We start from the raw sequence: 122,047 nt of genomic DNA, 5'->3' as shown, positions 1-122,047 counted from the left end.
TCTATTTAGTGGTAAGGTTTCTAGTATTGAATAAATCTATACCAATAAAAGGTTTCTCAGGTCAAGAGCTGCAGTGTGGCAGATCCATGCAATATAAACAGTATAACAATATAAATATATTCAAGCAGGCTGAAATCTGTTTTGCAACAGCCATTCCCCAGTATTGGGTGTAAATACCATTCTACAGGATTAGTATCAGAGCAAAGTTTAAACAATAAATTCATATAATCTCAGGGATGTTATCTTAAAGGTTGTAACAAAACAGGAGGGAATTTGTCCTTTCGATTCTATGATGTCTCCTGTGGAGCAATACTGTTAGCCCCATTTCCTTGCAACTCTCTTTCTCACATGTGCTCATCAACTTTCCTTTGATGTGTACCTATACCAAGAGGTAAATTGCATCCATTAATCAATCAGCATGCCTTTGTGACCCATAAGACCATAGAATATGGGAGCAGAATTAAGCCATCTGACTTGTCATTTTGGCTCTGCCATTTCATCATGGCTGATCCATTTTCCCTCCTAGCCCCATTCTCCTACCTTCTCCCTGTATCTCTTTATACCCTGACTAATCAAGAATCTATCAACCTGGGCCTTAAATATACCCATTGACCTGGCCTCCACAGCCATCTGTGGCAACAAATTCCACAGATTCACCATTCTGCTGAAAGAAATTACTCCTTATTTCTGTTCTAAATGAACACCCCTCTATTCTGAGGCTGCACCCTCTGGTCCTAGAAACACCCACCATAGCTTCACATCCTCTCTACTGAGGCCTTTCAGCATTCAATAGGTTTCAGTAAGATTTCCCTCTTGTTCTGAATTCCAGTGAGTATAGGCCCAGAGCCTTCAAACATTCCTCATATGATAAGCCTTTTGATCCTGGAATCATTTTCGTGAACCTTCTCCAACTTTAATGTGGGAGGAAACTTGTGTTCTCATGGAAAGAACACGGAGACTCCAGAGCCAGTCTGCTGGAGCCACGAAGCAGCAACACAAACTACTGGACAAGCTACAGATGCTGCAGACTGGCTATCAAAGACCAATGAAATGTCCTTGACTTCAAATGCTGACTATTTCTCTCCTCAAGAATGCTGCCTGACCTGCTGAATTCTTCCAGTATTCTGCTTCTGTTAAGAAATATCACATTATAACTGGTAAATACTGTTGAGTTTGTTTTTGCCATGTGCTTCAACAGGTAAAGTGTACAAAATACTAGCTTTGCTGTGGAAAAACAGTGTAAAACAAAATCGAAAGAATCCAGGCATGTTCAGTTCAGCTCAGTGTTCATTGAGGCTGCCCCGATTCAAAATCACCCAAAAAACGGTGAGACCAGAAACAGGTCATAACGTGAACTACAGAGTGCAATCCATAAACCGTGTCGATTAAACCTTGTCTAAGACCCAGAACTCCAACATGATCACTCTCACCATTGTTCCTCCATGTGTTTGTAAAGTAATTCCAGCTGTCTGTATTAACTCGATTTAGTGAACAGATGTGACTATTTTACTGATCAAAGTTCAAAGTAACTTATTATTAAAGTACATATTTGTCACCACATACAACCCTGAGGTTAATTTTCCTGCGGGCATACTCAGCAAATCTATAGAATAGTAACTATAACAGGATCAATGAAAGATCAGCCAGAATGCAGAAGACAAACTGCAAATGTAAATGTAAATAAATAGCGAGAACATGAAATAACAAAATAAAAGAGTCCTTAAAGTGAGATCATCGGTTGTGGGAACACCAGAAACAGAAGGAGTGTAATTCCCTTTTGTTCAAGAGCCTGATGGTTGAGGGGTAGTAACTGTTCTTCAACCTGGTGGTGTGAGTCTTGAGGCTCCTGATGGCAGCAGTGAGGAAAGAGCTTGGCCTGGTGGTGAGGATCTTTGATGGATGCTGCTTTCCTACAACGGCATTTTATTCAACTGTGCTTAGTGGTTGGGAGGGCTTTACCTGTGATGGACTGGCCTTTTGTGCAATTTTCCATTCAAGGGCATTGGTGTTTCCATACCAGGCTGTGATGTCACCAGTCAATACATTCTCCACTAACACATCTATAGAAGTCTGTCAAAGCTTTTGATGTTATGCCAAATCTCCACAGACTCCTAAGGAAGTAGAGGCGCTGTTGTCCTTTCTTTGCCATTACACTTATATGATGGGTCCAGGACAGGCCCTCTGAGATAGTCACAGAGAGGAATTTAAAGTTACTGGCCCTCCAGTGAGGACTGGCTGTTGGTACCGTTTTTGCACTTTCCCCCAAGAGTAAGACTGTATTCATGTCTGGTTGAATGACAATTAAACTTGAATTATTTGGACAAGTGAATCACCAAGTTACACAAATGTAGCTTGATTCTGGTGGGAAACCCCTCTAGTGGAAGACAATTTTATTTAGAGATACGGCATGGTGACGAGCCTTACCAGTCCAACAACCAGCACTGCCCAATGATAACCATGTGAGCACTTAGCTTAAACTCTACTTCTTTGGAATGTGGGAGGAAATGAATGTGGTCATGGGGAAAACGCACTGTCTCCTTACAGGCAGTGGCGGGAATTGAACCTGGGTCACTTGAACGGTAATAGTGTTATGCTAACTGCTACACTGCCATACTGGTTGATTCTGGTGAGAAACCCCTCTAGTGGAAGACCACCACTGTAAATTAGTTTTACACAGAGATTCAGCACAGTAACAAGCTGCAACCTAATGAGCCCGCATCACCAGTTAACTTACCAACCCATATGTCTTTGGAATGTGGGAGGAGACCCACATGCTTACGGTGAGATTGTACAAACGGCTGGGAATTGAACCTGGATCACTGACATTGTAATAGTGTTTGGCTAACCACTACACTACCATTCACCTCTCCCTAAAACGTTAAAGGAATCTCCGCCCCAGGGAGAATCCGAATCAGGTTTAACCTCACTGGCATGTCATGAAATTTGTTAACTTTGTGTCAGCAGTACAATGCAATACATGATAAATATAGGGGAAAAAGAACTAATTATAGGAAGTATATATATGTATATTAAATAGTTAAATTAAGATAAGTAGTGCAAAAACAGAAAAAATGAGGTGGTGTGCACGGGTTCAATGTCCATTCAGAAATCAGATGGCAGAGGGGAAGAAGCTGTTCCTGAATCACTGAGTGTGTGACTTCAGTATTCTGTATGTCTTTCCTGACAGTAACAATGAGAAGCATGTCCTGGGTGTTGGGGGTCTTTGATGATGGAAGCCGCTTTTTTGAGGAACCACTCCTTGAAGATGTCCTAGATACTACAGAGGCTAGTGCCTATGATGGAGCTAACTAGTTTTATAACTTTCTCCAGCTTACTTTGATTCTGCCCTATTAGCAATTAGTCAGCACACCTAGGGTTTCTAGAACCTTCTGCAGTACTCACACCTTCTGCAAAAAATTAGAGGACTATGGGTAATTTCAAAGGTAAGGCCATGTTCGGCACAGCTTTGTGGGCTGAAGGGCCTGTATTGTGCTGTAGGTTTTCTATAATTTTGTCACCAACCAAACGAGAGATGATTGGCTAATTATCCTGCCAACCAAACTTGGTAGTCCTGCTGTGAGTGGTAGACTAAGTATATGTAGGTTAATAGTTAATAATTCCTGTACAAGAGTTGGGCTATCATAATCATACTTTATTGATCCCGAGGAAAATTGGGTTTCGTTACAGTTGCACCAACCAAGAATAGAGTATAAATATAGCAATATAAAACCATAAATAATTAAATAATATAAGTAAATTATGCCAGATGGAAATAAGTCCAGGACCAGCCTATTGGCTCAGGGTGTCTGACCCTCCAAGGGAGGAGTTGTAAAGTTTGATGGCCACAGGCAGCAATGACTTCCTATGACGCTCTGTGCTGCATCTCGGTGGAATGAGTCTCTGGCTGAATGTACTCCTGTGTCCAACCAGTACATTATGTAGTGGATGGGAGACATTGTCCAAGATGGCATGCAACTTGGACAGCATCCTCTTTTCAGACATCACCATCAGAGAGTCCAGTTCCATCCCCACAACATCACTGTCCTTACGAATGAGTTTGTTGATTCTGTTGGTGTCTGCTACCCTCAGCCTGCTGCCCCAGCACACAACAGCAAACATGATAGCACTGGCCACCACAGACACGTAGAACATCCTCAGCATAGTCCGACAGATTTTAAAGGAACTCAGTCTCCTCAGGAAATAGAGATGGCTCTGACCCTTCCTGTACACAGCCTCAGTGTTCTTTGGCCAGTCCAGTTTATTGTCACTTCCTATCCCCAGGTATTTGTAATCCTCCACCATGTCCACACTGACCCCCTGGATGGAAACAGGGGTCACCGGTGCCTTAGCCCTCCTCAGGTCCACCACCAGCTCCTTAGTCTTTTTCACATTAAGCTGCAGATAATTCTGCTCACACCATGTGATGAAGTTTCCAACCGTAGCCCTGTACTCAGCCTCATCTCCCTTGCCGATGCATTCAACTATGGCAGAGTCATCAGAAAACTTCTGAAGATGGCAGGACTCTGTGCAGTAGTTGAAGTCCGAGGTGTAAATGGTGAAGAGGAAGGGAGACAAGACAGTCCCCTGTGGAGCCCCAGTGCTGCTGATCACTCTGTCTAACACACAGTGTTGCAAGCATTAATAAATCCCCAGGGCCAGATGGTCTGCATCCCAGAGTGCTTAAGGAAGTAGCCCAAGAAATAGTGGATGCATTAGTGATAATTTTTCAAAATTCTTTAGCTTCTGGACTAGTTCCTGAGGATTGGAGGGTGGCTAATATAACCCACTTTTTAAAAAAGGAGGGAGAGAGAAACCAGGGAATTATAGACCGGTTAGCATAACATCTGTGGTGGGGAAAATGCTACAGTCAGTTATCAAAGATGTGATAACAGTACATTTGGAAAGCGGTGAAATCATCCGACAAAGTCAGCATGGATTTATGAAAGGAAAATCATGTCCGACGAATCTCATAGAATTTTTTGAGGATGTAACTAGCAGAGTGGATAGGGAAGAACCAGCGGATGTGGTATATTTGGATTTTCAAAAGGCTTTTGACAAGGTCCCACACAGGAGATTAGTGTGCAAACTTAAAGCACACAGTATTGGGGGTAAGGTATTGATGTGGATAGAGAGTTGGCTGGCAGACAGGAAGCAAAGAGTGGGAATAAACGGGACCTTTTCAGAATGGCAGGCAGTGACTAGTGGGGTACCGCAAGGTTCAGTGCTGGGACCCCAGTTGTTTACAATATATATTAATGATGAGAGAATTCAATGCAACATCTCCAAGTTTGCGGATGACACGAAGCTGTGAAGAGGATGCAGGGTGACTTGGATAGGTTAAGTGAGTGGGCAAATTCATGGCAGATGCAATTTAATGTGGATAAATGTGAGGTTATCCACTTTGGTGGCTTAAACAGGAAAACAGATTATTATCTAAATGGTGGCCGATTAAGAAAAGGGGAGGTGCAACGAGACCTGGGTGTCATTATACACCAGTCATTGAAAGTGGGCATGCAGGTACAGCAGGCGGTGACAAAGGCGAATGGTATGCTGGCATTCATAGCAAGAGGATTCGAGTACAGGAGCAGGGAGGTACTATTGCAGTTGTACAAGGCCTTGGTGAGACCACACCTGGAGAATTGTGTGCAGTTTTGGTCCCCTAATCTGAGGAAAGACATCCTTGCCATAGAGGGAGTCCAAAGAAGGTTCACCAGATTGATTCCTGGGATGGCAGGACTTTCATATGATGAAAGACTGGATCGACTAGGGTTATACTCTCTGGAATTTAGAAGATTGAGGGGGGATCTTATTGAAACGTATAAAATCCTAAAGGGATTGGACAGGCTAGATGCAGGAAGATTGTTCCCGATGTTGGGGAAGTCTAGAACGAGGAGTCACAGTTTGAGAATAAAGGGGAAGCCTTTTAGGACCGAGATTAGGAAAAACTTCTTCACACAGAGAGTGGTGAATCTGTGAAATTCTCTGCCACAGGAAACAGTTGAGGCCGGTTCTTTGGCTATATTTAAGAGGGAGTTAGATATGGCCCTTGTGGCTAAAGGGATCAGGGGGTATGGAGGGAAGGCTGGTACAGGGTTCTGAGTTGGATGATCAGCCATGATCATAATAAATGGCGGTGCAGGCTAGGAGGGCCGAATGTCCTACTCCTGCACCTATTTTCCATGTTTTTCTATGTTTCTATGTAAACACACGTACTGTGGTCTGCCAGTCAGGTAATCAATAATTTTATGGTGATTGGAGGAAAGTTTAGGAGGGATGTCAGACCTAAGATTTTTACAGAATGTTAAGTGTGTGGAATGCCCTGCTAGAGGTGGTGGAAATCACAAACAATGACGAATCTGCATATAGAAGAGGTGCTGAAACTGTCCGATTGGTGCAGGAACCACAACCTATAACTCAACATTGTGAAGACAAAAGAAATTATCATTGACTTCAAGAAGGCAAGGGGTCCTGAACAAGCCCCACTATTCAGAAATGATGAGGTAGTGGAAGGGGTCTCCAGTTTCAAGTTTTTGGGGATAAATATCACCAAGGAGCTCTCTTGGTCCATTGACATAATCTTGATAGTAGGGAAGGGACAATAATGACTATACTACCACAGGTGCTTAAGGAGAGCTAATCTGCCCCAGATATTACTTTTATCGATATGTGATAGAGAGCATCCTGACGTAGTGAGTAACGGTGTGGTACTCTAGCTGCAGCAAGACACATCACAAAACACTCCCAACACTCAGCACATCACTGGGACTCAACCACTGGTCCTGGAGACAATCTACAACTCTCGATGTCTACGGCATGATCGCGATATCACTAAAGACCCATTCCATCCCAGATACCGTTTGTTCAATCTCCTGCCATCTGGTAGGAGATACAGAAACATCTTAGCCAAGGCAGACTGAAAAACAGCTTCTCCCTGAGGGCAGAGTGCAGCTGAATAATACTATACTCCAACATTTGGGTGTCATGGACTATTAAAGTCACTTGTTGCATGTAAATATGGGAGTTTAAAAAAATTGATTTCTATCTCTGTCTATATGCTGGTAGAGAGTTTGCTACTGATTTTCAAGTTGGAGAAACTCAAAATAAAACAATGCTTCAGACTATAACATCGAAACAGTGAGGTGTTTGTTGGTCTTCCCCGTTGCTGTGGAAGGGGTGACACTTCCCTCTCCCTTGTTAGAGAGAGAGAGAGAGTCTGTGGCATGTTGAAGAACTGGGTTATGGACTGTAGTTCTTGATGGACCTAGATCATTGTCTCTTTGGGGGGCTTTGCTATTGCTTGCTGGTGGGTGGTGGCCGCTGATGCTTCCTGCTGGAACAAGTGTGGAGAGGGTTGATGCTTTTGCTTCTTGTGTGTGAGAGGGGTGCTTTGGAGTTCTTAAGTTTTGTGTCATTCATTCTCTGGGGTTTTCTTGTTTCGTGGTTGTCTGTGAAGAGTATGAATTTCAGGTTGTATACATTCTGTGATATTAAATGGAAGCATTGATTTATTTCTTTCTAAATTAAGCCGTACAACATATATTGTAAATATCTGTTTTGCATGGACTGCATTGGCACCACAATCTCATTGTCTTGAGCAATGACATTCAAGCTCTTTTCTATTCTAGAGGCAGATACAGTAAGTTCATGGAAGATAGAAAAATAGAGGGCTATTTAGGAGGGAAAGATAATATTGATCTTGGATTAAGGATACAAGGTTGGCACAGCATCATGGGCCAGAGGGCCTGTATTGTGTTGTTATATTCCAGGTTTTAAATGCTGGAAGTCTGAAATAAAACCAGACCTCTTAACACTAAAGGGAGCCAAGAGACTATATTTCAGATATGTATTAATTATTAAATACAAACAAACTTAAATCATTTCCCTGAAGTTTGATAACTGACAGGATTTTGGTTTCCAAGAAATTAATCTGTTCACCACCCCCCACCCACCCACCCACCCACCCACCCACCCACCCAACATATACAAGGACATTGAATTGTTTAATATTGGCACTGAATCTAGCATCCCTCACACGGTAGTGTAGTGGTCAACACAACGTTTTACAGTACCAGTGACCCGGGTTCAATTCCCATCACACGGTAGTGTAGTGGTTAGAACAACGCTTCACAGTACCAGTGACTCGGGTTCAATTCCCATCGCACGGTAGTGTAGTGGTTAGCACAACGTTTTACAGTACCAGTGACCCGGGTTCAATTCCCATCGCACGGTAGTGTAGTGGTTAGCACAACACTTTACAGTACCAGTCACCCAGGTTCAATTCCCATCTCACAGTAGTGTAGTGGTTAGCATAACGCTTTACAGTACAGATGACCCGGGTTCAGTTCCTGCTGCTGTCTGTAAGGAGTTTGTATGTTCTCCCCATGAGTATGTGTGTTTCCTCTGGGTGCTCCAATTTGGACTGGAAGAAGACAGAAGTACTGGTTGGTGGGTTAACTGGTCATTGTAGGGCAATTCCACAATGTACCTCAACAAATAAATCAAATATAATTTGCCACGCAATCTGAGAAATGTTCTCTCTTTTGCAAATTATACTGGGGGAAGTAGCTGCTTCCAATTAAAGAGGAAGTTTCACTGTGTGAGGAAACTATAATTATGACAAGAAGTGCAGTACATATTTTATTGATTTATTCAGATACAGCACATAAAAGGCCCTTCTGGCTCTTCAAGTCATACTGAATCCCGACTTAACCCTAGCCTAATCACGGGACAATTTACAATGCTCAATAAACCTACCAAATGGTACATCTTTGGAGTGTGGGAGGAAACCCATGCAGTACACGGGGAGAACATACAAACTCCTTATGGATATTGGCAGGAATTGAACCTAGGTCGCTGGTACTGTAAAGCGTTGTGCTAACCACTACACTACCGTGTGATGGGAATTGAACCCGGGTCACTGGTACTGTAAAGCGTTGTGCTAATCACTACACTACCGTGCATAGAAACATAGAAAGATAGAAAATAGGTGCAGGAGTAGGACATTCGGCCCTCCTAGCCTGCACCGCCATTCAGTATGATCATGGCTGATCATCCAACTCACAACCCTTTACCAGCCTTCTCTCCATACCCCCTGATCCCTTTAGCCACAAGGGCCATATCTAACTCCCTGTTAAATATAGCCAAAGAACTGGACTCAACTGTTTCCTGTGGCAGAGAATTCCACAGATTCACCACTCTCTGTGTGAAGAAGTTTTTCCTAATCTCGGTCCTAAAAGGCTTTATCCTCAAACTGTGACCCCTCGTTCTAGACTTCCCCAACATTGGGAACAATCTTCCTGCATCTAGCCTGTCCAATCCCTTTAGGATTTTATACGTTTCAATAAGATCCCCCCTCAATCTTCTAAATTCCAGAGAGTATAACCCTAGTCGATCCAGTCTTTCATCATATGAAAGTCCTGCCATCCCAGGAATCAATCTGGTGAACCTTCTTTGGACTCCCTCTATGGTGAGAATGTCTTACCTCAGATTAGGGGACCAAAACTGCACACAATGCTCCAGGTGTGGTCTCACCAAGGCCTTGTACAACTGCAGTAGTACCTCCCTGCTCCTGTACTCGAATCCTCTTGCTATGAATGCCAGCATACCATTCGCCTTTTTCACCGCCTGCTGTACCTGCATGCCCACTTTCAATGACTGGTGTATAATGACACCCAGGTCTCGTTGCACCTCCCCTTTTCCTAATCGGCCACCATTTAGATAATAATCTGTTTTCCTGTTTAAGCCACCAAAGTGGATAACCTCACATTTATCCACATTAAATTGCATCTGCCATGAATTTGCCCACTCACTTAACCTATCCAAGTCACCCTGCATCCTCTTAGCATCCTCCTCACAGCTAACACTGCCGCCCAGCTTCGTGTCATCCGCAAACTTGGAGATGCTGCATTTAGTTCCCTCATCTAAGTCATTAATATATATTGTAAACAACTGGGGTCCCAGCACTGAGCCTTGCGGTACCCCACTAGTCACTGCCTGCCATTCTGAAAAGGTCCCGTTTATTCCCACTCTTTGCTTCCTGTCTGCCAACCAATTCTGTATCCACATCAATACCTTACCCCCAATACCGTGTGCTTTAAGTTTGCACACTAATCTCCTGTGTGGGACCTCGTCAGAAGCCTTTTGAAAATCCAAATATACCATATCCACTGTTTCTCCCCTATCCACTCTACTAGTTACATCCTCAAAAAATTCTATGAGATTCGTCAGACATGATTTTCCTTTCACAAATCCATGCTGACTTTGTCGGATGATTTCTCTGCTTTCCAAATGTGCTGTTATCACATCTTTGATAACTGACTCTAGCATTTTCCCCACCACAGATGTTAGGCTAACCGGTCTATAATTCCCCGGTTTTTTCCTCCCTCCTTTTTTAAAAAGTGGGGTTACATTAGCCACCCTCCAAACCTCAGGAACTAGTCCAGAATCTAACGAGTTTTGAAAAATTATCACTAATGCATCCACTATTTCTTGGGCTACTTCCTTAAGCACTCTGGGATGCAGACCATCTGGCCCTGGGGATTTATCTGCCTTTAAGCCCTTCAATTTACCTAACACCACTTCCCTACTAAAATGTATTTCCCTCAGTTCCTCCATCTCACTAGACCCTCTGTTCCCTACTATTTCTGGAAGATTATTTATGTCCTCCTTAGTGAAGACAGAACCAAAGTAGTTATTCAGTTGGTCAGCCATGTCCTTGTTCCCCATAATCAATTCACCTGTTTCTGTCTGTAAGGGACCTACATTTGTCTTAACCAATCTTTTTCTTTTCACATATCTATAAAAGCTTTTACAGTCAGTTTTTATGTTCCCTGCCAGTTTTCTCTCATAATCTTTTTTCCCTTTCCTAATTAAGCCCTTTGTCCTCCTCTGCTGAACTCTGAATTTCTCCCAGTCCTCAGGTGAGCCGATTTTTCTGGCTAATTTGTATGATTCTTCTTTGGAATTGATACTATCCCTAATTTCCCTTGTCAGCCACGGATGCACAACCTTCCCTGATTTATTCTTTTGCGAAAATGGGATGAACAATTGTTGTAGTTCATCCACGCAATTTTTAAATGCTTGCCAATGCATATCCACTGTCAACCCCTTAAGTATCATTTGCCAGTCTATCTTAGCTAATTCACGTCTCATACCTTCAAAGTTACCCTTCTTTAAGTTCAGAACCTTTGTTTCTGAATTAACTATGTCACTCTCCATCCTAATGAAGAATTCCACATATTATGGTCTGGTCACTCTTACCCAAGGGGCCTCTCACGACAAGATTGCTAATTAACCCTTCCTCATTGCTCAATACCCAGTCTAGAATAGCCTGCTCTCTAGTTGGTTCCTCGATATGTTTGTTTAAAAAACATCCCGCATACATTCCAAGAAATCTTCTTCCTCAGCACCCTTACCAATTTGGTTCACCCAATCTATATGTAGATTGAAGTCACCTATTATAACTGCTGTTCTTTTATTGCACGCATTTCTAATTTCCTGTTTAATGCCATCCCCAACCTCACTACTACTGTTAGGTGGCCTGTACACAACTCCTACCAGCGTTTTCTGCCCCTTAGTGTTATGCAGCTCTACCCATATCGATTCCACATCCTCCCGGCTAATGTCCTTCCTTTCTATTGCGTTAATCTCCTCTCTAACCAGCAATGCTACGCCACCTCCTTTCCTTTCATGTCTATCCCTCCTGGATATTGAATATCCCTGAATGTTGAGTTCCCATCCTTGGTCACCCTGGTCACCATGTCTCTGTGATCCCAACTATATCATATTCATTAATAACAATCTGCACTTTTAATTCATCCACCTTGTTACGAATGCTCCTTGCATTGACACACAAAACCTTCAGACTTGCTTTTACAACACTCTTAGCCCTTATACAATGATGTTGAAAAGTGGCCCTTTTTGATTTTTGTCCTGGATTTGTCGGCCTGCCACTTTTACTTTTCACCTTACTACTTTTTGCTTCTACCCTCACTTTACACCCCTCTGTCTCTCTGCACTTGTTCCCATCCCCCTGTTGTGAACTAACCTCCTCTCTCCTAGTCTCTTTAATTTGATTCCCACCCCACAACCATTCCAGTTTAAAGTCACCTCAGTAGCCCTCGCCACCAGGATATTGGTCCCCCTAGGATTCAAGTGTAACCCGTCCTTTTTGTACAGGTCACGCCTGCGCCAAAAGAGGTCCCAATGATCCAAAAACTTGAATCCCTGCCCCCTGCTCCAATCCCTCAGCCACGCATTTATCCTCCACCTCATCGCATTCCTACTCTCACTGTCGCGTGGCACAGGCAGTAATCCCGAGATTATTATCTTTGTAGTCCTTTTTCTCAACTCCCTTCCTAATGCCCTATATTCTCCTTTCAGGATCTCTTCCCTTTTCCTACCTATGTCATTGGTACCTACATGTACCATGACCTCTGGCTCCTCACCCTCCCACTTCAGGATATCTTGGACGCGATCAGAAATATCCCGGACCCTGGCACCAGGGAGGCAAACTATCATCTGGGTCTCTGGACTGCGTCTACAGAATCGCCTATCTGACCCCCTTACTATCGAGTCCCCTATTACTACTGCCCTCCTCTTCCTTTCCCTACCCTTCTGAGCTACAGGGCCAGACTCTGTGCTGGAGGCACGACCACTGTTCCTTCCCCCAGGTAAGCTGTCCCCCACAACAGTACTCAAACAGGAGTACTTATTGTCAAGGGGCACAGTCACTGGGGTACTCTCTAGTACCTGACCCTTCCCCTTCCCCCTCCTAACCGTGACGCATTTGTCTGCCTCCCGTGGCCCCGGTGTGACCACCTGCCTGTAACTCCTATCAACTCCTCACTCTCCCTGACCAGACGAAGGTCATCGAGCTGCAGCTCCAGTTCCCTAACACGGTCCGTTAGGAGCTGCATCTCGGCGCACCTGGCGCGGATGTGGACGTCCAGGAGGCTTGGAGACTCCAGGACCTCCTATATCCAACACCGACAACAAGCTGCCCTCACACTCATACTGCCCCTCTCCTCAAATAACAAAAAATGAATACCAAACCTTCCTCGCCTTGCCTGTTTCCGCCTAAGCCCATTGAGCCAAAGCCTTCACTCTGCTCCCGCAGCCCACTTCACAGCCCGCAAACTACCCTGCCCGCTGTATAAGGCTCTGTTCCTTTTAAATCTTCCGCGCTTCACTGTCCGACGTCACACGCCTGTGCAGTCCCACCTCTCTGAACACCAATGGAAAAAGCAACCGAAAAATTCAAAAATGGCTTCCTCCATACTCCCGCTCCAATTCTCAGACTTCCTTCTCCGAATGAGTGGGAATTCAACCCAGGTCACTGGTACTGTAAAGCGTTGTGCTAACCACTACACTACCGTGCGATGGGAATTGAACCCAGGTCACTGGTACTGTAAAGCATTATGCTAACCACTACACTACCGTGTGATGGGAATTGAACCTGGGTCACTAGTACAGTAAAGCGTTGTGCTAACCACTACACTACCGTGTGATGGGAATTGAACCCGGGTCACTGGTACCGTAAAGCGTTGTGCTAACCTCTACACTACCGTGCCACCCCATTAGGATACTCCCATTACCACTTGCCCCTCACCAGTATTATCCAGTAACACACCTTAAAGGAATTAGACACAACATTAATAAAATAAAGTAATTGCACTTTATATGTGAATTTTATTAAGACAGTGCATTTTTCCAAACTTTATATGACACATTTAAATCCCCCATTGTTTTATAGCTAAATATTATGTAAATTAATACTTAAATATATTTCTACATTCAACATCAAATTAAAATAGGCAAATCATCAGCCTTGTAGACTCAACAGTATTTCGCAGCTCCCTTTGGTTATGAAATAACCTCATACTCAGCAGAAGTGTTTTGAGAATTTAGGGTGTCAGTTGTAGCTCATTTAGTGCACGCTTGCCGGCGAACAGCTAGTGTGCCGTGACAGTATAGATACTGGAGCGGAGGCTTTGTTCTGCTTCAGCTGAAGTGTACAAGGGAGGAATCCTCACTCTCTTCATAAAACTGACTTTCTTGGCACTCAGCTCACTGAAGTTTGTGCCATTCGCTGTGAGGAACATTTTTGCTTTAGTGTCAACCCTGAATGTACTTCAAAAACTCAGCAGCTGGCAGTAGGATGTTTTGTGATATCTTGTGCTCAATCTGCACATTTAGCACCAGTGATCACGGATGAATTCTTCCTTCCGTGCGTCTTAGATCTTTATATATCTTTTACTTTCTGCGCTCTCTATAGAAATAGATTGTATATGTACAGTATTGTGCAAAAGTCTAAGCCATATACGTACAGCTAGGGAGCCTAGGACTTTTGCACAGTACTGTAGTAATTTTATGTATTGCACTGTGTACTGCTGCCATAAAAGAAATATATACATATGTGAGTCATGATAAACCTGATTCTGATCTGGGTCTGTATTGTGGACTGAAAGTGGGAAGAGGGCAGGGAAAGGGGAATCATGTTTTGGAAGAAGGGAGGGAGCAGGAAGCACCAGAGAGATATTCTGTAATGATCAATAAACCAATTGTTCAGAATCAAATGACCTTGCCTTGTGTCTGCAGGTTGGGTGCGTCTGCATTTGTGCCACTGACTGTTCCACACCCCTCTTGCAGCACTCCACACACACCATTCCCAACACCCTTTGTTCTTGCCAGATTCACAAAGTTGCAGTCCGCTCCATGTTGCCAAATACAGTACAGTGCAAAAATCTGAGGCACCCTAGCTATCTTGTATGTACTTTTGCACAGTACTGTATATATAACTATAACTATATAGAATGTGATTAAATAACATTAACTATATGTAATATATAATTAAATAACATTAATTATATATTACATAATTAATTTTATATATAATATATAAATATACAATATATAATCTACTTTCATAGAGAGTGGAGAAAGTTGAGGGGAAACTTAACGGAGGCACTCTAATTCAATTAAAATGTTTCATGATTAAGAGAAACTTCTATGTGGTCCAACAATGTGTTGGCAGAAACCTCCCAGCAGAGTGTTGTGATCTAGGATTCACATATTTTCCGATAATAGATGCCATATCAATGTTTCTAGTGCCCTGCCTAACATTGATCCAAACATCACCATAAAACAGACCATCTGTTCACTTATCTCAGTAAAATCTTTACCGTGCAAAGGGTGACAAGAGCAGGTTCAACAGTAACTTTCCAAAAGGCATTCCATAAATATATGCAAGGGCTGTGAGAGCAAATGTAATCAAAGAGCTTCCTACCCTAAAAGAGCTGGCACAGGCACTGTGAACACATGGCCACTGCCTGTGCTGTCCAAGTGATTCAAGTCCTTTAAGAATGCTGCTTTGCAATCATTAATCACACTGAGGACTTCAGGACTGGTGCTACAGTGTTTTGCAACAAGAAACCTGAGAGATACTACTTAAGCAAGTGTAAACAGTCATCCGAGTAAAGTGATTCGTGAACCAGATCTTGTGATGACCGAGGGATTTAATAAAATCATTAAATATTTCTCTTTACCCTGAACTTGAACAGTTTATTGCACAATTTAATATCCCCTATATAAGTTATCAATCACGTACAAAATGTTCCTGCGCCTAAGACTTGATTTTCTGACTCTATGGGTGAAAAGCTTGAAGAACACTGCATGGTCGTGTGAATCAAATAGCTCCTTGCTACAGGCAGAAGCCAGAATAAGAAGGTAGGGGGAGGGGAGAAAGAAATACAATGCAACAGGTGATAGATGGAACTGGGAGGGGGAAGGGAGGGAAGTACAGCTCTTTACAATTCCTTTGGTGATTGTTGGGACAAGAATTAAACGTGGGATACTGAAAGTGTAATTAAATTCCCCATAAAATCCTGTATTCTGTTGCCTTTCCCGAGAGACACTGAATCATTTTTGTTTTTCCCTCTGATGACCTACTGCATTACATCGGAATTGATTCTGGTAATTATTGCACCTTCTTGTACCTCTACAATCTCCCTCCATTTGCCTCAGGGAGTCAGGAATCAATACTATTATAAGTCTTTAAAAGCACACAATTGTATATTCCTCTGTTCATAATATTTTAGTAGCTTAGGCGCCTTGAGGACTTCCAGTTCATGAAGCCGATCTGCAGATAGGGAGAACTCGTCTGGTCCTTCACCGCATCCGCCTTCGTTGGGATAGCTGGAATACCCAGGATGAACCATTAACTCCATAGTCAATATGGTATCATCTTGTCTTTGGGCATCCGCAGGAAAATCTTCCAACCACTGGTGATGCTTCACTTTCCTCGTTGCTATGCCGTTTTCTATGGCCGTCTGGAGATTGGACACTGACATATCCTTCCCCATTGTCGTTAGGCCAATGTAGATATCGGGCCACCTGGGGAGAGGGGGTATAAAAATGGTTGTCGTTAGAATAAAATGTAATACAAAGCTCTTAACACGCACAAAGGAGACCATTGACATAGTGTGACAGTCGATTTTCAAATGGGGCAGAACTTGCAGAAATAAGAGCAGTTTACCATCTCCATAGGTCATATCCATCCTACAGACCTAGCATTAGTATTCCAAATCATTTGACTGGTAACATGATTAACTACTGAACTTATTAGTGACAATTTTGTGTTTATGCCCTGTCATTTCTGGACTCTGAAAGAGATGCAGCACAATGAAAGACCCTTCTGCCAAACGAGCCCACCTGCCCAATTACACCCATGGGACCAATTCATCTTTGGAATGTGGGAGGAAACCGGAACACACGTGCTGCCACGGGAGAATGTAGAAACTCCTCACAGAGGCTGGCGGGAAAGGAACCCCGGTTACTGGTGGTGTAAACAGTTATGCTAAATGCCATGCTACTGTGTCACCCCATGTCCTTTAATCATAAGATACAGGAGCAGAATTAGGCCATTTTACCTTTGAGTCTGCTCCGCTATTTCATCACAGCTGATCCATTTTCCCTCTCAGCCGTATTCTCCTGCCTTCTCTCCATATCCCTTCATGCCCTGAACAAACACACCCACATCTATCTGTGGCAATGAATTCCGGATTCACTGCTCTCTGGCTAACGAAATTCCTTATCTCCGTTCTAAAAGGACACCCCTCTATTCTGAGGCTGCCCCTCTGGTCATAAGAAATATCCTCTCCACATCCGCTGTCTCGAAGCCTTTCAACATTCGATAGGTTTCAATGAGGTCACCCCTCATTCTTCTGAATTATAGTGAGTACAGGCCTACAGCCATTAAACACTCCTTACGTGACAAAGCTTTCGATCCTAGAATCATTTGTGTGAACCTTCTTTGACCCCTCTCCAATGTCAGTGCATCCTCTCTTAGATAAGGGCCCAAAACTGCTCTCAATACTCCAAGTGAAGCCTCACCAGGCCTTATAAAGCTTCAACATTACACCCTTGCTTTTATATTCTTGTCCTCCTGAAATGAATGCTAACATTGCATTTGCCTTCCTCACCACTGACTCAGCCTGCAAATTAACCTTTAGAGAATCCTGCACAAGGATTCCCAAGTCCCTTTGCACCCCAGATTTTTTGAATTTTCTCCCAGTTTAGAAAATAGTCCACGTTTTTTTCTTCTCCAGATCAAGTCCTTTAATCATCTCCAGATCTCCTCTCAGTTCACCTCTGGAGAGAAAGAGATCTCAAGATGAGCTTCAGCCAGTCAGGTAGGAGCAATGGAAGGAAAGGAAGGGTCTTGGTCCAAAATGCTGACTGTTCATTTCCTTCCGCAGATGCTGCCTGATTTACTGAGTTCAGTTCCATTCCTCTAGAAAGGACTCCCTGTTCTTGCTTTATTAACACTTGTTGCTGCTTTTTAAATCAGGTTTCTAACTGGGATTTCAGTTCCCCAACTGTGAGTGGAACAGTTATCCACTGTGAATAGGAGCTGTCTGTTTAACAGTAACTCACAGTATGTGTAAGAGATTTAGTGCAGTGATAGGTTTATTTTTGTAGAATACTTGATGTAAACGTAGGATTAAATATTTGTATAGATGTGGTTAACTCAAAGTTCAAAGTATATTTTATTATCAGAGTACACACACGTCACCATGTACAACCCTGAGTTTCATTTGCCTGTGGATGTGCTCAGCAACTCTATAGAATAGTAACTATAACAGGATCAATGAAAGATCAACCAGAGTGCAGAAGATAACAAACTGTGCAAATGCAAATAGAAATAAGTAGCAATAAATACCAAGAACATCCCTTAAAGATCCCTTAAAGTGAGATCATTGGTTGTGAGAACATCTCAGTAGATGAGTGTTGTTGTCTACTTCTATTCAACATCTGAGGGGTAGTAACTGTTCCTGAACCTGGTGTGTGAGTCCTGAGGCTCTTGTACCTTCTACCTGATGGCAGCAGCGAGCAAAGAGCATGGAATGTGTAGTGGAAATCTCTGATGATGGATGCTGCTTTCCTGTGACAGCATTTCATGTGGATGTACTCAATTAAATGAAATTAAATGACTAAATGAAGAGTGACGTGTGTTATATAGAAACTTTAACAGCTACACCCATACTAATGGATGAACAAAGTTCTGTCTGTTTTAAATGGATAATAAACAGCAGAGAATTGGGCATCAGATCCAAACATCGTTGGGCTTGGCCCCTACCCTTGAACTGCTATCTGATCAGCCGTGGAGGATCAGTTTTGCTAGTCTGCTGTGTCCTGGACTCCTTCAATGTGGTCTGCACAGAAAAGGTCCAGATATTAATATTCACATTCACCTCCCTTTCACATTTACCCCTCACATCTTTTTTGCCCCATTGTCTGCAAAACTAGGTAATAAAAAGACCATGTCTGTGTGAAGCGAAATTTTAGAATCAGAATCAGTTTAATATCACCGGCATATGTCATTAAATTTGTTAACTTTGCAGTAGCAGTACAAGGCAATACATAATAGTAGAAAAAAAACAAATTACAGTAAATATACATTAAAGTTCAATTAGTGCAAAAAAAAAAGAAATAAAAAAGCAGTGAGGTAGTGTTTAATGTCCATTCAGCAATCGGATAGCAGAAGGGAGAAGTTGTTCCCGAATCATTTTTAAGGCATTGCTCCTCGATGATGTCCTGGATACTATGGAGGCTAGTTAGTGCCCATGATGGAGCTGACTAAGTTCACAACTCTCTACAGCTTATTTTGATCCTGTGCAGTGGCCCCCCACCATAACAGACAATGATGCAGCCAGTTAGAAAGCTCTCCACAGTACATCTGGTGGGTATCTGCGAATGGTGTTCAACCCAGGCATAGCTGACAGAGAGTTGGGAGTTAAACTTAACCCAGACCATGTAAAGTAGTAAATGTGTATAGAGCTTAGGACACCTCAGCACAGTACAGGCCCTTAACCCTACAATTTTGTGCTGGCCTTTTTACATACGCTTTAGATCAATTTAACAACCCGCCCCCCACCCTCCATAGTTAACCAGTTTTCTTTCATTTCTGTGCCTATCTAAATGTTTCTCAACAGTTCATTCAAGGATTCTCTATCTATACATTCAGTTTCCTTTATTATGTATTACATTGTACTGCTGATACAAAGTTAACAAATTTCACAACATATGCCAATGATATCAAACCTGATTCTGATCATCTTTAATGTCCCTAATGTATCTGCCTCTACCACTTGCAAAAAATCTTGCCTCTGACATCCCCCCATATACTTTCCTCCAGCTACTGTAAAATTATTCCCCTCACTACAAACAATGACCACGTTTACAATGATATTCAAGTTCCACAGTCACTGATTGATTAATACTAGCTTTTCACTCGGGTTTACATTTTAAAAGTTTTGATTTGTTTGTTGCACATACATCAGACACGCTGAAAGGCAGCATTTGTGTCATCCACCAACACAGTCTGGGGATGTGCCAGGGGCAGCTCGCAGACTACAAAAAAAAATGGTCTGATATCCCCTCACCCCTCTTTTTTACTCGTTATATATCTGAAAAAATGTTTTGTATCCTTTTTTATATTATTGGCTAGCTTACCTTCATATTTCATCTTTTCTCTCTTTATGGATTTTTAGTTACCTTCTGTTGGTTTTTAAAAGCTTCCCAATCCTCTATATTTCCACTAATTTTACTTCACTGTAATACCAATTCATCCGAGACATCCGATAGTAGCTTCTCCTCCTCAAACTGCAGGGTGAGTTCAATCATAATATGATCACCGCCTCCAAAGGGTTCCTTCATCTTATGCTCCCAATCAAAACACCCAATCCAGAATTGCCGTTCCCCTAGTGGGCTCAACCAAAAGTTGTTCTACAAAGCCATTTTGTAGGCATTCAACAAATTCCCCCTCTTGGGACCCGATTTCCCCAATCTATCTGCATATTGAAGTCTCCCATGATTATCACAACATTCCCCTTTTGACATCCCTTTTTCTATCGCCTGGCTACTGTTCAGAGGCCTGTACATAACTCCCATCAGGACATTTTTATCCTTGCAGTTTCTTAACTCTACACACAAGGATTCTACCTCTTCCGATCCTCTTTCTAAGGATTTGATTTCACTTTTTAACCAACAAAGCCCCCTCTGCCTACTTGCCTGTCTTTTCAATACAGTGTGTATCCTTGGATGTTAAGCTCTAAATCTCCTCTGTAGCCCCTCTAAAACTTCCACATCCTTCCTATACTGAGGTAATCAGAATTCCTACTGTTCTCTACCCAAAGTTCCAACATTACTCTGTGGCTCTTGAACGAAAACCCCTGATGAATGTAGCCATCAGTGCACCATCTCAACTTGAGCAGTATCTTCGAAGGGATTTATGGACATGAACCCCAAGATCCCTCTGTTCCTCCACACCGCAAGAAACTTGTACTCTGCTTTCAAATTTGTCCTCCCAAGTGAATCATAGAACATAGAAAAGTACAGCACAGTACAGGCCTTTCGGCCCACAATGTTGTGCCGACCCTCAAACCCTGCCTCCCATATAAGCCCCCATCTTAAATTCCTCCATATACCTGTCTAGCAGTCTCTTAAACTTCACTAGTGTATCTGCCTCCACCACTGACTCAGGCAGTGCATTCCATGCACCAACCACTCTCTGAGTAAAAAACCTTCCTCTAATATCCCCCTTGAACTTCCCACCCCTTACCTTAAAGCCATGTCCTCTTGTATTGAGCAGTGGTGCCCTGGGGAAGAGGCACTGGCTATCCACTCTATCTATTCCTCCTATTATCTTGTACACCTCTATCATGTCTCCTCTCAACCTCCTTCTCTCCAAAGAGTAAAGCCCTAGCTCCCTTAATCTCTGATCATAATGCATACTTTCTAAACCAGGCAGCATTCTGGTAAATCTCCTCTGTACCCTTTCCAATGCTTCCAAATCCTTCCTATAGTGAGGCGACTGGAACTGGACACAGTACTCCAAGTGTGGCCTAACCAGAGTTTTATAGAGCTGCATCATTACATCGCGACTCTTAAACTCTATCCCTTGACTTATGAAAGCTAACACCCCATAAGCTTTCTTAACTACCCTATCCACCTGTGAGGCAACTTTCAGGGATCTGTCGACATGTACCCCCAGATCCCTCTGCTCCTCCACACTACCAAGTATCCTGCCATTTACTTTGTACTCTGCCTTGGAGTTTGTCCTTCCAAAGTGTACCACTTCACACTTCTCCGGGTTGAACTCCATCTGCCACTTCTCAGCCCACTTCTGCATCCTATCAATGTCTCTCTGCAATCTTTGACAATCCTCTACACTATCCACAACACCACCAACCTTTGTGTTGTCTGCAAACTTGCCAACCCACACTTTGCCGGGTTGTACTCCATCTGCCACTTCTCAGCCCACCTCCATGTACTATCAATGTCCCAATATAACCTACAACCTTCTGCATTATCCACAACACCACCAACCTTTGTGTTACCTTCAAAATTACTAGCCCTGCCTTCCATTTCCTGATAAGTCTAAACCCAGCTTTGAAGAAGAATACCTGAAAAGAGAATCTCAGTGCTCGCTTGCCAGGAAGTTCTTGCACAGGACCACTCCAGAACCTAAACCATTGCTACCTGGATCAACTGAAATTTCAGACTGACAGTGTGCTAAGTATGGGCACCAAATTCCTTACAGCCAGGGGAGGTAGTGGGAGATAAGCTCCCACTCTCTATTAAATCCTCCAATAGCCTCTGACAACCAAGTCCAGCTCCTGGCCTTCACGTATGACTTAGCTACTAAGCCCAGCAGAACCGTTTCTACTGACAGAAGGGGCAAAGGCAGCTTACTGGTGCCTTAAAAACACTTGGTTCAGGCAGATGGGGGTTATCAGCTGTGATTCACAGCTCATCTAGAAGGAAAACCCTGACCTCATACTTCTAGTGCCTCACAGCCATATCCACTCATGAAGGCAGCTTTGGGAGTAAACCCCTGGGGAACAATCTGAAGCTGGAGTCCCTAAGGTATGAGTTGAACATAAACTGGAAACTCCAGTGACACTTCTGGTGATGAACTGTATTGGTCTCTGCCGTTCATTTTGATTCATCAGCTGCATGGAGAGAGGTAGCCTACTGCATGGGCAACAGCTTGCTCTCCATATCATACTGCCCTGGCACATAGAGACAGCTGGCACACAACATCCACAGTCAACTACAACCAATGGGCACTGAGGTATTGATCAGTTGTGACTTAATGAAAGGCAGATCGAAACAATGAAAACAACATAATTTAGGAAGCAAAATTGCAGAAGATGAAATTAAAAAGCTGAGAAAATTATGGGGATACTCAGCAGGTCAATCAGCATCTGCAGAGAGAGAAACAGTTCATGTTTCAGGTTGATGACTCTGATACCTGCTGAGTATCCCGGCTGTTTTGGGATAAGATGCTATATTTCTTTTTTCCAACTTTGAATCACAATGGGTTTTTGACATTTGGCACAGTAGCATAGTGGCTAATGCAAATCTTTTACAGTGCCAGCAACCCGGGTTCAATTCTGTTGCTGTCTGTAAGGAGCTTGTCTGTTCGGCATAGGTTTCCTCCAGGTTAGTACGTTCTGGATGTGCTATATGGTGGCGCCAGAAGGATGGCGATGCTTGTGGACTACCCCCAGTACATCATCACCCTGTGTTGGTCGTTGATGCAAATGATGCATTTCACTGTATGTTTTAACATATACATGACAAATGAAGCAAATCTTTATCTTTATTTCACAAACATGGGGTTTTCCTAGGTTTCGTGGATGTCTGGAAGAGTAAGAATTTCAGGTTGTATACTGTAAACATTCTCAGATATTAAACAGAACCATTGAACTAATAGGAAAGGAAAGCAGGGATAACTGATAGCAGGGAGGGAGCAGCAGGTGAATGACCACAATCTCTGGCTTGCAAACCTTGATGGGATCTGCTTCTGTTGTGTGGCTGGGTATTCTTAAGAGTGGATTCTATTCACTTACCTAATTCCATGTCGCTGGAAAACTTCCACTGAATTGAATGCATCCTTTTCAACCTGTAGGTAGAAGTCCATGAGATGCTGTGCTATCTGATCACAGCAATGCAGGCCTGGCTCCACAGGAACACGAGTGTAAACGATGCCATAATCTGAAAGCACTTGGGCAAATACATCACGGATACCTGCAGTCCAAGCAGTATAAAGGTGCCTCGTTAACTTGATCCAAAATTTAAGTTTGCTCTATCTCTAGAAACCCCTAACAGTTCAAAGGGTTAGTTTTTTTCTTTCATTATTGCTGATTTGGTCTTGGTTGCACATTATACAGTGCAGGCAGGATAGCAGATACAGCAGTTGAATGCTGCTCCTGTAGGATGTGGGAATTCATGGAACCTGTTGGTCTCCCGATGACTACACTATTCCAGCTCATGAAAAACCACACTGAGGAGCTGGAGCTGAAGTCGGATGAACTCAGGATCGTCCAGGAGGCAGAGGAATTGATAGATACGACTTCTGAGTAGGTGGTCACACCCACAGTGCAGAATTCAGAGAGTAAATGGCTGAACAGTGAGAGAGGTAATGGGAGAAGGAAGTCAGTGCAGTGTCCCCCTGTGGCCATCCCCCTCAGCAACAAGTACACCCCTTTGGATACTGCTGAGGGAAAAGACCTATCTGGGCAAGGCAGCAGCAGCCAGACCAGTAGCACTGTGGTCAGCTCTGAGCCTCAGAAGGGTAGGGTGAAGTCAGGGAGAGCTATAGTTATGAAGAAGAAAAAAGCCCTTAATTCCGAGTGGAGTCATCAGGACGCTGTCATGATGGTGTTTTTTTTTAGCAGGCTTTCTTATTTTTACGAGGCTGAGTTGCTCGCTCGATGCTCAACCCAGCATGAATGGAAAGTGTACAAGGAAGCCGGCTGGATTTGAACTCGGGAAACTTTGCTCTGAAGTCCGGCGCTGATGCCACTATGCCACCAGCCGGCACAGTCATAGAGAACTTGACAGTTAGGGGGACGGATGGGAGATGAGATTCTGTAGCAGCAAAAGAGACACCAGGATAATGTGTTGCCTCCTTGGTGCTAGAGTCCAGGATGTCTCTGAGCGGCTGCAGAGTTGGGATTGTTGGCAATCAGTGGCGAAAGGTGTGCTGCAGGGGTCGGTGCTGGGCCCACAACTGTTCACGATATACATTAACAATCTGGAAGAGGGGACCAAGTGTAGTGTATCTAAGATTGCTGATACTAAATTGAGTGGAAAAGCAACAAGGGGAGGATGAGCAGCCGGAGGTCATGGTACATGTTGGTACCATTGACATTGGCAGGAGAGGGGTAGAGGTCCTGTGCAGTAAGTTTAGGGAGTTGGGAGGGAGGCCAGAAAGCAGGACCTCCCAGGTGCTAATCTCCGGATTACTCCCTCTGCCACGAGCTAGTGAAGTTCAGAACAGGAAGATAGCGCAGATGAATGAGTGGCTGAGGAGATGGTGCAGGGGGGAGAATTTCAAGCTCTTGGATCATTGGAACCTTTTCTGGGGAAGAGGGGACCTGTACAAGTGGGATGAGTTGCACCTGAACTGGAGTGGAACAATTATCCTGGAAGGGAGGTCTGCTAATGTTATTGGGGAGGGTTTAAACTAGATTTGCTGGGGGGTGGAAACTGAAGTAAAGAGGCAGAGAATGGGACATTTGGCTAGTAATTTCAGCTTACAGGGAATTTATGAGGAAAGATAGGCAGATGATAAAGCAAAGAAGCACTCAGCCAGGTGGTTTGAGATTTTAATGTAATGAGTATCATGAGCAAGGTGGATGAACTTAAGCGTGGATCAATACGTGGGACTATGATGTTGTGGCCATTGCACAGACTTAGATGTCTCAGGGGCAGGAACAGCTGGTGAGTGTGCTAGGCTCTAGGAGTTTCAAAAAGGACAAGGAGGGAGGCAAAAGAGGTGGGGGAGTGGCATTGCTAATCAGGGATAGTGTCAGGGCTACAGAAAAGGAGGAAGTCATGGAGGGATTGTCTACTGAGTCATTGTAGGTGGAAGTCAGAAACAGGAAGGGTGCAATAATTCTACTGGGTGTTTTTTTAAAAATATAGACCCCCCCCCCCACAATAGTAACAGAGACATCGAGGAGCAGACAGGGAGGCAGATTCTGGAATGGTGCAATAATAATAGGGTTGTTGTGATGGGTGATTTTAACTTTCCTAATATTGACTGGCATCTCCTTCGAGGAAGGGGTTTAGATGGGGTGGAGTTTGTTAGGTGTGTTCAGGAAGGTTTCCTGACACAATATGTAGATAAGCCACTAGAGGAGAGGCTCTACTTGATTTAGTATTGGGAAATGAACTTGGTCAGGTGTCAGATCTCTTGGAGATAGAAAGCAGGGAGTTGGGACGGTTGGCAATCAGTGGTGAGTGGTGTGGTGCTGGGCCCACAACTGTTCATGATATTCATCAACTATCTGGAAGTGGGGACCGGGTGTAGTGTATCTAAGTTTGCTGATGATACTAAATTAAGTGGAAAAGCAAATTGTGCAGAAGATATGGAGAGACTGCAGAGAGATATAGACAGGGTGGGTGGGCAAGGGTCTGGCAGATGGAGTACAATGTTGGTAAATGTGAGGTCATCCACTTTGGAAAGAGAAAATGAAAGAGCAGATTATTATTTAAATGGTAAAAGATTGCAGCATGCGGCAGTACAGAGGGACTTGGGAGTGCTTGTGCAAGAATCATTAAAAGTCGGTTTACAGGTGCAGCAGGCTATCAAGAAGGAAATGGAATGTAGGCCTTCATTGCCAGAGGGATTGAATTTAAGAGCCGGGGGGTTATGCTGCAACTGTATACGGTACTGGTGAGGCCACACCTGGAGTACTGCGTGCAGTTCTGGTCTCCTTACTTGAGGATGGATATACTGGTTTTGGAGGCAGTGCAGAGGAGATTCACCAGGTTGATTCCAGAGATGAGGGGGTTAGACTATGAGAGATTGAGTCACCTGGGTTTGTACCCGCTGGAATTCAGAAGAATGAGAGGAGATCTTATAGAAGCATATAAAATTTTGAAAGGAATAGATAAGATAGAGGCAGGAAAGTTGTTTCTACTGGTAGGTGAGACTAGAACTAGGGGACAAAGCCTCAAGACTTGGAGGAGTAGATTTAGGATGGAGACGAGGAAGAACTGCTTTTCCCAGAGTGTGGTGAATATGAGGAATTCTCTGCCCAATGAAGCAATGGAGGCTACCTCAGTAAATACACAGAAACATAGAAAACGTACAACACAATACTGCCCCTTTGGCCCACAATGCTGTGCCGAACATGTACTTACTTTAGAAATTACTTGGGGTTGCCCATAGCCCTCTATTTTTCTAAGCTCCATGTACCTATCCAGGAGTCTCTTAAAAGACCCTATCGTTTCCGTCTCCACCACCGTCACCAGCAGCCCATTCCACACACTCACCACTCTCTGCATTAAAAACTTATCCCTGATATCTCCTCTATACCTAATTCCAAACACCTTAAAATTTGTCCCTCTCGTGTTAGCCATTTCAGCCCCGGGAAGAAGTCTCTGACTATCCACACGATCAATGCCTCTCATCATCTTATACACCTCTATCACGTCATCTCTCATCCTCTGCCGCTCCAAGAAGAAAAGGCTGAGTTCACTCAACCTATTCTCATAAGACATGCTCCCCAATCCAGACAACACCCTTGTAACTCTCCTGTACACCATTTCTATAGTTTCCACATCCTTCCTATAGTGAGGTGACTTGAACTGAGCACAGTTCTCCAAGTGGGGTCTGACCAGGGTCCTATATAGCTGTAACATTATCTCTCGGCTCTTAAACTCAGTCCCACGGTTGATGAAGGCCAATGCACTGTATGCCTTCTTAACCACAGAGTCAACCTGCACAGCAGCTTTGAGTGTCCAATGGACTCAGACCCCAAGATCCCTCTGATCCTCCACACTGCCAAGAGCCTTACTACTAATACTATATTCTGCTATAATATTTGATCTACCAAAATGAACCACCTCACACTTATCTGGGTTGAACTCAATCTGCCACTTCTCAGCCCAGTTTTGCGTCCTTTTAATGTCCTGCTGTAACCTCTGACAGCCCTCCACACAATCCACAACACCCTCAACCTTTGTGTCATCAGGAAATTTACTAACCCATCCCTCCACTTCCTCAAGACAAGGTTGGATAGATTTTTGCATAGTAGGGGAATTAAGGGTTACAGGGAAAAGGCAGATAGGTGGAGATGAGTCCATGGCCAGATCAGCCATGATCTTATTGAATGGCGGAGCAGGCTCAATGGACCAGATGGCCAACTCCTGCTGTTTCTCCTACTTCTTATGTTGATATCTGATGATCACAACTCTATCTCCTTTATCATAGCACTGAAAAGGGATAGGAGCAGAAAATTTGGGAAACATTTAATTGGGGTAGGGGAGGAGAAAATATGATGTTAGGCAGGAACTTAAGAACATAAATTGGGAGATGTTCTTAAGGAAATGCACAGCAGAAATGTGGCAAATCTTCAGGGAACATTTGCATGGCCTGCACAGGTATATTCCATTGAGGCAAGAAAAGGATGGTAGAGTAAAAGAACCATGGTGTACAAAGGATGTAGAAAATCTAGTTAAGAAGAAAAGAAAAGCTTATGAAAGGTTCAAGAAACTAAGTACTGTCAGAGCTCTAGAAAAATATGAGGGTACCAGGAAGGAACTCAAGAATGAAATTAGGAGAGCTGGAAGAGGCCATGAAAAGGCCTGGGTGAGCAGGATTAAGGAAAATCCCAAGACATTCTACAAGTATGTGAAGAGTAAGAGGATAAAGACGTGAGAGAATAGGACCAATCAAGTGTGACAGTGGAGAAGTGTGTATGGAGCCGGAGGAGGGAGCAGAGGTACTTAATGAATACTTTGCTTCAGTATTCACCATTGAAAAGGATCTTGCCAATTGTGGGGATAACTTACAGTGGACTGAAACGATTGAGCATATAGATATTAAGAGACAGGATGTGCTGGAGCTTTTGAAAGGTGTTAAGTTAGATAAGTTAGATAAGTACAAGATATACCCCAGGCTGCTGTGGGAAGTGAGGGAGGAGATTGCTGAGCCTCTGATGATAATCTTTGTATCATTAATAGGGATGGGAGAAGTACCAGAAGATAACAAATGTTGTTCCCTTCAAGAAAGGGAGTAGAGATAACCCAGGAAATTATAGACCAGAGAGTCTTACTTCAGTGGTGGGCAAGTTGTTAGAGAAGATCTTGAGAGGCAGGATTTGTGAGCATTTGGAAAAGCATAATCTGATTAGGTATAGTCAGCATGGCTTTGTCAAGGGCAGGTCATGCCTTACGAACCTGTTTGAATTCTTTGAGGATGTAACAAAACATATTGACGAAGGTAGAGCAGTGGACGTAGAGTATATGGATTTCAGTAAAGCATTTGACAAGGTTCCCCAGGCAAGGCTCAATCAGAGAGTAAGGAGGCGTGGGATCTAAGGAAAACCTGCTTTGTGGATCCAGAACTGGATTGCTCACAGAAGGCAAAGGGTGATTGTAGATGGTTCATATTCTGCATGGAGGATGGTGACCAATGGTGTGCCTCAGGGATCTGTTCTGGGACCCCTCCTCTTTGTGATTTTTATAAATGACCTGGATGAGGATGTAGAAGGTTGGTTAGTAAATTTGCTTATGACACAAAAGTTGGGGGTAGTCTGGAGGGTTGCCAAAGGTTACAGCGGGACATTGATAGGATGCAGAACTGGGCTGAGAAGTGGCAGATGGAGTTCAACCTAAATAAATGTGAGGTGGTTCATTTCAGGAGATCAAATTTGAAGACAGAATACAATATTAATGATAAGACTCTTGGCAGTGTAGAGGATCAGTGAGATCTTGGGGTCTATGTCCATAGGATACTCAAAGCTGCTGCGCAACTTGACAGTGTTGTTAAGAAGACACACGGTGTGTTGGCCTTCATCAACCATGGGATTGAGTTCAAGAGCCAAGAGGTAATGTTGCAGCTATACAAGACCTTGGTCAGATCCCACTTGGAGTACTGTGTTCAGTTCTGGTCACCTCACTACAGGAAGGATATGGATACTACAGACAGTGTGCAGAGGAGATTTACAAGGATGTTGCCTGGATTGGAAAGTATGTCTTATGAGAATAGGTTTGTGAGTTTGGTCTTTCCTCCTTGGAGCGACAGAGGACGAGAGGTGACCTGTTAGAGACGTACAAGATAATGAGAGGCATTGATTGTGTGGATAGCCACAGGCTTTTTCTCAGGGCTGAAATGGCTAACTCGAGCAGGCTTTGTTTTAAGGTGCCTGGATGTAGGTACAAGGGGGATGTCACACAGAGAGTGGTTGCTGTGTGGAATGCACTGCCAGCAAAGATGGGAGAGGAGGTCTTTAAAGAGACTCTTAGGATATGGAGAAGTACATGGAGCTTCAAAAAATAGATGGCTATGTGGTAGGGAAATTCTAGGCAGTTTCTGGAGTGGGCTACATGGTCGGTTCAATGTTGTGGGCTGAAAGACCCGTAATGTGCTATAGATGTTCCATGTTTCTAAATGTGAGCCAATAGAATTCAAAGGTCATCTGAAGGGTAGCCAGTCAGCATCAAGGCAATCAAACAGGGGGCTAAATAACCAGAGCACTCTCAGAGAGAAACAGCAACAACTGTGCACTTTGGCTGGTGAGGAAACGTCTGCAATCTAATCGCCAAGCTCGGTGAGCACCACAACATTAAACACCTCAGCCAGAACTACCAATATTCACCAACATTGTATACCAGTTTCTTATCAGGAACATTTTATGGAACTTTCTGGAATGGAGATCTGTCATAGAAACATAGAAAACCTACAGCACAATATAGGCTCTATGGCCCACAAAGTTGTGCCGAACATGTCCCTACCTTAGAAATTACTAGGCTTACCTATAGCCCTCTTATTTTACTAAGCTCCATGTACCTATCTAAATGACTCTTAAAAGACCCTATCGTATCCGCCTCCACCACCGTTGCCAGCAGCCCATTCCACACACTCACCACTCTCTGAGTAAAAAAAACTTACCCCTGACATCTCCTCTGTACATATGCCCCAGCACCTTAAACCTGTGCCCTCTTGTGGCAACCATTTCAGCCCTGGGAAAAAGCCTCTGACTATCCACACGATCAATGCCTCTCATCATCTTATACACCTCTATCAGGTCACCTCTCATCCTCTGTCGCTCCAAGGAGAAAAGGCCAAGTTCACTCAACCTATTTTCATAAGGCATGCTCCCAATTCAGGCAACATCCTTGTAAATCTCCTCTGCACCCTTTCTATAGTTTCCACATCCTTCCTGTAGTGAGGCCACCAGAACTGAGCACAGTACTCCAAGTGGTGTCTGACCAGGGTCCTATATAGCTGCAACATTACCTCTTGGTTCCTAAATTCAATTCCACGACTGATGAAGACCAATACACCGTACGCCTTCTTAACCACAGAGTCAACCTGTGCAGCTCCTTTGAGCGTCGTATGGACTTCGACCCCAAGATCCCTCTGATCCTCCTCACTGCCAAGAGTCTTACCTTTAATACTATATTCTGACATCATATTTGACCTACCAAAATGAACCACTTCACACTTATTTGGGTTGAACTCTATCTGCCACTTCTCAGCCCAGTTTTGCATCCTTATCATTGTCCCGCTGTAACCTCTGACAGCCCTCCACACTATCAACAACACCCTCAACCTTTGTGTCATCAGCAAATTTACTAACCCATCCCTCCACTTCTCCATCCAGGTCATTTATAAAAATCACGAAGAGTAAGGGTCCTAGATCCATAAGGCACACCACTGGTGACCGACCTCCATGCAGAATATGACCCGTCTACAATCACTCTTTAAATGTTTAAAGAATGTCTCTAAATGTTCAAAGAAATTACAGGCAGGAAGTCAAAGCCGGTGGATGTTGTTTATTTGGATTTCCAGAAGGTTAAAGTCAAAGTAGAATATATAATCAATGTATGTATGTGTCACCATATACTACTGATATTCATTTTCTTGCAGGCCTTTGCAGGAACTAAGAAATACTATAGAATTCATGAAAAAAACCCATACAGAAACCAACACTGACAAGTAACGTGCAAAAGGCAACAAATTGTGGAAGTAATTATTAATAAACATTACTGAGAACATGAGTTGTAAAGTGTTGTTGAAAGTGAGTCTGTAGTGTGTGAAACCAGTTCAGAGTTGGTGAGTGAAATTATCCACAGCAGACCAGAAGCATGATGGTGGTGAGCGACCACTCTCCGCTGAACATTGACGACTCCTCCGTAGAGATCGTTAAGAGCACCAAATTTCTTGGTGTTCACCTGGCAGAGAATCTCACCTGGTCCCTCAACACCAGTTCCATAGCAAAGAAAGCCCAGCAGTGTCTAATTTCTGCGAAGGCTTAGAAAAGTCCACCTCCCACCACCCATCCTCACCACATTCTACAGAGGTTGTATTGAGAGCATTCTGAGCAGCTGCATCACTGCCTGGTTCGGAAATTACACCATCTCGGATCGCAAGACCCTGCAGGGGATAGTGAGGTCATCTGAGAAGATCATCGGGGTCTCTCTTCCCGCCATCACAGACATTTACACCACACGCTGCATCCGTAAAGCAAACAGCATTATGAAGGACCCCATGTACCCCTCATACAAACTCTTCTCCCTCCTGCCATCTGGAAAAAGGCACTGAAGCATTTGGGCTCTCACAACCAGACTATGTAACAAGTTCTTCCCACAAGCCATTAGACTCTTCAATACCTACAGCCTGGCTTGACACCAGCCTACTATACCCACTCTGTGACTACTGTCTTGTTTATTATTTATTGTAGTGCCTGCACTGTTTTGTGCACTTTATGCAGTCCTGGATAAGTCTGTAGTCTAGTGAGTTTTTTGTGTATTTTTTTTCTTACATAGTTCAGTGTAGTTTTTGTATTGTTTCATGTAGCACTATGGTCCTGGAAAACATTCTCTCATTTTTACTATGTTCTATACCAGCAGTTATGGTTGAAATGATAATTAAAAAGTGACGACTTGACGACTTGGTAGAGTAGTAACTGTTCCTCAACCTCGTGATGTGGGACCCAAAGCTTCTCTACCTCCTGCATGATGCTAGTAGAGAGAAGAGAGCATGGCCTGGATGGTCATTTTGATATCTTGCACTGTACTGCTGCCGCAAAACAACAAATTTCATGATTCTGCAGGGAGCGCTCATGGAGTGAGGTCGTCTCTCTGGCTTCGCTCCATTCCCGTTATTCTTTTTAACCTATGATCTCCTTGATTTAATCAACTTTAAGTACACCAGAAGTCTTACTTTATCTCTCTGACTTACTGATTAATTGATTTCCTTTTGTCAACTGCATCTTTTGAGCTTAAAGAAATGAGTACGAGATCTAAAACCAAAGATGGGAAAGACGCTGATGGGAACGGAGGAAAGAAGAAAGGTGACTCTAAACAAACGGAATTAACTTACGAAGTTATGATGAAGTGTTTGGAGGAAATGTTTGGGCAGCATCAGATAAAATTATCTGAAAGTTTAACTGCTCAATTTGAACAACATCGTCAAAGCCTCAATGAAGATTTAAAATCAATCACGGATTCTTTGAAATCCCTGAATTCTGATGTTCAAAAACACGATGCAAAAATTTCTGAGCTGGATACTAAATCTCAGAAGACGGATACCAAAGTTGAGATCTTAGAGAAGAATCTAGCTTCGACTACTAAACAGCTCCAACAACTTAAATCCAAAGTTATTGATCTTGAGAATCGATCGAGAAGACAAAATTTACATTTAATTGGCTTACCCGAGGACGTTGAGGTTGGAGATCCTGTAATATTCTTTGCTCAACTTTTAAAGGATTCGTTCGGTTCAGTTTTTCCCAACGATCCTCCATTACTCGACCGCGCCCATCGTATACCGTGGGTAAAGTCGGCAGCGGCTGTTTCCAAACCCAGACCAGTTATTCTTCGTTTCCATTATGTTAATGTTAAAGAACAACTTCTCCAGATCGCTCGTCGACAAGGGATGATCAAGTATCGTCAGCATTCCTTCAGGATAGTTCAAGACTACAGTCCTGAAGTGATGAAGGAACGACTGTCTTTTAAACCTTTAATGTCGAAATGCTATCAAAAAAATCTCAAACCGGCACTACTGGTACCCTGCACGACTCAGAATCTCTCTTCCCGATGGAAATCGTCGTGTCTTCCATTCTACAACTGCCGCTCGAAGCTTTTTGGATGATAACTTCCCATCTGATACAGACACCCTCTCTTAATTTGTTTCTGGTGCTTCCAGCACCAATTTTTTTTCTCTCTGGTGTTTTTCTTCAAAATAAACCTTCTACTACCGTGCGATGAAGGTTTTTTATAAGTCTAAGATTTTTGTTCTTTGTTTATTACTATAGTGATTATTCTATAACTTATATAGAATATTTATCTCCTGTGAATAACATCATTTTCCCTTAGTTAACCTTTTGTTTTAACTTATCCTTTTTCGTTATTACTAATGATCCGATCCGACGGTCATTTGTAGTTATATGTTTCCTATTTTTGATTTTCGCATAATTAAAACGGCGTCTTGTCTTTCTTTTTCTATAATCTCCTTTTTTTTTGGGACGCCATGCTGTTATGCTTCTTCTTCCCATAATCCATTTTTCTTATTTTGGAAGTGATTTTTTATTTACTCGCTTATAATTAACTAATTATATGTACTGATACTGTTTTTTTAATTTCATATATTTTAGTAATTTTTACTATGTAGACTAATTTACAATACTGTTTATTTTTCACATATATTAGTCTTCGGGAGGTCACTTATTTAACATATATTTTTGGAGTTGCCCCCTGCAGAAATGGGGTTAAAGTTAGTATTAGTGCTTTCTTCAGCCTTCTCTGGCTTAGTTCGGGGTTCTACTTGGGGTTGGGGGAGGGGGATGTCTTTTTCTTTTCTAATTTTTTCTATTGGGCTGATTCAGAACTACAAAGATGTCCGCAGTGTCGAGATTTCCGGTTCCTCTCTAATCATGTATTCCTCTTCCGATTTCATGAGCTCACATTATGGTTAACCCCTTACTTACCAAAGGGTTAATTTTTAGTTATGGCTCATACTATTAATTTTGTCTCTTGGAATACAAATGGTTTAAACCATCCAATAAAACGGAAAAAGATTTTCAAAGTGTTCCAAAGACTGAATGCTCATATTATTTTTGCACAAGAGACTCATGTAAGGAAAGAGGACAATCAACGCTTCTTTAAGTTTTGGAAAGAAGAACAATACCATTCAAATGCTCAAGCCAAAATTAAAGGTGTTTCAATTTTTATTGATCCCTCAATTACATTTATTCATCAAGATATTATTTCAGATCCTAATGGCAGATTTCTGTTAATTACTGGGGTACTTTTTAATAAAAAGGTTGCTATGGTTAATGTTTACGCTCCGAATGTGGATTATCCTGAATTCTTTAAACACTTACTCACTTCCTTTCCTAATTTAAACGAGTATATGTTGATAATGGGCGGTGATTTTAATTTATGTTTGAATCCCATGCTGGACAGATCCTTAGGTAGTCCGGCTTTACCGAATAAGTCGACTACTATTATTAACTCTTTTATGTTGGATTCTGGGATTTCAGAAATTTGGAGATTTCTCCTTTTTTTCACATGTACATCGTTCTTTTTCCCGTATTGATTATTTTCTGATTGACTCTCGTTTGATTCCATATGTAGTTGATTGTAATTATGACATTATTGCCATTTCAGATCATGCTCCAATGAAACTTTCCATCAAGCTAATGGATACCTTTTGTACTAGCAGACAATGGCGATTTAACCCTATTTTGCTTCAAGATCAGGACTTTGTCAAATTTGTAAAGGAGCAGATTGATTTCTTCTTTTCAACTAATACTACAGAAGAAGTTTCCAACGGAACTGTTTGGGACGCCTTTAAAGCCAATATCTGTGGTCAAATTATTTCCTATTCGGCTGGTTTGAAAAGACGCATTAACAATGAAATACTTCTGTTGGTTGATAAAATTAAAGAAGTCGATAAAAAATATGCTATTTCTCCCAGTAAGGAGCTGTACAAACACAGAGTTGAACTCCAATTGGAACATAGCTTATTATTAACATCCTCGATCGAAAATCAATTAATGAGAACTAGAAGTGACTTTTATATTCATAGCGATAAATCGGGTAAATTACTGGCTAACCAATTGAAATTTGATTCTGCTAAACGTCAAATTACTAAGATTTGTAAACAGGATGATACTTTCACAGTTGATCATGTTGGGATAAACCAAACCTTTCAAGAATTTTATACCTCTTTATATCACTCTGATTTTCCTCGTGATTCTAATTTCATGCATGATTTTTTAAGTAAATTGAGTTTTCCGAAACTATCACCCGAAGATTGCCTATCATTAGAAACTTCCATTTCAGAGGAAGAAATAATAACTGCAATCTCATCATTGAATTCTGGTAAAGCACCCGGTCCGGATGGGTTTACAGTAGAATTTAAAAATTTTTTTTCCTCCATTCTTTCTTCTAAGTTGTCTAGAATATTCAAGGAAGCAATCAATTTAGGTAAATTACCACAATTTTATGAAGCCTCTATTTCCTTAATTCTTAAAAAGAATAAAGATCTTACTGATTGTGCATCATACAGACCGATATCTCTTCTGAATGTAGACTCTAAAATTTTTTCAAAAATTCTAGCAACTAGACTGGAGAAGGTGTTACCTCAAATTATATCTATGGATCAAACCGGATTTATTAAAAATCGCTATTCATCCTTTAATATTAGGAGGTTAATGAATATTGTTTACACCCCCTCATTTACTACCCCGGAATGTATTATCTCATTAGATGCCGAGAAAGCCTTTGACAGAGTTGAATGGCCTTATTTATTTAATGTTCTTGAGAAATTTAATTTTAATTTGACATTTATATCTTGGATTAAATTGTTATATTACTCCCCGGTAGCCTCGGTTTGTACAAATAATTATAGATCTTTTTTTCCTCTTTTTCGTGGTACTAGGCAAGGTTGCCCTCTTAGTCCTTTACTATTTAATACTGCTCTTGAACCTGTAGCAATTGCTATTCGTGACTCGCCAAATATTGTTGGTATTACCCGTGGAAACGAAATACATAAATTATCATTATATGCAGATGATTTGTTGTTATACATCTCTAACCCAGAGAAGTCAATTCCTGCTATCCTAGATCTGTTAGCTCAATTTAATAACTTCTCTGGTTACAAATTGAATCTTAGTAAGAGTGAATTATTCCCTTTAAATAAGCATGTACCTATTTATGGACGTTTACCATTTAAATTGGTTACTGATTCATTTATATATTTAGGGATAACAATTATGAAAAAGTATAAAGATTTATTTAAAGCTAATTTTTTACCTTTAATTGATCAGATTAAACTTTTATTTACCAAATGGTCTCCAATCTCTTTGCCTTTGATTGGTCAGATTAATGCTATTAAGATGATCATTTTGCCTAAATTTTTGTATATATTCCAATCGGTTCCAATTTTTATCCCAAAATTTTTTTTTGATAACGTAGATTCAAAAATTTCCTCTTATATTTGGCAGAATAAAAATCCTAGGTTAGGTAAAAGGTATCTACAGAAATCTAAAAAGGAGGGGGGGCTCGCCCGCCCGAATTTTAGATTCTATTACTGGGCAATTAATATTCGATATTTAAAATTTTGGTTACAAGATTTGGATGCATCTTTAAACCCTCATTGGGTAAATCTTGAATCTAATTCATTACAAGGGTTCTCTTTGGGTTCGGTTTTAGGAACTTTACTTCCTTTTACTTCTTTTAAATCATATAAACAAATGAACAACCCAATAGTTAAGCATACTTTACGTATATGGTTTCAATTCCGAAGATTTTTTGGGTTTAATCAATTTATTCTAGCAAGTCCTATTATATCAAATTTTCTTTTTCAACCTTCTACGATGGATCAAGCTTACTTTGATTGGAAAACCAAAGGTATAATATCTTTTCGCGATTTATTCTTGGATAACTGTTTTATGTCTTTTGATCAACTCTCTAATAAATATAACTTACCCAGATCTCACTTTTTTAGATATCTACAGATTAGAAACTTTTTAATTACTGTCTCTCCTAATTTTCCACATCCATATCCAATGGACACTTTGGAAAAAATCTTAGATTTAAATCTCTCTCAGAAAAGTGTAGTAGCAATTATATATAATATAATTATGAATCTATGTCCTGATGCTTCTAATAAAATCAAAGCTGACTGGGAAAGAGAACTTGAGATTAATATACCGACTGAAGAATGGGAAAAAATTCTTCAGTTGGTGAATTCATCCTCTGTATGTGCTAAGCACAGGTTGATACAGTTTAAAGTAGTGCACAGGGCTCATATATCCAAAGATAAACTATCTCGTTATTACTCTTATATTAATCCAATATGTGACAGATGTCATTCCGAGATAGCTTCTTTAACCCACATGTTCTGGTCATGTCCCTTGTTGGAGAAATATTGGGAAGATATTTTCGATATTATTTCAACGGTCCTAAATATAGACTTACAATCTCATCCAATTACTGCTATCTTTGGACTACCAACGATAGACTTAAATAATTTAACCTCTTCATCACGAAGGATGATTGCATTTCTTACTTTAATAGCTAGATGGTCCATTTTGTTGAATTGGAAAGAGATCAACCCTCCTACTGTATTTCATTGGTTTTCACAAACTATGGTGTGTTTGAATTTGGAGAAAATTAGGAGTGCAGTTTATGACCCTTCAATTAAGTTTGAAAAAACTTGGAGGCCATTCATTCAGCATTTTCATATGATGTAATTTGATCATTTCCAAACTTGTTTTATCTCCCTGTACTGTTGTTGGAGGGGAATGGAGTCGTCGACACTAAGGTTTTCTTCTTTTCCATTTTTAAGTTGTTAGTTTTGCCCAAGTCTTTTAGTTTAGTTGATCTATTTTGTTTTTCTTTGGGGATGGGCTTTTTTTGTTTTGTTTTTTTTTCTTTTTTTTTCCAGTTTTTTTTTATTTTGTATTATCCGTGGTTAGTTCTACATGTTTGGGAGCTTTGTTAATTTCCACTTCGGTCCATCGTCTGCTCCTGTATTGATTTCATTACTCTTACGGTCAATGGCCCCCCCAAAGGCGGCAACAATGCCACACGTCAAGCTGTGTGGCCACTTTCAGCAAATGTGTAGGATATGGAGCCATTTAACTCTTTACATTGTGGCCCTCTCCTCCTTGCCCCACACTGCATGTGAAGCCAATGTGGAACTTGACGATTCAGGATATTCAAAGTTCAAAGCCCATTTATTATCAAATAATGTATACATTATATAACCTTGTGCTCCTTACAGACAGCCACAAAAACAAAGAGAAGATTCAAGATTCAAGATTCAAAAAACTTTATCATTCTAACCGTACATCAGCTCTGCAGGGCAGAACGAGACAGCATTTCCCAGGAGCAGTGCAATCATAACATAACAAATGCAACACTAAATAATAAACATAACAATAAATAGTAAAACACAACAGCCACATGTCAGTTAAAATCAAGTTGTAAGTGTCCAGTGCAAGTTAAAAGTGTCCAAAGCAGAGTCAGGTAGAGCAGCTATTTAGCAGTCTGACTGCCTGTGGGAGGAAGCTGTTTAGTACCCTTGTGGTTTTAGTTTTGATGCTCTTGTAACATTTGCCTGATGGCAGAAGAACAAACAGTTCATGGAGAGGGTGTGAGGGGTCTTTAATGATGGAGTGTCTTCTGGAGGCATTGACTCTGAAAGAGGTCTTGGACAGAATGTAGGGAGACCCCAATAACCTTCTCTGCTCCCCTAACCACCCTCTGCAAGGCTTTTTTGTCGACAGCACTGCAGCTGGACTACCAGGTTGTGATGCAAAATGTCAGCACACTCTCAACCACGCCTCTGTAGAATGTAGTTAAGATGTTAGTGGGGAGTGATGATTGTTTAAGCTCCCTCAGAAAGTGCAATCTCTGCTGGGCCCATAAACACCCAACAAAGAGAGAGAAGGAAAAAAAAACACAAAAATTATAGAACATAAAATAGCACAGCACAGTACTGGCCCTTTGGCCCACAATGTTGTGCTGACCCTCAAACCCTGCCTCCCATATAAGCCCCCACCTTAAATTCCTCCATATATCTATCTAGTAGTCTCTTAAATTTCACTACTGTATCTGCCTCTACCACTGACTCAGGCAGTGCATTCCACACACCAACCACGCTCTGAGTAAAAAAACCTTCCTCTAATATCCCCCTTGAACTCCCCACCCCTTACCTTAAAGCCATGTCCTCTTGTATTCAGCAGTGGTGCTCTGAGGAGGCGGCACTGGCTGTCCACTCTATCTATTCCTCTTATTATTTTATACACCTCTATCATGTCTCCTCTCATCCTCCTCCTCTCCAAAGAGTAAAGCCCTAGCTCCCTTAATCTCTGATCATAATGCATACTCTCTAAACCAGGCAGCATCCTGGTAAATCTCCTCTGTACTCTTTCCAATGCTTCCACATCCTTCCTATAGTGAGGTGACCAGAACTGGACACAGTGCTCCAAGTGTGGCCTAACCAGAGTTTTATAGAGCTGCATTATTACATCGCGACTCTTAAACTCTATCCCTCGACTTATGAAAGCTAACACCCCATAAGCTTTCCTAACTACCCTATCCACCTGTGAGGCAACTTTCAGGGATCTGCGGACATGTACCCCCAGATCCCTCTGCTCCTCCACACTACCAAGTATCCTGCCATTTACTTTGTACTCTGCCTTGGAGTTTGTCCTTCCAAAGTGTACCACCTCACACTTCTCCCAGTTGAATTCCATCTGCCACTTCTCAGCCCACTTCTGCATCCTATCAATGTCTCTCTGCAATCTTCGACAATCCTCTACACTATCCACAACACCACCAACCTTTGTGTCGTCTGCAAACTTGCCAACCCACCCTTCTACCCCCACATCCAGGTCATTAATAAAAATCACGAAAGGTAGAGGTCCCAGAACAGATCCTTGTGGGACACCACTAGTCACAATCCTCTAATCTGAATGTACTCCCTCCACCACGACCCTCTGCTATCTGCAGGCAAGCCAACTCTGAATCCACCTGGCCAAACTTCCCTGGATCCCATGCCTTCTGACTTTCTGAATAAGCCTACCATGTGGACCCTTGTCAAATGCCTTACTAAAATCCATGTAGACCACATACACTGCACTACCCTCATCTATATGCCTGGTCACCTCCTCAAAGAACTCTATCAGACTTATTAGACATGATCTGACCTTCACAAAGCCATGCTGACTGTCCCTGATCAGACTATGATTCTCTAAATGTCCAGAGATCCTATCTCTAAGAATCTTTTCCAACAGCTTTCCCACCACAGACGTAAGGCTCACTGGTCTATAATTACCCGGACTATCCCTACTACCTTTTTTGAACAAGGGGACAACATTTGCCTCCCTCCAATCCTCCGGTACCATTCCCGTGGACAACGAGGACATAAAGATCCTAGCCAGAGGCTCAGCAATATCTTCCCTTGCCTCGTGGAGCAGCCTGGGGAATATTCCATCAGGCCCTGGGGACCTATCCGTCCTAATGTATTTTAACAACTCCAACACCTCCTCTCCCTTAATGTCAACATGCTCCAGAACATCAACCTCACTCATATTGTCCTCACCATCATCAAGTTCCCTTTCATTGGTGAATACCGAAGAGAAGTATTCATTGAGGACCTGCTCACTTCCACAGCCTCCAGGCACATCTTCCCACCTTTATCTCTAATCGGTCCTACCTTCACTCCTGTCATCCTTTTTTTCTTCACATAATTGAAGAATGCCTTGGGGTTTTCCTTTACCCTACTCGCCAAGGCCTTCTCATGCCCCCTTCTTGCTCTTCTCAGTCCCTTCTTAAGCTCCTTTCTTGCTTCCCTATATTCCTCAATAGACCCATCTGATCCTTGCTTCCTAAACCTCATGTATGCTGCCTTTTTCCACCTGACTAGATTTTCCACCTCACTTGTCACCCATGGTTCCTTCACACTACCATTCCTTATCTTCCTCACCGGGACAAAGTTATCCCTAACATTCTGCAAGAGATCTCTAAACATCAACCACATGTCCATAGTATATTTCCCTGCAAAAACATCATCCCAATTCACACCCGCAAGTTCTAGCCTTATAGCCTCATAATTTGCCCTTCCCCAATTAAAAATTTTCCTGTCCTCTGTGATTCTATCCTTTTCCATGATAATGCTAAAGGCCAGGGAGCGGTGGTCACTGTCCCCCAGATGCTCACCCACTGAATGATCTGTGACCTGACCCGGTTCATTACCTAGTACTAGATCTAGTATGGCATTGCCCCTAGTCGGCCTGTCCACATACTGTGACAGGAGTCCGTCCTGGACATACTTAACAAACTCTGCCCCATCTAAACCCTTGGAACTAATCAGGTGCCAATCAATATCAGGGAAGTTAAAGTCACCCATGATAACAACCCTGTTATTTTTGCACCTTTCCAAAATCTGCCTCCCAATCTGCTCCTCTGTATCTCTGCTGCTTCCAGGGGGCCTATAGAATACCCCCAATAGAGTAACTGCTCCCTTCCTGTTCCTGACTTCCACCCATACTGACTCAAAAGAGGATCCTGCTACATTACCCACCCTTTCTGTAGCTGTAATAGTATCCCTGACCAGTAATGCCACCCCTCCTCCCCTTTTTCTGCCCTCTCTATCCCTTTTAAAGCACTGAAATCCAGGAATATTGAGAATCCATTCCTGCCCTGGTGCCAACCAAGTCTCTGTAATGGCCACTACATCATAATTCCATGTATGTATCCAAGCTCTCAGTTTGTTCCTGATGCTTCCTGCATTGAGGTACACACATTTCAGCCCTTCTACCTTACTGTCTTTACTCCATTTATTCTGCTTCTCTTTCCTCAAAGCCTCTCTATATGTTAGATCTGGCTTTACTACATGCACTTCTTTCACTGCTCTATCGCTCTGGGTCCCATCCCCCTTGCAAATTAGTTTAAACCCTCCCGAACCATGCTAGCAAACCTACCTGCAAGGATATGGTTCCCCCCTCGAGTTCAGGTGCAACCCATCCAATCTGTACTGGTCCCACCTTCTCCAGAAGAGATCCCAATGATCCAAAAATTTAAAACCCTGCTCCCTGCACCAACTCCTCAGCCACGCATTCAACTGCCATCTCCTCCAATTCTTACCATCACTGTCACGTAGCACTGGCAGCAATCCTGAGAACGCCACCCTTGAGGTCCTGTTCTTCAGCCTTCTGCCTAGTTCCCGAAACTCACACTGCAGGACCTCATCCCTCTTCCTGCCTACGTCGTTGGTCCCAACATGTGTCACGACTTCTGGTTGCTTTCCCTCTCGTACCAGGATGTCGTGCACCCGGTCAGAGACATCCCGGACCCTGGCACCCAGGAGGCAACAAACCATGCGGGTGTCCTTCTCACGTCCACAAAATCTCCTGTCTGCTCCCCTGACTACAGTCTCCAATGACAACAGCTCTCCTCTTCTCCATTCCACGCTTATGCACCACCGGGTCAGACTCAGTGCCGGAGGCCCTACCACCATGGCTCACACCTGGTCGGTCATCCCGGCCAACAGTATCCAGGATGGTGAACTTATTATTCAGGGGAACGGCTACAAGGGTGCTCTACACTACCTGTCTGCTCACCTTCGCTTTCCCCCCCTGACTGTCACCCAACGACCTGCTTCCGACAGCCTAGGTGTGACTACCTCCCTGTAGCTCTCATCTATGACTGCCTCATTCTCCCTTATGAGTCGAAGGTCACCCAGCTGCTGCTCCAGATTCCTTACATGGTCTTCCAGATCGCCCAACCATATGCACTTCTGGCAGATGTGACTATGCGGGAGAGGGGCATTCCCCCAGACTGCCACATCTTATGCAAACAATAAAAGCAAGCGACAGCACTCAGAGTAAAAGTGAGTCCAGAGACAAAGCCCAGAGTAGCTGCAAACTCAGTTCAGCACCAGCACAGCAAAATGTCGTGCAGCTCACAGGCATGAAGCCCGGAGCAGATCCACAGCCTCAGCACTGCAGAGAGCAGAGTAAATGTCCCAGAGCAGCGAGCAAAACAGATGTCTTCTCCTTGTTAATGGCAGCATGAAGCCTTGGGAGAGGAATGACTGTATTCCTTACATTGCGTTAAATCTGTTCTAGAATAAAACAGGTCATGCTCATAGATAGGCACATGAATAGAAACATAGAAACCTACAGCATATTACAGGCCCTTCGGCCCACAATGTTGTGCTGACCATGTAAATTTTCTCTAGAATTTCCCTACCACATTGCCCTTTATTTTTCTGAGCTCCATGTACCTATCTAAGAGTCTCTTAAAAGACCCTATTGTATTCGCCTCTACCACCTTTGCTGGCAGTGCTCTCCGCGTATCTACCACTCTGTGTGAAAAACTTACCCTGACATCCCCTCTGTACCTACTTCCAAGCACCTTAAAAGTATGCCCCCTCGTGTTAGCCATTTCAGCCCTGGGGAAAAAGCCTCTGACTATCCACATGATCAATGCCTCTCATCATCTTATACACCTCTATCATGTCACCTCTCATCCTCCATCGCTCCAAGGAGAAAAGGCACACTCTCCACTCCAGGCAACATCATTGTAAATCTCCTCTGCACTCTCTCTATAGTATCCACAACCTTCCTGTAGTGAGGTGACCAGAACTGAACACAAAAGTCACTGAAGTCTTATATAGCTGTAAAATTACCTCATGGCTCTTGAACTCAATCCCACAGTTGATGAATGCCAACACACCATACGACTTCTTAACAACACTGTCAACCTGCACAGCAACTTTGAGTGTCCTATTGACATGGACCCCAAGATCTCACTGTTCCTCCACACTGCCAAGAGTCTTACCAATAATATTATACTCTGTCTTCAAATTTGACCTACCGAAATGATCCACCACACTTATCCGGGTTGAAGTCCATCTGCCACTTCTCAGCCCAGTTCTGCATCCTATTGATGTTGCACTGTAGCCTCTGACAGTCCTCCACACTATCCACATATGTGAGAAAATGGAGGGATATGGACATTGTGTAGGCATTTTCTTAAGTCCCTCACCCCTACTGGGACATAGACCACTAACAGCAACTCACCAGAGTTCTCTGTTCTGGGCCAGTCTTTCAAGTTGTTCCCAGGTGTATTCCATCTTCAAACATCCCTCCTCTCCCAGGGATGAGGTCTTTGGAGTTTCTTTTGGTGTGTCTGTAGCGCTGGGTTTTCACAGGATGGGGTTGCAAGCCCCTCCTGGCCAAACCTCCTCCTTTGGTCACCAGACTGGGGACGGTCCATGGGGGAGTTGATTGTGTAGACATATTTAGTTGACCATTTGATTACTAATATATTTGGTTCGAGACAACATTCTGGGCTGAAGGGACTGCCCCTGTGCTGTGCTGTGCTGTTCTGTGCAAGTTCTATTGGTACACCCTATCGTCGTTATATGCGTCTTCAGACTATACGGATTCACAGTTATGCGAGGAACCTATTTCTACCAACGTCTCGTTATATGCGTCCAAAATTCACAGTTATGCGAGGAGCACTGCCTTCCCGCCAATACAAGTCACGTGTGCACGCTTCACAGTCTCACTGTTGGGATGAAAAGCACCGCTTTCCCGCCAATACAAGTCAGGTGTGCGCGCCTCACAATTTCACTCTCGCCATTCTCGCATTGGTTTTTGCAAGGTGTGGATGCGCGATCTTAAACTTTTGTTGGTTTTACCTACGGTGCAGTGATTTTGTGCTCGAAATATTTAACTATGCTTCCTAAGCATCCGATGTCATGTCCTGGGCCATCAGCCGAACGGCAGAGAACCACTTTAACACTTGAAAAAAAGTTGGAAATTATAAACAGCGCGGCATCAGCTGAAGGTAACACAGCTCTGGGACGCTACTGCCGGGAACAGAACCTTGCCTTTAAAGTTCTTTTGTTGCTTAACAATGCGCCAGCCCATCCTAAACACTTGGACAGCATTCATCCTAACATAACAGTGCATTTCCTGCCACCTATCACAACATCGCTGATTTAACCACTCGACCAAGGTGTGATCCACATTCAAGGCGTACATATTTTTTTTTTACGGCGAACTATCTCTCAGATGCTGCAAGCAACAGACGATTTTGAAAATCCTGGTAGTTTACCAACGGTGAGGGAATGGTGGAAGTCGGAACACTTGGCACAAATGGCGATGGACATGGACCCAAGTTTAGAATGGAGTCAGCATTTCAGTCATTCCCTGCCGTCAACCCTTCTTCCCCACAAGCAAATTTATGCTAAAAAACAAAATGCTGCCAAGCAAATAACCCTCACCACTTTATTCAAATCGGTGTCATCTCCTGCTGTTGGCAGTTCTAAGCGTTCTGTGAGTCTTCCTTCACCCCTTGCTGTGCTTGATGTTATCCTGACGACCAGAACCATCCACCTTATCCGTGTAAAGCTGCCCAACACCACAACAACCACTCATCTCCCGGAGCGAACACACCTGCCTCTGTTGGTGAGTACTGTACACCAGAGGATGTTAACTTTCTATGATTTATTAATTGAATATTACCTTAAAGTGATTAAATATAATACAAATGTTGTCTTGTAGTACTGCTTTTGTGTCGTATTGGTATGAAAGTGTGAATAAATTACAGATAAAACATATTTAGGAAGCCCTCTGGAACGCATCCCTATTTTCTCCATTTAAATAATTATTCACATTATGCAATCTACATTACGAGTCAACTTCGAGGAACATATCCCTCGCATATAACGAGGATAGGGTGTACTTAAACACAAAATACTCTGTAGATGCTGGTGTCAAAGCAACACCCACAACACGCTGGAGGAACTCAGTAGGTCGGGCAGCATCTGTGGAAATGATCAGTCTACGTTTCGGGCTGGAACCCTTCGTCAGGACTGTAGGGGGAAGGGGCAGAGGCCCTATAAAGAAGGTGGGGGGAGGGTAGGAAGGAGAAGGCTGGTAGGTTCCAGGTGAAAAACCAGTAAGGGGAAAGATAAAGGGGTGGGGAAGGGAAGCAGGGAGGTGATAGGCAGGAAAGGTGAAGGAGGAAAAGGGGAAAACACAATGGGTAGTAGAAGGAGGCGGAACCATGAGGGAGGTGATAGGCAGCTGGGGGAGGGGGCAGAGTGACATAGGGATAGGGATAGGGGAAGGGAGGGGGAGGGAATTACCGGAAGTTGGAGAATTCGATGTTCATACCAAGGGGTTGGAGACTACCCAGATGGTATATGAGGTGTTGCTCCTCCAACCTGAGTTTAGCCTCATCATGGCAGTAGAGAAGACCATGTATGGACGTATCCGAATGGTCCACACGTCCCTCCCCACGGATCTCCCACCCGGCACTTATCCCTGTTAAGCATAAGTGCTACACCTGTCCCTACGCCTCCTCTCTTGCCACCATTCAGGGCCCCAAACAGTCCTTCCAAGTAAGGCAACACTTCACTTGTGAGTCTGTTGGGGTCATCTATTGCATCCGGTGCTCCCGGTGCGGCCTCCTCTACATCGGTGAAACCCGACGCAGATTGGGGGACAGTTTCGTTGAGCACTTCCGCTCCGTCCGCCACAACAGACAGGATCTCCCAGTAGCCACCCACTTCAACTCTGCTTCCCACTCCCATTCAGATATGTCCATACATGGCCTCCCCTACTGCCATGACGAGGCTAAACTCAGGTTGGAGGAGCAACACCTCATATACCGTCTAGGTAGTCTCCAACCCCTTGGTATGAACATAGAATTCTCCAACTTCTGGTAATTCCCTCCCCCTCCCTTCCCCTATCCCTATGTCACTCTGCCCCCCACCCCAGCTGCCTATCACCTCTCTCATGGTTCCACCTCCTTCTACTATCCATTGTGTTTTCCCCTATTCCTTCTTCACCTTCCCTGTCTATCACCTCCCTGCTTCCCCTCCCTCACCCCTTTATCTTTCCCCTTACTGGTTTTTCACCTGGAACCTACCAGCCTTCTCCTTCCCACCCTCCTCCCACCTTCTTTATAGGGCCTCTGCCCCTTCCCCCTACAGTCCTGACGAAGGGTTCCAGCCCAAAACGTTGACTGATCATTTCCACAGATGCTGCCCGACCTGCTGAGTTCCTCCAGCGTGTTGTGAGTGTTTCTATTGGTACTTACCTGGTAAAACATGAACATGCTGATGCCCATCCATATGAAGAGGTAAACGGCCGGTCAGTTCGCAGAATAGATCCACTTGACCTCTGAGCTCCTTATCAACCTGGCAAGGAAACACAAAAAGGAAGGCCAGATGAATGACTTGCACTAGGTTGATTGAGAAACCATCCGTTTGGACCAGCGAGTCAAACTGAGGGTGTGATCTAAGAGCAAGATGCAGGTGAATTTTACAAACACACATGCAGTGTATGTGGGGGGAATTGTGGGCACCATGTCTGGTATTTTCACCCTGGTTAAAATTGATGAAGACTGTCAGAGGTAAAGTTGCTCCTTATTGGTACTGAAATGGAGGCACATGAAGCTGAAGCCGCAAGAGATTAACCCATTCCATCATGGCTGGTTTATTATCCCGCTCAACCCAATTATCCTGCTTTCTCCCTATATCCTTTGACACTGACTAATCAAGAACCTATCAACCTCCACCTTAAATATACGCAAAGGTTTGGCCTGCACAGCCACCTGTGGCAACGAATTCCACTCTCTGGCTAATGAAATTTTTCCTCATCTGTTCTAAATGGATGTTCCTCTATTCTGGGGCTGTCCCCACTGGTCCTGGACTCCATTATAGGAAACATCCTCTCCAGTTACATTCTATCTAGGTCTTTCAATGAGATTTCCCCCTTGTTCTTCTAAACTCCAGCAAGTACCGGCCCAGAGCTATCAAATGCTCCATGTTAACCCTTTCATTCCTGGGATCATTCTCATGAACCTCTTCTGGACCCTCTCCAATGCCAGTGCATCTTTTCTTGAATAAGGGACCCAAAACTGCTCACAATACTCAAACTGCAGTCTGATCAATGCCTTATCAAGCCTCAGCATTACATCCTTGCTCTTATATTCCAGTTCTGCCAGAGTTAATGCTAATATTACCACTGATCCAAATTGTAAGTTAACCTTTAGTGAATTCTACACAAGGATTCATTACCTTTCTGACATGCCTTTTTTATCTCCCGTTATAATTTGTAGTCCACATCTTTGTTACTGTTCGGCAGCCTGTATACAACTCCCAGAGTCTTTTTACACTTGCAGTTTCTTAACTCACAAGGATTCCACATTTTTCCAATCCTATGTCATACCTCTTCAAGGATTTACTTTCATTTCTTACCAACAGAGCCATCCCACCCTCTCTGCCTACCTGCCTGTCCTTCTAATACAATGTGTATCCTTTAAGCTCACAGCTATGAACTTCTTTCAGCCATGATTCAGTGATGTCTACAAAGTCACACCTGCCAATCTGTAACTGTGCTACAAGATCATCTACGTTATTCTATGTATTGTGTGAATTCAAATATTACACCTTCAGTCCTGAATTTTGAATTTGACTGCCTGTTACACTTTAACTCATCCCAATTTTGCCCTATCATCTTCCTCACAGTTTCACTACACCACGCATTAACTTGTATACTTACCGCCCCTATCCACATGCCTTTTACATGTTGTTAATGTACCTGCCTCGACCAATACCTCTGGCAGTTCATTCCATATACTGAACACCCTCTCCATGTAAAGTTTGTCTCTCAGGTTCAGGATGAGAGGGATGAGACGGAGTTGGAACCTACTGCACTGTGCACATATACATATAGCGAGGGTGCTCAAGAGTGGCACAGTGTTGTACTTGTCAACATGGAGCAGAGAGGGAGTTTGTAAATTGGTGGGAGCAAAAGATGCTTGGAATGTTGAGGGTGGAATGCCGTGGGACAGATGGCAGAGAGAGAGTACCAGGGGCAGGGGAGGAGGCATTTCTGTGGGTGCAAACACACCCAACCCTGTGATACTAGGCAAGGTCATTTGATTCTGAACAATTGGTTTATTGATCATTACAGAATGTCTGTCTGATGCTTCCTGCTCCCTCCCCTCTCCCTTCCCCTTTTCCCAACCATGATTCCCTCTCCCTGTCCCCTTCCCACTCTCAGTCCACAATAGACACCCATATCAGAATCAGGTTTATCATTATTCACACATCATGAAATTTGTTTTTTGTGCTAGCAGTAAAGTGCAATACATAAAATTGCAACAGTACTGTGCTTTGCAAAAGTACTGAAAGTAGAGAGCCCTAGAAGGACTTAAGACAGATTCGGAGAGCGGGCAAAGAAGTGGCAGATGGAACATAGTGTCGGGAAGTGTACACATGGACTTTTGTGGAAGAAATAAAAGAGTAGACCATTTTCTAAACGGAGAGAAAATTCAAAAGTCTGAGGTGCAAAGAGATTTAGGAGTCCTCATGCAGGATTCCCAAAAGGTTACTTTGCAGGTCATGTCTGGGGTGAGCACTCATTTCGAGGGGACAAGGATGTAATGTTGAGGCTTTATAAAACACTGGTGAGGCCTCATTTGGAGTATTTAGAGCAGTTCTGGGCTCCTTATCTAAGAAATTATGTGCTGACATTGGTGAGAGTTCAAAGGATGTTCACGAAAATGATTCTGGATTAAAAGGCTTATCATATGAAGAGCATTTGATGATTCTGGGCCTCTTAATCACTGGAATTCAGAAGAATGAGGGGTGACCTCATTGAAACCTATCGAATATTGAAAGACATTGATAGAGCGGATGTGGAGAAGATGTTTCCTATGATGGAGGAGTCTAAGAGCAGAGGACGCAGCCTCCGAATAGAGGAGCATCCTTTTGGAATGGAGATGAGGAGGAATTTCTTTAGCCAGAGAGTGGTGAATCTGTGGAACCCTGTCATAGGTGACCGTAAGGGCCAAGTCATTGGGTATACTTAAGGCAGAGGTTGGGTAGATTCTTGATTAATCAGGGCATGAAGGGATACAGGGAGAAGGCAGGAATTTCTAGTCCTCTCAAAATAAATGCTAACATCACATTCGCCCTCCTCACCACAAACTAAACCCGCAGATTAACTCCCAAGTCCCTTTGTGCCTCAGGTTTTTAAATTTTCTCTCCATTAAGAAAGTGGTCTACAATTATTTCTTCCACTAAAATGCATGACCATACGCTTCCCAACACTATATTCCATCTGCCATTTCTTTGCCCATTCTCCTAATCTGTTTAAGTCCTTCTGTAGCCTCTCTACTCACAGTACTTTTGCATGGATCAACCATGATAAAATGGTGGAGCAGATACGATGGGCCAAATGGCCTAATTCTGCTCCTATATTGTAAAAGTAGGATGGATAGATAGATAGATAGACACATTCACATACACTCCTACATTGTAAAAGTAGGATTGATAGATAGGCACATTCACACACACACACCTAAGACTTTTGCATAGTTCTGCATGTCCTCCAGCTCTCAATTCCCCAACTTTGGGGAATAAAGACTATGTATTCACCCCATGATTTTATACACCTCTGTAAGATCACCCCTCATTATCCTGCACACCAGTAAAAATGAGATCCAGCCACTCTCCATTACTCAGTCCCTTGAGTCGCACAAACATCCTCGAAAATCTCCTCTCCTCTACTTTCAGCTTAGTGGCAATTTTCCTATAGCAAGGTGACCAAAACTGAACACAGTATTCCAAATGGGGCCTCACCAAAGTCTTGTATAGCATAAAGAGGAACTCCAAGAAACTAATATTAGAACATAGAATAGTACAGCACATTACAGGCCCTTCGGCCCACAAAGTTGTGCCGAACCTCAAACCCTGCCTCCCATGCAACCCCCCACCTTAATTTCTTCCATATACCTGTCTAGTAGTCTCTTAAACTTCACTACTGTATCTGCCTCCACCACTGACTCAGGCAGTGCATTCCATGCACCAACCACTCTTTGAGTGAAAAAACCTTCCTCTAATATCCCCCTTGAACTTCCCACCCCTTACCTTAAAGCCATGTCCTCTTGTATTGAGCAGTGGTGCCCTGGGGAAGAGGCACTGGCTATCCACTCTATCTATTCCTCTTATTAAATTGTACACCTCTATCATGTCTCCTCTCATCCTCCTTCTCTCCAGAGAGTAAAGCTCTAGCTCCCTTAATCTCTGATCATAATGCATACTCTCTAAACCAAGCAGCATCCTGGCAAATCTCCTCTGTACCCTTTCCAATGCTTCCATATCCTTCCTATAGTGAGGCGACCAGAACTGGACACAGTACTCCAAGTGTGGCCTAACCAGAGTTTTATAGCGCTGCATCATTACATCGCAACTCTTAAACTCTATCCCTCGACTTATGAAAGCTAACACCCCATAAGCTTTCTTAACTACCCTATCCACCTGTGAGGCAACTTTCAGGGATCTGTGGACATGTACCCCCAGATCCCTCTGCTCCTCCACACTACCAAGTATCCTGCCATTTACTTTGTACTCTGCCTTGGAGTTTGTCCTTCCAAAGTGTACCACCTCACACTTCTCTGGGTTGAACTCCAGCTTCCACTTCTCAGCCCACCTTTGCATCCTATCAATGTCTCTCTGCAATTCTTGACAATCCTCTAAACTATCTACAACACCACCAACCTTTGTGTCGTCTGCAAACTTGCCAACCCACCCTTCTACCCCCATATCCAGGTCATTAATAAAAATCACGAAAAATAGAGGTCCCAGAACAGATCCTTGTGGGACACCACTAGTCACAATCCTCCAATCCGAATGTACTCCCTCCACCACGACCCTCTGCCTTCTGCAGGCAAGCCAATTCTGAATCCACCTGGCCAAACTTCCCTAGATCCCATGCCTTCTAACTTTCTGAATAAGCCTACCATGTGGAACCTTGTCAAATGCCTTACTAAAATCCATATAGATCACATCCACTGCACTACCTTCATCTATATGCCTGGTCACCTCCTCAAAGAACTCTATCAGGCTTGTTAAACACGATCTGCCCTTCACAAAGCCATGCTGACTGTCCCTGATCAGACCATGATTCTTTAAATGCCCATAGATCCTATCTCTAAGAATCTGGAGTCTGGAATCCTTTCCAACAGCTTTCCCACCATAGACGTAAGGCTCACTGGTCTATAATACCCAGACTATTCCCTTCTACCTTTTTTGAAAAAGGGGACAACATTCACCTCCCTCCAATCCTCCGGTACCATTCCCGTGGATAACGAGGACATAAAGATCCTAGCCGGAGGCTCAGCAATCTCTTCCCTTACCTCATGGAGCAGCCTGGGGAATATTCCGTCAGGCCCTGGGGACTTATCTGTCCTAATGTATTTTAACAACTCCAACACCTCCTCTCCCTTCATATCAACATGCTCCAGAACATCAACCCCACTCATATTGTCCTCACCATCAAGTTCCCTCTCATTGGTGAATACTGAAGAGAAGTATTCATTGAGGACCTCGCTCACTTCTACAGCCTCCAGGCACATCTTCTCACCTTTATCTCTAATCAGTCCTATCTTCACTCGTCATCCTTTTGGTCTTCACATAATTGAACAATGCCTTGGGGTTTTCCTTTACCCTACTCGCCAAGGCCTTCTCATGCCCCCTTCTTGCTTTTCTCAGTCCCTTCTTTAGCTCCTTTCTTGCTTCCGTATATTCCTCAATAGACCCATCTGATGCTTGCTTCCTAAACCTCATGTATGCTGCCTTCTTCCACCTGACTAGATTTTCCACCTCACTAGTCACCCATGGTTCCTTCACCCTACCATTCTTTATCTTCCTCACCGAGACAAATTTATCCCTTACATCCCGCAAGAGATCTCTAAACATCGACCACATGTCCATAGTACATTTCCCTGGAAAAACTTCATCCCAATTCACACCTGTAAGTTCTAGCCTTATATTATATAGTAATATTAATATACAATATTATATTATATTAGCAATAAAAGTGAAGTTCAATGAATCCCAGTGAGTGAGTGACTACTCTGGAGCGTTATCATCATCATGTGCCGTGTCATATGACATCATCATCATGTGCTGTGTCGTATGACATCATGTGTCATGTCACATGACATCATCATTATGTGCCATGTCATATGATGTGGACGATCATCGTTTATCCATGACTGTGATTGTTCCTGGAAATTTTTTCTACAGACGTGGTTTGCCATTGCCTTCTTCTGGGCAGTGTCTTTACCAGACAGGTGACCCCCGCCATTATCAATACTCTTCAGAGATTATCTGCCTGGGGTCAATGGTTGCATAACCAGGACTTGTGATATGCACCAGCTGCTTATATGACCATCCGCCACCTCCTCCTGGGGCTACATGTGACCTTCATCAGGAGCTAAGCAGGTGCTACATTTTGCCCAAGGGTGACCTGCAGGCTAGTGGAGGGAAGGAGTGCCTTACACCTCCTTTGGTAGAGACACATCTCCATCTCACATCTTCCAAAATTCCATAATTTCCAGAAAACGCACTGTGGATTTAGTATGTAAGAAGAGAGAGAGAGAATTACTGACTGTTTAGCCTAACATCAGTGGTGGGGAAGACACAGGAATCAGAGAGTCATAGAGTGCAGAACTACATGAAGGCAAACAGACCAGCTTAAAAAGAATATCAGAAAATATTGGAAACACCCGAATGATGAGGCTGCATCCATGGAAGAGAAAAAAAAAGTTAATATTTCCACATTGAGGACTCTACATCCAAACTTGAGCCAAATCTACGTGGATCGGTCACTTTCAAGTACTCTTCATTTCATGTTCTCAGTATTTATTGCTCACTTATTTATTATTATTTTATTTGTTTTTTTTTCTTTTTGTACTTGTACAAGTTTGTTGTCTTCTGCACACTGGTTTTTTGTCCATCTTGTGTTCGGTTTTTCATTGATTTTATTGTGTTTCTTTGTATTTACTGTGAATGCCTGCAAGAAAATAAATCTAGGGTTGTATATGGTGACATACATTACTTTGATAATAAACTTACTTTTAACCTTGAAAGGAAGGTCCTAATTGATTTATCCTCTGCTGTCAGAGGACGTTTTCCAGTCCCCGACCTGAAACCTTGACTAGTCTCTCCCTCCACAGATGCTGTTTAACCATCTGAACCCTTCCAGGAATTCTGCTTTAGGTGAGGAGAAACATCCTCATTCAGAAGGTGGTGAACTGGTGGAATTCTCCAGCCCAGAGGGCTGGGGCCATTGAAATGGGCGAGTGGAAGACAATCGAGTTGCTCAATGGTGCAAATTGTGAGGTTGAATGGCCTCTCCTCTTCAAATTCTTACTGCATACCGATCAGGTGAGATGAGGATTTCTCCTAAATGACGTTTCTCTTACGATAAACTACCACACCAAACAAAACAAATTATAAAATAGGTGGGGTGTTCAAGCCACATTTTATCCTCCACTGTCAGGCTATGGGCAGCATCTGGAAGTTGCCTTGCAGTAAGTCACCAAGACTTCTCCCTGTCACACCAGTAACTTTCCAGCTAGACCAAACTAAGGCTCTGAACACACTGGAACATCATCACCTTAGTCAGCCACACAGCAAATTGCCACGTAATCAACCGGGAAAATGCTGCCTCCCATGGACACTCCCAACCCTCCCTCATTTCCTTGTTGTCCAATAACCTTCAAAGGTTCAAAGTACATTTATTGTCAGAGTATGTATGTACAATACAACCCTGAAATTCGTCTTCCCACACAGCCACAAAACAAAGAAAGAAAAAAAGAGCAATAAAACACTGAGTATAAAACACAAAAATCGAAAGAGTCTGGAATTTCAGATCAGTTCAGTCTAGTGCTATGCCATTCGTTACCTGCAGGCCGCCCTGATCAAAGCATTTACACAGTCAACAAAATAACCTATCACCCCAGCTCTACCTGACTAGACTGAACTAAAACAAGGTGGGGAGGGAAGGCAGGAGATTGGGGCTGAGAGAAAAGAATGAATCAGCCACGAAGGTACAGCTACGAAGGTACAGCTACGATGGAACTCGAAAGCAACTTCTTGGAGCTCATCCGTGGAAACAGCTTTTCTGCCTTCATGGTCCCTCTTTTTCCTTTTCAAGCTGGATGGGGTTCTGTCAAAGACCCTGACCTACAGCTGCACTCAAATCTGGATTCTCTGTGGCGATGAGACCCGCACCAGGGCCTCACCAACCGGCCGTTTTCCGATATCCCAAAGGTGCAGCACAGAAGGTGAAAATGCCTTCAGGATTCCACAGCTTTGCAGCCCTGGGAATGAACTGGTGCTACCCAAATGAAGTGTGGCAGGTAAAAATAGAACATTGGGGAGGGGGGGGAGAGAGAGAGACAGAGACAGAAGGGGGTGAGAGAGAGAACAAGAGAAAGGGGGTGGGAGGGGGTGAGAGAAGAACCAGAGGGGCGAGGAGAGAGGGGGGGGGAACGGATGGACGGGGGGGGGTCGGATGGACAGGGGGGACGGACGAGGGGGGGACAGACAAGAGGGGGTTACAAGAGAGGGGGGGACGAGAGGGGGGAGACGAGAGGGGTGACGAGTGGGGACGGGGGGGTCGAGAGAGGGGGGGACACACTTGTCTTTGTTGGTCTCTCATCTTGCTGTGAAAGGGGGACACCTCTGTGTCCCTTTATTAGGGAGAGAGAGAGAACCATGGTATGTCAGATTGTCAGGTGAATGAATTTGTTGTGCTGCAGATCACGGTCTTTCTTGGGGGCTTTGTTATTGTTTGCTTGATGCGTGGGGAGAGGGTGCTGATGGGGGACGGGAGGGTTGTTGATTTGCTGCTGCTGATTGTGTGTGGGGTAAGTAGGGAATTTGGGACTCTACCGTTTTTACTTCCACTCATTCTTTGGAGCCTTCTTCTATTTTCATGATGTCCGCAAAGAACAAGAATTTCAGGTTGTTTATTGTATACATTTCTCTGATATTAAATGGAACTATTGAACTATCAAAGTGGCAGAGCAGAGTTGATGGGCCAAATGGCCTAATTCTGCTTCTATATTTTATGGTCTTATGGAATACTTAACCAGCCCTTTGCTTCTACAATGCCACAACCCACTTAACTAAGTACCCGTAAGAGTCGTGGATGTGTGGACTCCATTGCCCCAGGTGGCTCTGGAGTCACCTCACTGCGTGGGGTGACTGCAGAAGCTAGGTAGGTGGGAAAGGTCACAGAGGAGAGGGCCCAGGGGAGGCGATAGGCAGGTAAGAGGTAAGAGGCCAGAGTGGGGAACAGAAGAAGAGGGAAGGGGGATTTTATTTTTAAACTGGAAGGAGAGATCGATATTCCTGCCATCAGGCTGGAGGTTACCTGGCCACTTATCAGTTGCTGCTTTTGAAATAATTGTTGGTACTGCTTGCATGAACTATAAAACTGTACACAGGCTCCAGACACAAGAGGTGCTACAGATGCTGGAAATCTGGAGCAATACAAATAATGTGCTGGCTGAGCTCAGCAGGTCAGGCAGCAACTATGGCTGGGAATAAACTGTCGATATCTCAGGAAGGGGATGGAGTCAGACTAAGGTGGGGGAGAGGGAAAGGAAGAAGTACAAGGTGACAGGTGATTGGTAAAACCAGGAGAAGGGGTGACGAGTCAGCTGGGGATTCCCAGCTCCGTCCTGGTCGCTGACCCGCCGAGTCAGCTCGGGATTCCCAGCTCTGCTCAATCCCACCCAGCCCACAGATCCCTCCATCCTCTGTAAGGAGTCTGTACGTTCCTTCCAGTGGAATACATGCATTTCCTCTGGATGCTCCGGTTTCCTCCCACAGTCCAAAGACGTATCGGTTAGTAGGTTAATTGGTCATTGTAAACTGTCCCATGATTAGGCAAGGGCTAAATCAGGGATTGTTAGCAGTGTGACTTGTAGGGCAGGAAGGGCCTATTCTGCACTGTCTCTCAATGAAATAAGAAGATTGTGGTTGTGGTTTGGGGTCAGGCTGACAAAGCCATCTGGAGGTGCCCCATTCCCATCCAGAAGGTGCCAGCAACCCTACAGCAGTCAGCAAATTCATCCCACAGATCTCCCAGACACCAGGTCCCATGTAGGGCAGGAGGCTACAGTTAAGCGCTCATAACCTGAGGGGGGACCTGTCCACTGGAACAGCATTTTACTCATTTATTTGGGACATAGCACAGTAACAGGTCCTTCTGGTCCAACCAGCGAAGCCCACCTGGTCCAGTGGAGAACGAATAAACTCCGTATAGACTACACAGAACCAAACATGAGTTGCTGGTGCTGTTATAACTGTGCTACCATTCCACCCTACAGATGAATTCTACAAGCTCTCTTCAATACTCTGCAGTTTTAAGTGTTAAGTTCGTATGTGTGTAGGAAAACTGATGCTAGAGAAGCACATCTACATGATGCAGGAAAGCAGAGAGCAGCACCATCTGGGCTATGCTCTCTCTTGCTGCAGCCATCAGGAAGGAGGTGAAGTACCTCAGCACCACGATAGTTACTACTGTCAACCATCAGGCTGTTGAACCAGCAGGAATAACTTCACTTGTCCAATGAACTGAGATGTTCCCACAACCCATGGACTCACACTCACTTTCAGGGACTCTTCATTTCATGTTCTCGATATTTAATGCTTTTTTTTGGTTCTTTGTTTGTACTGTGAATGCAAAACAGTGAATCTCAGGGTTGTATATGTACTTTGATAACAAATTTACTTTGAACTTTGAAATCCTTTTAAACTTTATCCGTGTTTATTTAACAGCAATTGCCGGGTTTGTTGTGTTGAGGACAACTGTTTCTCCTGATGTTCGCCATCAGAATCTTTCACAGAAACAGTATAATCTCTTAAAAACAAAATGAAGGCTGGTGGGATTTCTACCTGAGGTTCTTCTGATGTCAAGTTCACATTGCTCACAAATGCCATTAACCTCTAATTAATCTCACAAAATTTGAAACAGCTCCAACCACACAGATTTCACCTATCAGCCAGCTAAGTTTGTAATTACTGATAAAATTAACAGAACACAACAATTATCTAATCAGCTCCGAAAGGCACAATTTCTAAATGTGCATGAAGAGGAATGTTTCCCGTTGTATCACAGATAGCAAATCATTTCAAGTCTGCAACATTCAAAGTCTTCTTAAAAGGGAAAAAGTTAATACACAGATTGAGATTCACTTACCATGAGAGTGGGAAAGGGACAGGGAGAGGGGAAACATGGTTGGGAGAGGGGGAAGGGAGAGGGGGAAGGGAGAGGGGGAAGGGAGAGGGGGAAGGGAGAGGGGGAAGGGAGAGGGGGAAGGGAGAGGGGGAAGGGAGAGGGGGAAGGGAGAGGGGGAAGGGAGAGGAAAGCACCAGAGAGACATTCTGTAATGATCAACAACCAATTGTATGGAATTAATGACCTTGCCTGGTGTCTCAGGACTGGGTGTGTCTGCAACTGTGGCACCCCCTGCCCCTGGCATTCCTTCTCTGCCACCTGTCCCACACCCCTCCCATGACTCCCCACCCTCACTATTCCAAGCATCTTTTGTTCCTGCTAGATTTACAAATTGCTCTCCACTCCACATTGACAAATACAGTACTGTGCAAATGTCTTAGGCACCCTAGTGATTTGTGTGTTCAGGACTTTTGCATAGAACTGAACATGAAATGGATCATTTGCATGAACAACCAACACAACCCAACATTGTACTGGGAGCAGCTACTAGTATCGCCACACATTCCAGTCCCAGCCGAGCACATCCACAATGTTAGCAGAACAACAGAAAAACAAGCCATTTTCCCCACCCTCGTACAATCTTGACCTTCATGTGACCTTCTATCTTATTGCTTGCCTGCACTGCACTTTCTCTGTAACTGTAACACTTTATTCTGCACTATTATTCCTTCTGACTGGATAGCATACAAAAGAAAGTTTTTCACTGGACATATGTGACAATACCTCCAAGAGAACTATAACTTCGTCGTAGTGTGACGGGATCTTGAATTACCCCTTATGAACTGTGCTTTAAAGAGAGAGACAGAGACAGAGAGGCAAAGACTGCTCACAGTTTGTTTGGAATTTCTGCAAGGACACTGGCAGCCTCTAAGTTCCTACAGATAGAGGGGAGGAGCTACTTGATGAACAGCTGGTGTTCAGTGCAACAGTATTTAAACCAGTGTAATTTCTTGTTTCACAGGACATGCAGACATACAAGGGTGTGGTGAAGTTACCACTATCGTGTTCAGGTGCCCACGAGTGTGGGACTGAGGATCGATTCTGAGGGATTGATCTGTGATTGTTAGTGTGTGAAAGAGCGACCCTGTGGAGTCTACTAGTGTGTTTAACCCTCGCCCGGGTTGGTAGACTATCACTTGAAGACGGTGTTATTAAGTTGATCAAGTTTGGCTAACTTGGAAGTTTCAGAGGACAACAGGAAGAATCGACGGCATCGGCTTACTCGAACAACAACAACACCTCTCTTTCTCCATCACTACTCAACTCAATACCACGAACTGAACTTAACTTATCATCGTAAGACTGTATCCATTTAACCCAGGCTTGAAGAAGCTTGGTTTCTATATCAATAAAATCATTGCTAACCTGTTTGATATATCTGATTTTATATTACTGTATTGCATAGTTACTAATAAATACCGTTAGTTAATAGCAATACCAGACTCCAAAGTGTTTTTTATTTCTGCTGGTTCTTTAACCTGTCACGGGGTACGTGACAGTAGGGTTTGGAGGTTTGCATGCCTCGATGACCCAGAGTGCCACATTGGCTGGGGTCAGGGTCTTGTGTGTTGGCTCTAGGTAGGGTCACCCATGCCAAACAGGTCAAAGGGTAGAGGTTAGACTAAGAGTGGCCCACTGTCAGATTTGGGGGTTCAGCTCAGGGCTAACAACCCTGACTGGTAAAACAAAATAGTTATGGAAACAGCAATGAAGAATCCTTCTACATCTGAGTGCAATGGTATTCCTGAGTCTCCACATGGGACTTGCATGACTGACAGTAGTGAAAACCATGAGGAAGGTACTGACACAATGAAGGAAACCCTGAACACCATCAGAGACTCATTGCTGCCCTAAACGCCAGCCGTGTAACAGGCAATAAGTATGTGTGACAACAATGACATCTTTAATAATTTTTCCTTCTGCACTGAAAGTAGTTTCTCATTTACTCTCACAAAATGATTGTGTTCAAACTCTCCTCACCTTTCTCTACTTCCTCAGTGCACACACCTAAAGTACAGTAATGACTACATGCTGCACAAAAATTTACAGCTGATGTATGAAAGCACTGCACAAAATACAGGCCAGATGTTTGCCCAAGGATAAATTTCTTCCATGGTGAAACTTCAGTAACATTTAACAATAATTCATTTCTTGTTGACTTGTGAACTATTTACTAAGAGAAACAGCCATCTGATAAGATAATAATAACACTTTATTGATCCCGATTTGGAAATTATTTCATTACAACAACTAAAAACACACTTAACTGTGTGCAGACTTAACTAATGAAGTACGGAATAATAATACAGTAATAGCGGTGGATGTTGTCTATATGGACTTCAGTAAGGCCTTTGACAAGGTTCCACACGGAAGGTTAGTTAGGAAGGTTCAATCGTTAGGCATTAATATCGAAGTAGTAACATGGATTCAGCAGTGGCTAGATGGGAGATGCCAGAGAGTAGTGGTGGATAACGGTGTGTCAGATTGGAGGAGGGTGTGTATCGGTGTGCCTCAGGGATCTGTACTGGGTCCAATGTTGTTTGTCATATATATTAATGATCTGGAATATGGGGTAGTAAATTGGATTAGTAAGTATGCAGATGATACTAAGATAGGTGGTGTTGTGGATAATGAAGTAGGTTTTCAAAGCTTGCAGAGAGATTTAGGCCAGTTAGAAGAGTAGGCTGAAAGATGGCAGATGGAGTTTAATTTGAAAAGTGTGAGGTGCTACACTTTGGTAGGACTAATCAAAATAGGACATACATAGTAAATGGTAGGGCATTGAAGAACGCTGTAGAACAGAGGGATCTAGGAATAATGGTGCATAGTTGTGGAATCTCACATGGATAGGGTGGTGAAGAAAGCTTTTGGTATGCTGGCCTTTATTAATCAGAGCATTGAGTATAGGAGTTGGGATGTAATGTTGAAATTGTATAAGGCATTGGTAAGGCCAAATTTGGAGTACTGTGTACAGTTCTGGTCACCGAATTATAGGAAAGATGTCAATAAAATTGAAAGAGTACAGAGGAGGTTTACTAAAATGTTGCCTGGGTTTCATCTCCTAAGTCACAGAGAAAGGTTGAACAAGTCAGGTCTTTATTCTTTGGAGCGTAGAAGGTTGAGGGGGGACTTGATAGAGGTGTTTAAAATTATGAGGGGGATTGATAAAGTTGACGTGGATAGGCTTTTTCCATTGAGAATGGGGAAGATTCATACGAGAGGCCATGAGTTGAGAGTTAAAGGGCAAAAGTTTAGAGGTAACATGAGGGGGAACTTCTTTACTCAGAGAGTGGTAGCTGTGTGGAACGAGCTTCCAGCAGAAGTGGTTGAGGCAGGTTCGATGTTGTCGTTTAAGGTTAAATTGGATAGATATATGGACAGGAAAGGAATGGAGGGTTATGGGCTGAGTGCAGGTCAGTGGGACTAGGTGAGAATAAGAGTTCGGCACGGACTAGAAGGGCCAAGATGGTCTGTTTCTGTGCTGTAATTCTTATATGGTTATAATAATTTACCAATGTTCAATAATACTGTACAAAATAATAAAACAGAGACTATTGTACTATGCAACACACATAAACGTTGCTGGTGAACGCAGCAGGCCAAGCAGCATCTCTAGGAAGAGGTACAGTCGATGTTTCCGGCCGAGACCCTTCGTCAGGACTAACTGAAAGAAGAGCTAGAAAAAGGACTAGTTCTTACTATCTCTTCTTTCGATTAGTCCTGACGAAGGGTCTCGGCCCGAAACGTTGACTGTACCTCTTTGTAGGGATGCTGCCTGGCCTGCTGCGTTCACCAGCAACTTTTACGTGTGTTGCTTGAAATTCCAGCATCTGCAGATTTCCTCGTGTTTACTATTGTACTATGATGTGTGTTCTCCTGTTGCACAGAGCACTGTTGTATATGCTTATTGCATTCAGAATCAGGTTTATTATCACCGGCATGTGATGTGAAATTTGTTAACTTAGCAGCAGCAGTTCAATGCAATACATAATCTAGCAGAGGGAGAGAGAGAAAAAAAATAATAAAATAAAAATAATAACGTGCAAAAACAGAAATATTGCATATTAAAGAAAAGATTTTCTGTAATGATCCTTGTGACAGTGGAGCTGAACGAGCCCGTTCATCCATAATGGATAACAGTCTGTTTAGTGACCTCCTCTCCACCACTATCTCAAAAGAGTCTGGGTTGTAGCCAAGGATGGATCCAGCCTTTTTGATGAGTTTATTTAGTCTTTTTGCATCACAGCACCAAAGCTGCTCCCCCAACAGAAAGCTGCAATGAAGACCGCACTCGCTACAACATACTGGTAAAAGATCTCCAGCACCCTGCTGCACACATTGAAGGATCTCAGCTTCATTAGTCTGTCCATTGCCTTCTTGTAAACAGCCATAGATTTGTTAACTATTTACTAAGAGAAACATCCATCTGACGAAATATCTTCGAATCCTGAAGAAGGATTTCAGCCTGAAGCATCATTTCCATACATACTGACCTGAGCTGCTGAAATTCCTCCAGCATTTTGTGAGTGTTGCTCTGGATTTCCAACATCTACAGAATCTCTATTGTTTATCATCTCTTTTAGACAACAAGATATAGGAGTAGAATTGGGCCATTTGGCCCATCGAGTCTGCCCCATTTCATCATGGCTGATCCAATTCCCTCTCACCCTCAATCTCCTGCCTTCTCCCTGTATCCCTTCCAATCAAGAATCGATCAATCTCTGCCTTAAATACATCCAACAACTTGGCCTCCACAGCTGCCTGTGGCAATAAATTCCACTGATTCACCACTCTCTGGCTGAACAAATTCCTCGTCATCTCCATTCTAAAAGGATGCCTCTCTATTCTGAGGCTGTGTCCTCTGGTCTTAGACTCCCCCACCATAGGAAACATCCTCTCCACATCCACTCTATGGAGGCTTTTCAACGTTCCACAGGTTTCAGTGAGGTCACCCTTCATTCTTCTGAATTCCAGTGAATACAGGCACAGAGTCATCAAACGCTCCTCATATGACAAGCCTTTTAATCCTGGAATCATTTTCCTGAACCTCCTTTGAACCCTCTCCAATGACAGCACATCCTTTCTTAGATAAGGGGCCCAAAACTGCTCACAATACTCCATCTGAGGCCTCACCAGTGTCTTACTGAGCCTCAGTCTTACATCCTTGCTTTTATATTCTAGTCCTCTTGAAATGAATGCCAACATGAAATCAATAACAATTGAAAAGTTTCACATTCCATAATTTAATTAACAAAAGAAACTGTGAAAAAAATTCACCAGCTGCCAATTAAATTCAAACGAGATCAATTATCTAGAAGTCTAGCAGCCAGTCCATTAACATCCACTCCACTGTACCAACTCATCTTTCTTCAGAGAGAATTGGGCTCGGACCTAGTCCTAAAATATGCATGGCAGGCTTTGTTGTATGTGGTATTTTTAATGGATTTTCTTCTGGTTCTTTTCTGTGGCTGCCAGCAAGAAGATTAATCTCAAGGCTGTATATGGTGGCGTGTTTTCAGGCCAAATGAGCGATTTGGTGCTTTGCTGTCTCCCAAAGAGACTAAATATCACACTGCAGAATCCTCCAAAAGAGTCCAAAGCCACAGAGACTAAACATCGAAACATAGAGTGCTCTGAAACACGTCCAAAGTCATGGACACTTTAATCGGCAATGAGTAACGGAGGCGATCACAAGTTCATATTCCGCCATTCTGCTCTTAAACTCACTAAACTTCCCTGGAAGCAGCAAAAGAGCCAGATCACCCAAATCGCTGGATCAAAATGTAAACTCCAGGCTCCAACTGCACGCGGTTCAATCAGAGCACATTTAAAAGAAGTAGTTGCTTCATGAACTATCTTCAGGACATTGCTGTTGGTTGTTGGCACCATCACAAGGTACTTCTCTGACAATGACGAAGTAGAGGATTATGCTGAATTTTGGATGTCGCCATCTAGATATTTTTTCAGAAGCCTAGAATGTCTCTGAAGCCACTGATTATTTGGACCAGATGTTAGTGAGGCCACAGCTGATGTATTGTGTACAGGTTTAGTTACTCTGTTGTGTCACTGAACTGGACAGAGTGCAACAAAGATCTACAAGGATGCTGCCAAGACCAGAGAGCCCGAGTTACGGGGAGAATTCAGGCAGACTAGGACATTATTCACTGGGGCTGCAGGACACCAAGGGGTGATCATATAGAGGTGTATAAAATCATGAAGGGAGAATGGAAAGGGTTAAAGGCTTAGAGGGATATGGACAGGTACGGAAAATTTGAAATCATTAAACTGTCTAACTATTGCAGTATTTTCAGCTAGGAAATCATGATATTTTAGACATAAGGCATTAACTTGTTCATCGCCAAATGTGAAGTCACAATCTGCAATTGTGGAGAAATCAAAAGCTGACCATTCTTGTACCTCATCTTCAGGAAACCTTCCTTCTAAATGAACACACAGACTATTTATAAAAGTCAACAGCAAACTTGTATCTAGGTCACATTTTCTACACGTTGTTGGCTTAGCAAAACTTTAACTTTGTCACTCCACGAAACGTTGTCTCCCAGATACTGCTTCCTTATCTTGTTAATTTTGCCTGGCGCAAAATGAAGTGAATCAATCGGTGTCAGGCCACTCTTGCAGAATCTTGCACAGTGCAGCCGGTTCATCGAAGACATCGCTTAGAACCTGCGAAGCTACTTTCCATGTGACATTTATCGACTTCTTGTGACAGTATTTAGCCAACTAACTGGTTAACAGAAACATTAGCTAAAAGATTATTTTCAATAAGTATAATTATTAATTACATTATTTTAGGTAATTAACCTTTTGTGCGCACATTAATTTCCTTTGTGCGCTGGTTGAAAAGTCCGATTTAATCCCAGCCCAATCACGGGGCAATTTACAATGACACACTGCCCAGCAATCCTCCCGATTTAATCCCAGCCCAATCACGGGGCAATTTACAATTACACACCGCCCAGCAATCCTCCCGATTTAATCACAGGGCAACTTACAATGACCAATTAACCTTTTAACTTCTGCATCTTTGGACTGTGGGAGGATACCAGAGCAACCAGGGGAAACCGATGGAGTCATGGGGAAAACATACAAACTCCTTGTAAACAGCAGTGGGAATTAAACCCGGGTCACTGGTACTGTAAAGCGTTGTGCTGACCACTACACTACCGTGCGATGGGAATTGAACCCGGGTCACTGGTACTGTAAAACATTGTGCTGACCACTACACTACCGTGCGATGGGAATTGAACCCGGGTCACTGGTACTGTAAAGTGTTGTGCTAACCACTACACCACCATACCACCATGTGATGGGAATTGAACTCGGGTCACTGGTACTGTAAAGCATTGTGCTAACCACTACACCACCGTGCGATGGGAATTGAACCCGGGTCACTGGTACTGTAAAGCGTTGTGCCACGCTGCCCTACCAGAGTTTTGCAGCGACCATCGAACATAAAACTGTACATGACAGGTTCTTGAGCCCACAACATTGTCAGCCTTTGAGCCTACTCCAAGATCAACCTACCCCTTCCCTCCCATAACCCTCCATCTGTCTATCATCCACGTGACTATCTTAGAGTCTCTTAAATGCTCCTGAAGTATTGGCCTCTACCATCCCGCACTGGCAGGGCATGCAGGGCATGCAAGGCACTTCCACTGTATAAAAAAAAAATCACCTCTGACATCCCTCCCTCATTTCTCCAAACTCCAGGGAGCACAGGGCCAGAGCCAGCAAACAATGACATCCTGCTGACAGTTCACAAAATGACTTCTTTTACTACAAACAGGATTCTACAACTAAGCTGTGTGCGATGGAAACTGTCATTTACACTTTCATGTTATTATTTTGGGCCAGTTGAAGGATTTGGTGCCTTATTGTCTGAGTGAGCTCAGTGGAGTTTGGAGCAGAGTGTGTGGCCTGGAGGCTTAGTAACCAAGAGACAGGGTGTGAGCCCATGATTGATTCCATTGCTTCTCTCCGACTGAGACGTCGAGTGTGTGAGCCCACGATCGACCCCATTGTTTCTCTCTGATTGAGGTGTAAGGGAACAAGCCCATGATCGATTGCATTGCTTCTCTCCGACTGAAGTGTCAAGGACGTGAGCCTGTAATCGACTCCATTGCTTCTCTACGATTGAGCCGTCAAGCAAGGAAAAGAGCAGAGGATAGGCGAGTGTTTGGCACTGTCTGCCTTTGTTCTCCTCACCTTCACGCCAGCTGCTGTCAGAGGAATGTGCAGGAGTCTTGGGATCCACATTGATTGGTGAAGCTGTAGACTTGCTTTGGGGGTCTTTGAGTTCATGTTGCATATATTCCTGGATGCTAGTTCCTCTTTTTGCTGTTTCTCAACAGTTTGATCAGGGCGATTGATGTGGACTGAAGAATCATCCTGTGCCTGAATTAGCTAGGACCTGTGGCACTGGAGACTCCTGAACTCCTGGTTTGTTTGATATTCTATGTGTTGTTTGCTCACTTTTTGCTGTTTGCGCAATTTGTTCTTCTCTTTGCGCATTGGGTGTTTCGATGTTTTCTTCCTCCATGGTGTTTCTTTGTTTCGTGGCTGCCTGTGTGAGGATGAATCGCAGAGCCGTATTCTGTGTGCATACATTGAATCTAATATGTTAATCCTTTCATTCCTGGGTTCACTGGTGAACCTCCTCTAGACCCTCTCCATCCTTTCTTAAGATACGATTGAATTGAATTGAATTGACCTTATTACTTACATCCTTCACATACATGAGGAGTAAAAATCTTTATGTTACATCTCCGTCTATAGTAATTGGTAATAAATAGTATGTACAACAGGACAGTCAGTATAGCATAGAAATACAATTGTATCAGCATGAATTAGTCAGTCTGATAGGCTGGTGGAAGCAGCTGTCCCGGAGCCGTTGGTCCTGGCTTTTATGCTGCAGTACTGTTTCTGGACAGTCGCAGCTGGAACAGTTGGGGTGACTCGGGTCCCCAGTGATCCTTCAGGCCCTTTCTTTTCCCCCCACACCTGTAAATGTCCTGATTAGTGGGAAGTTCACACAATACTAAGTGCAGTCTGACCAATGCTTTATAAAGCCTCAGCACTACACCCTTGCTCTTACTCGTATATTCTTCTACTGTTCATTATACTGCTGACATTTAGGGCAGCAATGAAGGTCCTCCAACTCAGGCAGTGTTCTGGGCTTCCTTCAACATGTCGGTAGCTTCCTCCCAGTTTTCACTACTGTCAGTCGTGCAAGTCCAGGGTGGAGACCCAGGAATACTGTCACACTTAGAACGAATCTCCTTTGCTGTTTCTGTAACAATTTTGTTTTACCAGTCAGGGTTATTAGCCTTGAGCTGAACCCCCAAACCTGGAGGACCGATGGACCACTCTTAGTCTGGCCTCTACCCTTTGACCTGTTTGGCATGAGTGACCCTACCAAGAGCCAAAGCGTACAGTCCTGACTCCAGCCAACATAGTTCTCTGGGTCATTGAGGCACACAAGCCTCTAAACCTTACAATGAGGTTGCGGTCTTCTTGGAGGTCCTCTTGAAATGAATGTGAACATTGCATTTGCCTTCCTCACCACTGACTCGACCTGCTATTTAATCTTTCAGGAATCCTGCACAAGGGCTCCCAAGGTACCAATCTGAACAGAAGTTAGATTTAAACTGGTGTACAGAGTTTAGTCCTTGCTATAAGGAAATTGTCCTGCTTAGGTACAAGGAGAAAAATATCTGATTGAAGAGCAATGCTTCAGGGAGCAGTAGGTACAGTTATTTTTAAGAATCAGACCTCTGGTATTATTGGAGCAACTTGACTTTATTGTCATTTCAGACAGAAATCTAACCACAGTGTCTTAATGCAGCTGTGTTGTAGACAGAAGAAGCTGGTTGGCATGTGTAAGTCCAACATTAGCTGATGGACCAAGCTGAAAAATGGCGTCAGCATTGGTGACGTTCCCCTCTGATCTTTGCTAGGAAACATGGTTAACATTCACTCAAACATTGACAAAGATGTTGCCAGGACTTGAGGTCCTGAGTTATAGGGAAAGGTTGGATAGGTTAGGACTTACCAAAGTACCTACAAAAAGTACAGAAGTTACTTACAAACAGTAGTGGATATGGCCAAATCCATCACAGCTAGCGCCTTCCTCACCATCTACACGGAGCGCTGTCACAGGAGAGCAGCATCCATCATCAGGCACCCCCCATCACCACCCTGGACACACTCTTGTCTCAATGTGGCCATCAGGAAGTTACAGGGGCTGCAGGACCCACACCACCAGGTTCAGGAACAGTTACTACCCCTCAACCATCAGGCTCCTGAACAAGAGAGGATAACTTCACTTGTCCCAACACTGAACTGTTCCCACAACCCATGAACTTAATTTCAAGGTCTCTTCATCTCATTGTCTCCATATTTATTACTTATTTAGTATTAATTGTTTCTTTCTTTTTGTATTTCAACAATTTATTGTCTTCTGCACTCTGGTTGTCCATCCTGTTGGGCACAGTCTTTCTTTGATTCCATTACGTTCCTTGTATTTACTGTGAATGCCTGCACAAAAATGAATCTTAGGGTTGTGTCTGGTGACATATGTACTTTCATAACAAATTTACTATGAATTTTTGAATTTATTCCCTAGAATGTAGATGATTGAGGGGAGATTTGATAGAGCTATGCAAAATTATGGAGGGATATAGATAGGGTAAAGGCTATTTTCACAGAGGTTGGGCGAGACTACAATGAGAAGTCATGGGTTAAAGGTGGAAGGTTAAATACTTAAGAGTATGGATCGAGCTGCCAGCAGAAGTGGTATATGTGGGTTTGATTTCAACATTTAGAGAAGTTTTGATAGGTACATGGATGGGGGGGCGGTATGAGGGCTATGGTCCTGGTGCAGGTTGGTGGGAAACGGTTCGGCACAAAGTAGATGGGCCAAAGGGCCTGTTTGTGTGTTGTGGTGTTCTACAACCCATGGGGTATCTTCACTGACATATAAGTTTACATATTTCTGTCAAATTTCCTCTCAGTTTCTATCTCTCTAGAGAAAACAGCCACAGTGTCTAACCTCTCCTCAATACTCCAACCAAGCAGGCAGGACAAGTGCTACTCCTGTCCCCGCACCTCCCCCTCGCCTCCACTCCTGTCCATGCACCTCCCCCTCGCCTCCACTCCTGCCCCCGCACCTCCCCCTCGCCTCCACTCCTGCCCCCGCACCTTCCCCCTCGCTTCCACTCCTGCCCCCGCACCTCCCCCTCGCCTCCACTCCTGCCCCCGCACCTCCCCCCTCGCCTCCACTCCTGACCCCGCACCTCCCCCCTCGCCTCCACTCCTGACCCCGCACCTCCCCCCTCGCCTCCACTCCTGCCCCCGCACTTCCCCCTGCCTCCATTCAGGGCTCTAAAATCCTTCCAGGTGAGGCAACACTTCAGCTGCAAACCCGTTAGGACCCAGGGCAGCCGCCTCTACTTGACACAAATTGAAGGGCTACTTAATCGGGCACCTTCGCACCGTCCACTGAAAAAAGGCGGGATTTCAAGGTTACTACCTGTTTCAATTTGACTTTGCATCCCTATTACGTCCATGGCCTCCTCTACTTCCATGATGAGGCCAAGCACAGATTGGAAAAGCAATGCCTGATATTCTGTCTGGGTAGCCTTCGACCTGATGGTACAATCATTGATTTCTCCAGCATCTGACTATTTGACCCCTCTCCCTTTCTCTTTCTCCCATTCCCCATTCTGGTTGCCGTCTCACCTCTTCTCTTCTCCTCAACATGAAATTACATTCATCTGCTTCCCCTCCTCTTTCTTCTACAGTCACTGTTCTCTCCTGTTAGATTTGTTCTTCTTCAGCCCTTTACCTCTTCCACCTATCACTTCTCAGCTTACTACTTTGCCCCTACCTTCCTCCACCTATCACCTGCCAGCTTCCCCTCACCCTAATTCTGGCTCCTGCCCCACCGCCCACTTTCCTCTCCAGTTCTGACGAAGGGTCTTGGCTCCTCCAGAGATGCTGCCTGACTTTCTACACTCCTCCAGCATTTTGTGTTTGTTTCTCTGGATTTCCAGCATCTGCAGAATCTCTACGCTGAGCCTCTATACGAAAGCAAAATTTCTACAGATGTACCATGGAGAGCATTCTAACTGGTATCGGCGGGGGTGGGGGGGGGCCTCTAAATCACAGGATCAAGAGAAGCTGCAGAAACTCCATCACGGACACTAGCCACTGTAGGAGTGATGTCTCAAAAACACGGTATCGATCATCAAGGACCCCCATCACCAGGACATGCCCTCTTCTCATTGCTACCATAAGGAAGGAGGTACAGAAGCCTGAAAGTACACATGTCGGTGATATCAAACCTGACTGATATGTCAAGTGTGAAAGTTCAGCCCTAACTACACTCATATTTCCTGTGGAGATCTGAAAAGATGATAGTATTCCTGTTTAAACCTTCACACCATGGTCAGCCTCGACACATACCTCAGATAGGTTGATGTGGCCGCTCTTCAGCACTTCCCGAATTCCCATTTTCCCATGGAAAAAGCCATCCTTGTTGACCAAGGAAGAGCCCATTCGGAGTTGTTCACAGACAGGTAAACCCTCAGACAGATTCGCATGAAGGCCAAGGGGAAGCCTGTTTCTGTTTGAGAGGAAGAAAGAACTCGGCTTAAAAATACATTCCATATAAATAAAATGGTGGATTAAAAACCTCATACACCACACAATTCAAAGACACATCAGTTACTTTATAGATTTTTTTTAAAGATTAAAGTTAATGGAATGGAAAATAGGATGGTGGCACTTCAAAATTTGGAATTTCTTTGACATTATATTCAGCCTGTTATACAAGATTAAATGAATAATTTAATTATCTTCAAGAGCAGTCACTTGCAGTCTAGGTAGTGAATACAATGAAGTATTAAGCAGAAAGATGAGCTTTGAAACTTAAGAACTTGGTTGCTTATTTATAGGGTTGCTCGCTGAGCCTGGTCGCAAACTTGTGACATCATCAGTGTGCAATTTCAGCTGAGTGCTGGCTTTTATGTGGTCCGACTCTCGTTATTCTGATTGCCAACTGAGAGTCAGGCCAAATTAACGCAAGCACTCGGCAGAAACAACACGCTTCTGTACACCGATGACATCACCTCGACTGCTGAGCCGACCCCAAGGCTCAGCGAACAGCCCTGCAAAGAAAGATTAGCTTTACTTGTCTCAAGTATATCAAGCATACAGAGATGCCTTGTTTGCCTCATCGATCAACGCAGGCTAAGGACGTGCTGGGGGCAGCCCACGTTTTGCCATGCTTCTGGCGCCAACATAACATGCCACAACCTACTAACTCTAGCCTGTAAGTCTTTGGAATGTGGGAGGAAACTGATCACTCGAGGAAACCCAAGTATTTATGGGAGAATTTACAAATTCCTTGAAAACAGTGGTGGGAATTGAAGCCTGATCTGCAAACAATGTGACTGTAGTGCATTGTGCAAACCGCTACGCTACCACGCTGCCCAATATTGCTTTCTGGCAACTAGCCATTTCTTCTCTAGATTCAAAGTTTAGTGTAAATCCTCACGGCTTTACATTTAGCTAAAGCTGCTGGTATGGAAGTGTGGTGGGGCAGAGAGACATCTCTACCAAAGGTGGTGTAAGGTGCTAGCTTGCAAGTCACCCTTGGGCAAGGTGTAGCATTTGCTTTGGACCCCTTCCCCCGATCGGGGTCATGGGAAGCCATGGGAGCAGGTGGTGCAGATCATAAGTCCAGGTGATGCGACCACACCAGGCAGACAACCTCTGAAGAGTATTGATAATGGCTGGGGTCACCCGTCTTGTAAAGACACTGCCCAGAAGAAGGCAATGGCAAACCACTTCTGTAGAAAAATTTGCCAAAAACAATCATGGTCAAGACTATGATCGCCCACGTCATACGACACAGCACATAATGATGATGACATACGACATGGTACATAATGATGATGCCATACGACATGTTACATAATGATGATGATGTCATATGACACAGTACATAATGATGATAATGCTGGTATGGAGTCCTGGGAAGATCATTTCTTAAATCCAGGTAACAATGCCTCAGCCCGTTTCACTTCCTAAAGGAGGAGTTTGACATGAGAAGATTGACACCTTCTGAATCTACCCACTCTGTGGTCATTAGAATGTAAAAGAAAATGACACAAACATTCATTCACTCCTGGCTGAAATGCTTTTTATGATGAATGATTTGTCTATTAACAAAGACAGGAATAGAACCCACACACACAGTACTGAGATAGATGTTCTGTACCCACTGGCTTTCCCCACTCTTATTCAATATTCGATTATATTGTTGGTCAGAAAGCATGTCATCTATAAATTTGCTGATAATACAATCATTGTTGGCAGAATCTCAGATAGAGACGAGAGGGTGTACAGGAGCAAGATATACCAGCTAGTTGAGTGGTGTTGCAGTAATGACCTTGCAATCAACATCAGTAAGACTAAAGAACTGAATGTGGACTTCAGAAAGGGTAAGATAAGGGAGCACACATCAGTCCTCATAAAGGGATCAGAAGTGGAGGCACTGAGCAATTTTAAGTTCCTGGGTGTCAATATCTCTGAGGACCAATCTGGACCCAACATATCGATACAGCTATAAAGGTGGCAAAACAGTAGCTATATTTCATTAGGAGTTTGAAGAGATTTGGAATGTCACTTGAAACACAAGAAACTTTCTAAAGATGTACAATGGAGAGCATTCTGACTAACTGCATCACCGTCCGGGATGGCAGGGTGGGGGTAGGGAAGAGGTTGGCTACTGCACAGGATAGAAATAAGCTGCAAAGAGTTGTAAACTCAGGCTACGTCTACACTACGCCAGATAATTTTGAAAACTCCGGTTTCGAGTAAAAACGACAGACGTCCACACTAAGCGTTTTTCAAAATAGCTCTGTCCACATAAGACGGATATTTGGGCAAATCTCCTCCTACTGGGCATGCGCAGGACACACAGAAAACAAGCGAAGAGGAAATGGTATGCTTGGTGCGCATTTGTCCAGTTACAGAGTAGAAAAACTTAAAAGGAATTGCTCTTGGCTCTTGCGCAGGAGGACTTAAACTGAAAAAAAACAAATACTGTAGCGTATGGAGGCAACCGACAGGGAGTTCACAGACAGTATAACCCGGCTGATGACAAAAATTGCAAAACTGACCAACTCTGTTGCATTAATAAAGCACCTTGTTAAATGTATAAAACATGTCTGCAGTGTAATCTTGTATTTCCATACAATGTTACATTAGGCTGTTACGCATCTATTGTCAGAGAAGTACTTGCATAAATAGGTAAACCACCTTCATACAAGCAAGGACAGAAAACAGGGCAAAGTAAGTATACTTATTTATTCAGTAGGCTATGAGCCAAAGTATTTGGTGAGTACATTTCTAACTCTTCTGGCTTCAATCTCGTTTCCGTCTGTTCTGAAGTTGTTAGGTTCTGCGAAGCGCAGAATCAAAATCGCTGTGATGATTGTACACTCTAGTATCAATTGTTTGGCGACAATAAAGTAATAATAATAATAGTAAGAAGAAAACAATGAAATGCCGCCCTGCTGCCATCTGTTCCGGCACGTCATGACAGTGGTTTTAAAAATCTCCGGTTATCCCATCCACACTGCAACGGATATTAGGCGTTTTCAGATTTATTCACTCTGGAGAACGTTTCTGAAAATCTCCATTTTCGGGGGATGAAAACGCCGTTTCAGTGTGGACGGAAGGTCAAAATGAAGAGGAAAAAGCTTCATTTTCAAAATTATCTGGCGTAGTGTAGACGTAGCCTCAGTCAGCTCCATCATGGGCACCAGCCTCTGTAATATCCAGGACATCTTCAAAGAGCAATGTCTCAAGTGTGGACAGAAGGAGTTTCAGCTAATGACCTGCTAAACTTGAGACCATTCTCAAAAAAGTAGCTATTTATTATGTGAAGTGGCAGGCTTGCCGGAGAAGCAACCTGCAATGTCATTAGACAGTGTCTGGGTCACCTAATTTGACCGGCTTGAACCAGTCAGAGTTGAAAAGACCGATGGCACGAGGCTGAGGGCAGAGACCACAGAACAATGCTGGTTGTAGCCCTGGACCAGAGCCAATACGAAGGTGATTCAGGTAGGTCCAGTGACCTTGAGCCAATAGGATGGAAGTGTATCATTTGAACTGATGAGAAACACGACAAGAGTCAGGAGCTTCAAATGCAAAGGAGCAGCAACTCTCCAGAGTCCAAGCACTGTGGACGTGGAGGACCCCGCGGCACTGAGATTGGTGCAGGACCACGAGGAGTGACAGGCCAGCGTAGACTCCTTTCCCAGGTAATACTTTCTCTTCATTGATGGTTCATGGAGGGTCAGGAAAACTTAGTAGGTGTGCACTTAGGTATTTGGTTGTGTAAATTCATGTTCAGACAGTGAAGGTACTTGTTGGTACTTAGATTCTCTCTGATCATTATTACTAAGGGGTTGGTCCTTGAAATAAGATTGTAAGTTATAACTTCAACCAGCTGATTTTCAGTATCAGAACAATTGGGTGTCTGTGAAGAGTACGAATTTCAGGTTGTATACTGTATACATTAGTGATCGCCAACCGGTCAATCTTTGAGACTTTCCCAGTAGATCCCGAAAAAAATGAAAAATAAATAAATACACAAATACTGTTGTAATGTGAGCTTTATAAAAATAAGTAATACTAATCAGCATAATGGTAATATAGCAATACTCCAGCTACTGAAAGCTGTTTGTAAAGGGAGATTGTTTCCAGGTTGCGGGGGTTTTAGTTACGTTCTTTCTGCCCAGTGTGCATGTGTGTAGCTCCCCCGCCATGCACTGCGATAGAAAAGACCGGAAGTAAAACCTCACAATCTCTCTTTACAAATAGCTTTCTGTAGCCGCGTAGCTATGGAATTGCTATATTACCATTATCCTAATTTGTATTAACTTATCTTTATAATGTTCACATTACAATACTTGTCCCCCTTTAAATTCCAACATTCCCCAAATGTAAATAACAGGGAAACAAAAAAAGTGGTGTCATTAGCTTGCGTACCTCTGAAACCTATACTAGTGTCTCAGTAACAGTTTACCAATACAAAACACCTGAAAAATGTGGCAGATTCAACATTTCAGTCTAACAAAGGAAACTGTCCATTCAAATATTCGGTCTGTCAGGAGGTTTGTGAGGGCACTGTGCTGCAACAGATGAAAACTATGAAATCTAAGTACAGGAGCTGTCTTACTGACAGACACCTCACAGACTGTCGCAGACTGGCTGTCTGTAGTTATGAGCCAAATTTCAGGGAACTAGCAGAAAGTATTCAGCCCCAGTCATCACACTGACTGCAACAGTCAATTTTTATTCACTTATTTTTCGTGTTGAAATAAAATTAAATAATGAAACATAGAATTAAAGGTGTTGTAATGTGAGCATTATAGAAATAAGTAATACTAATTAAGATAATGGTAATATAGCAATACTCCAGCTACTGAAAGCTGTTTGTAAAGACTGTTTCTGGGTTGCAGGGCTTTACTTCCAGTCTTTTCTGCCCGGTGCGCATGCGTGTGACTAAACGATTTAGTAGGTCAATCTTGCCTTTCACTAAGGCCGAGGTAGGGGATCTTGGGCTTAAAAAGGTAGGCGACCACTAATATACATTCTCTGATATTGGTGGATGTCTGTGAAGAGTACAAATTTCAGGTTGTATACTGTATACATTCCCTGATATTCAATGGAACCACTGAAGCACCTAGGGCAGAGGTACTTCCATTGTGCTTTTGGGCAGGGAATTCCAAGATAGCAAAGGAGCAGACGTATACTTCTAAGTTCAGCTGAAACTGAAGCAGTGGTGGACAGAAACGTGCTGTTCGGCCCACAATGCCAGTGCTGAACATTTTAGGTCACCAGGGTAACGCAGTGGCTAAAATAACACTATTACAGCATTAGTGACCCGGGTTCACTTCCCGCCATTCTGCTCCTTGTAAGGAGTTTGTACATTCTCCCTGTGACCATGTGGGTTTCCTCCGGGTGCTCCATTTTCCTCTCACATCCCAAAGACGTAGGTTAATTGGTCACGTGTGTAATTGCGGGCGCAGGCTTGCAGGCCCTGAAGTGCTTGTAACCATGCTGTATCTCTAAATAAATAAAAACACAATATCGAATTGAACTAACTGCCTTCCGCCTGTATGTGGCCCACATCCCTCCATATTCACGTCTCACAGCCTCTGCGATGTCACGACTGTGTCTGTTTCTATTGTTCCCCCAGCTACCTGTTCCAGACACTCAGCACCGTGTAAAACAAAACTTGCCCACACATCTCCCTAAACTTTCCCATTTCCCACCTTAAATGTATGTCCTAAAGTTAACATTGTAGAGCCCGTACTCTGTGACCGGCGGGGGAGCCTGCGTGCAGTGGGTACTGGTGATGTACAGCAATGACTTACAGTCCCAAAAAACAAAGCAAAAGGAAACTATGATACATCTTATTAATAACGATTGACACTAACAACGGAGAGGCAAGGCAAGTGGAGATTTGAGGTGGCAAAGCGCAATCGGGGTCAAAACAAACTGAAGGCAGAGTTGTGGCGACTCGGAGTGAGAAAAGTCCCGATGTCTGGTTGATTTAAATGCTAGGCTGGATTGGAAAGGTTGGGTAGGGGCTGGATTATGGCAGCAGGGTTCAGGATCCAGAGCAGTCGGAGTGTGAGGAACAGCCTGCAGTTTGACCTGGTTAAGCGTTCGCCAAATTGAAAAGGTCAGGGAGTGGGGACTGAGATGAGGGACAGGTCGGGTCTGCAGGTCCACCACGTTTATTCAGCTCCACGCCGCTCTACACTGATGCCCAGCTTCACATCTGTGGTCTCGCAAAGTTTTCTCGGCTTTGGAATGAACTATAACTGTTGCAGTGATGCAGGGCCTTCGTAAACTCCAGTTCTGAAGCTATTTGCTTGCTTTTGTTGTTTGCACAATGTTTTTTGTTCTCCCTTCCTGAACATTGGATGTTTGGACATCTTTTTTTCGTGGGTTCTTTTGAGATTTCTTTGTTTTGGCTACCTGTGAGGAGAAGAATTCCAAGGTTGTGTTGTGTATACATACCTTAATAATAAATGCCTTTGCCATTCTTTCTTTTCTCCTTCATTCAAGGGTTGTGGGCTTCACTGGACGAGCAGTATTTTAATTACATAAGAAATAGGAGAAACAGCAGGAGTCGGTCATCTGGCCTGTCGAGCCTGCTCCGCCATTCAGTAAGGTCATGGCTGATCTGGCCATGGACTGATCAACAACCTACCTGCCTTTTCCCCATAACCCTCAATTCCCTGACTATGCAAAAATCTATCCAACCTTGTCTTAAATATATTTACTGAGGTAGGCTTCACTGCTTCATTGGGCAGAGAATTTTATCACCCAGAATAAAGCACACTCAAAATATTGGAGAAACTCAGCAAGTCAGGAGAAGAATGAACAGACAATATTTCGGGCCGAGACTCTTCTTCAGGACTTGAAGGTGTTGCATAACTTGAAGCTCATGAAGAACTGTCTCAGCCCAGTAAGTTGACTCTGCATAGATGTTGCCCGACCTGTGAGTTCCTCCAGCATTTTGTGTGTGTTGCTTGGATTTGCAGCATCTGCAGAATCTCATTACCCATCCCTTGTGCCAGTGCAATCTGTGAGGTGTGGGTAAAGTGCAAGGTTATTAGCGAAAGAATTCCAGGATTTTGACCCAGTGAGCCAATTCCAAGTCAGGGTGGTGTGTGGCTTGGAGGGCAACTTTCAGCTTGAAAGCTCAAGAGGTACCATTGGGGTAACAACAAACTACGTTGAGTTCCCACTCCAGCCACTGTGTGGGCAAACATTAAAGTGGATGTTTAATTGCCAGGGTAGTGAGAGAGACAGAAACATTAGGGGCATTAGAGTCTCATGGATAGGGAACATAGATGAAAGAAAAATGGAGGGTGAAGAGGGAGGGAAGAGTTCGGGTTAGCATGGAGTACATTAACGGTCAGCATTCTATGTCCTAAGGGTCTAAATTCTATGTTGATGAAATGCCAGTTAAAATGGCTACTGTATTCTGGATGGTGTAGACCAGCGGTCTCCAACCTGGGGTGCACAGACCCCTTGCTTAATGGTATTTGTCCACGGCATAAAAAATGGTGTGGAGCTTTTTAAGTCTGTGTTCACTAGCTATGTTCACCTAGCTAAGCGAAGACTGCCGCACCGCACTCCCGATTCACCCACGGTGCGTGTTTCTGATCTCTCAGGAGACAAGTCACCACTGCAGGACACCCTGACTTTGAACCGTTCTTGCGCAATTGCACGAGGCCTGCAGCAACGGGACCAGGAGAGGGGGAGGACTGGAGTGAAATGCAAACTCCACATGCACACTAGCTTCGGTCAGAATTGAACCTGTATTGTTCGAGATGCAGGGAAACAGCTCTGCTGTGCTCATCACTGTACAACCCCTAATGACATTCGGGCCCAAGGAATGTCCCTCTTGAAACGACTTCTTGTCCAATAAGATGGACTCTTGGCCTCACAATCTTCTTCATTATGATCTTGCATTTTATCAATATCCTGCATTGAACTTTCTCCATGGCCGTTACACTTTATTCTGCATTGTTAGTGTTTTCCCTTGTACTACCTCAATCATCATCATCATGTGCCAGGTTGTATATGCCATCATGTGCCAGGTTGTATATGCTGTCATCATGTGCCAGGTTGTATATGCCATCATCATGTGCCGGGTTGTATGACGTTTCCGTGATCATGATTATTTTTGGCAATTTTTTTTTCTACGGAAGTAGTTTGCCATTGCCTTCTTCTGGGCAGTGTCTTTACAGGACGGGTGACCCCAGTCATTATCAATACTCTTCAGAGATTGTCTGCCTGGCATCAGTGGTCGCATAACTAGGACTTGTGATATGTATCAGCTGCTCATATGACCATCCACCACCTGCTCCCATGGCTTCACATGACCCCCGATCGGTGGGGGGGGGTGGGGTGCGGAGGAGCTAACCAGGTGCTACACTTTGTCCAAGGGTGACCTGCAGGCTAGTGGAGGGAAGGAGCGTCTTGTACCTCCTTTGGTAGAGACGCATCTCCACCCTGCCCCTCCATGCACTATGTAATAATTTGATCCGCATGAACAGCACCAAGACAGGCTTTTCAATATATCTGGCTACACATGACACGAATACAAGCAAATAACCAAAATTCTTACATAAGCACATGAACAATAGTAAAATAGAAGGCTATACAAGGGACAAGGGCTAGATTGATTTTAGAGTAGGTTAAAAGGCCAGCACAACAAACTTGGCCTCCAAGAGGACCATAACCTTATTGTAGGGTTTGGAGGCTTGTGTGCTTCAATGACCCGGAGAGCTATGCTGGCTGGAGTCAGGGCCTTGTGCTTTGATTCTTGGTGGGGTCACCCATGCCACATAGGGCAATGGGTAGAGGCCAGACTAAAGAGTCCTCCTGGCTCAGGGGGTTCAGCTCAGGGCCAACAACCCTGACTAGTCAAACAAAATTGTTAAGGAAACAGCAATGAAGAATCCTTCAACATCTGAGTGCGACGGTATTCCTGAGTTCCACCCCGGACCTGTATGTCTGACATCAGTGAAAATGGAGAAGAAGCTACTGACACGATGAGGGAAGCCCTGAACACTGTCAGAGATGGGGAACTTCACTGCTGCCCCAAACGCCAGTGGCGTATGATCAGTAAGTAACAAGGTGAGCCAGAGGGGCCTGTATTCTGCTGCAGTTGCTACTGTTATCCTCCTTCCTGTTACTTCTGTTACACATTTACGAACAAAATCTGTTTGTTTTCCTTCGACTGTACAGTATTTCACAAGTTATTTAGAACCATAGAATATTACAGTAGAGAAACAGGCCTCTTGGCCCTTCTTGGCTGTGCCGAACCATTATTCTGCCTAGTCCCACTGACCTGCACCTGGATCATATCCCTCCATACACCTCTCATCCATGTACCCGTCCAAGTTTTTCTTAAATGTTAAAAGTGAGCCCGCATTTACCACTTCACCTGGCAGCTCATTCCACACTCCCACCACTCTCTGTGTGAAGAAGCCCCACCCCCCCATGTTCCCTTTAAACTTTTCCCCTTCACCCTTAACCCATGTCCTCTGGTTTTTTTTCCTCCTCTCACCTCAATGGAAAAAGCCTGCTTGCATTCAATCTATCTATACCCATCATAATTTGATATACCTCTATCAAATCTCCCCTCATTCTTCTACGCTCCAGGGAATAAAGTCCTAACCTATTCAACCTTTCTCTGTAACTCAGTTTCTCAAGTCCCAGCAACATTCTTGTAAAACTTCTCTGCACTCTTTCAACCTTATTAATATCCTTCCTGTAATTTGGTGACAAAAACTGTACACAATACTCCAAATTCGGCCTCACCAATGCCTTATACAACCTCACCATAACATTCCAACTCTTATACTCAATACTTTGATTTATAAATGCCAATGTACCAAAAGTTCTCTTTACGACCCTATCTACCTGTGACGCCACTTTTAGGGAATTTTGTATCTGTATTCCCAGATCCCTCTGTTCTACTGCACTCCTCAGTGCCCTACCATTTACCTTGTATGTTGTACCTTGGTTTGTCCTTCTTAAGTGCAATACCTCACACTTGTCTGTATTAAACTCCACCTGCCATTTTTCAGCCCATTTTTCCAGCTGGTCCAAACCCCTCTGCAAGCTTTGAAAACCTTTTCACTGTCCACTACACCTCCAATCTTTGCATCATCAGCAAATTTTGCTGATCCAATTTACCACATTATCATCCAGATCATTGATATAGATGACAAATAACAATGGACCCAGCACTGATCCCTGTGGCACACTACTAGTCACAGGCCTCCACTCAGAGAAGCAATCCTCCACTACCACTCTCTGGTTTCTTTCATTGAGCCAATGTCTAATCCAATTTACTACTTCTCCATGTACACCTAGCGACTGAATCTTCCTAACTAACCTCCCATGCGGGACCTTGTCAAAGGACTTACTGAAGTCCATGTGGACAACATCCACTGCCTTCCCTTCATCCACTTTCCTGGTAACCTCCTCGAAAAACTCCAATAGATTGGTTAAGCATGACCTACTACGCACAAAGCCATGTTGACTCTCCCTAATAAGTCCCTGTCTATCCAAATACTTGTAGATCCTATCTCTTAGTACTCCTTCCAATAATTTAGCTACTGCCGACATCAAACCCTGCCGGCCTATAATTTCCTGGATTACTTTTAGAGCCTTTTTTAAACAATGGAACAACATGAGCTATCCTCCAATCCTCCGGCACCTCACCCGTAGATACCGACATTTTAAATATATCTGCCAGGACCCCTGCAATTTCAACACTAGTCTCCTTCAAGGTCCGAGGGAATACCCTGTCAGGTCCTGGGGATTTATCTACTCTGATTTGCCGCAAGATAGCAAGCACCTCCTCCTCCTCCTCAATCTGTATAGGTTCCATGATCTCACTACTTGTTTGCCTTATTTCCATTGACTCCTTGTCAGTTTCCTTAGTAAATACAGACGCAAAAAACCCATTTAAGATCTCCCCCATTTCTGTTGGTTCCATACATAGCCAACCACTTTGACCTTCAAGAGGACCAGTTTTATCCCTTACTATCCTTTTGCTCTTAATATACCTGTAGAAGCTCTTTGGATTATCCTTCACCTTGACTGCCAAAGCAACCTCATGTCTTCTTTTAGCCCTCCTGATTACTTTAAGTATTTTTTTTTTGCACTTTTTATACTTCTCAAACACTTATTTGCTCCGTTTCCTATGCATGTCATACATCTCTCTCTTCTTCTTAATCAGAGTTCCAATATCCCTTGAGAACCAAGGTTCCTTATTCTTATTCACTTTGCCTTTAATCCTGACAGGAACATGCAAACTCTGCACTCTCAAAATTTCTCCTTTGAAGGCCTCCCACTTACCAATCACATCCTTGCCAGAGAATAACCTGTCCCAATCCACGCTTTTTAGATCCTTTCTCATTTCTTCAAATTTGGCCTTTTTCCAGTTTAGAACCTCAACCCGAGGACCAGATCTATCTTTATCCATATCAAGATGAATCTAATGGTGTTATGATCACTGGAACCAAAGTGTTCCCCTACACACACTTCTGTCACCTGTCCTAACTCATTTCCTAATAGGAGATCTAATATTGCATCTTCTCTAGTTGGTACCTCTATATATTGATTTAGAAAACTTTCCTGAACACATTTTACAAACTCTAACCCATCGAGACCTTTAACAGTATGGGAATCCCAATCACTATGTGGAAAATTAAAATCCCCTACTATCACAACTTTATATTTCCTGCAGTTGTCTGCTATCTCTCTGCAGATTTGCTCCTCCAATTCTCGCTGACTATTGGGTGGTCTATAATACAACCTCATTAATGTGGTCATACATTTCCCGTTTCTCAGCTCCACCCATATGGTCTCGGTCGACAAGCCCTCTAATCTGTCCTGCCTGAGCACTGCTGTAACATTTTACCTGACTAGCAATACCACCCCCCCCACCCTTCATTCCTCTGCCTCTATCACAACTGAAAGATAGGAAATCTGGAACATTAAGCTGCCAGTCCTGCCCCTCTTGTAGCCAAGTTTCACTAATGGCTATAATGTCGTAATTCCATGTGTCAATCCACGCCCTCAGCTCGTCAGCCTTCCCCACAATACTCCTTGCATTGAAATAGACACACCTCCGAAGATTATTACCACCACACACAGCCCTTCTATTTGTGACTTTGCATGAACTTTTAACATCATTTATTTTCACCCCCACTCCACTATCTGCTCTGGCACTCTGGTTCCCATCCCCCTGCAAATCTAATTTAAACCCTCCCCAATAGCACTAACAAACCTCCCTGCAAGGATATTGGTCCCCTTATAGTTCAGGTGTAACCCGTCTCTGCCCCAGAAAAGGCCCCAATGATCCTGAAATCTGAAACCCTGCCCCCTAAACCAGTTCCTCAGCCATGTGTTCAGCCACCAGAGCATCCTATTCTTACCCTCAGTGGCACGTGGCACAGGTAGCAATCCTGAGATTACCACCCTTGAGGTCCTGCTTTTTAACTTCCTAGCAAGCTCTCTATACTCACTCTTCAGGACCTCCTCACTTTTTCTTCCTACGTCATTGGTACCGATGTGTACCATGACATCTGGCTGATCACCCTCCCACTTCAGAATGCTGTGTACGCGATCAGAGACATCCCTGACCCTGGCGCCTGGGAGGCAACAAACCATCTGGGAGTCTCTGTCACGACCACAGAACCTCCTGTCTGTACCTCTAACTATTGAGTCCCTCATCACTACCGATCTCCTCTTCTTCCTGCACTGCAGAACCAGACTCAATGCCAGAGATCCGGCTGCCACAGCTTGTCCCAGGTAAGTCATCCCCTTCCAACAGTATCCAAATCGATATACTTTTTGTTGAGGGGAATGGCCGCAGGGGAACCCTGCTCTGCCTGCCCTTTCCCCTTCTCTCGCCTGATAGTAACCTGTGTGCTGCTCCTTTGGTGTAACTACCTCCCTGAAGCTACTACCGACAAACACCTGATTCTCCCAAATGATCCGGAGGTCATCCAGCTTCTGCTCCAGTTCCCTAACGTGGTTTGTTAGGAGCTGTAGCTGGATACACTTCTTACAGGTGTCATTGTCAGGGACACCGGAGGTCTCCCTGACTTCCCACATCCTACAAGAGGAGCATTCTAACATCCTGCCTGGCACTCTCTCTACTCTAAACAAACAAAACAAAACTTAACGGAACCTACCCTCGCCTCTTCCTGTTCACGCTGAAGCCTGTTGTGCCAAAGCCATCCCACTCTGCTCCCTCTCACTCCACTGCCCGCTGTATATGGTGGTCTTTTTTTTTAAACCTTTGGCGCTCTACGTCATAAGTAAATCTCAGTGAAGGTCTTTGATGAAAATGTGTTCCTGCACTGTTAAGTTAAACTTACCTGGTAGCCATTGCAGCAGCCTCTTTAGCTGCACTCCCATTCACCAGCAAGGATGCATTGGAAATCGCTTTTGCTTTGAAACATTCCATGATACCACGATTCCGCCTCCGACAGTAACCAAAGTCATCACCAGTCACGATTAATCTCACCGTCGGCTGTGGCATTCTCAAACATCAGCACTGGAGACAGAAAGCAAGAGATGTCATGTTACTGTACTTTTTATGACCAATCAGGTTACATAGCAACACACACAAAATGGTGGAGGAACGCAGCAAGTCAGGCAGCAACTATGCAAATGAATAAACAGTTGAGACCTTCTTCAGGACTGGAAAGCAAGGGGGAAGGTACCTGAATAAAAAGGTGGGGGAGGGAGAGAGGTCAGAAGAAAGCTAGAAGGTGAAACCGGGTTGGTGGGAAAGGCAAAAGGGCTGGAGATGAAGAAATCTGACAGGAGAGGACAATGGACCACAGGAAAAAGGGATCCAGGGGGGAAGTAAAAGGCAGGAGAGAAGAGATAAAAGGTCAGCGTGGGAAATAGAGGAAAAGGAGATGGTGGCGAATATTTACCAGAAAAAGAAATTGATATTTATGCCACCAGGTTGGAGGCTACCCTGAGGGAATATAAGGTGTTGCTCCTCCACCCTGAGGGTGGTTTCATCTTGGCACGAGACAAGGCCATCTCAGAAGGGGAATGGGAATTGAATTAAAATGTTTGTGGGGACTTCCGGTAGCGCTCATGGAGTGAAGTCGCGTTCTTGACTCGCTCCATTACCTCTGAGTTTTTCTTCTTATGATCAGCTATATTTTAATTAACCATTAAGGCATCAACTTTTACAATACTTTGAAACAAATTGGGCTCTTCGATAATCGGATGTTTTTAAGGTCTGCTATGTCTAAGAATGGAAAAAACGGGAAGGACGGCAAACCTCCGGGTAGACCGAAAGGTACTGATTTCCCTCCGACTGAACCACCGGTGACTTTGAAAGCTATATCGGAGCTATTTCGTTAGGAAATTTCAACTAGTTTCCAGAAAATTGCCGATTCAATCGAGAAGATACAAATATCTATTACGGAACATCGGTCCGCTATATCTGATCTTCAAAAATCCACGCAACAAAGTGAGCTCAAGATGGAGAAAATCAAAGAAACAATTAATGTAATGAAGAAGAAACTCGACTTTCTGACCTTTAAAAACTCTGACTTAGAATCCAGAATGCGACGGCAGAATCTTCGAATCATTGGGGTGCGTGAAGCTGTTGAATCTGATAACCCTATGAAGTATTTTTCTCAACTTTTAAAAGATGCATTTCCTACTGTATTTCCTGACCAACCACCATTATTGGATCGTGTTCACAGAGTTCCATCATACTCGCCTAAGTCAGATAAACCTCGACATGTCATTTTACGTTTTCATTACTTTCAAGACAAGGAGAAACTGTTTCGTTTCGTTCGATCTAAAGGTTACATTGATTTTATGGATCTTAAGTTCCGATTCGTGGAGGATTTCAGTAAACCAATGATCAACGGGTTCGTTACAGATCTGTGATGTCGGAACTCTACAAGATGGATTTAAAACCAGCGCTCCTTTACCCTGCACGTTTAAGGATTCGTAGGTTGGATGGAGCCCTTCGTTTTTTTTGAATCTCCATCGGATGCCCAGAGTTATCTGGATCAATTTTCACCTTCAACATCTTAATCGTAATTTTTAACTATCTCCGTTGATCGGAGGTTGTGAATTTGTCGGTCTTAATTTTTTTTTGCCCTATATGGGCAGAAAAGTTTATTTTTGATTATTTAATATGGTCGCTAAACTTTTTTTTTAACTGCGTCATTTCTTTCCTTTTCCCAGGGGATTCTGGGTGGTTATTTCCTCACCGTCATTTTACATATTTCCTTTGTGGCCTTAAATTTTGTAGTTTTTTTAAATCTATTTTGTTTTGTAGGTTTTTATAATTAGTTTATGTTAATAATCTCATTTTTTTTGTTTTGTTTACTCATGGGTCTGTTGCGGTTTTTTTAATATTTTCTGGCTTTTACTTTGTTATGTGTTTATTTTAATTGAGTTATCTTTTTTTTTATTCTTTTACTGTTTTATAATTAGCTGATCTTTTTTATATTTACACTTTTTTTAGGGAGCGTATACCGGAAGTCATGGGGGTAGTTTTAGTGCTTGCTTCTTTCGGGCTGGTCTGCGTTGCATTTAGCCTTGGGGTCATGGGGTGGGGGGTGGTGGGAGGGGCTTCACGTTTTAGTTTCCTTCTTCTTGGGCTATGTACATTATTGAAGTATTGGTTGCGTTCTTCTTCCCGGTATCTCTTGTATGTTCTGTTCCCTTTCCGGGTTCGTGGGTCGAGCCTATCATCAATCCTCCTTGTTGCGGGTTGACTTTAGGATTTATGGAGTCTATTATTAATTTTGTCTCCTGGAATACTAATGGTCTTAATCATCCTATTAAAAGGAAAAAAGTTTTTAAAGTGTTCCGGAGACTTAAAGCACAAATTTTATTTTTACAAGAGACCCATGTGCGGAGGGGGGATAGACTACGTTTTTTTAAATTCTGGAAGGAACAACAGTTTCATTCGAACTCCAATGCTAAGATTCGAGGCGTCTCTATTTTTATAGACTCCTCAGTTACTTTTATACAACATGATATTATTTCTGATCCGAATGGTAGATTTCTATTGGTTAGTGGTCTACTATTTAATAAAAAAGTAGTTTTGGTTAATGTTTATGCTCCTAATATGGACTGTCCGGAATTTTATAAATCATTATTCAATCAGTTCCCGAATTTGAATGAGTTTTCATGGATCTGGGGCGGAGATCTTAATACCTGTTTGTCTCCAGCTTTGGACCGTTCGGCTCCTCTACGGACCTTACCTAATAAATCTGCAACTTTGATTAATTCATTCCTCTCTGATTCTGGGTCGATGGACATTTGGCGTTTTTTGCATCCTCAGGAAAAAGATTTCTCTTTTTTTTCACACGTTCACCATTCCTATTCAAGAATTGATTATTTCTTTATTGATTCTCGTCTTATTTCTTCAGTGATTAAATGTGATTATGACTCTATAACCATTTCGGATCATGCTCCACTTAAGCTTTCTATTAAAATTCAGGCCAATACACAAAATAATAGACAATGGTGTTTTAATTCGCTGTTGCTTCAGGACTCAGACTTCGTTAACTTTATGAATGAACAGATTGATCTTTTTTTTTATAATTAACTATACAGAGGATATTTCTGTGAACACTCTTTGGGATACTTTTAAAGCTTATATTTGTGGTCAGATTATCTCGTATTCTGCTGCTTTGAGGAAGAAGCTGAAGCAGGAGGAGTTGGTAATTGTGGACAAGATTAAGGAAATTGATAAGAAATATGTTATGGCTCCTTCTGAGGAGTTATATAAACAAAGAACTGAATTTCAAATGGAAACAACAGGAATTCTGTAGATGCTGGAAATTCAAGCAACATACATCAAAGTTGCTGGTGAACGCAGCAGGCCAAGCAGCATCTATAGGAAGAGGCGCAGTCGACGTTTCAGGCCGAGACCCTTCGTCAGGACATAGTCCTGACGAAGGGTCTCGGCCTGAAACGTCGACTGCGCCTCTTCCAATAGATGCTGCTTGGCCTGCGAACTTCAAATGGAACACAGTTTATTACTTTTGTCCTCGATTGTAAACCAATTAAAGAAAACAAGAAGTGAATTTTATGTACACAGTGATAAAATTGGCAAACTGTTGGCTAATCAACTGAAGTCTAATTATGCTAAATCTCAAATTAATCAGATTTATAACCAAAATGACCGACTGATACTTGATCATGTGGGGATTAATCAAACCTTCTGTGATTTATTCTTCCTTATATCAATCAGAGTCTCCTCGAGATTCTAAATATATGAATGATTTTTTAGATAATCTAGACTTCCCTGAGATTTCACAGGATATGTCTTCTATGTTAGATACTCCCATTACCACGGACGAGATTAAGAATGTTATTTTCTCAATGAATTTGGGGAAAGCTCCTGGCCCTGATGGGTTTACCGTAGAATTTTATAAATGTTTCACTCCTTCATTAATCCCTTGGTTCTGTAGGGTTTTTGAGGCTTCATTAAAACTTGGTAAACTTCCTGAATCTTTCAATAGAGCATCAATCTCTCTAATATTAAAGAAGGATAAAGATCCTGCTCAATGTGCATCTTATAGACCAATATCTTTATTAAATGTTGATTCTAAAGTTTTTTCTAAGTTATTAGCAAATAGATTAGAAAAAGTACTTCCTTCTATTATTTCGGAAGACCAAACGGGTTTTATTAAAGGTCGTTACTCTTTTTACAATATTCGTACACTGTTAAATATCGTTTATACTCCCTCACAAAATGTTCCTGAGTGTGTTATCTCTTTAGATGCTGAGAAAGCTTTTGATAGAGTAGAATGGCCTTATTTATTTAAGGTGCTTGAAATGTTTAATTTTAGCTCGAAATTTATATCCTGGATTAAACTGTTATATCATTCTCCTGTGGCCTCGGTCTGTACTAACTCTTTAAGTTCACCTTTTTTCCCTCTTTTTCGAGGTACTCGACAAGGTTGTCCTCCTAGTCCTTTATTATTTGATATTGCATTAGAATCTCTTGCAATTGCCATTCGAGAATCTCCAAATATTACTGGGATAACTCGGGGCTTAAAGTCCCATAGAATATCACTCTATGCTGATGACTTACTTTTATATATTTCTAACCCCCAAAAATCCATCCCGGCTGCTTTAGAGCTATTAGCACAATTTGGTCTTTTCAGGTTATAAATTAAATCTTAATATGAGTGAACTTTTCCCGATTAATAAACAACTTCCCTTATATCATAACTTTCCATTTAAATTGATTAATAATTATTTTTCATACCTTGGGATTAAAATTACTTGTAAATACAAAGATTTATTTAAGATTAACTTTTTACCATTAATTGACCATATTATTCAACTTTCATCTAAATGGTTTCCTTTATATTTAACTTTGATTGGTCGTATTAATGCAGTTAAGATGTTTTTTTTGCCAAAATTTTTATATATATTTCAGGCATTACCAATCTTTGTTCCAAAATCTTTTTTTGATAAAGTCGACTCTAAAATTTCTTCATTTATTTGGCAAAATAAAAACCCGAGACTGGGTAAAATACATTTACAGAAAGCTAAGAGAGATGGAGGCTTAGCATTACCTAACTTTAGATTTTATTATTGGGCAATTAATATTCGACATATGAAATTTTGGTTACTTGACCAGGATATACTATCCATTCCTAAATGGGTAGCATTGGAATTACAATCTGTTCAGGGTTTTACACTTGGCTCTTCCTTTTGATTGGAAATGCCTTAAACAGGTGTCTAACCCGATAGTTAAATATACCTTAAGTATTTGGTTTCAATTCAGAAAATTTTTTGATCTTAATCAATTTGGGTTAGCGATTCCTATTTTAGGTAACATATTTTTTCCTCCCTCTTTTACGGATCGTGCTTTTCAAATTTGGAAGACTAAGGGTATTTCACGGTTTTTGGATTTATTTTTAGATGGTTCCCTTATGTCTTTTGAACAGTTATCTAATAAATATAATTTATCAAGAATACATTTTTTTAGATATCTACAAGTTAGAAATTTCCTAAGTACTATACCTTCTTCCTTTCCAATGCTTCCTCCTACATACATTTTAGATACTATAATTAACCTTAATCCATGTCAGAAAGGTGCATCGGCTATGATTTATAATATTATTATGAAACTTAGGAAAGCTCCATTTGATAAGATTAGGGTAGATTGGGAACAGGAATTGGGGTTTATCATTTCCGTGGATGACTGGGGGCAGATTTTACAATTAGTCAATACTTCCTCTGTCTGTGCTAAACATTCCCTAATTCAATTTAAAGTTGTTCATAGAGCACATATGTCCAAAGATAAATTAGCTCGCTTTTATTCTCATATTAATCCTTTTTGTGATAGATGTCCGGGGCAGATAGCCTCTTTAACTCATATGTTTTGGTCTTGCCCTACTCTGGAAACTTTTTGGAGAGACATTTTTAATATTATCTCCAAGGTATTGAATATAGATATCTCTCCTCACCCTATTACTGCTATCTTTGGACTACCTAAAATTTCCAGTAATCTTTCCCCTTCAGCCCATAGAATGATTGCATTTCTTACTTTAATGGCGAAAAGATGTATCTTACAACATTGGAAAGAGCTTAATGCTCCAACTACCTTTTTTTGGTTTTCTCAGACGATATTATGCTTGAATTTGGAGAAAATTAGAAGCAATCTTTATGATTCCTCACTTAAATTTGAACAGACCTGGAGATCTTTTATTCAATATTTTCATCTAATGTAATATGTACCCTTCTTGGTTTTTTTTTTACTGTTTTTAATGGAGGTCGGGATTGAGGACGTGATTTTAAGTTTTTTAACTCTGTTTGGTTTCAAGTTAGCCCATTGCTTTGCTTTGCTTTTAGTTAGTTGCACGGTGGGTTTTTTTTTGGGTTTTTTTTTCCCTTTTCTCTATTGATATATATATATAAAAATTAGTATACTATTATGTTACCTTGGTACGTTATGTTTAAATTACATTGTATTTTTTTTGTATATATCTGTAATTTTATTATATTCTAACAGTGTATTAGTGCCTATATGGCTTACCTTTTTGTATACTTATTCAATAAAAAGATTTATAAAGAAAAAAAAAGAATTAAAATGTCTGGCCACTGGGCAGTTCATCCTGTGGCAGGTGGAGCAGAGATGCTTGATGAAGCGATTCCCCCAATTTACTACGGGTCTCACTAATGTAGAGGAGGCTGGACACAATTGACAACCCCAGCTGCTTTGGGAGCGACAGACAACCCCAACAGATTTGTAGGTGAAGTGCTGACTCACATGTGACACCCTGAATGGAAGGGAGGGAGGAGGTGAATGGGCAAGTATAGCACTTAGGCTGTAGCAGGGATAAGTGCTGGGAGGGAGATGAGTGGGGAGGGATGAATAGACGAGAGAATCGCGGACAGAGAAATCCCTGCCGAAAGAAAAGGGGGAGAGGAGAAAATATATGTTTACATGATTGTGTTTCAACCTCTCACTGATAAAGGCAGAAGTTCCTACTCACTTTAAAAAGGAAACAATTATACTAGAGCCAAAGAAGAATAATGTGAGCTGCTTTAATGACTATCGCCCGGTAGCACTCACATCGACCGCGATGAAATGCTTTGAGAGGTTGGTCATGACTAGACTGAACTCCTGCCTCAGCAAGGACCTGGACCCATTGCAATTTGCCGATCGCCACAATAGGTCAATGGCAGATGCAATCTCAATGGCTCTCCACACGGATTTAGACACCTAGACAACACAAATCGTATGGGTCCTAGCTATGCCTATCTTTTTATTGGCTTTGTGGTATGATCTATGTTCCAAACCTATTCTGGTATCTGTCTCCCACTTTTCCTTCGCTACATCGACGACTGCTTTGGCGCTGCTTCCTGCATGCACGCCGAGCTCGTTGACTTCATTAACTTTGCCTCCAACTTTCACCCTGCCCTCAAGTTTACCTGGTCCATTTCCGACACCTCCCTCCCATTTCTAGATCTTTCTGTCTCTATCTCTGGAGACAGCTTATCTACTGACGTCTACTATAAGCCTACTGACTCTCACAGCTATCTGGACTAATCCTCTTCTCACCCTGTCTCTTGCAAAAATGCCATCCCCTTCTCACAATTCCTCCATCTCTGCCACATCTGCTCTCAGGAAAAGGCTTTTCATTCCAGGACGAGGGGGATGTCCTCCTTTTTTAAAGAAAGGGGCTTCCCTTCCTCCACCATCAACTCTGCTCTCAAACACATCTCTCCCATTTCACGCACATCTACTCTCACTCCATCCTCCCATCACCCCACTAGGAATAGGGATCCCCTGGTCCTCACCTACCACCCCATCAGCCTCCGGGTCCAACATATTATTCTCCGTAACTTCCGCCACCTCCAACAGGATCCCACCACTAAGCACATCTTTCCCTCCCCCCCACCCCGCTTTCCGCAGGGATCACTCCCTATGCAACTCCCTTGTCCATTCGTCCCCCCCATCCCTCCCCACTGATCTCCCTCCTGGCACTTATCCTGTTAAACGGAACAAGCGCTACACATGCCCTTACACTTCCTCCCTTACCACCATTCAGGGCCTCAGACAGTCCTTCCAGGTGAGGCGACACTTCACCTGTGAGTCGGCTAGGGTGATATACTGTGTCCGGTGCTCCCGATGTGGCCTTCTATATATTGGCGAGACCCGACGCAGACTGAGAGATCATTTTGCTGAACACCTACGCTCTGTCCGCCAGAGAAAGCAGGATCTCCCAGTGGCCACACCTTTTAATTCCACATCCATTCCCATTCTGATATGTCTATCCACGGCCTCCTCTATTGTCAAGATGAAGCCACACTCAGGTTGGAGGAACAACACCTTATATTCCGTCTGGGTAGCCTCCAACCTGATGGCATGAACACTGACTTCTCTAACTTCCGCTAATGCCCCACCTCCCCCTCGTACCCCATCCGTTATTTTTATATATACACACACACACACACACACACACACACACACACACACACACACACACACACACAGAGTCTTTCTCTCTCTCTCCTTTTTCTCCCTCTGTCCTCTCTGACTATACCCCTTGCCCATCCCCTGGGTTTCCCCCCCCCCCTTTTCCTTCTCCCTGGGCCTCCTGTCCCATGATCCTCTCATATCCCTTTTGCCAATCACCTGTCCAGCTCTTGGCTCCATCCCTCCCCCTCCTGTCTTCTCCTATCATTTTGGATCTCCCCCTCCCCCTCCCACTTTCAAATCTCTTACTAACTCTTCCTTCAGTTAGTCCTGACAAAGGGTCTCAGCCCGAAACATCGACTGTACCTCTTCCTAGAGATGCTGCCTGGCCTGCTGCGTTCACCAGCAACTTTCATGTGCGTTGCTTGAATTTCCAGCATCTGCAGAATTCCTTGTGTTAACACAAACATCTATGTTATGATGCTGTTCATCGACTATAGCTCAGCATTTAATACCATCATTCCCACAATCCTGACTGAGAAGTTGCAGAACCTGGGCCTCTATACCTCCCTCCGTAATTGGATCCTCGACTTCCTAACCAGAAGACCACAGTCTGTGTGGATTGGTGATAACATCTCCTCTTTGCTGACGATCAACACTGGTGCACCTCAGGGATGTGTGGTTAGCCCACTGCTCTAATCTCTATATACACATGACTGTGTGGCTAGGCATAACTCAAGTACCATCTATAAATTTGCTGACACACAACCATCGTTGGTAGAATCTCAGGTGGTATCGAGAGGGCGTACAGGAGTGAGATATGCCAACTAGTGGAGTGGTGTCACAGCAACAACCTGGCACTCAATGTCAGTAAGACAAAAGAGCTGATTGTGGACTTCAGGAAGGGTAAGACGAGGAACACAGACTAATCCTCACAGAGGGATCAGAAGTGGAGAGAGTGAGCAGCTTCAAGTTCCTGGGTGTCAAGATCTCCGAGGATCTAACCTGGTTCCAACATATCGATGCAGTTATAAAGAAGGCAAGACAGCGAGTATATTTCATTAGGAGTTTGAAGAGATTTGGCATTAAACAAATACACTCAAAAACTTCTATAGTCGTACCATAGAGAGCATTCTGGCAGGCTGCATCACTATTTGGTATGGGGGGTGGGGGGGGGGGGGCTACTGCACAGGACTGAAAGAAGTTGCAGAAGGTTGTAAGTCTAGTCAGATCCCATCTTGGGCACTAGCCTACGAAGATGTCCTGGGTACTTTAGGGAGTGGTGTCTCAGAAAGGCAGCGTCCATTATTAAAGACCTCCAGCACCTAGGGCATGCCCTTTTCTCACTGTTACCATCAGGTAGAAGATACAGAAGCCTGAAGACACACACTCGGTGATTCAGGAACAGCTTCTTCCCCTCTGCCATCCGATTTCTAAATGGACTTTGAAGCTTTGGACACTACCTCACTTTTTTTAATATACAGTATTTCTGTTTTTGCACATTTTTAATAACCTATTCCATATACGTAATTGATTTACTTGTTTATTTATTATTATGCTTTATTTTATTTAATATTATTATTTTTTTCCTCTCTGCTGGATTATGTATTTCATTGAACTGCTGCTGCTAAGTTAACAAATTTCAAGTCACATGCCGGTGATAATAAACCTGATTCTGATTTTGATTGCGTCACAACAGAAGTACAACCAGTGGTTTAGTAATTTGGCATGCTTCTACGCAATCACTGATAAAATGCCATGAAGTTTCTTGTTTTGTGGCAGTGGTACATGGCAATATATCTAAAAATAACTACGATAAGTACCGTAATATCAATCCTGGCATTAAATGAGGTTACAAGAGGTTCAGGAACAGTTACTACCCTTCAACCATCAGGCTCTTCAACTAAAGGGGAGAACTTCACTTAATTGAGTATGCCCACAAGAAAATGAATCTCAGGTTGTACGTGGTGACATACATGTACTTCGATAATAAATTTACTTTGAACTTCGGAGTGGGGGGGATCACACGCCAAACACAAGAACCTCCTTAGATCTCACTCTTCCCAAACTAAGTAAGCTTCCAGAGGTCAAAACAGAGGGAACTGGAATGTGGGAGAGATCGAGAATCCCGGATGGTCTGTTGCCTCCCTGGTGCCAGGGTCCGCGATATCTTGGATTGAGTTCTCGGTATTCTCAGGAAGGAGGGTGAGCAGCCAGATGTCGTGGTCCATGTAAGGACCAATGACGTGGGTAGAAAGAGTGAGGAGGTCCTGCAAAGAGAGTACAGGGAGTTAGGCGCAAAGTTGAAAGACAGGACCTCCAGGGTTGCAATCTCAGGATTGCTATCCGTGCCACGTGCTAGTGAGGCTAGAAATAGGAAGATAATGCAGCTAAATACGTGGCTAAGGAGTTGGTGCAGGAGGGAGGGCTTCATGTTTCTGGACAATTGGGCCTTGTTCCAGGGAAGGTGGGTCCTGTTCCGACGGGACGGGTTGCACCTGAACTGGAGGGGGACGATCATCCTTGTGGGAAGATGTGCTGCTCCTGGGGATTTAAACTAGATTTGCAGGAGGAGGGGAACCCGAGTGTTAGAGCAGATAGTGAGGTGAAGGAGGATAAAGGTCATGCGAGAACTGCAAATATAGTGCATGGAATAAAGCCAGATCTGACATATAAAGAGGCTTTGAGGAAAGAGAAGCAGAATAAAGGGTGTAAAGGTAGTAAGGTAGAAGGGCTAAAGTGTGTGTACCTCAATGCAAGAAGCATCAGGAACAAAGATGATGAACTAAGAGCTTGGGTACATACATGGAATTATGATGTAGTGGCCATTACAGAGACTTGGCTGGCACCAGGGCAGGAATGGATTCTCAATATTCCTGGATTTCAGTGCTCTAAAAGGGATAGAGAGGGCGGAAAAAGGGGAGGAGGGGTGGCATTACTGATCAGGGATACTATTACAGCTACAGAAAGGGTGTGTAATGTAGCAGGATCCTCGTTTTGAGTCAGTTTGGGCAGAAGTCAGGAACAGGAAGGGAGCACTTACTCTATTGAGAGTATTCTATAGGCCCCCTGGTAGCAGCAGAGATGCCGAGGAGCAGATTGGGAGGCAGTTTTTAGAAAGGTGCAAAAATAACAGGGTTGTTATCATGGGTGACTTTAACTTCCCTAATATTAATTGGCACCTGATTAGTTCCAATGGTTTAGACAGGGCAGAGTTTGTTAAGTGTGTCCAGGATGGATTCCTTTCACAATATGTTGACAGGCCAACTAGGGGGAGTGCCATACTAGATCTAGTATTAGGTAGTGAACTGGGTCAGGTCACAGATCTCTCAGTGGGTGAGCATCTGGGGGACAGTGACCACCACTCCCTGGCCTTTAACATTATCATGGAAAAGGATAGAATCAGAGAGGATAGGAAAAATTTTTAATTGGGGAAGGGCAAATTATGAGGCTATAAGGCTAGAACTTGTGGGTGTGAATTGGGATGATGTTTTTGCAGGGAAATGTACTATGGACATGTGGTCGTTGTTTAGAGATCTCTTGCAGGATGTTAGGGATAAATTTGTCCCAGCGAGGAAGATAAAGAATGGTAGGGTGAATGAACCTTGGGTGACTAGTGAGGCGGAAAATCTAGTCAGGTGGAAGAAGGCAGCATACATGAGGTTTAGGAAGCAAGGATCAGATGGGTCTATTGAGGAATACAGGGTAGCAAGAAAGGAGCTTAAGAAGGGGCTGAGAAGAGCGAAAAGGGGGCATGAGAAGGTCTTGGCGAGTAGGGTAAAGGAAAACCCCAAGGCATTCTTCAATTATGTGAAGAACAAATCGATGAGAGGAGTAAAGGTAGGACCAATTAGAGATAAAGGTGGGAAGATGTGCCTGGAGGTTGTGGAAGTGAGCGAGGTCCTCAATGAATACTTCTCTTCGGTGTTCACCAATGAGAGGGAACTTGATGACGGTGAGGACAATATGAGTGAGGTTGATGTTCTGGAGCATGTTGATATTAAGGGAGAGGAGGTGTTGGAGTTGGTAAAATACATTAGGACGGATAAGAAGCTTCAGCAGTCATCTTCAGAAGTTTTCGGATGACTCTGCCATAGTTGGATGCATCAGCAAGGGAGATGAGGTTGAGTACGGGGCTACAGTAGGAAACTTTGTCACATGGTGTGAGCAGAATTATCTGCAGCTTAATGTGAAAAAGACTAAGGAGCTGGTGGTAGACCTGAGGAGAGCTAAGGTACTGGCGACCCTTGTTTCCATCCAGGGGTCAGTGTGGACATGGTGGAGGATTACAAATACCTGGGGATACAAATTGACAATAAACTCGACTGGTCTAAGAACATTGAGGCTGTGTACAAGAAGGGTCAGAGCCGTCTCTATTTCCTGAGGAGACTGAGGTCCCTTAACATCTGCCGGACGATGCTGAGGATGTTCTACGAGTTTGTGGTGGCCAGTGCTATCATGTTTGCTGTTGTGTGCTGGGGCAGCAGGGTGAGGGTAGCAGACACCAACAGAATCAACAAACTCATTCGTAAGGCCAGTGATGTTGTGGGGATGGAACTGGACTCTCTGACGGTGGTGTCTGAAAAGAGGATGCTGTCTAAGTTGCATGCCATCTTGGACAATGTCTCCCATCCACTACATAATGTACTGGTTGGGCACAGGAGTTCATTCAGCCAGAGACTCATTCCTCCGAGATGCAGCACAGAGCGTCATAGGAAGTCATTCCTGCCTGTGGCCATCAAACTTTACAACTCCTCCCTTGGAGGGTCAGACACCCTGAGCCGATAGGCTGGTCCTGGACTTACTTCATAATTTACTGGCATAATTTACATATTAATATTTAACTATTTATTGCTATTTTTCTATTACTATTCTATTACTATTTATTATTTTCATGACTATTACTATTTACTAATAGTAATATTACTATTACTATCTCTATTACTATTTATTATTTATGGTGCAACTGTAACGAAAACCAATTTCCCCCGGGATCAATAAAGTATGACTATGACTATGAAGTTCCCAGGGCCTGACGGAATATTCCCCAGGCTGCTCCACGAGGCGAGGGAAGAGATTGCTGAGCCTCTGGCTAGGATCTTCATGTCTTCGTTGTCCACGGGAATGGTACCGGAAGATTGGATTGAATTGTTGTCCCCTTGTTCAAAAAAGGTAGTAGGGATAATCCGGGTAATTATAGACCAGTGAGTCTTACGTCTGTGGTGGGAAAGCTGTTGGAAAAGATTCTTAGAGAGAGGATCTATGGGCATTTAGAGAATCATGGTCTGATCAGGGACAGTCAGCATGGCTTTGTGAAGAGCAGATTGTGTCTAACAAGTCTGATAGAGTTCTTTGAGGAGGTGACCAAGCATATAGATGAGGGTAGTGCAGTGGATGTGATCTACATGGATTTTAGTAAGGCATTTGACAAGGTTCCACACAGTAGGCTTATTCAGAAAGTCAGAAGGCATGGGATCCAAGGAAGTTTGGCCAGGTGGATTCAGAATTGACTCGCCTGCAGAAGGCAGAGGGTCGTGGTGGAGGGGGTACATTCACATTGGAGGGAAGTGACTAGTGGTGTCCCACAAGGATCAGTTCTGGGACCTCTGTTTTCGTGATTTTTATTAACGACCTGGATGTCGGGGTAGAAGGGTGGGTTGGCAAGTTTGCAGACGACACAAAGGTTGGTGGTGTTGTGGATAGTGTAGAGATGCAGACAGACATTGATAGCATATAGAAGTGGGCTGAGAAGTGGCAGAATCCAGAGAAGTGTGAGGTGGTACACTTTGGAAGGACAAACTCCAAGGCAGAGTACAAAGTAAATGGCAGGATACTTGGTAGTGTGGAGGAGCAGAGGGATCTCAGTGTACATGTCCACAGATCCCTGAAAGTTGCCTCACAGGTAGATAGGGTAGTTAAGAAAGCTTATGGGATGGTAGCTTTCATAAGTCGAGGGATAGAGTTTAAGGGTCGCGGGGTAATGATGCAGCTCTATAAAACTCTGGTTAGGCCACACTTGGAGTACTGTGTCCAGTTCTGGTCGTCTCATTATACGAAGGATGTGGAAGCATTGGAAAGGGTACAGAGGAGATTTACCAGGATGCTGCCTGGTTTAGAGAGTATGCATTATGATCAGAGATTAAGGGAGCTAGGGCTTTACGCTTTGGAGAGAAGGAGGATGAGAGGAGACATGATAGAGGTGTACAAGATATTAAGAGGAATAGATAGAGTGGATAGCCAGCACCTCTTCCCCAGGGCACCACTGCTCAATACAAGAGGACATGGCTTTAAGGTAAGGGGTGGGAAGTTCAAGGGGGATATTAGAGGAAGTTTTTTTACTCAGAGAGTGGTTGGTGTGTGGAATGCACTGCCTGAGTCAGTGGTGGAGGTAGATACGCTAGTGAAATTTAAGAGACTGCTCGACAGGTATATGGAGGAATTTAAGGTGGGGGTTGTATAGGAGGTAGGGTTTAAGTGTCGGCCAGCATTGTGGGCTGAAGGGCCTGTACTGTGCTGTACTATTTTATGTTCTATGTAAGTTCACAGTAGTGCAGAGATAAGCATAATGCCTTCTTGTGCCAGTGATTGGTGGGGCGGGGGGCTCTGGGGTAGAATATCGGGCTTCAGTGCTCAACACCATCTGTAAGGAGTTTGTACATTCACGTCATGGTCGCGTGGGCTTCCTCTGCATACTCCAATTTCTTCCCACAAATATTAATTTCAACTGTAAACAGTCTTCAGACCTGAATGTGGATGGTAGATTGAGTTTAAAATGCAGCTCAGAACAATGGTCTTCCTGGAGCTGCCGACTGGGGTTGAGTGCAAACCAAGAAACACTCCATTGACCTGAGATGTCTGCATATGCATGAATGCAGCCCAGAGTTAGTCGGGATTAACTGTAGATACATTGTAACGATAGAATTGTCAATGAGATCTCCTCCCTCATTCTTCTAAACTCCAACGAGTAGAGTCCTAGAGCCAGCAAACATTCCTCATATGTTAACCCTTTCATTCCCAGCATCATTCCTGTGAACCTCAGTTCCTACAAAGCTTCATGAACAAATAGCTTCCTGGCTGTTTATCCATGTTGGATCTGGCTGTTTATTTGTCATCTCCTTGACAGTCCAATAATTATCTGTTTGTACTTTAAATAGCCTTTATATGCATAACCATTTAATATGCATCTAGAACAGGGGTTCTCAAACTTCTTTGTTTTTAAATGCCATGAACCCCTATTATTAACTGAGGGATCAATGGTTCCCAGGTTGGGATCCCCTGTTGTAGAGGCATGTCATTAAATAGTAAGACAGATTGGAAGTATAAAGAAGCATACTCCAGTCCCTAGTTCACCTGTTATCTGGTTTACTAGAAGGTATTTTTATTCTCAGACAGGGGTATTGAGGGAATCATTCCAGGAATTTATAGCAAGACTGCATGTGGAGGGCATTTGAACATTGATTCTGTCATGGTTATTATTCCATTATGGATTTATTGAGTTTACCCACAAGACAGTGCATCTCAGGGTTGTACGTGGTGACATGTCTGCACTTTGACAGTAAACTGGCTTTGAACTTTGCCTGTATGTAGACGTGGGTGTGTGAGACTGAGCCCAGACCAGGAGACTGGTTTGCAGAGTTCCAGCACACTATCCACCATGGGCACCGGAGGCTCCAAGTTGCCAGTCATTGTATTTCCCCTCCCTACTCTCACACCCACCCATCTGTCCTCTGCATCCTCCACTGCTAGGATGGGGCCAAATGCAAAGCTCAAAGAACAACACTCCATATTCCCCCGGGTAGTCTTCGACCTGAATGAATGACAAAGAATTCTACAATTTCAGGTAAACAGATCCCCACCCCTGTATCTCTTTCTCCCTCTGACCTACCTAGGTCCTCTCACACCCAATCCCAATCATGACCATAAGGCATTGGAGCAGAATTAGACCATTCGGCCCATTGAGTCTGCTCCATCATTCCATCATGGCTGATCTATTATCCCTCTCAACCCCATTCTCCTGACTTCTCCCCGTAATCTTTGACCTCTGCTTTAGATATACCCAATGGCTTGGCCTGCACAACTGTCCGTGGCAGTGAATTCCATAGATTCACTATCCTCTGGCTAAAGAAATTCCTCCTCATCTGTGTTCTAAATGGATGTCTCTTTATGCTAAGGCTGTGTCCTCTGGTCTGAGACTTCCTGACTATAGAAAACATCCTCTCTAGATAGATAGATAAACAACAGAACACCTGCAGATGCTGGAAACCCTAGCAACAAACAAAATGCTGGAGGAACTCAGCAGGCCAGGCAGCATCTACGGAAAAAATAGATGAGGATTAGATTTAAAAGGTGGAGGAGGGGAGAGAGAAACACGAGGTGATCGGTGGCTAGACAGAGTTTATTGATGCCAAAGTAAATTACAGTGTCACAGTTGTGTTACAATTGCACAGATACAGTATACAAATATTAGAAGAGAAGTAAGAAAGAATTAAAAAAGTTACCTCAAACAATCTAACAGGCGGAGTCATCACTTCCCCAGCTATAGATTGACTCATTTTACAGCCAAATGGCTGAGGGTAAGAACGACCTCATATAGCACTCTTTGGAACAGCGCAGTTGTCTTAGTCCATTACTAAAAGTACTCCTCTGTTCAGCCAAGGTAGCATGCAGAGGATGAGAAACATTGTCCAGAATTACCAGGATTTTCTGTAGGGTCCTTTGTTCTACCACAGCCTCCAGTGTGTCTAGTTTGACTCCAGTGAGTCTGTCTAGGCCTTTCAATATTTGATAGGTTTCAATGAGATCCTGTTTCCCGCCCCCCCACCCCCCGCCACCATTCTTCTAAACTCTGCAAGTACAGGCCCAGCACATCAAATGTGCTCATACATTAACCCTTTCAATCTTGGAATCATTGTCGTGAACGTCCTCTGGATCCTCTCCAATGGCAGCACATCTTTCCTTACATAAGGGGCCCAAAACTGCTCACAATACTCCAAATGTGGTCTAACCAATGCTTTATAAACCTCAGCATCACATCCTTGCTTTTAATTCCAAGCCAGCCCCTCCTGTAAGTAGTCTCCTATCTCTCAGATCCTTTTTCCTCCCCCATCTACTCCATTAGCCCACAATCTCTTCCCATCTGCCCACCATTTCTCCCTCAATTGGTTCTTCTTCATCTTCATCTACAGCTCATTGCTGCCTCCACCTCCCCCATCCCAGTCTCCAATGCCACCTCCACCCTTCCCATGCCCATGTGACCTCATCTGCCAATCAACCTCTCGGATCCACCTCCAACCCCTCAGCTCATTACACTAGCCATTTCCCCTCTACATTTCCTGTGCAGACGAAGGATATCAACTCCAAACATTGACTGTCGCCAAACACGGAGGATGTCAGCTTGACTGGTGATAAAACGTCTGCCAAGCTCAGCAAACACTGCAATATCAAACACCTGAACCCAATGCTAATTCACCACCATTCTAAAGATCGACTGTCTATTTCCTGGCACCATAATTTCCTCCAGCAGTTTGGGTTTTTTGTTTAGAATTTCCCACAATTTGTACCACACCTTCTGCGAAAAATACTTGCTTTATACTCCACCAGAATGTGAGGCTACAGTTACTGGGCGTCACTCCCACAGGTGACAGCTTGCTGTTATTGGAGACACAGAGCACCTACAGCACCGAAACAGGCCCTTTGGATCATCTGCAGTCTAGACTGTGCCAAAATGTTATTCTGCCAAGTTCCAAGGACCTGCACCCGGACCACAGCCCTCCATACCTCTCCTTTCCATGTATTTATCCAAACTTCTCTTAAAATTTGCTCAAACCCTAACCACATTCACTTCCTCACTCCACAGCCACACCCTCTAAGAAGTTCTCCCTTAGGTTCCCCTTAAATATTTCACATTTCATCTTAACCTATGACCTCTTATTCTATTCTCAGCTACCCACAGTGGAAGAAGTCTGCTTGCATTTAACCTATCCATACCGTCTCATAATTTTGCGGGCCTCCATCAAATCTTCCCTCTTTCTCCTAATGCTCCAGGAAATAGAGACAACATTTGATATTTCACCTGTTATTAGGGAATGTGATAGAAGTTTGTGTAGGGAAACACTCTGCATCTAGTGATCATGATGCCATTAGCTTCAAGGCAATTATGAAAATGGATTGGTTTGGTCCTTGGGTTGAGATTTGAAATTGGAGAAAGGCCAATTCTGATGGAATCAGAAATGATTTGGCAGGTTTGGATTGGGACAGACTATCTTCTGGCAAAGGTGGTAACGGGGAGGCCTTCAAAAGCAAAATATTGATAGTACAAAACTTTTACGTGTTTGTCGGAATTAAAGGCAAGGATAACAGGTCGAGGAAACATTCATTTTCAAGAGATGGAGGACCTGGTTAAGAAAACAAAAATGAAGCGCATAGCAGATTAGGCAAGTACGAACAAATGAGGTATTTATGGACAATATGCAAATGAACACTGAAGAAATCAGGAGGGATAAAAGAAGGTATGAGGTTGTCTTAGCAGACAAGGTGAAGGAGAATCCTATGGGCTTCTACAGAGCAAAAGGATGGCAAGGCACAAAACTGGCCCTCTGAAACAAAGTCAGCATGGATTTGTGAAAGGAAAATCATGTCTGACGAATCTCATAGAATTTTTTGAGGATGTAACTAGTAGAGTGGATAGGGGAGAACCAGTGGATGTGGTATATTTGGATTTTCAAAAGGCTTTTGACAAGGTCCCACACAGGAGATTAGGGTGCAAACTTAAAGCACACGGTATTGGGGGTAAAGTATTGATGTGGATAGAGAATTGGTTGGCAGACAGGAAGCAAAGAGTGGGAATAAACGGGACCTTTTCAGAATGGCAGGCAGTGATTAGTGGGGTACCGCAAGGCTCAGTGCTGGGACCCCAGTTGTTTACAATATATATTAATGACTTGGATGAGGGAATTAAATGTAGCATCTCCAAGTTTGCCGATGACACGAAGCTGGGCGGCAGTGTTAGCTGTGAGGAGGATGCTAAGAGGATGCAGGGTGACTTGGATAGGTTAGGTGAGTGGACAAATTCATGGTAGATGCAATTTAATGTGGATAAATGTGAAGTTATCCACTTTGGTGGCAAAAATAGGAAAAGAGATTATTATCTGAATGGTGGCCGATTAGGAAAAGGGGAGGTGCAACGAGACCTGGGTGTCATTATACACCAGTCATTGAAAGTGGGCATGCAGGTACAGCAGTCGGTGAAAAAGGTGAATGGTATGCCTGCATTTATAACAAGAGGATTCGAGTACAGGAGCAGGGAGGTACTACTGCAGTTGTACAAGGCCTTGGTGAGACCACACCTGGAGTACTGGGTGCAGTTTTGGTCCCCTAATCTGAGGAAAGACATCCTTGCCATAGAGGGAGTACAAGGAAGGTTCACCAGATTGATTCCTGGGATGGCAGGACTTTCATATGATGAAAGACTGGATGAACTAGGCTTATACTCGTTGGAATTTAGAAGATTGAGGGGGGATCTGATTGAAACATATAAAATCCTAAAGGGATTGAACAGGCTAGATGCAGGAAGATTGTTCCCGATGTTGGGGAAGTCCAGAACGAGGGGTCACAGTTTGAGGATAAAGGGGAAGCCTTTTAGGACCGAGATTAGGAAAAACTTCTTCACACAGAGAGTGGTGAATCTGTGGAATTCTCTGTCACAGGAAACAGTTGAGGCCAGTTCATTAGCTATATTTAAGAGGGAGTTAGATATGGCCCTTGTGGCTACGGGGAACAGCGGGTATGGAGGGAAGGCTGGTGCAGGGTTCTGAGTTGGATGATCAGCCATGATCATAATAAATGGCGGTGCAGGCTCAAAGGGCCGAATGGCCTACTCCTGCACCTATTTTCTATGTTTCTATGAAAGACCAGAAATGTCAAGAGATGGGGGGAGATCTTAACTGCATTTTTCTTTAAACTCAGGGGTGAAAGAGTCTGCAGAAGTGAGGCAAAACAGCAGTGAGGTCATGCACCCTATACCGATTACAGAGGAGGAGGTGTTCTGACTTGAGGCATATTAGGATGGACAAATCCCAAGGCCCTGATAAGGTTTTCCCTTGGACCCTGAGCGAGGAGAGTGCAGAACTGCAGAGCCCTGGCAGAGATAATTAAATCATCCTCAGCCTCAGGGGATGTCCTGGAGAATTGCAGGATACCTAATGTTGTTCTGCTGTTTAAGAAAGGCTCTAAAAATAAACCAGGTAATTATAGGCCAGTGAGCCTCTCATCAGTAGTGGGAAAGTTATTGGAAGGTATTTGGATAGAGGGGGATTAATTAAGGATAATTAGCATACTATTGTGTAGTAGGTCATGTCTAACCAATCTTAGAGTTCTTCAAGGATGTTACCAGGAAAGTTGAAGACAAGGGAGCGAATGCTGTCGACATGCCCTTCAGCAATCATTTGACAAGGCCCCACGTGACACGTTGGTCGAGAAGGTTCAGTTGCTTGCCACTCGATATGAGGTAGTAAATTGGATTAGACATTGGCTTTGAGGGAGAAGCCAGAGAGTGGTAGTTGAAGGTTACCCCTCTGACTGGAGGCCTGTAACTAGTGGTGTGCCGCAGGGATCTGCGCTGGGTCCAGTGTTGTTTGTCATCTATAACAACGACCTGGATGATAATGTAGTTACCTGGATCAACAAATTTGTGGATGACACCAAGATTAGGGGTGTAGTGGACAGTGAGGAAGATTATCAAAACTTGCAGCAGGATCTGGACTAGCTGGAAAAATGGGCTGAAAAATGGCTGGTGGAATTTAATGCAGACAATTGTGAAGTGTCAGACTTCAGTAGGACCAACCAGGGTAGGTAGGGGACTGAGGAGTGTGGTAGAACAAAGGAATCTGGGAATACAGGTCCATAACTCATTGAATTTGGAGTCACAGCCAAATAGCATCATTAAGAAAGCTTTTGGCACATTGGCCTTCTTAAATCAAAGTACTATGTACAGTAGTTTGGATGTTATGTTGAAGTTGTACGAGATGTTAGTGAGGCCTAATTTGGAGTATTGTGTGCAGTTTTGGTCACCCACCTACAGGAAAGATGTAAACATGATTGAAAGAGTACAGGGAAAATTTAAAAGGATGTTGCTGGGACTGGTTTGGACTTTATTTCCTGGAACGTAGAAGATCGAGGGGAGATTTGATACAGGTGTATAGATAGGGTAAATGCAAGCTGGCTTTTTCCACTGAAGTTGTGTGGGACTACATCTAGAGGTCATGAGTTACGGGTGAAAGGTGAAAAGTTTCAGGGGAACATGAGGAAAAACTTCTTCACTCAGAGGGTGGTGAGAGTGTGGAACAAGCTGTCAGTGCAGGTGGTGGATGCAATTTTGATTTCAAAGTTTAAGAGAAGTTTGGATAGATACGTGGGTGGTAGGAGTATGGAGGACTTTGGGCCTAGTGCAGGTCGATGGGAGTAGGCAGGTTAAGTGGTTTGTCAGGGATTGGATGGGCCAAGGGGCCTGTTTCTGTGATATAGTTTTCTATGACTCAAGACCTGGTAACATCCTTGTAAATTTTCCCTGTCAGCTTTATTATCCCCATCCAAACCATCTCTATGCTTGAATAGAAGCCACACACAACTCATTATTCCTTACACCATTATCTAACAGAGCCACCCCTCCTCCCCTCAGCAAACATTCTGATCTCTTTCAATGTTAGGTACCTTCAACGATCAGGTCCCAAAGCCTCTGAGTGGGCAAACCTCCAGAAAGTAGTAGATTACATAACAGGTAAAGTCCTCCCAACCATTGAGCACATCTACATGAAATGCTGTTGTAGGAAAGCAGCATCCATCATCAGAGATCCCCACCACTCAGGTCATGCTCTCTCCTTGCTACTGCCATCAGGTCGAAGATACAAGAGCCTCAGGACCCACACCACCAGGTTCAAGAACAGTTACTACCCCTCAACCATCAGGCTCTTGAACAAAGGGGATATCTTCACTCAACTTCACTTGCCCCATCATTGAAATATTCCCACCAATAGTCTCGCTTAAAGGGTTCTCTATCTCATGTTCTTGTTATTTATTTATATTTTGTTGTCTTCTGCACTCTGGTTGATCTTTCATTGATCCTGTTATAATTACTATTCTATAGATCTCCTGAGATTGCCCACAGGAAAATGAATCTTAGGGTTGTACATGGTGACATATGTACTTTGATAATAAAATTTACTTTGAATTTTTCATCCTGCAGCCAGATCTCACTAATGGGTATTAGATTATCCTTATATATTTATATTTCGGCTCTCAGATCTCGGTTTTTAATATTGAAAGATTCAAAGGCTCATTCATTATCAATGTATGCAGTATACCTCTCTGAGATTCATTTTCTCCAGATAGCCATGAAACAAAGAAAACCATGAGAAACATCTTGCTCGTGGGAAACACACACTGAAGAGAACAGAGAACATCACAGCCCTTCGGCCCACAATGTTTTGCGTACTTTTAACTACTCTATGGTCAATCTAACCCTTCCCTCCCACATAACCCTCCATTTTTCTATCATCCAAGTGGCTAAGATCTCCTAAATGTCCCTATGTATCCCTCTGTACCACTGCCCCTGGCAGGGCATTCCATACACTTACCACTTTCTATGTGAAAGAACTTATCAAATAACTAGTTTATTGAGATACAGTGCAGAACAGGGCTTTACAGCCTTTCCAGCCGCACTGCCCGGCAATCCCCCAGAATTAACCCTAGCCTAATCATGGGACAATTTAAAACATTCTATTAACCTACCAACCAGTAGGTCTTTGGACTATGGGAGGAAACCGGAGCACCTGGAGGAAACCCAAACAGTCATGGGGAGAAAGTACAAACTCCTTACAGGAGTGTTGGGAGTTGAACCTGTCACTGGTAACATTTTTACTAAGAAAGTTGATGAGGGTAAAGCGGTGGATGTTGTCTATATGGACTTCAGTAAGGCCTTTGACGAGGTTCCACACGGAAGGTTAGTTAGGAAGGTTCAGTTGTCAGGCATTAATATCAAAGTAGTAAAATGGATTCAGCAATGGTTAGATGGGAGATGCCAGAGAGTGGTGGTGGATAACTGTGTGTCAGACTGGAGGACAGTGTGTAGCTGTGTGCTTCAGGGATCTGTACTGGGTCCAATGATGTTTGTCATATATATTAATGATCTGGATGATGGGGTGGTAAATTGGATTAGTAAGTATGCAGATGATACTAAGATAGGTGGCGTTGTGGATAATGAAGTAGGTTTTCAAAGCTTGCAGAGAGATTAAGGCCAGTTAGAAGAGTGGGCTGAAAGATCGCAGATGGAGCTTAATGCTGAAAAATTTTGCTACATTTTGGTAAGACTAATCAAAATAGGACATACATGGTAAATGGTAGGGCATTGAAGAATGTTGTAGAACAGAGGGATCTAGGAATAATGGTGCATAGTTCCCTGAAGGTGGAATCTCATGTGGATAGGGTGGTGAAGAAAGCTTTTGGTATGCTAGCCTTTATTAATCAGAGCATTGCGTATAGGAGTTGGGATGTAATGTTGAGATTGTATAAGGCATTGGTGAGGCCAAATTTGCAGTATTGTGTACAGTTCTGGTCACTGAGTTATAGGAGAGATGTCAATAAAATTGAGACAGTACAGAAGAGGTTTACTAAAATGTTGCCTGGGTTTCATCTCCCAAGTTACAGAGAAAGGTTGAACAAGTTAGGTCTTTATTCTTTGGAGCATAGAATGTTGAGGGGGGACTTGATAGAGGTGTTAAAACTACGAGGGGAATTGATAGAGTTGACGTGGATAGGCTTTTTCCATTGAGAATGGGGGAGATTCAAACAAGAGGACATGAGTTGAGAGTTAAAGGGCAAAAGTTTAGGGGTAACATGAGGGGGAACTTCTTTACTCAGAGAGTGGTAGCTGTGTGGAACGAGCTTCCAGCAGAAGTGGTTGAGGCCGGTTCAATGTTGTTGTTTAAGGTTAAATTGGATAGATATATGGACAGGAAAGGAATGGAGGGTTATGGGCTGAGTGCAGGTCGGTGGGACTAGGTGAGAGTAAGAGTTCGGCACGGACTAGAAGGGCCGAGATGGCCTGTTTCTGTGCTGTAATTGTTATATGGTTATATGGTACTGTAAAGCATTGTGCTAACCACTACACTAGCATGCTGCCCCATCTCTGACATCTCCCATATACCTTCCCCCAATCACCTTAAAACCATGCCCTCTTATATGAGCCATGTCCACCCTGAAAGAAAGTCTCTGGCTCTTGTCTTGTACAGGGCTACAAGACATGCTCTCTAATTCAGGCAGCATCCTGGATCCTGCCTCCTCATCAGCAGTAAAATAATGTCTCTAAAAATATTTTTAAACAACTAGATTTAGACCCCTTATCTTATTTCCACTGGTCCTCCTCCCATCACTCTTGCTATCTGCCCATCCCATTCATTCGTTATGAGCCACGTTGGATGACATGGGTGATCCTGGTCCAGACCCGGAGGAAACACCACGTGGTCATGGGGAGAACATACAATCTCCTTACAGGTAGCATGCAAGTATTGAACTGGATCACTGTGCTGTAAAGCGTTGTGCTAACCACTACACTACCGTGTGATGGGAATTGAACCCGGGTCACTGGTACTGTAAAGTGTTGTGCTAACCACTACACTACCGTGCGATGGGAATTGAACCCGGGTCACTGGTACTGTAAAGTGTTGTGCTAACCACTACACTACCGTGCGATGGGAATTGAACCCGGGTCACTGGTACTGTAAAGTGTTGTGCTGACCACTACACTACCGTGCGATGGGAATTGAACCCGGGTCACTGGTACTGTAAAGTGTTGTGCTAACCATTACACTACCGTGCGATGGGAATTGAACCCGGGTCACTGGTACTGTAAAGTGTTGTGCTAACCATTACACTACCGTGTGATGGGAATTGAACCCGGGTCACTGGTACTGTAAAGCGTTGTGCTGACCACTACACTACCGTGCGATGGGAATTGAACCCGGGTCACCCGTGTAACCCGTGTAAGGCGTTGTACTAACGTATGACGTAGTGTGCATTTAATTCTTGTCCTGTAAAACTATTTAGATACCAGACAGACTGTATTTGTACAGCAGATTTCTATTTGCCCTTGAGATGATGGTAAACCTTTGCAATTAACTCCTGCAAAGGGCTGTGCACACCTAGACACTGATAGATTTCTGCACATCAGAGAAATGAAGGAATACGAGAAATGTGGAATCTCGCTGCATAAGAGAACAGGTTCGAAGGACTGAATGGTTGACATCCTCCTCCAATAATTTCTCCTGCTCTCATCCAAATGAGTGTGTTCTGCTCCAGCACTGGGATCGATGCATGTCAGAATAGTGGCTTGGAAACATACTACTTTCCCATCCAATCTCACATCCCTGGCCATCAAGTTTCTTATATATCCAAACACAAGAGAATCTTTAGACGGCATTTCAGGCCAAGATCCTTCATCAAGAGTGGAAAAAAAAGATGAGGGAGTGAGGATTGTATTGGAGAGAGGAGTTGTAAATCAAGACTGTTGATGTCTCATCAGCAGTTAGCAATAAAAGATCCAGAGCAGGGTGGCCAAGCAGGGGAGGTGGGTTGAAGATGGGAGAAGGGGTTAGCGGTGTGGGATTTGAGTCCTTGCCTAAGTAGCAGCACGGAGACAGAGCAACGGGAGAAGAGCTCAGCATCATGGTGGGCCCGGAACTCACTGAGGCGCGGGTGCAGGGAGAAAAAGGTGAGGCCCTTACTGAGGACAGAATGTTCTACCTCAGAGAAGGGAAGGTCACAGCGAATAGTGAACAACACACCTTTTTTACCCCCGGTCCTGATGGTCTTGGCCCAAAACATCGACTGTTTATTCATTTCCATAGATACTGCCTGACCTGCTGAGTTCCTCCAGGATTCTGTATGTTTTTTGTTATGTATGCCTCAGACTCTCATTCCTAAACACTGCAATCTACTGGCTTGCGACGACATTAAAACCATGCCCCTAGAGGAAAGCTGACATTTAATCCAATGCAAATTGCAAATCTGACTCCCGGTAATCACAATACAGAACAGTGCTGGCTGGAGACCTGCTACACGGATGTATATCTACCCGGAAGCCAGCGATACCCAAAAACAAAAAGGCTCAGCTGGCCAAGTCGTTAACAAACTGGCAGTTTTACAGCTTTCCCCAGTAGTGTGAAACAACTGAACTCAGCAGGTCAGCAACATTTTATTTCAGGGACACAAGAAACTGAAGATGCTGGCATGTGGACAAGCGCTGAGTGGAGGAACTCAGCAGGTTGCGCAGCATCTGTCAGAGTAAACAGACAAGTTACCATTTTTGGTTTGATAATCTTCATCTGACCTGGATCCTGATATAGACCCAGTACCTTGGAGCACAGAACAGAACAGGCCCGTTGGGCAGGCTGTTAATCTAACCCTTCTCTCCCCTTTTTTATTTCATCCATAAGTCTCTTAAACGTCCCTAATTTATCTGCCTTTACCCCAACCCAGTTTTAACACTGGAACAGTGATGGGTCGACACAGCCTGTCTGAGATACCGAATTGTTGGGTTATGGCCTGGAGTTTTTGATGGACTCTCGACCTCTTTCGGGGGTTTTTGCTGTTGTTTGTGTGGTGGGGGCATGAGGGTTAGTGTTTCTGTTGGCACAAGTGGGGGGAGGGGGAGGGTCGATGCTTCTGCTACTTCTTGAGAGTGGGAGGGGTGAGTGGGGGCTTCGGGGTTCTGATGTTTCTATCATTCATTCTGGTTTTTTTTGTTTTGTGGATGTCTGTGAAGAGTAAGAATTTCAGGCTGCATAGTGCACACATTCTTTGATATTAAATTGAACCATCTGAACCCAGGCAGAGTTTTCCATGTACTCACCACTCTCCGTGTAAAAAAAAAGTCCTGCCTTTGACATCCTCCCCCTGACACTTCCCTTAAAATTATGCCCTGTTGTATTAGCTATTTTGGCCCTCTATCAATGCACCTTAGGCTTCTATCAATTCACCTCTCGTCCTCTGTGACTTCAAACAGAAAAGCCCCAGCTGCCGCAACCTGTCCCCCCCGATGAGACATGCTCTCCAATCCAGACAGCATCCTGGTAAATATCCTCCTCAACCTGTCTAAAGGTTCCCCACCTTTCCTATAAAGAAACTGAACACAATACTCCACGTTAGTCTAAAGATTTTCAGATTTGAACATGTTTTAATTACCTCTCCCTTTAATTGGACAGTTTCCCAGAACTGGTGATTGTTTGGAGAACAGGTCTGAAGAAGAGCATGAGGGAACAGAGTGTGGAGTGAGGAGACGTAGTGGGGGAATAGAAGGAGGCAGGACGACAGAGCTGGGCGGCAGGGAAATGGACTGAAGGGACAGAGTGTGGAGTGAGGAGACGTAGTGGGGGAATAGAAGGAGGCAGGGCGACAGAGTTGGGCAGAGGGGAAATGGACTGAAGGGACAGAGTGTGGAGAGGGGAGTGGCAACTTCAAGGGGAGGGGAAGCTTCAAGGGAGCAGAGGCCCGTGAGCGTGAGAGAGCTTGAGAGAGATAGATATGGATGATAAATCAAGGCGACAGAGGCCTGAGGAGGGGAATGGATTGAAGTGACGGGGGTTGAGCAGATTGAGGTGAGATGATGGAGCTGGGAGTGAGGGAATGAATCAAGAGAACAGATCCGGGAGATAAGTGGGGGGGTATGGGTTGAGGGGAAAGGGACATTCAAGATTATTGTCATGTGCACAAATACAGTGAGATGCAACCAAAAAAAAAAGATTTGCAGTAACATCACAGAGGCCTATGGTCGAGGTGTTAGATGGGACTAGACAGACTAATAGTTTGGTACAGGCTAGATGGGCTGAAGGGCTTGTTCCTGTGCTGAAGTATTCTGTGACTCTATCGCAGACAGGTGGATTCAAACAGTTGTAAAATCATATACAGCCAGAAAAAGACTGTAAGCCCACACTTAAACAAACATTTGTTCATTGAGATACAGTGCCAAACAGACCTTTCCAGCAGCAGTGCACAGTAATCCCCAGATTTAACCCTCGCCTAATCACAGGACAGTTTACAATGGTCAATTCACCTACCCACCGACAGGAAACCATGGGAGGAAACCAGAGCCTCGCGAGGAAACCTACACTGTCACAGGGAGACCGTGAAAACTTCTTGCAGCACCAGCAGGAAGTTGAGGGGATGGAATTAATTGTGGTCTTGTTAAATCAGGACTTCACAAAATAAACATACTTTCTTAAATAAAACCAGAAACTGAGATGAAAGGGGAAACCACAAACTTAAGTTTAAAAATTGCCACGTTGTATTCTGTGAATCTCAGTCTGCATAAATCCTAAAGGAAGCCAAACACATAACATTTCAGTATCGACCTGTTTCCAATATTGCTTAATAGAATCAGAGCCCTAGGACGCTGAGAAAGTTATACCCCGGCTCCTGGTGCGGGTCATTTCTCTGTATAACACGCCAGCTCCGGCCACATGAGAGAGCCAGGCAGGGAAAGTTTCCGTTTGACTTTCCGGGGATCATTTTGACGGGAACGTACCTGCTTTGCTTCGGGCTCCCGATTCCTTGATGCTACCGGACTGTGAAACTGTGGAAGTGGCGAGTAGACTTCCAAGTACCAACTGGGGAAAGCTCCTTTACGTACAACCTTGCAGTTAAATGCCCGCCGTTCAGGAGGATGTTACGTCCTTGATCGGCATTTTAAGAAAAGGGAGGGGGCAGTACCGTAACAAAACCCCGTGAGAGATCACGTTTCTGCAAGTCTCTGGTCTCGCCGGTCTATTGGCAGAAGCGCCTCCACAACCTCAGTCGTACTCTACAGAAACCGTGGATGCTTCGGGCTTCCGCACGTCCACCTCAGCAGGGAGGCGAGCCTTCTGTAACGTTTACACATACTCTCTCTTTTCTGTCACCCTTATCCAATCCCGGGACCATCTGATCGCCGGTGAAGGTTCAGTGGGCGTCCCTTTTCCCAAAGAAAGGAGAACGCTGCCGCAAAGTGCCTGCGCCCTCTAAAGAGCAGAAATAAAAGGGGAACGACCGGAACTCGGCGCGTCGCGTAAGGAGGGGGTGGAGGAAAGGAACTGGTGACGTTTCGAGTCGAAATCCTGCATTAGTGCTTCAAATTGGCAATTCCTTTCCTTTCCTTCCACGGACGTTGTTGGAGCCTCCAGCAGATTAGGTGTTGCTCCGGATTCTAGTTTGTGTCTCCTGAATTAAAAAGGTATCGTGTCCGCAGGCGTCGTTCAGAATGCTCCCCCACTTCTTGTTCACCCTTCAACTGAGCGGCTTGCTGGGTCCTCCACGGGGGTTGCTGTTAGGAGACCACAGTCACAACTACATAGGATAGGGTCGGAAAGGAACAATACAACAACCCTTCGTCTGGGCTCTCTAACCTCGTTGATAATCAAGGACCCCCACCAACCCAGTCATTTTTCTCCCCCGTCCCGTGGGCAGAATATGTTTTAAAAAGTTTTAGAAGCATAGAAAACCTACAGCACAATATAGGCCCTTCGGCCCACAAAGTTGTGCCGAACATGCCCCTACCTTAGAAATTACTAGACTTCCCCATAGCCCTCTATTTTTCTAAGTTCCATGTGTGTCTATCCAAAAGTCTCTTAAAAGACCCTATCGTATCTGCCTCCACCACCGTTGCCGGCAGCCCATTCCACGCACTCACCACTCTCTGAGTAAAAAACCTACCCCTGACATCTCCTTTGTACCTACCCCCCAGCACCTTAAACCTGTGCCCTCTTGCGGCAGCCATTTCAGCCCTGGGAAAATCAATGCCTCTCAACATCTTATACCCCTCTATCAGGTCACTTCTCATCCTCCGTCACTCCAAGGAGAAAAGGCTGAGTTCACTCAACCTATTCTCATAAGGCATGCTCCCCAATCCAGGCAACATCCTTGTAAATCTCCTCTACACCCTTTCCACATCCTTCCTGTAGTGAGGCGCCCAGAACTGAGCACAGTACTCCAAGTGGGGTCTGACCAGGGTCCTATATAGCTGCTTCATTACCTCGCGGCTCCTAAATTCAATTCCACGATTGATGAAGGCTAATACTCCGTACGCCTTCTTACCACAGAGTCAACCTGAGCAGCAGCTATGAGTGTCCTATGGACTCGGACCCCAAGATCCCTCTGATCCTCCACACTGCTAAGAGTCTTACCATTAATACTATATTCTGCCATCATATTTGACCTACCAAAATGAACCACCTCACACTTTACTGGGTTGAACTCCATCTGCCACTTCTCAGCCCAGTTTTGTATCCTATCAATCTCTGACAGCCCTCCACGCTATCCACAACACCCCAACCTTTGTGTCATCAGCAACCTTACTAACCCATCCCTCCACTTCCTCATCCAGGTCATTTATAAAAATCACGAAGAGTAAGGGTCCCAGAACTAATCCCTGAGGCACACCACTGGTCACCAACATCCATGCAGAATATGACCTGTCTACCACCACTCTTTGCCTTCTGTGGGCAAGCCAATTCTGGATCCACAAAGCAATGTCCCCTTCGATCCCATGCCTTCTTACTTTCTCAATAAGCCTTGCATGGGGTACCTTATCAGGTGCCTTGCTGAAATCCATATACACTACATCTACTGCTCTTCCTTCATCAATGTGTGTAGTCACATCCTCAAAAAATTTAATCAGGCTCGTAATGCATGACCTGCCCTTGACAAAGCCCTGCTGACTATTCGAGGGTGGTGTCCATCCAGCTTTATCAGACTCTTTAATGAATCTCTTATATACTGAAGAGAAACACTTGATCTCTCAAGCATGCACAAAATGCTGGAGGAACTCGGCAACTAAAAATGAATAAACAGTTGACTTTCCTTCCGAGGCCCTTTTTCAGGTGACTCACCCTTTGCGTCAGAAGGTTACTACAGTATTGTGCAAAAGTCTTAGGTACCCTAGTTATATATATATATACTTCTGTATCTGTGTATATACGTATGTATATATGTGTGTATATATATATATGTATATAGGGATGACATCCGTTAGTCTCGCGAAACCATGGATTTGCGCCTGGGAAGTCTTGCTTCAGTCTTTCTAGGGCGCAGGCCTGGGCAAGGTTGTATGGAAGACCAGCAGTTGCCCATGCGGCAAGTCTCCCCTCTCCACGCCACCGATGTTGTCCAAGGGAAGGGCAAGGGCTGATACAGCTTGGCACCAGTGACGTCGCAGGAGTTGCCAGAGTGAGGTTGAAAGCAACGTCGGACTGCCTTAGGGACTCCAGCTCTGGAATTGTCCTCAGGGTTTACTCCCAAAGCCCTTCCTATAAGTGGGTATGGCCTCAAGGCAGCGGAGGTTTGAAATCAGAGTTTTCCCTCTCTTAGATGGACTGTCTTCCCAGGCTGACGAGCTCCATCTACCCGAAGCACTGGTTTTAAGGCACCAGGACCCACCTTCGCCCCTTCTCCTGTCAGTAGAAACAGTTCCACCGGCTTAGAGGCTAAGCCACACGAGAAGGCCAGGAGTTGGACTTGGTTGTCAGAGGGTATTTGAGGGGCACGCTATGAGGAGCACTTTTAGGTAGTGGGAGCTACCACCCCTTGACTTGACAACCTTGGAAAATGAGCATGTCTGTGTGTGTATACGCCATTCGGCCCATCGAGTCTGCTCCGCCATTCAACCATGGGCTGATCCAATTCTTCTAGTCATCCCCACTCCCCTGCTTTCACCCCATACCCTTTGTTGCCATGGCTAATCAAGAACCCATCTGTCTCTGCCTTAAATACACCCAGTGACTTGGTCTCCACAGCCACTCATGGCAACAAATTCCACAGATTTACCATCCTCTGACTAAAGTAATTTCTCCGCATCTCAGTTCTAAAAGGACGTCCTTCCATCCTGAAGTCATGCCCTCTTGTCCTAGAATCCCTTACCATGGGAAATAATCTGTTCAGACCTTTTAACATTAGGAATGTTTCTATGAGATGCCCCTTCATTCTCCTGAACTCCAGGGAGTACAGCCCAAGAGTTGCCAGACACTCCTCATATGGTAACTCTTTCATTGAAGCTTTGGACACTACCTCACATTTTTTAATATACAGTATTTCTGTTTTTGCACATTTTTTAATATATTCAATACAGTATACGTAATTGATTTACTTATTTATTATTATGTTTTATTTATTATTATTTTTTTCTCTCCCTCTGCTAGATTATGTATTGCATTGAACTGCTACTGCTAAGTAACAAATTTCATGCCACACGCCAGTGATAATAAACCTGATTCTGATTCATTCCTGGGATCATTCTAGTGAATCTTCTCTGAACTCTCTCCAATGTCAGTATATCCTTTCTAAAATAAGGAGCCCAAAACTGCACACAATACTCCATGTTTGGTCTCACGAGTGCCTTATAGAGCCTCAACATCACATCCCTGCTCTTGTATTCTATACCTCTAGAAATGAATACCAACATTTCATTCGCCTTCTTTACAACCGACTCAACCTGGAGGTTAACCTTTAGAGTATCTTGCACAAGGACTCCCAAGTCTCTTTGTATCTCTGCATTTTGGAATCTCTCCCCATCTAAATAATAGTCTGCCTGTTTATTTCTTCTACCAAAGTGCATGACCATACACTTTAAAGCATTGTATTTCATTTGCTACTTCTCTGCCCATTCCTCTAAACTACCTAAGTCTCTCTGCAGGCTCTCTGTTTCCTCAACACTACCCGCTCCTCCACCTATCTTTGTATCATTACAAGTTTAGCCACAAATCCATTAATACAGTATTTCAAATCATTGACATGCATCGTAAAAAGATAGCTGTCTGGGTTTAATCCTGTAGCCTTTGTCTCTCCCAAGGCTGCCCACAGTCAGTGAGGCTATGTTCCCATAGCTGGGAATCTGGTTCCCGAGCACCAGGGTGTGTCCACACACCAGTGGGCCTGTGTGCTATGTTTGCAGGGGCCAGACCTCCTCCCCGTCCTCTGTAGCTCAGCCTGAGTCCGAAAGGAGTTCAGTTTCTGTGTGTCACCAGTGAGGAGGCACTACATGAGGCTTGCTGTTGGAGAGGCTATGTACTGGCAGGGGGAGACTTACACACTCAGTGTTCCTTTTTGTAAGACTGCTAGCCAGAGGTGGAAGCTGAAAGTGAGAGCAACAAGCTCTACCCATGACACCACCACACTAGACACATCACAGCTACCAATCTGACATACATACATTTATGTATATACAGTATAATGTTTCTTAAGGTTGTTACAGCTGGGGTGGTAATGGAGACAAGCTCCCAATACCTATTAAATGCTCCCAATGGCATATGCCTCAAATGGCCTCTGACAACCACGTCCAGTGTTACGTACCCTGTAACTGGGTTGCCAAACCAGCAGAAATGGACCACTTAGTTGGAGTCTGGTTAACAGAAACTAATAAAGTTTTATTAAAGAAATAAGCAACGCAGTATTCTAATCGTAGGATATAAATGCAACAGGTTAGCAATGATAAAACACACATGTACACAGAACTAGGGTAATAGGAATCAACCAAGCTCTATCGCAGTCTAGGGGTAAATGATCAGTCTCAAGTGACGCAGAGTTCAGTTCAGCTGAGTACAGTTCGCAGTAATCGCTGTTGTGCCGTTGGAGAGAGAGAGAGATAATATGCAAATCTGATTCAGACAAACCTTTGATGTTCTTTGCAGTTAGCTTTCGGGCGAACCCTTGTAATGTCTTCTGTGGTCACCGACTGTGACCCCTCCGTTCCGGATATGACAGTTCTTCCGTGGTGAACCCAGCACCCAGGCAAGGGCGGACACACACCAGGTTCCCGCCGATCGTACCTTTTCACCCTGTGCGTCTATGGTCGGTTCCCGTGACCAGACCTCCAAACTCCCACCAACTTGTGGGGGGCACACTGCTCTTCCAGGGTCTCATTATCTCGGTGATCTCATGGTGTGTGTCGTGCCTTAGCGAACCTGTTCTTTTTATCCCCCTGCCGGGGTATTGCCTGTCCATCGAACTTCAAACAGTTCAGGTTCAAAGCAACTGGTCTGTCAATACTCTTAATTGTGTTTCTTTTCCGTTATCTCTCTCCTCTCTCATTAACATTTTGAACGCTTCTCCATTGTCTCCCTTATCTCTCTCATCGGTATCAATCTTCTGATAACTTGGTTTGTCGTCACACCAGCTCCTGGCCTTCACGTGTGGTTTCGCTACTAAGCCCAGTAGAAACATTTCTACTGATGAAGAAGGGGCAAAGGTGGGTTGTTGGTACTTTAAAACCAGTCACTTTAGGCAAATGGAGCTCATCAGCAGCGATTGGCAGCTCATCTAGCAGAACGAAATCTGATCTCAAACCTTCGCGGCCTTGTGGCTATACCCACTCATAGGGAAGGTTTCGGGAGTAAACCCAGAGTGACAATCCAGAGCTGGAGTCCCTAAGGCAGTCCTACATTGAGTTCAATGCTGACTGGTAACTCCTGCAACGCTGTTGGTACCAAACTATATTGGTCTCTGCCATTGCTTTGGGTTTATCAGATGCATGGAGAAGAGGAGCTGGCTACACGGGCAGTAGCTTGCTCTCCATATCGTACTGCCCAGGCTTGCGTATCTAGACAGCTAGGACACAACATCCATGGTCAACTCTTGATTGATGGAGGCATCAGACAGATTTATATAAACAAACGTTTGTATGTATGATATATCTGTGTGTGTGTGTAAATATATGTATATATATGTGTGTGTGTATTGTGACAAAAGACCAAGTTATCAGAAGATTGATGCCGATAAGAGGGACAATGGGGGAACATTCAAAATGCTAATATGGGAGACGAGAGAGATTAACGAAAAGAGACACAGTTCTGAGTGTTGTCAGACCGATTGCTTTGAACCTGAACTGTTTGAAGTTTGATGGACAGGCGATACCCCAGCAGGGGGATAAAAGGAACAGGTTCGCTAAGGCAAGGGACACACCACGACACCATGAGATAACGAGACCCTGGAAGTGCGTTGTGCCCCCCCCCACAAGTTGGTGGAAGTTTTGGAGGTCTGGTCGCGGGACCGACCATAGACGCACAGGGTGGAAAGGTACGATCGGCGGGAACCTGGTGTGTATGTTCGCCCTTGCCTGGGTGCCGGGTTCACCGCAGAAGAACGATCGTATCCGGAACGGAGGGGTCACAGTCGGTGACCTCAGAAGATATTACAAAGGGCTCGCCCGAAAGCTAACTGCGAGGAATACCAAAGGTCTCTTGGAATCCGATTTGAATATCACCATCCACTCTCTCTCTCTCTCTCCCCAATGGCACAACAGTGATTACTGCGAACTGAACTAAACTGAACTGAACTCTGCGTCACTTGAGACTGATTATTTTACCCCTAGACTGCGATAGAGCTTGATTGATCCTATTATCCTAGTTCTATGTACATGTGTGTTTTATCATTGCTAACCTGTTGCATTTATATCCTTACTATTAGAGTACTGTGTTACTTATTTCTTTAATAAAACTTTCTTAGTTCCAGTAATCCAGACTCCAACTAAGTGGTCCATTTCTGCTGGTTTGGCAACTCAGTTACGGGGTACGTAACAGTATATAACATATATATATATATGTGTGTGTGTGAATATATGTGTGTGTGTATATATATGTGTGTGTGTATATATGTGTGTGTATATATATGTGTGTGTGTATATATATATGTGTGTGTGTATATATGTGTGTGTATATATATGTGTGTGTGTATATATATGTGTGTGTGTACATGTATATGTATGTGTATATATATGTGTGTGTGTGTGTGTGTGTATGTATATGTATGTATATATATATATATAGAAACATAGAAACATAGAAAATAGGTGCAGGAGTAGGCCATTCGGCCCTTCGAGCCTGCACCGCCATTTATTATGATCATGGCTGATCATCCAACTCAGAACCCAGCCTTCCCTCCATACCCCCTGACCCCTGTAGCCACAAGGGCCATATCTAACTTCCTCTTAAACACAGCTAATGAACCGGCCTCAACAGTTTGCTGTGGCAGAGAATTCCACAGATTCACCACTCTCTGTGTGAAGAAGTTTTTCCTAATCTCGGTCCTAAAAGGCTTCCCCTCTATCCTCAAACTGTGACCCCTCGTTCTGGACCTCCCCAACATCGGGAACAATCTTCCCGCATCCAGCCTGTCCAATCCCTTTAGGATCTTATACGTTTCAATCAGATCCCCCCTCAATCTTCTAAATTCCAACGAGTACAAGCCCAGTTCATCCAGTCTTTCATCATATGAAAGACCTGCCATCCCAGGAATCAATCTGGTGAACCTTCTTTGTACTCCCTCTATGGCAAAGATGTCTTTCCTCAGATTAGGGGACCAAAACTGCACACAATACTCCAGGTGTGGTCTCACCAAGGCCTTGTACAACTGCAGTAGTACCTCCCTGCTCCTGTACTCGAATCCTCTCGCTATAAATGCCAGCATACCGTTCGCCTTTTTCACCGCCTGCTGTACCTGCATGCCCACTTTCAATGACTGGTGTATAATGACACCCAGGTCTCGTTGCACCTCCCCTTTTCCTAATCGGCCACCATTCAGATAATAATCTGTTTTCCTATTTTTGCCACCAAAGTGGATAACTTCACATTTATCCACATTAAATTGCATCTGCCATGAGTTTGCACACTCACCCAACCTATCCAAGTCACCCTGCATCCTCTTAGCATCCTCCTCACTGCTAACACCGCCACCCAGCTTCGTGTCATCCGCAAACTTGGAGATGCTGCATTTA

The 122,047-nt window shown here is 43.7% G+C and overlaps 1 protein-coding gene across 2 annotated transcripts; it reads right to left on the bottom strand.

Annotated features, from left to right (window-relative positions):
* Positions 1 to 13,681: 13,681 nt before the first annotated feature.
* Positions 13,682 to 114,500, bottom strand: ydjc (YdjC chitooligosaccharide deacetylase homolog). 2 transcript variants are annotated; one of them, XM_063074143.1, is made up of 6 exons: positions 113,837 to 114,497; positions 84,704 to 84,882; positions 71,163 to 71,322; positions 47,665 to 47,764; positions 23,418 to 23,595; positions 13,682 to 16,392 (listed from the first exon to the last, which is right to left on the bottom strand). In XM_063074143.1, the coding sequence occupies exons 2-6, from the start codon at positions 84,865 to 84,867 to the stop codon at positions 16,044 to 16,046; spliced, it is 951 nt and encodes a 316-aa protein (XP_062930213.1). In that variant the 5' UTR covers positions 84,868 to 84,882; positions 113,837 to 114,497; the 3' UTR covers positions 13,682 to 16,043. The 2 variants fall into 2 exon arrangements, with proteins under 2 accessions (XP_062930213.1, XP_062930214.1); XM_063074144.1 differs by lacking the exon at positions 23,418 to 23,595 and having other exon boundaries at positions 16,238 to 16,392; positions 113,837 to 114,500.
* Between the last annotated feature and the right edge of the window lie 7,547 nt (positions 114,501 to 122,047).

This window comes from Mobula hypostoma, chromosome 21 (assembly GCF_963921235.1).
Source record: "Mobula hypostoma chromosome 21, sMobHyp1.1, whole genome shotgun sequence".
Classification (NCBI taxonomy): Eukaryota; Metazoa; Chordata; class Chondrichthyes; order Myliobatiformes; family Myliobatidae; genus Mobula; species Mobula hypostoma.
This window is presented reverse-complemented; position numbering and strand designations above follow the sequence as displayed.

Excerpts from the sequence above, each read along its gene's own strand:
- ydjc (XM_063074143.1), bottom strand. The coding sequence starts at position 84,867 with ATGCCACAGCCGACGGTGAGATTAATCGTGACTGGTGATGACTTTGGT. Across the intron at positions 47,765-71,162 it reads GCCACATCAACCTATCTGAG|GTTGATAAGGAGCTCAGAGG; the intron begins GTATGTGTCGAG and ends TTTCCTTGCCAG. Across the intron at positions 16,393-23,417 it reads TTCCAGCGACATGGAATTAG|GTGGCCCGATATCTACATTG; the intron begins GTAAGTGAATAG and ends CCCTCTCCCCAG.